The sequence below is a fragment of the Nycticebus coucang genome, chromosome 5, assembly GCF_027406575.1.
Source record: "Nycticebus coucang isolate mNycCou1 chromosome 5, mNycCou1.pri, whole genome shotgun sequence".
Lineage (NCBI taxonomy): Eukaryota > Metazoa > Chordata > Mammalia > Primates > Lorisidae > Nycticebus > Nycticebus coucang.
In genome coordinates this window covers 43,235,873-43,380,051 of record NC_069784.1, presented here as the reverse complement: position 1 = coordinate 43,380,051, position 144,179 = coordinate 43,235,873, and the positions used below count along the sequence as shown (strand labels likewise).

Below are 144,179 nucleotides of genomic sequence, written 5' to 3'. Positions count from 1 at the left end.
ACTCCTGAGCTCAGGCAATCTACCTGCCTCAGCCTCCCAGAGTGCCAGGATTATAGGCGTGAGCCCCCACATCCAGCTTGGGAAATTTTTAACAATCAATTTCAATATATGTATTTTTGTTACAGGAAAGTATGCATAATAGGGCAATCAATAAAATACTTTTTTTTTTTCTAGAGACAGAGTCTAACTTTATCACCCTCGGTAGAGTGCTGTAGTGTCACAGTTCACAGCAACCTCCAACTCCTGGCTTAGGCAATTTCTTGCCTCAGCCTCCTGGAGTAGCTGGGACTCAATAAAATACTTTCAATCATGAAATTACATCAGGACAAGATTATATGGAAGTTGAATTAAAACATGACTTCAAAAAAAATGGTGGTGGGGCACAGTGGCTCACTCCTATAATCCCAGCACTCTGGGAGGCCGAGGCAGGTGATTGCCTGAGCTCACAGGTTCAAAACCAGCCTGAGCAAGAGTGAGACCCCATCTCTAAAAATAGCCAGGCATTGTGGCAGCCGCCTATAGTCCCAGCTACTTAGGAGGCTGAGGCAAGAGAAGCGCTTGAGCCCAAGAGTTTGAGGTTGTTGTGAGCTATGATGCCACAATACTTTACCAATGGCGACAAAGTGGAGACTCTGTCTCAAAAAATAATAATAAAATAAAAATAAATTTTTAAAATGGAACAATGTAACATTTTCAACTTAAAGAATATAGTATGAATTTTCTAAATCAATGATGGTAATATCAAATTACTATTTTATTTATATTCATTTAGATTCATTTGAGAATGATTTAATGGTTTTATTACATTAATATTCACAAAACCCCAATAGTTATATTTACTACTTTTCAAACTTACAATGAAAAATGTCAGATATCAGCTTTACAATGTACAAGGAGGTACAAGTTTTTCAAAACTCTTGCAAAATACGAGAGCAAAAACATTTATAAGACCATGGCTCTAGGCCAGTGAAACCTAGAACAGCCAAGACTTGCCTTTCCCACTCAGCACCATTCCATGACTCCAGGGCAGGGCCAGAATGGTATTCAGCTTCCCCTTTAACTACTTCCAACCCTATTCCCAGCAACCAGCACAGGTTACTCACCTGGGAGTCACACAGCCTCAGGTGTCTGCCTGACTCAGTCATATACAGAGATACCTGGGCAGTCTTGGGCAAGGTACTTAACCACTCCAAACCCCAGTTTTCTAATTTATAAAAGGAGAACAATGTTTTGGAAATTATTCTCTTTTTTCCCTACAATTACTCTTTTTTTTTTTTTTGACATAACATCTTGCTCTGTCACCTGAGCTTGGTGTACAATGGCCTAACCATATAGCTCACTGCCATCTCAGGCTCCTGGGCTCAAGGGATCCCTCTCACCTCAGCATTCCTAGTAGTGGGACCATAGGCATGTACCAGTGCACCCAGCTAATTTTTTTGCTTTTTGTAGAGCAGGGTCTCTAACTCTTAATCTCAAGTGAACATCCCACCTTGGCCTCCCAAAGTGCTAGGATTACAGGCACTAAAGATGGGAACCCTGGAATACTAGCATTTAACCCACTTACCTTTAGATTTCTGGGCAGGGACTCAGTTTGTCCAAGAATATACAGCAGTATTTTCCAACCTTTTTTATCTCACTGAGAACTTGAATCTATAGTTAAATTCCCGTGGCACACTTAAATTATGTTGATAAAGAAAAAAAAGAGTAAAAGAAAGAAGATACTGTGCTTTGAACTTCTTTTGAAAATAATTTAATGATATTTATTTATTTATTTGTTTTTATCGCAGTTTCTTCAGCCAGACCCTTGAGCCCTCTGCAATTACCCTAAATAATGATCTTTAAAAATTTTCATGGCACACCTAAGATTCTCTTATGGTATACCAATGTACTCACACAGGTCGAAAATCACTGATCTGTCTTCTTTTTTTTTTTTTTTCAGTAGAGACAGGGTTTTACTCTTGCTCAGGCGGGTCTTAAACTCCTGAGCTCAAGCAATCCACCTGTCTTGGCCTTCTAGAGTGCTAGGATTACAGGTGTGAGCACTGCGCTCGGCCAGAAAAGTCACTGATTTAGAGGGATGGCTTGCAATATTTTTTCTTCACAGACCTTAAGAACAGTACATTCTTTTCATGGTTTTCCATGTTCTCTGGCATGAAGTCCTATCCAGAAGCATCCACTGCCAGAGCAGGGGGCTCAGGCTGATACACCAAGATCTTATGCCTCCTTCTCCCAAGGGTGGAGTCCCCACAAAACAGAACGGAGTAGTATCTGCTCAAACATCCTGTCACTTCTCATTTGTTTATTAAATCCTAAAAAAAAAAAAAAAAATCTTAGTTTTTAAGAATCTGATAACTATCAGTGTCTTTAGAAATATGACTGTCCTTGCTTGGAGGCCCACACCCTTTCCATCAGTCATTCTTCAGCAGGGAGGTTGTCAAAGACCCAGTTCTATCTCCATCTGGTTAGATCTGCCTGGCTGGCCTTGTCACCCAGAAACGAAGGCCAGTGACTGGAATGGGAGGAGAGAAGTAAGTAACACTTCCCCTCAGAGTGAGGGGCACTCTGACTCTACTAAGTACTTCTCTAACTTCTAAATCTCATGCTCCCTTTTAATTAAAAATAATAATAAAGTTTTATACTCTCCTTTCACATAAAATGAAATAATGGCTGGGATCAGAATAGATGTTTTCAATTTACACTAATCTGCCTGCCTGAAGGACTTGGCCTCCTGCAGAGAATCATGGCTGCAGACCTTATCTGCACTCTACCCACCCCTTTTTATCAACTCCTCCCACATACACAGACTCCACATTCCAGATGCATAGTGGACTGCAAGAATGTGTGCTTCTTGTTTTGAACTATTCTAATTTATCTGTCTTCAATTCTAGCCAATCTTTTTTCTCCCCCTCTATTTTAGAGGGTTATATTGCACTCTTGCCAAATTCACATGGATTAAGATCTATTATCATTTATTATCTGCCCTGATGTCTTTTGAAATCTTTGACCCTGACATGCAGAAAGAAGTACATTTTACACTATGACCTAGTACCTGCATACATAACCAACACCAAGTTTCATGAAACACTCCTTGCCTTACTATAAACTATATGCTCTGATTTCAGCTTTAAAATGCCAGTTGCAACCCAGTAAATCAATGATACAACCTACTAATGGATCACAATTCACATTTTTAAACACAGACTCATTTTATGGATGAACTAACTAAATAAAGGAAATGTGCCTAAGTTGCTACCAGAGTCAAAATCAGAGGTAGAACTCTCAACTTTTCCTTCATGGAGCTAGAGGGAATCAGAACAAAGGCTCTGATCAGAACTGCAAGATTTTTGTAAAATATGCTATTTTGGTATCTGCTTTTGTGTGGACTCTTGACCATTCTCATTGAATTAGAACTTCAACATGCACTTTCCGTTGCTTTTTTTTTTTTTTTTTTTTTTTTTGGCAGAGTCTTATTCTGTTGCCCTGGGGTTAAATGCCATGGCATTTTCATAGCTCATAGCAATTTCAAACTCTTGGGCTTCAACAATCCTCTTGCCTTAGTCTCCTGAGTAGCTGGGACAACAGACACCTGCCACAATGCCTGGCTAATTTTTTTCTATTTTCAGTAGAGATGGGATCTTGCTCTTGCTCAGGATGGTCTCAAACTCCTGAGCTCAAGCAATCCACTTGTCTTGCCCTCCCAGAGTGCTAGGGTTATAGGCATGAGCCACCATGACTGACTCTTTTCTTTTTAAAAAATGTACGAGAACCTCTCTACCAATGCTCCCTGCCTTGTAACTAAGAAAGAGACTGACCTGCCCTTAAGCATAGCAGGGAAAGGGTAAGGATGGAGGGAGTAGTAAGGTTGAGGATTGAGGTTAGAATTTTCTCCCCCCGCCTTCCCTCTCTGCCTCCCCTCATGAGCAAACTGGTATGAAATACTTACTATATTCCAGATCTTGTACTAGTCTCTATAGATAGGGAAAAAAAAACATATCTTGGGAATAATACGCTCTAGAGTGGCAATCAACAGGTAATCAGTCTATTATAATGCTACACAGAGGTTAAGGCAGCAAGCAGGTTTTAAGCCTGCGCCTAACCCAGAGTGCTGAGGGGAGGGAGAGACAGTAGAAGGGCTTCCCTGCAGAAGGGGTGGCTAAGCTGACTCTAACTAAGTGAAGAAGTAGGGGAGGATGTCTCAGGCAGAGATCCTGCCTAGGAGACGGTCTTGCTCTTTCATTGGGTTAGTGCAATGAGCTCCTGCCAATTTTAGGGAAATTGCCAAATATTCGCTAATTTTCTTTTTTTTCTCTTTTATTTTTTGGCAGTTTTTGGCCGGGGCTGGGTTTGAACCCACCACTTCCGGCATATGGGGCTGGCGCCTTACTCCTTTGAGCCACAGGCACCACCCTTCTTTTCTTTTTCTTTTTTTAAGACAGAGTCTTGTATCTGAGTCTATAGCTCAAGTAGCTAGGGCGCCGGCCACGTACACCTGAGCTGGTGGGTTTGAGCCCAGCCTGGGCCGGCCAAACAACAATGATGGCTACAACCAAAAAATAGCTGGGCATTGTGGCAGGTGCCTGTATTCCCAGCTACTTGGGAGATTAAGGCAAGAGAATTGCTTAAGCCCAAGAGTTTGAGGTTGCTATGAGCTGTGATGCCACGGCACTCTACCAAGGGTGGCATAGTAAGACTCTGTCTCAAAAAAAAAAAAAAAAGACAGAGTCTCACTATGTTGCCCTGGGTAGAATGCTGTGGCATCATCATAACTCACAGCAATCTCTAACTCTTGGGCTTGAACAATCCTCCTGCCTCAGACTCCTCAGTACCTGGGACTACAGGTATCTGCCACAACCTGCCCGGCTAGGTTTTCTATTTTTAGTTGAAATGGGGTCTCATTCTTGCTTAGGGTGGTCTTGGAACTCCTGAGCTCAGGTGATCCACTTGCCTCAGCCTCCCAGAGTGCTAGGATTACAGGCGTGAGCCACTGGGCTTGGCCGTAATCACTGATTATCAACTTCTGTCTCTGAAATACGTTTCGGTTAAAGAAAATTATCTGTCCACTCCCACCCGGCCAAACAAACCAGTTTCCCACAGGAGAGCCCTCCATGTGGGACAAAAAAAGAGAGCACACACCTACCTTGTTTGTTCTTGGAATTTTAAAATTTGTTATAATGAAGATAGGTAGGCTTTATTTTATTTCATTCTTTTAAAAATTATGGAACTCAGGGGCCAGGCGTGGTGGCTCATGCCTGTAATCCTAGCACTCTAGGAGACCAAGGAGGGTGGATCACTTGACCAAGGAGGGTGGATCACTTGAATTCAGGAGTTCAAGACCAGCTGGAGCAAGAGTGAGACCGTCTCTACCAAAAATAGCTGGGTGTTGGGGTGGGCACCTGTAGTCTCAGCTACTCAGGAGGTTGAGGCAAGAGGATCATTTGAGCCCAAGAGTTTGGGGTTGCTGTGAGGTATGATGCCACGTACTCTACCTAGGGTGACAAAATGAGATTCTGTCTCAATAAACAAACAAATAAATAAATAAATAAAAATAAAATAAAAACTACGGGACTCAGAAATTCAGAAAGAATATCCATTGGTGTCTCGGTGCTCATAGCACAGTGGTTACAGCTCCAGCCATATACAACCAGGGTGGTGGGTTCAAGTCTGGCCCGGGCTAGTTGGACAGCAATAACAACTGCAACAAAAAATAGCTGGGCATTGTGGGTACCTGTAGTCTCATCTACTTGGGAGGCTGAGGCAAGAGAATCGCTTAAGTCCAGGAGTTGGAGGTTGCTATGAGCTGTGACACCATGCACTCTACCGTGGGCTACATAGTGAGACTCTGTCTCAAAAAAAAAGACTATCCCTTGGGCTCCAAGGGGTAGTTCACCTCTATAATCTCAGCATTTTGAGAGGCCAAGGCAGGAAAATCACTTGAGGCCAGGAGTTTGAGACTAGCCTGAGCAAAAAGGCAAGACCTTATCTCTACAATAAAAAGAAAAATTACCTGGGTATGATGGTACACTCCTGTAGTGTCAACTTGCTACTCAAGAGCCTATAAGACCAGGTCTCAAACAAACAAAAAAAAGAATATCCATTGAGTATACAAATGCTTTCCCTACTAGGGGAATCTTTAAAAGCAAATAAACAAACAACAAAAAAGGAACAAATGATAACTTTACTAGGAGGCACTTAAGTGGTGCTAGAGAGCTCTCCTTCTCTTCCCTGCCCCTCCCCAGAGACTGGGGAGATAGGACCATTTGTTTTCTTAGGACTCTGGAGCTAGAGATCATCTGTTCTCAAGCAAGAAAACAAGCAAACAACAACAACACAAGAAAATCAGGAAGAAGATTGGAAGTTAAAACCGAACTCCTGAAATATCAGGCCTACAACAATCTTGGAATGAGGACTCTAAAAACGGAAATAACAGCACCCTCCCCACCCCACACCTATAATCCTAGCACTTTGGGAGGATTGAGGTAGGATTGCTTGAGCCCAGAAGTTTGAAACTGCGGTGAGCTTTGTGTAGCCCAGGCAACAGAGTGAGACCCTGCCTTGGAAAACAAAAAACAAAAAAACAGAAATAGCAAAAATTATGTCTCAATATCTATCTTGAAATGAAGCCACTTAATACATTCTCGGTGACCTTTATGTTGACAATAATTACTTCCCAATCTAACTGATCAACATAGTATTAGAAAAGGCAAATAAAAACTTCTGATAATTCGGTGGCTTTGTCAACATTCTATCTTCCCTAAGGATCAGCAAATTCATTAAGGTCATGCTCTTTTGATTGGCTGACACTTTATCTCAACTAAAAATATCTGAGGTCTTTCTAGTTCATTTCATAAGAAAGTGAATTATCCAAGTCGTGTAATTCTCAGGTCTCTGAAATCAATATAAAATGGTAGCTTTCAAGACAGAATAAGTGACTTTAAATCGATGCCTATTAATTGCAGGAATGTTGTTTTACACATCCTATCTCATAGTTATTTCTTGTTTTGTTATATATGAGATGGGATACGTAAAACAGAAAAGCATTCCTGGTACTAGCAGGCATATTTAAGACACTCTCACTGGGAAGGTTAGAGCTGAGATTTCTAACTTGGGTCCTGAAGTTCCAGTGCAACGCCTGGAGGCTCCACAGAGGTGTTAATGAAGGTGTGAGAGCCATTCTTTCCTTTTCAAGAAGCCTAACAGAAAGGGTCAATTCTTTTAGGCCACCTAATTCCTTTGCTTTTGTCCAGAGTCCTATCTAGGCAGTGTAGTAGGCCTGGTGGCCCTATTTAATTAATTAATGATATTTGTCAGGCAGGCTGAAATCTTTGGAAGCACTGAGATCGGCCCCAGAGAGCAACTTCGCTGTGAAAAGGTTAGGGATTTGCAATTGAATCTCTGGGAATGAAGCTTTAAGCCAAAGAGATAAAGCCCTTCAATAAATATTGGGGCAACAGTTCTATTGTATTTCGGGAGAAGGGTATGAATGAAGGATTACAGATGCATTGAACTTGATATTATCCAGGTCCCTAATGTAGAACCAGTAGTCTACAGCGGTTAAAATGATGGATTTTTTGACAGCAGAGAGAGACAGTTCAAATCTTGAGTCTGTCATTTGCTATATAAACTATTAACCAAATTACTGAACTTCATGCACCAGTTTTCTCATCTGTGAAATAATAGAAACCATCCCATAGGATTGCCAATGATTCAATGAGTTAGTGCTTGCCACATAATAATTGTTCAACAAATGTCATAAAAATTTTTCCGACCATAACCTGAATTTGTCCTTTACTATGATGTAGGCATATGTCCTCATCACTTACCTTCCTACCAATTAATTCCCTTTTTTCCCCATTCTTTGAATTAATTTGAATGTTTTAGATGATGTAACGAATGCTGGAAACCAAAGCAGAGGGAAAGTGTGGACTGGAGTCAAAGGTCATGTGTCAGTCTATATGTCCGGAGTAAGGGTCACTGCTAGGCTGACTGCAGTATGCAGGGCATTTGGGGCCCTATCACAAAGGGAAGAAAGAGGAAAAGAACAAAGGCCCTGATCTCACGAAGCTCACCCAGGAATGGGGAGTCATGACTAATGCTTGGAAAAGAAAGACCCAAGAAAACATATTTGATGAAATATAAGTATTGAATATGTAGGTGCTATGAGGAATGGTCTCCCTGAAACGGGATTGGATGCATAGATTTGTTGTGGGTGAAAACTGGCCGAGGAGGACTTTGTGATGCTCTGCCTTCACCCTCCGTCAAGCACTTGGGTCTTTCCCCTCTCCGTTCTATCACCACCACCACAGCTGCCAGATTAATTGCTCTAAAACACTACTTTATTTTTATTTTATTTTACTTTATTTTATGTTATTTATTTTTACCATTCTAACCTTTCTTTTTTTAATTTTCTTAAATTTCTGATTAATGTGAAAGTACAAAGAACTAGGTTACAATGTTTGCATTGTGTTGGGTAGAGTTCCTCTTGTAGTTGTGTCCCATACACAGCTACACAAGAGGTATGCCATATACCCTCACCTTGTGCTCATTAAGTGGGAGCACACCAATCCCCCTCCCTCCTCACCTTTAGGCCCTCCCTTGTCCCCCCCAACTTGAAAAGAATTGAGTTTTTCTCTCATGTATGTATGTGTTAGACCGTCTACTGGCTTTGTATTAGTATTCAGTACATTGGATACTTAGTTTTCTGTTCTTGTGATACTTTACTAAGAAGACTGTGTTTCAACTCCATCCAGCATTTGTTTTATTTTTTTTGAGATAGAGTCTTACTCTGTTTACCTGTATAGAATGGTGTTACAGCTCACAGCAACTTCAAAGTCTTGGGCTCAAGTGATTCTCTTGCCTCAGCCTTCCCAGTAGCTGGGACTATAGGCACCTGCCACAACACCCCGCTGTTTTTTGCGATGGGGTCTCATTCTTGCTCAGGCTGGTCTTGCACTCCTGAGCTCAAGCAATCTACCTGCCTTGGCCTCCCAAAGTAGAGTGTCAGAATTATGGGCGTGAGCCATTGCGCCCGGCCCCTAAGCATACTTTACACATGTCACTCTTCAACTAACACACCAGACACTCTGTTATCTATGGAATTAAGCACATGCATCTTAGCTTCTCCAGTGTGAACTCACTTTATCGCCCATTGTTCCCTGACCTGCGCCAGATTGCTGCAGTCATTGTTCCCCAAGTATGTCCTGAACCTTTGCTCTTCTACACCTTTCTTTATTCTATCTGGAATGACTTCTTGTCCCTTCCTATCGCAAATGCCTCTTGCCCTTTAAAGCCTCCCCTAGTGCTCTCCTAATTCTTTCAGTCTTCCCTACCTGAAACCTGGGACTGAAACCCCATTTGCTTCCTAGGGTTATGATTCCTTCTAAATGGCTTTTGTTTTGAGACAGAGTCTCACTGTCACCCTGGGTAGAGTGCCATGCTCTATTCATAGCTCACAGCAACCTCAAACTCCTGGGTTTGAGCAATCTTCTAGCTTCAGCCTCCCAAGTAGCTGGGATTATAGGCACCCACCACCAACCCCTGCTAGTTTTTCTATTTTTGGTAGAATTGAGGTCTCCCTCTGGCTCAGGCTGGTCTGGAACGCTTGAGCTCTAAGGATCCCTGGGCCTCAGCCTTCCAGAATGCTAGGATTACAGTCACCCTTTGTAAACTCCTTAAAGGCAGGTACAATGCTGTGGATGGTACCCTCTGCAGCCCTTATTGAAAACATGTACTCAAGAAGGGTCTGTTGAATTGAATCAGAGCTGAATTAGCCATACCCCACCCTCACCCCCACAAGGCCTTATTCAGATTTATCACTTTTATTCTCCTAACAATAACCCTCCAGGTGAAATGGATCTGATCCTTCCTGTTTTACCCACAAGCGGAAAACTGAGTAATAGAGAATAAAAATAATTGGTCCAGAGGGTGGTGTTAGAGGGGTGGGAGTGCAACAGAGGCCCATGTGGAAACTTCCAGACCAAAGTCAATCCAGGGATGACTGTCCTTGTCCTTTTCTTGTCTGTTTCATTTCTTTCATCCAGAAGGCTATGGTGACAGCCTGGAATGGATTAAACTCCAAATGGCAAGTGCAGGTCCCTGGGCCTGGGCTGAAATAATGCATCCCTTCAACTCTCTTTTCAGAGAATTATGAAAGGTAAAACCATAGAGGAAAAGGAAATTTAGCTCCCAGAGAAATGTACTGCAAAGTAAAATCATACACAGCTTCAAAATTCAATGTTTTTCTTTTCTGAAAATACACAGGACAGTCTGTCTGTCCTGTTTTTCATCATACAAATTGCTTTGCCCGAAAGGCAAGTGGGGAGTAAATATAGCAGCGGTATCTCTGATGTAACATTCTCTGACCTGGCCAGGATATGTCCTGGACATTGTCCTTTAAGAAGGAGAGAAAGTGTGTCCCAGCTACTGTGTGTAAGAGAAACTCCTATTCCCAGCAATTATCAGGCCACAGGCAGAAAGACAAGCATAAAGAGTAAAAATATAGAAGCAAAAGATGCTAGTGAACTTGCCACTTCTCCTGTGTTTGGCTGTCTCTGGCAGGCAGGCCAGAAAGAGGCAATCAACAGTATTTACCGAGGCCCTGTACTGGAAACCACAGGCCCTTCAACTTCCAGGTCTGCTGGTTGCATTTTGAAAAGTGTCCTGCCTAAAATGCTTTGTAGGTTACTGAATTCCACTTTCTCTTCTTTCCAGAGTCTCTCTCTCTCTCTCTCTTTTTTTTTTTTTGTTTAGGGGAACAACTTAAAGATAGCAATGATGAAACTTTAATTAGAAGATGGCCCTGAACAGACATCAATATGGCAATTTTGTTTATCTCTGGTGAAGGGCCTGGGTGGTTGGGATAATGAGAAGTAGGAGCTGGGGGCTGGGAGGAGGGCAGAGTACAGAATGATTCCCAAGTCTCTGCCCTTTCACAGAGAGGGAAGATTCTTTCACAGGGAGAATGATTCAGGGAGTTACATGCGTAATTTTTTTAAGTAGGGAAGGAAGGAAATAATGTATTGAGAAATAGCTTACTTATAATTTATACATGAAATTGATTTAGAGATATTATATACTCTTTTGCTACCAAGTGAAATAGCTGTTTGTAGGTTAACTGTGATGATCTCATTTTCAGTGTCTAGTAAAATATCTCAATTCTTTTTAAACTTGTGTACCCCAGCCAGATGTGGTGACTCACACCTGTAATCCTAGCACTTTGGGAGGGTGAAGCAGATAGATTGCTTTAGCTCAGGAGTTCCAGACCAGCCTGAGCAAGAGTGAGACCCCATCTCTACTAAAAATAGAAAAACTAACCAGGTGTTGTGGGGCATGCCTGTAGTTCCAGCTACTTGGTAGACTGAGGCAAGAGGATTGCCTGAGCCCTGGAGTTTGAGGTTGCTGGCAGCTATGTCTCCAAGGCATTCTACCCAAGGCAACAGAGTAAGACTGTGTCTCAAAAACACACACAAAAAATTGTACCCCTAATGTACAATTTTTTAATTTATGCACCATTTATGTCTCCAGTTTCTTTCTCTTTTTTTTGTAGAGACAGAGTCTCACTTTATTGCCCTTGGTAGAGTGCCGTGGCCTCACACAGCTCACAGCAACCTCCAACTCCTGGGCTTAAGCAATTCTCTTGCCTCAGCCTCCCAAGTAGCTGGGACTACAGGCGCCCGCCACAACGCCCAGCTATTTTTTGGTTGCAGTTTGGCCGGGGCCGAGTTTGAACCCATCACCCTCGGTATATGGGGCTAGCGCCTTACCGACTGAGCCACAGGCGCTGCCCTATGTCTGCAGTTTCTTTAAATTACTTTCTTGTTTCCTTGATGAAATAAAAGTAAAAGAACATTGTGATGGTGTGGCTGGCATGCCTGCCTTTTGAAGATCACTAGTCAGATTAACTGCAATGCTGCACTAGCAGTTAATGTATACATAAAGTGCCTTGCACAGTGCCTAACATATGCTGGTTGCTCTGTAAAAACCAGGACCTTTCTTTTCTTCTCCCTTGTCCAAGGAAGAGGACAAGTTTGAACCCATAGATTTTAATTTGTAAGGATCCGGCCTTGGAAAGTTAGAGCTAGCAAGTATGCTAGATACCATCTCACCAATGGTTGTCCTCCTAAGATAGAGGAAAAAAAAAACTCAGGCTATATTTGTTTAATATAGCTCTGAAATCCACAGAGTGGCTGGGCCTACTGTCTTAATGAATCTTCTAAACTTCCATGTACATCACCGGCTCATTTCTAAACTAATTAAAAGATTAAAATTACTAATTTTTAGGTTAACTGCTTCCCTCTTGCCTTTTCAGTGTGGCTGGTTGAAAAAAAAAATTTTTTTTTTTTTTTAAACAGAGTCTCAAGCTATGGCCTTAGGTAGAGTGCTATGGCATCACAGCTCACAGCAACCTCAAACTCTTGGGCTTAAGTGATTCTCTTGCCTCTGCCTCCCAAGTAGCTGGGACTACACACACCCACCACAACACCTGGCTATTTTTGGTTGCAGTTGTCACTGTTGTTTAGCAGGCTCCGGCCGGGTTCAAATCCACCAGCCCCAGTGTATGTGGCTGGCACCCTAACCACTGACCTACGGGTGCTGAGCCTGGTTAAAAACTTTTATTTTACACCTAGCTGCGTCTGCAGGAGTAAAACCTCAAAAGATATAGTGTAGGAAAATTTCCCCTTTGCCTTCTGAAGTTTCACTGAAAAATCAACTCACAAAGACAGATTAAATGGAGAAAAGGTTTACAAATTTTAACAGAGGAGCCTTCAGAGTGAGGATTGAATGGTACAGGAGAAATTATCCTTTTTTTTTTTTTTTTTTTTTGAGGTAGAGTCTCACTCTGTGTCCTGGATAAAGGCATGGTGTCACAGCTCACAGCAACATCAGACTTCTGGGTTTGAGCAGTCCTCTTGCCTCGGCCTCCCAGTAGCTGGGACTATAGGCACCTGCCACCATATTCGCTTAGTTTTTCTATTTTTAATAGAGATGGGGTCTTGCTCTGGCTCAGGCTGGTCTCAAACTCCTGAGCTCAAGAAATCCACTGGCCTCGGCCTCCCAGAGTCCTAGGATTACAGGTATGAGCCCCCGTGCCTGGCCTTGTCTAGATTCTTTTTGGCTTCTGAACACGTATTCCTTCCTTCCAGGTGGGGGCAAGCCCTCTCTGGAAGGGGCTCTCATCACATATAGTCAAACAAAGTAGGTCAGATACTCTCTTTCTGGCCAGTTTTTACACATGAAGGTGGAGAGAACATTGGAGCAATGTTTTGAGGTTTTATGGCTGGCTTTGGGGAAACGGGGTTCTTTTTTTTTTTTAAATATTGAAAGCAAAAAAATTTTTTTTATTATTAAATCATAGCTGTGTACATTAATGCGATCATGGGACACCATATACTGGTTTTATAGACCGAAACGGGGTTCTTGTTTCTATCACCCACCTTGGGAAAGAGGGATTCTAGTTTCTATACCTTGCCTCTGGGGAGAATGGGACTGGGAGACAGGAGGGCAGGAGAAAGTCAGAGAAAAAAATTTTGCTTTTAAGGCCTTCATTTTGGGGTATTGTTTTCTGAGCCCCCGAGACTAGGAAATGCAATAAAATCTTTAGAAATTAAAAGTACTAGCCTGTAGGCATTCTGATCTCAGCCCACTGTATGTGAACAGCAGGTGTCACTCATCATTATTGATTATTAGCATCAGCGTCCTTAGCAGGTCAGTGGGTTTTCAATAATATGTTTCAAAGGCCAGAGAAGCTTCTCTCCTTCTGAGGGAGTGAGCCAACATCCCGTGTCTCTGAAGAACATCACCCATTCCCCGTTCCCTGGACAGCTCTGTGAGCCTCTCAGTGCAAAGATAAAGAGCCATCAGCCTTCACCCTGCTGGCCTGGGGTGAGCTCCAGGAAAAGTTTGCCCAATTCCCACCTACAAAAACAGAGCTCTCCTCTGGAATTCAGGCACAGTTCAGAGAGGTCAGAGAAATTCACAGCCTGGGGCCCTTTGCCTGCCTGGTGCCAAAGTAATCACACTGCCTGCTTTCTGCTTTACAGTTTTTAAAGCACTCTGAGAGGCAGGAGATCTGTATAATCAGTTCACCATTCCCGAATTTTACAAAGTAAAACACAAACAAAATCAACCCAGAAAGAAATAGGTGAAGAGACAGGAAAAGACACTAACGAGGCTTAAACACCCACACATCCTACATACCAGGCATTTTACATCTCTTATCTCACTCTCACAACCACCCTGTAAGGAAATATTATCCACATTTTATAGAAATCGAAGTTCAAGGGCCAAGTAGCACGTCCAAGTTCACGCAGCAACTGAGTGGCAGAGCCCGAAGTTGGAGGCCATCCTTCCACCTCTGATCTAGTAAGTTCACCCTCCAAGTCCCACAGGAGGAAACCTAATCTCAGAGCGCTGCCATGCCCTGTGAAAGGTCACGTAGCTGGTAAATAGCAGGGCTGGAGTCGGACTGCAGTTCTGAGCTCAAGCTTGAGGTGGATGTCTCTGTTTTAACAAGATGTTTGGTTTGCTGGTGGGAAACAGGACCTGTGAAAGAAAATGAGATGTCATGCATAAATCAAGCTGCTTAAATCAGATTAGATCACTTGCGTTGGGGGTGTGGCTTGAGGGGCCAGGTTCCTAAACTCAAACTTCACAGCACAAAATCACACACCAAATAAATAAGTTGGGTATGACCAAAAAGTAAATCTAGGAGGTTCTACTGACCAGAAACATAAATCTTAAATTTCATTTCTTGGCCTTAATCAAGCCTTTAAAATGACAACTTAATTTTTAAATAAATGATACATATTAATAGTTCCAGATTCAAAAAGTACTAAAGATATGATGTAAATTCACTTCCCTAAATTAAGAGGACTCTTAAGTATTAGAAAAGGCAGCTACTTACATGGTGTGATCTGAGAGGTGTAGAAAGATCCAACGCTTTGTTCAAAATCTCTCTCCACTGGCTTGGTACCACCTTCCTCTCCTTCCTAACAGGAAATTCCCCCAGTGAGGGATAATCCTTACAAAGACAGGGACATTGCTTCCAGTCCTACACAGGAAAAGCATAACTGTCAAACTCAGTAATTTCATCTAACGTCCTTTCTGTTCATCAGTCTAATCATTTTTTTCTCTTGTCATTTTTTTGAGACAGAGTCTCACTCTGTCACCTGGGTGGAGTGCTGTGTGGTGTCAGAGGTCACAGCAACCTCAAACTCTTGGGTTCAAGATCCTGTTGGCCCAGCGCCGTGGCTCACGCCTGTAATCCTAGCACTCTGGGAGGCCGAGGTGGGTGATTGCTTGAGCTCAGGAGTTTGAGGCCAGCCTGAGCAAAATTGAGACCCCCATCTCTACTAAAAATAGAAAAACTGAGGCAAGAGGATCACTTGAACCCAAGAGTTGGAGGTTGCTCTGAGCTATGATGCCATGGCACTCTACTAGGGGTGACAGCTTGAGACTGTCTCAAAAAAAAAAAAAAAAAAAAGAGAGAGAGAGATCCTCTTGCCTCAGCCTCCCAAGTAGCTGGGTGCCTGCCACAACACCCAGCAAGTTTTTCTATTTTTAGTAGAGACGGATCTCCCTCTTGCTCAGGCTCATCTGGAACTCCAGAGCTCAGGCTATCCACCCTCCTCGGCCTCCCAGAGTGCTAGGATTACAGGTATGAGCCACCGCACCCAGCCCTCTCTTGTCTTTTTTCTTCTCTCTGCTTTCTTCCTCACAACATATACCCAGCTGGGGAAATCCGAAGGGGCCCTCGCTAGAGCTAATCTGATTTCAGGATTTTCAATGTGATACATTTTCACACAGCCCCACTTTTCCAGAAGGGCCACGCTTGACACAAAGTGGACTTTGCTCTGGATGAAATGTGAAGAATTTATCATCAGATGGCTGCCTCCCCTTCCTGGTGCCCTGTCACTGGTCCCTGGAGAACATCATTTGTGAGGGCTTTTTTCCTGTACTCACTTCTTAGAAAGTAAAATACAGAAAAAAGGAGAAGAGATTCTCTAGGAATTCTGCCAACTCTCTACCACTAGGTCTTCTCCGGTTTACAGCTGAAATAGTTAAGGAGGTAGAGTTTGCACCGTTTTGTCTGTTTGTCCAACCCTGAACAGAAGACAGACGAATGGCTAACAAACATTTGCTTAACTTTGCTGCTCTCTAAAGATTCTGTCCTGTTTTATACCCCCCCCCTTTTGGGGAGCAAACTCTTCTAATAAATTATCTGCATGCTCATCTTCACTTCTTAACTTCAAATAATTTGGTTTTTATCTCTATTGAAAATGTAATTAAGGGCCATTAACGCCTCTTGAATAGCCAGATTCAAATGCCCCCTTCTTGGTCTTTATTGACTCCCAGAGTCCCCTGGGAGCTTGTTACTACAAACCACTTTCTAAGGGATGGGTTTTCTTTTCTTTTTTAATTGAAAAAATTACATCAACAGCATAAAACAGTAATACAGCTCTAGATTAAAGATTAAAAAAGCCACCCACGGTGCCACTACCTCCAGAAGAGCTAAACATTTTTTAAAAGTGATGTTTATAAGGCCCTAGCTCAGTACATTGCAGGTCATCCTGGGGAGTGTTACGCAACATTTGAAACAATGAGATAACTCCGTAGGCATGAAAAAGTATCTCCCATAATAATTACGAAGTAAAAATAGCAAGAGTTACAACAATAAATAGCAAGATGCTCGTATAATGGAAAGATGTATAACAACATGCATAACCATTTGCACAAAATACACAAATTCAAACCGTGCCAAAGATATGATCTCCAAATGGTCTTGTGACATGATGGGGTATGTATGCAAATTTCCTGGAAGGATGCACAGACTGTGTTAATAGTTGTGGCTTCTAGATTCTATTTTTATTTTTATTTTTTGAGACAGAGTCTTACTCTGTCACCCTGGGTAGAGTGCTGTGGCATCATAGCTCATAGTAACCTCAAACTCTTGGGCTCAAGCAATCCTCTTGCCTCGGCCTCACAAATAGCTGGGGACTACAGGTTCCCACCACAATGCCTGGCTAGTTTTTCTATTTTTAGTAGAGACAGGGTCTCACTCTTGCTGAGACTGGTCTTGAACTCCTGAACTCAGGCCATCCACCCTCCTCAGCCTCCCAGAGTGCTATGATTAACAGGTGTGAGCCACCTCACTCGGCCAAGAAAGTTAAATTTTTAAAAAGGTGCTGTAATACCAGCATTCTGAGGGACTTGAGGTGGGAGGCGGGAGGCAGGAGAATTGCTTGAGGCCAGAAGTTGGAGGTTGCGGTGAGCTATGGCGACACCACTGCACTCTAGCCTGGGCAATGGAGCAAGACCCTATCTCAGAAAACACACACACACACACACACACACACAAAAAAAAACCTGTTGCTTGGTGCCAACACGGGTCCACTATGAGCAAGTTCATTCATTCAAAAAATATTTATTGTGCAACTTCTGGGTTCCAGTGACTGTGCAAGGCACAAAGGATGAAGCCAAAAACAAAACAAGCACATTCCTGCCCCTCGTGGAACTCTGGTGAGGAAGACAAACAACAAAAATTACAGTATAATTATAACTCGTGATAAGTGCTATGAAAAAGCCCAGGGATTTATTGTGAGCAGATAATGAGAGGAACCAACCTCATTGGGGGAGGAGACTGCTGGAGAAATCCCCTGGGAAGAAACAGCATGTAAGCTGACGCCTGCAGGATGAGTAGACTTTAGGTGGTCGGAGTGTGGGGGATTACAGAGAATACCCCCCAGCCCCATGTGAAGGTACGAGGCAGCAACAGCATTTCCCAGGCGAGAGGAACAGAGAAAAAGTTGAGGTAGCTGGGACAGTAACAGGAAATAGAATGCAAGAGTGAAACTATCAGGTTGGTGCCCATAGCTCAGAGAGTAGGGCGCCGACCACACACACCGAGGCTGGCTGGTTGGAGCCCGGCCGGGGCCTGCTAAACAACAGTGACAACTGCAACCAAAAATAGCCAGGTGTTGTGGCAGATGCCTGTAGTCCCAGCTACTTGGGAGGCTGAGGCAAGAGAATCACTTAAGCCCAAGAGTTTGAGGTTGCTGTGAGCTGGGACGTCACAGCACTCTACTGAGGGCAAAATAGCGACACTCTGTCTCAAAAAAAAAAAAAAGAATGAAACGATCCAGGTGAACCAGGCCCATATCCCACAGGCAGAAACTGATGCTATTTCCTTTTTTGAAACGATTCTGGATTGGTAGATCAAAGAAATAAAAAGACACTATGATTTCTTTTTGTCCCCCCCCTTTAGGTTCAAGCTTGAGATACTCTGCTGACAAAAGTCAGATTTACGAAAGAAAAACAAACAGAAGTTTATTAACTTGTGCTGTATTCAGAAGAGGGCTCAGTTCAAAAGTATTTCTTTCTCAAAGGAGTGGCTTAGGGGCCTTGTTTAAATAGGCTTTAACACAGAGCCATAAATCTTAAAGTGACAACACATAGAGGGGAATTATCTTCAGGCTTCCAAAGGGCAAGAAGATGTGGGAAGGTAAATAGTCTGCTCCCAGATCCTCTGGCACCACTGTCTCTGTTGCTGAGCTGATAGGGGAGAGAGGAGGAGCAGAGCGTGCCCCTGTGTCTTAACCTGAAAATACCCAGTATTTTAGAGAGGAATATTTTGCTTTCTGTCAACCCTCTAGATTTGTTTTCAGCATGCTAGCTTGATTAAAATGCTTGGGATGAATCAGTTATCAATTCTACAACCAAATTCTATCCAGACTTCCTCCACTTTCTCTTATCTCCTCCCTAAATTAAGCACCATCATCTCTCCCCCAGGCCACCCCACTGGTCTTCTTATTCTCACATTTATCCTCCCACGATCCATTTTGTGCACAGCAGCTAGAGTGACCTAAAATTTAATCAGACCAAACGAAATAGTAGCTTGAAACCCTGCAATGGCTTACCACTTCTCACAGGTTGGGTTTGCGCAGATGTAGAGACTAGCTTTGGGTTTCAAGATGACTATTAGCTTTAACATCTGTGAAAGGAAATAGGGACAGATTAGAATTGGTCAGAGGAAGAAATCAGTGATGCAGGCCCAACCAAACCTTGGCCAACCCATCGTAGAATTCTGAAAAGAGTATCGTCCATCAGAATTGTCCCATCCACACGGCGGGGGTTTGGGGCGCCTGCTCACTTAGTCTCTAGATGTGGTCTGGCCCAGAAAGGGCATGCGCTCCAGCTGTGTCCTGGGCAGACTCTGAAAGAGCTGTTAACGCAAGGCTGTTTTCTCCCTGAGGCCTTCATTTCTAGGCTTCAAGTCCTTCTTTAGAGAAGGATCTAGAAGGTGCATCTCTTGTCCATGTCACCGCTACATTCAGAATAAAAGAACTTCAGGACTCTAAATGATCTAGCTCCTTCCTATCTCTCCTACCCTTGTCTCTCACGTTTTGCTCCAGGTACACTGGCTTTCTCGTTTCCTGAAGCTCATCCTCTTCTCGGGGCCTTGGTGCTTGCTGTTCATCTGCCAGGAATGTTACATCTAGCTCCTCCTGATACTGCGTGCCTCCCTCCTCATTACTGCCTGCAGTGTGTCCCAGTTCACTTTCACCTCCTCATGCCCTTAAGTAAAATTACCTAAATTATTTAATTTTTGTTTACATCTATATCACCAACTGGAGTGTAAATTCCATGAGGTTGTGGGTCTGGTCTGTTTTGGTCACTGTTTTAACCCTGGTCAGTACTAGGAACATGGTAGACCTTAGATAAATATTTGTTAAATAGATGGAGTGAGGTGCTGCAGAAATGTGCATTGAATGACCCTGCAGGACTGGTCATGGTGGCTCACAACTGTAACTCTGGGAGGCTGAGGAAGGTGGATCACCTGAGTCCAGGAGTTCGAGACCAGCCTGAGGAAGAGCGAGACTCCTGCTCTACTAAAAACAGAAAAACTAGCCAGGTGTTGTGACTTATACTCCCAGCTACTGGGAAGGCTGAGGCAAGAGGATCACTTGAGACCAAGAGTTTGAGGTTGCTGTTAGCTATGATGCCAGGGCACTCTACCGAGGGCGATGGGGTAAGATTCTGTCTCAAAAAAACAAAAAACAAAAAAACAAAAAAACACTGCAGATAGCTACAGTTGCAGCTAAATGAGCAACTTTGCCCAAATATTTATTAGTGTGTTAAGGTTAGCCGGAAGGGAGATCTCTAGTTAGCTGATAAGCCTGTTTGATCCTATTAAATAGTTCAAAGTCAATAATCTGTATCATAAATGTTTATAATCATCCAAATTTCTGATAACACAAAGCTAAACTGGTGGCTAATATACTGGATGATGGGTTCAGATTCAGAAGGACCTGGCAGTGTGTCAACAACAGAAGAGGTCATGAATTGTAGTGTCTAATTCAGGCAAGGAGGTGAAAGTGAGCCTGAAGGGAACCACTGCTATCTGACATGTGGAGGAACTTCACGAAGACAGATTTGAGAGAAAGAAACTAGAGACGCACACAAAGGTAGCACCTGTGGCTCAAAGGAGTAGGGCGCCGGCCCCATATGCTGGAAGTGGCAGGTTCAAACCCAGCCCCAGCCAAAAACTGCAAAAAAAATGCACACAAAAGTATAGATTGCATGATTCTGTTTACACAGAGGCAGCCCTGGGTTACAAATGAGACAGGTTCTGTAGGTTTGTTCTTAAGTTGAATTTGTATGTAAATAGGAACAGGTACATTTACCTATTACTCATAATACCTTCTGCTCATAAATGCAACTTGTGCGTCAGTTGGATGTTTGTAACTTGGGGACTGACTTGCTGCAATGGAACTACCTTTGTTTGTAACTCAAGGACTACCTATATCAAGACAGAACTATTTATTATGTGCTGTTAAAGCTCAGGACTGTGGTTCTCTTTAGGAAAGAAGAAAGGGGCAATGATTGGGAGGGGGCATGAGGACGGTTCGGAGGTGCTGTGTATCTCTCTCTCTCTTTTTTGAGACAGAGTCTCACTCTGCTGCTCTGGGTGGAGTGCCCTGACTTCATAGCTCACAGCAACCTCAAACTCTTGGGCTCAAGCAATTCTCTTGCCTCAGCCTCCCAAGTAGCTGGGACTACAGGCGCCTGCCACGATTCCTGGCTATTTTTAGAGATGGGGGGCTTGCTCTTGCTCAAGCTGGTCTCAAACCCGTGAGCTCAGGCAATCCGCCCACCTTAGCCTCCCAGAGTGCTGGGATTATAGGCATGAGCCACCATACTTGACCACTGCATATCTATTTCTTTACATGGGTGGTGGTTATATGGATGTGTTTATTTTTCTTTTTTTCTTTCTTTTTTTTAGACAGAGTTTCACTATGTTGCCCTCGGTAGAGTGCCTTGGCATCACAGGTCACAGCAACCTCAACCTCTTGGGCTTAAGTGATTCTCTTGCCTCAGCCTCCCAAGTAGCTGGGACTACAGGTGCCCGCCACAACACCCGGCTACTTTTTGGTTGTAGTGGTCACTGTTGTTCAATAGGCCCGGGCTGGATTTGAACCTACCAGCAACAGTGTATGTGGCTGGCGCCTTAGCCACTGAGCTATAGGCGCTGAGCTATGTTTATTTTTCAATAATTCATTCATCTGTGTACTTATGATTTGTGTACATTCTATACGTATATTATAACTCAATTTTAAAATCAAGAGTAAAAGAGATTTGGCAGATTTATTTAATGTGTAGTTCCTAATTGTGAATGAAAGAATTTTAGTATTATGCCAGTTAGGATTATAGTTGCTGTTTGAAGTAAGTAATCTTTATCATATTTAAGTAGTTTCCTTTGATCTCTTATTTCACAGGGGTTTTATTAGCCTGGCTGCTGAACAGGCTATAAGACTTTTTGCTGTAGGGAAGTGGGCTAAAGTGTATTTTTATGTGCTGACATTGAAATATAAAGTGTTACAACCTTTTTGGAAATCAATCTGGCAGCTGCTGTTATTTTGTACATGCAATTTCAGTCCTGGGAATATATCCCATTGAAATAAAAGCATTAGTTTTAATAAAACTATTGAAGTAAAAACACTATAGGACATGTGTACAAACATATTTGTTGCAGCAGCATTTTAAGTGGTAACCCTCACACACACACACACACAAACTGTAAATACTATGCATGCCCATGAATAGACTAATAGTTGTAAAAATTATAGTATGTTACATTTTGGAACATCCACAAAAAGGAGTTAATTTATACTCTACTAGTTGACTTAGAGGAATTTTACACAAAGATACTGTTTTGAGTAAAGAGGCAAAATGTAATCACTTTTTAAATGACACAAAAATCTATATTGATTAGTTATGCCTTTGTCTATATGTGATTATACGAGCATGGAGAAAAATGTGAACACCTAGGTTGATAAACTGGTTACTTAGGGTGTTGGGGAGAGCTGATAGGGTGGCAGAAGAGCTGGGGGGAGGTGGAGTGAACGGAAAAAGAAAAATAAGAATCAGAGGATTTTTTTGTAAGCTCTATATGAGCCAATAATCTCAAAAATCAAACGCAGTCTTAGGGCCATTGATAGATTGTACTGTGTCCACATCTAAAGATGTAATAATCCCAGTGTGCTTTATGCTTTTCAGATCAAGTCTAGAATATTGTATTAATTTCTGGACAACACACCAAATACAAAACAAAACAAGACAGTGGACTAGAGACATCTCCTCACCATCTGTAGTTGGGGAGATGGGGCAGTGGGCTCCTGCCATCTCTGGCCAGATTGTGCTGCCCAGAAACATCCTTCCAAGGACACAATGAGACAGCGGAGGACTCCAGACGCCAAGGAGGCGACTCCAATACCTAAGCACAGAGACAAGGAAAATTAAGGAGAAGTAGGAAGCGAGAGAAAAAAGTAGGGGAAAGAAGTGGACAAGAAGTAAATATAAGACAAAACAGCCCTCTAGCCACTGCTAGGAAATAAGTTATTTTTCTTATAAGAGGAACAGGGCCGGGCATGGTGACTCACTCCTGTAATCCTGGCACTCTGGCAGGCCAAGGTGGTTGGATTGTTTATGTTCAGGAGTTCAAGACCAGCCTGAGCAAGAGCGAGACCCCATCTCTAAAAAACTAGCCCGGTGTTGTGGTAGGCACCTGTAGTCACAGCTACTTGGGAGGCTGAAGCAAGAGGATCTCTTGAACCCAAGAGTTTGAGGTTACTGTGAGCTATGATGCCACCCTACTCTACCAAGGGCAACAAAATGAGACCTGGATGGAAGTGGAAGACATTGTTCTTAGTAAAGCATCATAAGAATGGAGAAGCATGAATCCTATGTACTCAATTTTGATATGAGGACAATTAATGACAATTAAGGTTATGGGGGGGAGCAGAGAGAGGGAAGGAGGAAGGGGGGCGGGGCCTTGGTGTGTGCCACACCTTCTGGGGGCAAAACATGATTGCAAGAGGGACTTTACCTAACAAATGCAATCAGTGTAACCTGGCTTATTGTACCCTCAATGAATCCCCAACAATAAAAAAAAAACAAAACACTCCACAAACAAAAACAAACCTATAAGAGGAATGGTTAAGAAGAATCAGGCAAACCTGAATTGCAATTTATTTTCTGCCACTTACTAAGATGTGTGACCTCAGGCAAATAACTTAATCCATCTTTGTCCCAGTTTCCTCATATATAGGATGGGGATTACAGTTTCTATCCCTCAGGGTTATTATGGGATAATTAGATACACATGCCAGGAATTGGCATCTAGAAGAAATTAAAAAAAAAACTTGTTTTCATTGTTGTTCAAGTAAATATTTGCTATGAAAATTAGAATTTACATGTAAGCAGGAAAGTAAAAATATAACCATACTTTTACCTTCCAGATTTAACTATTGATTCCTTTCTCCAGATTGAATGGGTTTATTTGGTGGAATTGCACGTCTCTGGTTTTGGGTGAGAGATTCTCTACTCGACCCATGCTAGGAATTTCCTATTAACTTTCATGGGATAAATTTGGAACTGTCCTCGTTACCCAGTATTCACAATGTAAGAACTACACCAATTGTCTTACGTGAGCTGCAAATCTAATACATGTATGTATCCAGCAAATATTTCCCTCACACAAAACCGAGGACGTGCAATTCCAACAATTAAACCCATTCAATCTGGAGCAAGGAATCTAAAGGAGGGGCAGCCCTGGAAGGAGTTTACATCTTATCTTCGGGTACTGTTTGTTTCTTGAGGAAACTTGAGGTTTCTTCCCAGGAAAAATTCCTGACCTGGCAAAAATTCATAGTAATTACTCAGGGAAAGAAAAAAAAAAAGAAACAAGCAAACAAAAAATACATTATGTGATTGGAAAAAGAAAAATCTAAGAACACGATGTTAGTGGGAGAGAAGACTAAGGGTTTGTGGAAGACCCACCCAGGTGCTTTTGATGTTTGACCAATTATTATCTTATTATTCTTCCTGCTATAGATATAGCTGGAATTTATGTAACAGGATGTTTAAAAAGATTAAAGAGAAGCAGCACTAAGGGTTCTGAGGTGATAAGAGCCCCTAGAATATGTATTTATGAACGTTTAGAATATAAGTTCCTGTACATTCTTAGAATAAACCATCTATTTGTTTTTCTTTGTTTAAAAGAAATAAGTAAAATTTGGATGTCAATATAGCTGCTTCCTTTCAGCAAGTGATATAGGAATAATAGACAAAGAGAACAAACAAATAGTAAAGCAAAGAGAGGTTTGTGGTGGTTTAATCTGTGGCCCAGAGCTGGTTCTTAATTAGCTTTGAGCTTTGAGTCCAGAATGTTCTATCTCTTGTTATGCAAGTGTTTGGAATTTATTTGGATTTGACTTGTTTTTTTTTTTTTTTTTTTTTTTTTTTTGTAGAGACAGAGTCTCACTGTACCGCCCTCGGGTAGAGTGCCGTGGCGTCACACGGCTCACAGCAACCTCTAACTCTTGGGCTTACGCGATTCTCTTGCCTCAGCCTCCCGAGCAGCTGGGACTATAGGCGCCCGCCACAACGCCCGGCTATTTTTTTGGTTGCAGTTTGGCCGGGGCTGGGTTTGAACCCACCACCCTCGGCATATGGGGCCGGCGCCCTACTCACTGAGCCACAGGCGCCGCCCTGGATTTGACTTGTTGATCAGAAAACGCATTACTCTACAGTTCACATAGGAGAATTGTGAGGAATTGCTGACTGTCACCCAATGTGAATTTAAAAGTTAAAGAAATTTTTTTTTGGCCATAGGAGTTTGTGGATTGGAGTTGAAATGAGTTGAATTGACTCTGGGCTAGAAGTGTGTTCTATAAATGTCTCCGACACAGAGAGTGACTCATTAGGTTTCAAGACTTTCTGACTTCCATTCAAGACTTTCCATGTGGGCTGCTACCACATGTCACAAATTGGTACTGGGCACTAAATAAAAAGGGCATATTCTCCAATTTCTGATGTTAGTCATGAATTAACTGCTCGTTAATTTTGATTCTTTCTCCTAGCAACCTAGGCTAATTTCTAGCACGTACTTGGGTGTGTGGGCTCACATTTGAGCATGCGTGAGCTCTCTCTGTATTTATGTGTGTATGTGTATATATCTTTTTCCTGAACTTTTTTTTTCCTGTTTGAAAATAGTGGTAGATTCCCTTTTCCCTTAAATACTTCAGTATATATTTCCTACAACAAGGACAGTCTCTTTCATAATTGCAGTATAATTATGAAAATTAAGACATTAATATTGATCCAGTAATATTTTCTAATCTATGAAGTTTATTCACACTTTGCTCCATTGTTCTAATAATGTCCAACATAGTAAGTGAATTCCAGATCATACCCTGCATTCAGTTGTCAAGTATCTTTAGTCTCCTGTAATCTGGAATCGATTTTCCACGTTTTGTCTTTCATGAACTTAATGTATTTAAAGAGTTGTAGAACAAACATTTTGTATAGCCATTCCCTCCCGTTCCCTCAACTTGGGTTGTCTGGTGTTTCCTCATGATTACGTGCGAAGCATCCTTAGCAGGAAAACCACAGAAGTGATATTGTGATCTGTACGTAATATTTGATTTAACTTATTCCATTACTGTTGAAGTTAACTTTGATGACTTGGATAAGCTGGTATCTGCCAGGTTTCTCCACTTTAAAACTGTTTTTCCTCTTATAGTTAAATAGCTTATGGGGAGATACTCTAAGACTATGAAAATATCCTGTTCCTCATCAAACTTCTACCCACTAATTTTAGCATCCATTGATGATTCTTGCCTTGATTAATTATTGCTATGATGGTTGCCAAAGGGTAAGTTTAAAATTCCATCATTCCTTCTACATTTTTTTGTTGGCATTCTACTGTAAGATAAAATTTTTTTCTTCTCCATGGATTTGTTTCAATATTTATTTATACAACAATGGACTCATAGGTTCCTATTTCATTTAATGGGCTATAATCTGTTGTTGACAGTATTTATGGTGATGCTCAAATTGTCCCTGTTTAGATGGAGTTCCTTCAAATTGTCCTTTTGACGGGGTCCCAAAAGTCCTTGAGCTTCCTAACTTTATGACACCCTAAGATATCCTCGTCTTATCTTGTATATTTCTAGTACACGTATTAACCTTGAAGTCAGCCATTTCTCCAAGAAGCTCCAGTTCCTTTAGTGGAGAATAGTATTTAGAAAGATCTGGGTTCTAGGTGTGCTAATTTGTACAGGAGTGTCCTCGCTCGTAGGCCTTTGCAGAGAATGAACCATCACACTCACACACACACACGTGCGCGTGCATACACACACACACACACACACACACAGTTTTACAACCAAGTGCGCATGTTGCTATTTCCACTTCCCACCCAGCACTACTGAGTTCATTCTAACCTTCCCCCTTTCCACATTTGTAACTCCCTTCCCTCACAGTGAGCAATCTGTGGACCACACTCTCTACTACACCCAACCCCTCAGACCCATTCCTTCTTTCCTCTCTGGTCCACTTCAGTGCAGTTCCTTGTCATGGTGAAACCAACCTGCACACAGCCCCTGGTGCTAGGGCCCAACCCCCGCATCTACTGACAGCTGTGCCATGAGCCGATGCTCGCTCAGATGCGATGCTGTCCTGCTTCCTTTGGAGCCCTGGTGTTGGCTGTTTCAGCCGGTGATAATATAATAGAAATTCTAACTGGCAAAAGTGCTCTTCACCCTAACTTTACTCCACAAAGTGGCATAGCCAATCTGAAAAGCCTGCCTGAAAGTCTGTGTGTCTCACAGGATTTAATGAGAGACGTGCCCTTTATTTATTTCAGCTCCCATTCTGCAGGATCAAACATGAATCTGGTTTGTGCCCAGAATCTCTTCTCTCTTCCAACCCTGCTTTATGGTCCTCTCTTCCCTTCGGATGAACCTTTCCTAAACCTTCACATACATGGAATCTTGGCAGGCAGGTCCTCTGGGCATGTCCCAACACCAGAGTGATCAGCTTGAATTCTCAAACTACGTCCATCGCATTTACTATTCTATTAAATTATCCATGCTAATAGTTTAATTCAGAAACCCTCTGAAAGATAGAGGACTGTACCAGCACAAAAAGGACTACAATTCCACCTTGGGAATTTCATGTAAAGAAAGGAATTCCTTTATGATCTTCTGATTGGAGGAAAGAGAAGGGAAGCTAGAGAGCTTTCAGTCTGAAGACTGTCCTGTGCCACATTTGATCACAATGACACTATTTTCTTGGATACCTCTTTAGACATCATAAGTAGGATGTAAACATTCTTCCCAGGGTGCTAATTGATGCTTAATACAAGGTGTCCATCAAGTTCGTGTGCAGTTTAAAATTGCACGCTATTTTAAATTGCACATGAACCTTATGGACACCCTGTATATCATTCTCTGATTTCTCTTGTTTCTAAATGCATGCCTCTAAAAGAGGACCAGCCAGGGCAGGCATGAGACACGAGAGTATCAATTTATTTATACATAGAAAAAGCTAGTGAGTTAATAACCTTGAAGTCATTAAGACCTTTCTCTATCTATTGAGCTAGCTAGTCTCAGACTAGTTAGATTCAAACAGTTACTTAATGAATATTTGATAATATGCAATTACTTGAGATTAAAAAAACTCCCAATTACCTGAAAGATGGACATGTAAGATTACATGTGAGACAGATAATCCTCAATTAAAGCCAGAATTTATTAAATCTTCAGCATCCCGGGCATTAAAAACATGCTGTCCACTGTGGGTAATAAAATCATTTTCTCAATTGGAATATGATTCAAGTTCCTGAGGAAGGGAGCTTCACGTTGTTCCCAGTTCTGCGTCCTGTGCCTAGAACACAGGAATGACACATAGTAGGTGGTCAATAAATATCTGTTGAACAAATTAAAACATTTTGTAGCCTAACAGGAAAAATTAAAAATGATTAAACAAGATCCTGAAGGAATTATTGCCCAATTATCAATATCCCAAACAGTAGCAGGGAGTATTCACTCTAAGGAAGAACTTGGAACATGATTGCTACTTATGTGTGGCCTAAAGAGTGAAGCCGCTCCTCCACCTCCAGTAGTTCAAAGGTTGGGGCAAAGGATAGGTCTTACTAAGAACTGACCTCGGCCCTTAAATAAACAGTTAAAAATCGCAGATGGTTTGAGAGTAGTGAAGGGACTGCAGATCCCAGGGGCACAGTCTAAATGCAGAAGGAGGGAAAGGAAATATGTTGATGTATTACAGGGTAATTAGGAAAATATGTATTTTCCTTTTATGGTTTTAGGTCAAGGGCTCTTGAACACAAATGCTTTCAGAGGACAAGCCAGTAATATAAATGGGCGAGGCAGCTGGATATAACACATTAGGAAGGAGTAGAGACTAGGGGAGGTATGGAAATTGAATGTCTCTTCTAAAAAGTCATTTTAAAACAGCTACAACAAGAACAACACAACACTGCGCTAATCAAGCATGTCTGTGGGCTGAATTCACTTCACAGGCAGCTCTTATTCGAGAGTTTTGGTTTAGATTTTTTTTTTATTAAATTATAGCTGTGTACATTAATGCAATCATGAGGCACCATACACTGGTTTTACGGGCACCATACACTGGTTTTATAGACCGTTTGACACATTTTCATCACACTGGTTAACATAGTCTTCCTGGCATTTTCTTAGTTATTGTGTTAAGTCATTTATATTCTACATTTACTAAGTTTCACATGTACCCTTGGAAGATGCACCGCAGGTGTAATCCCACCAATCACCCTCCCTCCACCCACCTCCCCCCTCCCTCCCCTCCCTTTCCCCCTTCCCCCTATTCTTAGGTTATAACTGGGTTATAGCTTTCATGTGAAAGCCATAAATTAGTTTCATAGTAGGGCTGGATACATCGGATACTTTTTCTTCCATTCTTGAGATACTTTACTAAGAAGAATATGTTCCAGCTCCATCCATGTAAACATGAAAGAGGTAAAGTCTCCATCTTTCTTTAAGGCTGCATAATATTCCATGGTGTACATATACCACATAGATTTTATGTTGTCTCTGTGAATTGACATTGGTCCTTCAAAGGTGTATCTGTGGGGGCTGGTGTGTTCCAACAGTTCTTTTTTTTTTTTATTAAGTCATATACACATAGATCATGAATACATTTATTCATTTGTGGGGCACAATGTGTTGGGTTTTTTATACAATTTGACATGCTTACATCAAACTAAATATAGCTTTCCCCTCATTTACTTGATTATTGTGTTAAGACATTTGTGTTCTACACTCGATAGATTTGACTTGTACCCTTGCAATATGCTCCATAGGTGTGATCCCGACGTTTACTCTCCCTCTATCAACCCTCCCTCTCCCCCCCTCTTCCCACACCATTTCTCTCCTTCATCCTGGGCTTAGTTGTGTTCTACCTTTCATAAGAAAGTCTCAGATGGTTTGAGAGTAGTGAAATATAAGTAAATATAAGTTGGTTTCATAGAATTGGATACTTTCCCCTCCATTCTTGAGATACTTTACTCAGGAGAATATGTTCCAGGTCCCTCCATGTAAACATAAAAGAAGTAAAGTCTCCATCTTTTTTAAGGCTGCATAGTATTCCATGGTATACATATACCACAATTTATAAATCCATTTATGGGTCAATGGACACTTGGGCTTCTTCCATGACTTACTAATTGAGCTACAATGAATAATCTGGTGCAAATCTTTTTTGCAAAGTGATTTCTGATCTTTTGGATATACTCCTACTAGAGGAATTGCAACATCCAATGGCAGGTCAATTTTTAGATCCTCTTAGTGTTTTCCAAACTTCTTTCCAAAAGGAACATATTAGCTTGCATTCCCATCAGCAGTGGAGAAGTGTCCCTTTTCTCCACATCCGCACCAACATCTGTAGTTTTGGGATTTTGTGATGTGGGCTAATCTTACTGGAGTTAGATGATATCTCAAAGTGGTTTTGATTTGCATTTCTCTAATGATTAAAGATGATGAGCATTTTTTCATGTGTCTGTAGACTATGCGCCTGTCTTCTTTGGAGAAGCTTCTGTTCAGGTCTCTTGCCCATAGTGAAATGGGATCACTTGTTCTTTTCTTATTAACAAGTTTGAGTTCTCTGTGGATTCTGGTTATCAGACCTTTGTCAGAAATGTAAAGGGCAAATATCCTCTCTCATTCTGAGGGCAGACTACTTGCTTTACTTACTGTGTTCTTGGCAGTACAGAAGCTTTTTAGTTTGATCAGATCCCAGTAATGTATTTTGGGTATTGCTTCAATTGCCCTCATAAAGTTTTCTCCCAGGCCAATTTCTTCTAATGTTTCTCCTGCACTCTCTCCAAGAATTTTTATGGTTTCATGTCTTAGGCTTAAGACTTTTATCCAGTGAAAGTCAATTTTTGTTAGAGGTGAAAGGTGTGGGTCCAGTACAACAGTTCTAAATTATCAACTGGCTGGCCAATTTTAAGAATAAAAAGGTATATTTTACACTTATAGTGGTGAGGAGACTTAAACAGGGATCACACCTGGAGGGTCCATGTACCCACCTGGACTGTTCTATGGGGCTAAAGCACCAAAGGCCATGACGGTTTGTGAGAGACTGGTTTTGAAGCATTTGGGGGAGGGGGTTGATTGAATAACTCAGAGAACAAACCACTGGGAGAGGCAAGAGATAGCTCCCAGGATGAGACCAGTTCTGTGGGTAACGACTTTGGGAGCTTCCCAAAGATAGGTGGACAGCCAGCACACAGCAGAGGTTAGGCAATGACAGGGTGTAATGTCATTAGCTTTCCTGAGACAATCGGAAAGGTCATTTAGCAAGGCTACCATTGATACACAAAAACTTGGATGGACAAAACACATATGTAACTTGTCAATTAGTACACATATTACTAATCTCATTTTGTTTTCTAATATCACATACTTGACTTACGCTCAGGGTGGTGATTGAGTGCGGGTGGGTAGGAGACTGATTTTGCTGGCCTCCCCAATATAGTCTTTTGGGGTAAAAGTTCGCCAGGCTGAAACCATGGCAACATAAGAAATTTGAGAGTGGAATACAAACTCCACTCTTTTTTTTTGAAGCAGGGTCTCACTCTGTTGCTCAGGCTAGAGTGCAGCGGTCCTCAGCTTAGCTCACAGCAACCTCAAACTCCTGGGTTCAAGGGATCTTCCTGCTTCAACCTCCTGGGTAGTTGAGATGGCAGGCACCCACCACAATGCCTGGCTAATTTTTCTATTTTTAGTAGAGATAGGGTCTTGCGCTTCCTCAGGTTGGTCTTGAACTCCTGAGATCAAGCAGTCCTCCCTTTGGCCTCTCAGAGTTTTAGGATTATAGATGTGAGCCACTGAACTTTGCCTGGACTTCACCCTTAAAAAAAAAAATTTATGTATTTATTTATTTATTCATTTATTTAGAGATAGAATCTCACTCTGTCCTGGGTAGTGTGCCGTGGCATCCTAGCTCACAGAAACCTCAAACTCTTGGGCTCAGGCAATCTCCTTGCCTCAATCTGCCAAGTAACTGGTCCTATAAAGACCCCTGACAACATGTGGCTAGACTTTCTTTGTTTAGTAGAGATGAGGTCTCGATCTTGCTCAGGCTGCTCCTGAACTTGTGAGCTCAAGCAAGCCACCTCTCTCGGCCTCCCAGACTTCACTCTTAATACAGTGTGTCTATGTGGCCATGAGTTTAAGTTTTTTAATTAATGAGATTAAGTGGAAGTCTTGATGGACTTCTAGGAAGACAGCTTAAAATTGAGCTCCCACTATTAAGCGCAGTGTGAGTTGTGCAATTATACCAGATTTTGTGTTCAGTTTAATTGTTTCTTTCTAAGTTGAATAGTCCTATACTACCTTGTGTGGTGAAGGTGTGGAGAATAAGGAGCTGCAACTGGAAAGAGAAGTGTGCCCTGCCTCACCTTTACTCGTATGCTACATCCATCACAGGGAACAGTGTCCCTGCAAAGAACTGACAGTGATCTACAATTGAGTGAGAGAGGACCCCTGATGGAGTTGTTGGCTGGAGGAGACCATACCACGGAGTGGGCACCTGGAAAGAGCATACAACTTCCAACTACTAAGGAAACAAGTCACAAGGGACATACACCAATACACCCCTGCTCTTTCCTCCATCTATACTGGAGTAAGAGGAGAGTCAGGCTAATTCCAGCAGTAATTATGATAAGCCCTGTTCTTTTGGTGTGCATTAAAATCATAATAAGAGCTATGACTGTTATTATACTGGTGAGTTGTCATAGGAGATGGAATATGACTATTTGTTCTTCAATAGCCTTTCCTAAACTGAAATCAGCTTTGCTCATCATTACCATTAATAGAGCTTATAAGGCTATCATGAAAATAATCATATTTTGGCCAGGTGAGGTGGCCCACACCTGTAATCCTAACACTCTGAGACAGGTAGATTGCTTGAGCTCTGGAGTTCATGATCAGCCTGAGCATGAGCAAGACCCCATCTCTACTAAAAATAGAAAAACTACCCAGTCATCATAGTCATCACAGCGGAGCACTGTGGCAGTTGCTACTAGAGAGGCTGAGGCAAGAAGATTGCTTGAGCCCAAGAATTTGAGGTTGCTGTGAGTTATGATGCCATGGCACTCTACCCAGGGCTACTGAGTGAGACTCTGCCTCAAAAAAAAAAAAAAAAAATCATATTTTCCAAACTAAAAAATTTCTGAACTTCATGATCTGAAGAGTAAAGGACTTGTGAAATAAAATATGTAGAATCTGGACCTTCCTAGATAACTTAGGACATATGATTGCCTCAACTGAAACACATAGGTAAACTCGTGGGCATGTAATACTTTTGTATTCTTGAAATAGTAATTAATTTTGACCTCTCCTAAGTTAGAGGTTCATTAATGAAGGATTAAGCTTATTTTTCTATCTCTTAGACTACAGGTTAAAAAGGTTGAAATTAGGGGATGAGTCAGAAAGGCTATCTTTTCTTTTCTAGTTGCTACAGTTTTTATAGTAATCTGTAGCAAGATAGATACAGAGCCATGGGAATGGGAAAGTTCCTTCTACTTTTTCCCCTTTGCTTTTTAATCATCAAAAGTGATTTAGGAGGTTTTTGCCAAATGAAGACCAATCCTCCTGAAATATGTTCCCAGTTTTCCTAGACCTAGATAAATGCCCAAGTGCTTAACATATTATCTTCTAGTTGGCTGACCTGATATCAAAGATCAACTTGCAAAATCTTCTGAGAGGTGAGCCAAGCTGTGTCCACATTCTCTTGTGAGAATTTTTTTTTTTTTTTAAAGCAGAGTCTCGCTCTGTTACCCCAGGCTAGAGTGCAGTGGCATGATCACAGCTCATTGCAACCTCTAACTCCTGGGCTCAAACCATCCTCCTGCCTCAGCCTCCCAAGTAGCTAGGACTACAGGCACCCACCACAATGCCTGGCTCTTTTTTCTACTTTTAGTAGAGATAGAGTCTCGCTCTTGCTCAAGCTGGTCTCCAACTCCCGGCCTCAAGCAATCCTCCCACCTCGGCCTCCCAGAGTGCTAGGATTACAAGTGTGAGCCACTGTACTGCTTTCCACATTCCCTCATGAAGGAGGCGAGCAAAGGTAAACTATAACCTCCTGACTTAAGCGTGAAGGCCATACTCCACTCTTGACTGTTTTTATTATTTCAGCCTACTGAACTTTCACCTACAAAAGACTTTCTTTGAACAGGCTGATCAAAAACAAGGTCTTTAAATTTTGTTTTTTTAGATTGTTTACTTACAGCTAAACCTTTAGACAGGAGGCCAACTCTCAGTAGTCAGTTTCAAACAGGTTAACTTTGGACTGATGAGGTATTTTTAAAAATCTGCAAATTTCAAACAGACATGTGAATGATGCCAGTATTCCTGACTTCACGTGCTCTTCTGAAGTATTTCCTCTGTCCCAGGGAACACGAGTACTACGGGTTTGAGAGAATGACTTCATGAGGAATATTTGTTGAGACCCGAAGTGGGGAGTACAATTGATCAGGTGGAGATCAACAGAATTGAGTTGGCATGGTTAGGTCTGCAGGTGGGAGGAGAGAGCTGGGAAATCAGCACAGCACGCCAGACACGTCTTCATATTCCTTCATCCACAGAGCAGCCGCTCCTTGCGGCTCACATCTGCATGTTTACCCACCGTTTTTCCAGTATGACGGGTATAAATACAAGGGAAACTCAATGACTGCCTGGAAAGTCTCATTCTTGAGATTGAGGGCTGCTCCTCACCTGGGCTTTCCTCAGAAAGCAAAGCTCAGTTGCCCATTTTGTCCAAGTAGTCCTTCAGTATTTGAGGGACAGTAAAAGAACAAGGATTATTATTATTATTTTTTTTTTTGCAGTATTTGGCCGGGGCTGGGTTTTTGAACTGGCCACCTCCGGCATATGGGGCCGGCGCCCTACTCCGTTGAGCCACAGGAATAAGGATTTTTTTTAAAAAACAAAATGGGATATAGAACAAAGAGAAGAGCCTTTGTAAAATTATGTTTGAAATCAATCATTTTGGGCCAAGCACAGTGGCTCAACGTGTAATCCTAGCACTCTGAGGTGGGTGGATTGCCTGAGCTCAGGAGTTTGAGACCACCCGGAGCCAAAGCAAGACACCTGTTTCTACTAAAAACAGAAAAACTATCCAGGCGTAGTGGTGGGCACCTGTAGTCCCAGCTACTTGGAAGGCTGATGCAAGAGGATCACTTGAGCCCAAGAGTTCGAGGTTGCTAAGAGCTGTGACACCACAGCACTCTCTTGAGGGCAACAAAGTGAGACCCTGCCTCAAAAAACAAAAAAAAAACAAAAAAAAAAAGCAAAGACATTGTTTAATCTTTAAACCGCTGGTGAAAATGGCAGATTAATTGATTTTTGTAATGCCACACTTGTATTTCAGTAATGTTTCCAGAACTCCAAAGTATTTGCCACACGGTCTAGCCTAGGGCCTAGATATAAATCAGTAAACAGCCACCAGAAAGCACATGTATTTCACTCCTTAGGAGGTTTGAGTGCTGTTACATGGCCATTCAGTTGTATATAAACTAAAGGATCAAGTGTATAAGCCAGAGAAACAGACAGCACAAGAAATATAGCAGACAGCAGAGTCTGTTCACATGATTACATAGGCTGTGCTGTTTGGCCCAGACAATAACTCTGGTGGTTACCAACCATGATAAAATTCCTACCACTTATTATTTATTGAGTGCTTATTATGGTCTACTGGACACTATCCTGTGGATAGGTACAAACATTACTACCAATTTACAGTTAAGAAAACCAAGACACAGATAAAGTAAGATGCCAAAGACCACACATGTAGCAAGTGACAAGCAATCTCAAACCTACCTCTGTCAGACCTGAAAATTTAACTCTTTTTTTTTTTTTTACTCCTAACTGTTTTGCTTTCTTGGCCTATAATCTAATTCTAATTACTTCCTGATACATGGTGTATTATTTTTAAATGGAGATCTATATTCCATATTGTTTAATAAAGAACACAGGGAACTATGTGGTACGTTTTAAGACATTTTAAATATAATATCTATAAATTTGTTGGCATTTAAAAAGTGAGCTTCAAAAAATATCTAGAAATTTCATTTATATGGGAGAGAAAAGTTAGCGCCTTCATTTAGTGATGTGCTGGTTCAAAGATGGTTTAATTTTCTCCATATCCTTTTATGTTCTTTCAACATGTCTTAAAGGACACATTTTATTTAAAATGTCCTCAACTCTGGGGTGATCAACTCATCACAGTTAGCATGGGACTCTCTCAGCGCTAAAAGTAACTGCTGAAACTTGGAAAGTCCTACACCCTAGAAAAATCCCTCTATCCTGGGAAAATTGGGATGGTTGGTTACCCTAGCTTTATAGCATTTATGGGTGCTTTAAGGATGCTTTTAGATAGCAGTAATGATTATAGATAGATTTCATAGGCTCTACCAGTCATCAGCTCCATTATGACTTAAGTCATCTCTTGGGGGAGAAAGATGGAAGTCATTTAGTTTCTGTGTTTTGGGGAGTATCTCAATTGATGGGGAAACTTTTTCCTGAAACCTCACTGATTTTTAGTTGTCTGTCACTATTTTAGTTCTCAACAAAACTTCCACCCACTTTTCCTATCCTATCCCTTGCTATGATATAGAATGAACTGAATTCTTTCTCTATGTGACTGCACATTTAAATTTAAAGAGATCTGTCATGGACTTTTAGTTAAGTCCAAAAGAGGAAAGCTCCAAATAGGCTTAGGAATGAGTATACGTGTTTCAAATCTATTTCTTTAAAGGGGACAATATACTTTTTGGAAATGCAAGTTTTGCTGTATTTTTTAAATCATCAGAATGATTTTTTAAATCATTAGTTTTACCAGCTAATCATGCATATAATCTTTGGTCTGTTCAACTCCTGGTTCTACTACTTGCTAGTTTATCAGTGCTTAGTACAATACCTGGAATCTATTGAGAGCTATACAAAAAGGACTATGATACTATGAAACATGTTTTTTTACTCCATTTCCTGGCTTACAAATCCTAAAATCCTTAGACTCTCCAGAATGATATCTTTTTGAATGATAATCAGATGACTGGCAGAGGGGGATCCCTAGGTAGCTTCAGAATAGGGGCTGGTCACTGGAAAGACCAAGGTGTGATTAGAGGGGTAGGACTTTCAGCCCTATCCCCCAATCTACAGGGAGAGAACAAGGGTTATGGTGAACTTGCTCACCAATGGCTAATGATGTAATCAACCATGCCTGCACAATAAAGTCTCCCAAAAAAACCCCAGAGGATTGGGTTTGGAGAGCTTCCAGCTGGCTTGACATACAGAAGTTCCTGGAGATGGTGCACCTGGGTGGTATGGAAGCTCTTGCACCCCTTCTCATACCTCATCCTACACATCTCTTCATCTGTGTCCTCTGTGATATCCTGTATAATAAACAGTAACCCTACGTAAGTGTTTTCCTGAGTTCTGTGAGCCACTCTCGCAAATTAATCAAACCCAAAGAGGGGGTCATGGGATATCTGATTTACAGGCAGTTTAGTCAAAAGCACAGGTAAAACAAGTTGGGGCTTGCAGTTGGCATCAGATACAAGGGGGAAGTCTTGAGGACTGAGTCCTCAACCTGTGGAAGCTGACACTATCTCCAGGTTGGTAATGTTAGAATTGAACTGAATTGGAGGACACCCAGCAGTGTCTGCTACAGAACTGCTCCCCTGTTGGAGGTGTGAGGATAACTCCCCACATGTTGGGTCACAGTTGTCTTCCATGCTGATTGTGGTGGTGTGAGAGCAGAGGAAAAACAGTTTGAGCTTTTCTTTTATCCACTCGGGGGGAAACTAGCATTTATGAAGCATCCATTTTTGTTAGGTACCGCATAAAGTACGTAACGTGTTGTTTCATTTTCCCCAATTAAGTCTATGAAGTAGACATTTTTGTTATCCTCAATTCACAGACAGGAAAATTGAGGCACAGAAAGAGTAGACAATTTGCTTATGGTAAAAATGGAAGAAAGGCTATACACCAAGTCTATTTGACTCCAGACCAGAATCCCGAACACAATTCTATTCTGCTAGTCCCTGAATACAGACATAATCTTCAGCAGGCCTGGCAACTATTATTTATCTATCTATTTTGAGACAGAGTCTCACTCTGTGGCCCTGGGTAGGGTACGTGGCACCATAGGTCACAGTAATCTCAAACTCTTGGGCTCAAGCAATCCTCTTGCCTCAGCCTCCCAAGTAGCTGGGAATACAGGCACCTACCACATTGCTCAGCTATTTTTTTTTCTATTTTTAGTAGAGACAGGGTCTCACTCTCGCTCAAGCTGGTCTGGAACTCTTGAGAGTTCCTCCTGCCTTGGGCTCCCAGAATGCTAGGATTACATGTGTGAGCCACTGCACCCAGCCCAGGCCTGGTAACTTTAGAAGTCCAAGTAGGAAGGATAATAACCAGTAGGACTAATAACCAGTCAGAGAGCTTTTGGAAATTTCAAAAGGCCTCAAAAAGACTTCTATGGCCTGGTCTTACCTTGGTTATTCACCATGGTGAGGTCTATATGGTCCTCAGCCATATAGACTTAGAAACCTGATCAGCTAACTCACAGGTTGTGGATTTATCTCCCAAAGTAGACTCAAGCTCCAAGAGGTTAGTATTCAAAACCAGAATACAGGTTTATCCATAAAATGTTGAGTAGAAATAGAAAGAAATATAATGGCCAACAGCCAAAACTGTCCTGTGACTAGCACTTGGGAAGTTAGATGGTAAGAGTAGGTTGCTTATAGAGTATAGAATCTGTTGCAAATATTTACAGGCTGTGATAGAATCAAATCCATTCAATTCCAAAGCAGCTGCCTCCAGAATGGAACAAGCAAGAATGTCCAATCTTTTTTTCTGTCGTGGGCTGCAAGAAGAAGAGTTGTCTTGGGCCTCACATTAAATATACAAACACTAACGAAAGCTGATGGGCAAAAGAAAAGGTCTGTGCAAACTTTTCGAGATAACCCACAACATGGATAAGCAAAATAGTTATCAATTAATCTTCATGCAGTCATGAGCCGCAGGTTGGCTCACCCTGGATACAAACAGTTGGATAAACACTCCTGACATTTGCCTCCGAGACATTCTTTCTTCCTAAGCTTTCAGGGCTGACCAGCCCGGCTCTTGACTGATATATTTTTTCTTGCATTTACTTAATTTAAAAAAATTTCTTTAGGCTCCGTGCCCATAGCACAGTGGTTATGGCAGCGGCCACATGTACTGAGGCTGGCAGGTTCAAACCCAGCCCGGGAGCCAGCTAAACAACAATGACAATTGCAACAAGAAAATAGCCAGGTGTTGTGGCAGGTGCCTGTAGTCCCAGCTACTTGGATGGCTGAGGCAAGAGAATCACTCGAGCCCAAGAGTTTGAGGTTGCTATGAGCTGATGTCATGGCACTCTACCAAGGGCAGCATAGTGAGACTCTGTCTCAATAAAAAGAAATTTTTTTTTTTTAGGTAACAGCATAATCTTGCCTACCAGGGAGCCATTCTTCCTCCTTACTAAGATTTCAATACCTATACTTTGATCCATTATGCATTGATTTCAAGGTTTAAATCAGAAAAGGCAGCTTTAGGCTGGGTATGGTGGCTCATATAATCCTTGCACTCAGGGAGGCTGAGATAGGAGAGTTACTTGAGTTCAGGAGTTCAAGACCAGCCCGAGCAAGAGGGAGACTCGGTCTCTACTAAAAACAGAAAAATTAGCCAGGTGCTGTGGTGGGCACCTATAGTCCCAGCTACTTGGGAAGCTGAGGCAGGAAGATCTCTTTACCCCAGAGTTTGAGGTTGCTGTAAGCTATGATGATGCCATAGCACTCTACCCAGGGTAACAGAATGAGACTCTGTCTCAAAAAAAAAAAAAAAAAACAAAGACAGCTTTAGTTCCAGCTTCTTAGTAGGAGTCCTCTTACTGAGGCCCAAAGTACTGAGAATAGCAGTAAGAGACTCATCCAATCAAAGCTGCCTTCTTTCTGAGATTTTACTGACTGGCTCTCCAACTTGAGAAACAAAGACTGCCACCACCCGATTTTGGCCTGTCTACTGAAAGCTAAAGGATAACAAACACTGTTTCTGTAGCTACCAAAGGGACAGACTGCTTGGAGAAAGATTTACATGGCTCCATAGACACTACGGCTGTGCCAGCTCTGGAGGAGTCAGTGCACATGGTGTAAAGCATTTTTTTTTTCTTGGCTCTTTGCCGTAGATTCAGGCAGCAACAGCAACAGCAGCGGTTCCTACTCCCATGCAGAGCTTCCAGAATGCCTGGGAGTCTCCTGATGATAACAGCTAGTGAAAGAGCTTAGAAGTCCTACCAGCTAAAGCAGCCAAGACTCAAAGGAGGAACGTTGGCCCTAGAATCATAGGACCCAGGGTAACAGCAGAGATTAGTATCAAAAAAGTAGGCAGAATGTAGTGGCTCACGACTGTAATCCCAGCACTTTGGGAGGCAGAAGCAGGTGGACTGCTTGAGCTCAGGAGTCTGAGATCAGCCTAAGCAAAAGTAAGACTCCCTGCTCTACTAAAAATAGCCAGGTGTTGTGGCAGGCACCTGTAGTCCCAGCTACTTGGGAGGCTGAGGTAAGAGGATCACCTGAGCCCAAGAGTTTGAGGTTGCTGTGAGCTATGATGACAGAGCAGTTTACCCAGGGTGACAGAGTGAGACTCTCAAAAAAAAAAAAAAAGGAATACCTCTCTGGCCACATGTGCCACAGGACTCTTTGCACAGCAGACCACAGGGAAAGAATAGTGTGGACAAACTCCGCTCCTCTCTTTCTGCTTCGTCAGAAATGTCCTTCTTTCCTTCTACAGGGAAATGTCCTTCTTTCCTTCTACAGGGAAGAGGGAAAGTGTTCTGGAGGAACAGAATTTTCCCAGTGCTGTCGGGCTGCCACATCAGGAAAGTGCAATGAGAATGGAAGCCCTTGCCTCTTGAGGTCTACTCTTCCAGCTCCTTTCAGCAAGATGGGAGGAATCTCAGGCAGACTCAGAGCTCTTGGAGCACGGACAGGGACCACTGGATACACTTGATGATATCCACAGCCCCTCCCTAGAGACATCTCTAGACGTTGCTGGGAGACAGGGCTGGGGCTGATCAGGGCAGTCAAACTACAGCTACTGTTTCTTTTCCCCAAAGGCCAGCGAGGGTCTAAACTGCCAAGTCCACTGACTAAGGTGTTATGATTTCTTACCGGATCCCACCTCTCTCCAAACTTCACACATTTAAGAGAAGTTCCCACCAGCAATCATGGGTTAACTGAGGAGGAAGACTCGGCCCCTTTATGATTCCAGATTCCTGCAAGAGGTTTGTTTTCTGAACATTCTCCTCTGTGCACTCCCATCTCGTCTTAATTGGCCTTACCCTGGGAGGTTGATTCCAGATCTTTCTCCTGTATCTTTGGCTGGCTTACGCCTCTGACCTCTCCACTGTGAAGTGTAAAAGCAGGGAGATGGCCAAAATAGGCAGTCAGGGAAGAGCACAGGCATTCCTACTGCATCTGCTCAGTCTCTCAGCAGTCCTCACGTCAGGAACCTCCCAGGGTATAAGCTGGGTAACCACAGAGTCTCCCCTTCCTCATTCACTGTGTTAAGAAAAGAGGGAGAGAGAACAAGAGCTCTCATAGGCTGTCTGCTGGGTGCTGATGGTCAGAGACGCAGCTGTTGAATGTGAGTGTTCTCTGAAGTCTGCCTTCTGGATGTAATTCCTCAGAACCATTCCCAAGGTCTGTGTGAGCTAAGGTCTGGATGATCAAGGGAATCACCTTCCCCAGGTGACTCTTTGCTGTTTCTCGGGTTATCACCAGTTCTCTTGGGAGTGGCCATTCCTGGCTGTCACATGGTACTGCTACTGTTATTATTGTTATTGTTATTTTATTTTTTAAGACAGAGTCTCACTCTGTTGCCCTCCTGGGTAAATTGCTACATATCATTGTAGCTCACAGCAACCTCAAACTCTTGGACACAAGTGATCCTTCTGCCTCAGCTTCTCCAGCAGCTGGGACGACAGGCACCTGCCACGATGCCTAGTTAGTTTTTCTAGTTTTAGTAGAGATGGGGTCTTGCTCTTTCTCAGGCTGGTCTTGAACTCCTGAGCTCAGGCAGCCTACCTGCCTCAGCCTCCCAGAGTGCTAGAATTACATCATTGTTATTTTAACGCTTAGAGAACTGGCATACTAAGTTGAAGGACTTCAGTGAAGCCAGGCAATAGTGACGGGCTACCACTTTAGCGGGGATTAAGTGATTGGTTTAAAAACATCTGTTGACCATTGGCATATGCAATGCACCACCTGACGATGTGAAGGGGAACAAAGATAAATAAGAAAATGAATTCTCTCCTCCAGGAGGGTCCATTGTAATGGAGATGCAGGTGCATACACAAGTCACTGTAATATAAGTGAGGATAGAAGGACAGGTGACAGTTAAAATGTCTACACCTGGTAAAGTTGAAAAGGGCATTTTCACCTATGAGGTCGTCAGGCAAATGTTTGTTGATCTGGGGAAGCCTGTCTTTGTTTTTGCTGAAGAAGCCAATGCTGAGATTGATAAAGGTAATTGTAACACATTAAGCATCATAAAGTAAATACTTTGCAATGCTCTCCGTGCATATAACAGGAATTCCATGTGTTACCATTTCCTTTTAAATGGATCACTTTTAAGTTAGTAAAATAGATCTGTATTCAATCATTTCTCTTTAATAGCAGGAGATGCATTAGGTACACTTCTCTTCCCTATTCCTCAGGGCAACTAACACGAGAACAAACAGGGTACAGTACCAGGAATAAAGTTGACTCATGCCCTTAGACTTCTTCTCCTTTTAGAACCATTGATTGAAGACTTGGAACGGGATGACATTCATTCTCATAGGGAAACAGATGAAGTTGCCAAAGGAGAGAGGTTAGGGAGGGACCAGGGAATTCGAGGTAAAGGGATAGGAGGCAGTGACTACTGTGCTCCTTCTGACAAAGTCTCTGCATCTCAGAAGAAAAGGCTGTTCTGGGAAGATCATATTCCAGGTAGGAAGAGGATGATAAGTAGAAAGGATACATATTCTGGCCAACATCCTAGGGGAAGAAAGTAAGTTGTGACAACATGAATAATATCTTTGTGACCTGGTCCCAGTCCAGAGTTCCCAGGTCGAGAAAACTTAAAAACAAAGAGATGGGTTTTAATGTATAGAATTGGTAGTAAAGAGACAAGGTGGACCTTTTGCAAGGCAGGAAATGGTGCTATGAGGAAAGTGGTCACACGAAGGAAAACAGGGCGAGACGAGCTGCTTTACTGGGCTCTCAGAAAAGAAGTGGAAATGATCTCTCTCCTGCCAGGGACTTCGTTGTTATCCTTGTGTTTGTTTGTTTTCTTTTTAGACGGCATCTCACTCTATTGCCCTGGTAAAGTGCTGTGGCATCATAGCTCACAGCAACCTCAAACTCCTGGGTTCATGTAATCTTCTTGCCTCACTCTCCCTAGTAGCTGGGACTATGGACGCCCACCACAGTGCCTGGCTATTTTAAGAGACAGGGTCTCACTCTTGCTCAGGCTGGTCTCAAACTCCTGAGCTCAAGCACTCCACCCACCTCTGCCTCCCAGAGTGCTAGGATTACAGGAGTGATCCATCACACCCAGATTCTTGTTTCGAGGTGGATTTTCACTCTGTGGCCCAGGTTGGAGTGCAGTGGCATGATCTCATCTCATTGTCACCTCCAACTCTTGGGCTCAAGTGATCCTCCTGCCTCAACCTCCCAATTAGCTGGGACTACAGGTGCATCACTATGCTCTGCTAATTTTTCTTATTTTTTATGGAGACTGAGTCTATGTTGCTCAGGCTCAAACTTCTAGCCTCAAGTGATCCTCTCACCTTGGTCTCCCAAAGTGTTAGAATTATGGATGTGAGCCACTGTACCTGGCCACCCCCAGAGAGTTCTCACAGGCATTTTTTTCCTATGTCATGCTTTTGTTAACTCTTCTACTATTCATAATTGTCATTTAAGTCTCTATCTGCTATTTGAACATCATAACCACTTAAGGCAGCAATCATATCTTCATACCTTCAGTGGCCACTAGCTCAGTGCCTGCTCGTATTAGGTCATTAAGAAATGTTGTTGGGGGGGCGGCGCCTGTGGCTCAGTTGGTAAGGCGCTGGCCCCATATACCGAGGGTGACGGGTTCAAGCCCTGCCCCGGCCAAACTGCAACCAAAAAATAGCCAGGCATTGTGGCGGGCGCCTGTGGTCCCAGCTACTCAGGAGGCTGAGGCAAGAGAATCGCTTAAGCCCAGGAGTTGGAGGTTGCTGTGAGCTATGTGAGGCCACGGCACTCTACCGAGGGCCATAAAGTGAGACTCTGTCTCTACAAAAAAAAAAAAAAAAAAAGAAATGTTGTTGGATTTGATTTTATAGGAGAATTGGACTTCAAGAGTCGACAGCTGCAAGGTCTGGGAATCCATAGGTCTGGCCAAGAATGTCCATGAGGCAAGGCAACATTTGGCAATTATTATACAAGGGCATTCCAGTGAAGTGGAGTGTCAGATTTTGCAATAGTTCTGCAAATAAAATAGATTTTTCTGGAGTGGCTGGGTTCTCAGAAAAGCATGTGCTGATAGCAAAAAGAAGTCTGGGTCCTCACCAATATAAAGATCATGCAAGATATAATCTCTGCTGGATTCAAATAGAAAGAAGTGACATTAATAATATTTGTGACTTTTTCGTGGCATTGTGTGGTATGTATGGTATATGCAGAATATTTTATTTTACTTTTTAATCAATTTTTTTATTTTTTAATCAATTTTTTATTTTTTAATTTTGGGTTAATGTGAGGGTAGATATGTAGAATTTTTTTTTTTTTTTTTTTTTTGTGGTTTTTTGCCGGGGCTAGGTTTGAACCCACCACCTCCGGCATATGGGACCGGCGCCCTACTCCTTGAGCCACAGGCACCACCCGATATGTAGAATATTTTTAAAAGTAAGATGCTATTACTGTCCTCATGCTTAAAATCATAACAAGAAGTCAATGTGCATGGATATAAAATGATGGGAGAACGCTGTGAATGTTACATTGAGTTGCTAGTTAAACATTCCAACATTGCTGCTGAGGAAGGTGTCCTAAGGAAGGCGGTCTTGAGATGGGTCTTGACAGTTGTTACATTTTTGTGGGTCTTTACCCTCCTATCACGACAGCATTTGAAACATAATAAAGTTTATGGCTTTAACACCTCCCTCTCCTATTAACACCTTACCCCCACCCACTAGTATTTCAGAATACCATTTAGTTTGCCTGGTGTAATAATGTGCTTCATATCCCTCTAGCCTCTGAGTTTAGATCTACAACCCCAGCATGGGATTAAACTTCACTCCATTCCAAGGACTCCAGTTCTTCCTGCTAGAAGAACATGAGGGGACCGGGTCATGAGTTCAAAGGGTCTGTCTCAAAGGTAATCAGGCGTGGGGGTGGGGAGAGGCTGCAGTTCTTGCCTTAGTTTTGTGTTTCCCCGATGAAATTTCTTGAACGTAACTTGTCGTCCCACAAATACAGTTACAGCCCCCAAATTATCTCCTTGTCACTGGAGCCTCTGCTTTCTATGGCCAGGTTTTTAATAATCAATCAGTTGTATTTTGGGGGGCTTTTTTTTGTTTAAGGCTAGTCAAGTGAAGCAGGGGAGTGGGAAGGAACAAAGGAATCTATAACTGGTTGTGATTAATTAGTTGCAAACACCACTGCACTCCACAAGCCAATGGCCAGGGTTTTCTTGTTTGTTTCTTTGGGACAGTCTCACTTTGTTGCCCTCAGTAGAGCGTCATAGCTCACAGCAACCTCAAACTCCTGGACTCATGTGATCCTTTTGCCTCAGCCTCCCAAGTGTCTGGGACTGCAGGTGCCTGCCACAACACTGGGATATTTTTTAAAATGGGGGGGGGGGGTCCCACTCTTGCTCAGGCTGGTCTCGAACTTCTGATCTAAGGTGATTCACCTGCCTTGGCCTTCCACAATCCTTGGATTACAGGCATGAGACACCACGCCTGGCCCAGGCCAGGTTTTTTATATGCCAACTTTCTGTGTACATATGTCTGTGTAAGCTGTCTAATGCTGGTGTAGATCAACACCCTGAATCTTGGATTTATTTTGGACTCTTTGTTGGGGGCCTAACACAGCCACACACAAACGTGACAGGGGAAGGGGGACTTCACAGTTTCTTACAGGAGACCTGTGGTTTCTATACCAAAAAGTCTGATCACCTGGCTCCCAGAACAAACTATCCACCTACAATCTCAAGACGAGAGACTCTGGCTTGATAGCTCATTGAGACTCTGGATCGCACCCCAGTGAGGCCCCTCCTTGCTACAATCCTCCTGTTATTAACTGTTGCTCATTATGTCATCTAATTCTTGTCCTCATTTATTCAAGACAGGATAAAAAATGTTAGTCAAAGTTGCTACCCAATTTCTACCACTCTCAAACCCTCTCCCAATGTACCCCAAACCCACACAGCCCTACCAACACACAACTCATCTCACCGAGGACAACTACTGCCCTGTCCAGCCAGAAGCAGTTTGGAAGACAGACCATTGTTGTCATCATGCCTTTTAATAAGAGTCGGGAATGTTGGGGGGCCTTTATGGCCACATACAAACCCTTTTCTCCCTCCTCCTCCTCTCCTAAGACAAAGACACAGAAGATCCTACTCATCTGCCCCCTGAGTAGTTCATGTCAACAGAGCCTAACCTGACAGGCACCCTGGGGAATGTGCCCACCTCCTACAGCTCCATATAAAAGGAGTCTCTCACTGCCCCTTAGGTCAGACCCCATCTTTGCACTGCCCAGGCAGGTCACCCTCCCCTTTCAATAAACCTGGCCTGTACATCTCCTCTGCGGCCTCATCTCTGGGCACCACAGTTTATACTTTTCACTTTTTATCATAAGTAAAACATTCTGCCATGGTTTTGAAGCTAGTTCTGACACCACAGTGACAGGAAAGGCAGTACACTGGTGGAGTGGCCTAAGGATCTCTCATATCAAATGCCTCTGGCCACAAGACGAGTGAGAAAGAGGCTGCAGCTTTGTGATGGGCTCTGCTATGGCCCGCGCATGGTTCGTGTGGTCCCGCCAAACTCATGTTGAAATTCGATCCTCAGGCTTGGATGTGGGGCCTGATGGGAGGTCTTTGGGTCCTGGGGGAGGACAGCCTCAAGAATGGCTTGGATCCCCAACAATAAAAAAAAAAAAATGATTGCAAGAGGGACTTTACCTAACAATTGCAATCAGTGTAACCTGGCTTATTGTACCCTCAATGAATCCCCAACAATAAAAAAAAAAAAAAAGAAAGAATGGCTTGGTGCCATGCTCACCAGAATGAATGAGTTCTCACTCTTAGTTTCTATAAGAACTGATTGTTGCAAAGAACCTGGTGCTTCTCTTTCTCCCTCTCTCTATCTCTGTGTAATCTCTACCAACTGGCTCCCCTTTGATTTCTGCATGAGTGGAAGCAGAAAGCAGATAGTGGCGCTACCCTTTCTTATACAGTCTGCAGAAATGTGAGCCAAACAATTTTTTTTTCTTTTAAGATAGAATCCCACTTTGTCACCCTTGGTAGAGTGCTGTGGCATCTTAGCTCACAGCAACCTCAAACTCTTAGGTTCAAGTGATTCTCTTGCCTCAGCCTCCCAAGTAGCTGGGACTACTGGCCCCCACCACAATGCCTGGCTATTTTTAGAGACAGGGTCTCACTGTTGCTCAGGCTGGTCTTGAACTCATGAGCTCAAGCAATCCACCCACCTTGGTCTCCCAGAGTGCTAGGATTACAGGCATGAGCCACTGCGCCCAGCCCCCTAAGATTATTCTTTTATAGCAACATAAACTGACTAAGGCTCCTAGTCATCACCTTGTTTGTGATATAAATGATAGCCACAGACAATTTCTGTGTTAAGTTATGAGGCAATGAGAGGAATATTTAAAGAAGAAAAAACAGCATAAAATAGATTAGCTAGCAAGGTGACCATCAAGACACTATATGCTTTAGCATTTACAGGAATCAAATAAGATAAACTATGCCAGGTACCAGGCCCAATTCCTGGCACTCAACAAATACTAGTTCTTTTCCCCTTGAATATAAATTTTACAGTTCACAAAGTGCCTTTGCATACATTAAACCTCCCCCCAATTCTTCTCAATCAGGTATTTCCCCCAGAGGCCTACTAGGGATATTCCAGAGGGAAAACCTGATTGAGAAGAATTGACCTCCCCCAAATAGCACATCTGAAAAACTGCAAGTCAGACTTAGGTCTTCAGACCCCAAAGCCCGTTCTCTTTTCCCTATACCCCAGAGATCTTTTTATTGCCTTGTCCTAGATTTAAGATCAGGAGGCTTTGTTTAGAGAGCTAACAGTGGGACAGGGAGGAAAGAATGAGCTGTGAGTTCCTGGGTAATTGAGGTTCCCAGGGCCTTATTATTACATAGCTAATTTGTAAAATAACAATACTGCACTTTATTTATTCCGAGAGACATATATTGTTAAATTTTAACACCTCTGAAACCAAGATGCGTCTTACAATTGATGGTGTTTTTTTTTTTTAGATATTTTTATTTTTCCAAATTTGTTATTCATCAGGAGTGACTGAAATAAAAAATATAATTGAGTCCCATCATCATCATGGAAATGGCTTTAAGAGAAAACTGGTCAGATGAATATTATTGCTTCCCATTTTCAACCAGTAAATAGTTACCATTGATAAATAGACAGCCATGAGCCTGTCAAGAATGTTCAAGATATGCTATATAATACAACATGCCTGTTCACAGGGGGAAACTAGGAAATAACTTATGTGTACTTCTTGATTTCATCATATAAGACAAGCACAAAAGCACCACCCATGCCTCTGAGAACATTGGACCATGCACCCTTGAAAAAAGCTTTGCCTCCTTCATCACGAAGGATCTTCCTCCAGCAGTCAATCGTGCCAGTGTACATGATGTCAGTTCATTTGTGCCCTGACTGCATCATCATGCGACGGCGAACAGTGTCAAACGGATAGGAAGTCAACCCAGCAACGGCAGTGACAGACTGTGCAATCATCCAACTGACGATGATGTGAGTATTCTTGGGATCTGGAAGCATTCCCTTTGCAGTGTCATAGATACCGAAGTAGGCAGCTCGGTAGATGATAATACCCTGGACAGACACGTTAAAGCCTTGGTACAGGCCCCTAAGCCCATCAGATTTGTAGATCTTAACCAGGCAGTCACCAAGGCCTTGAATTCCCTTTCCGCTCCAGCTTTACCCACATCAGCTGCTAGACGGGTACGAGCAAAATCAAGAGGGTACACAAAACACAGGGATGTGGCCCCAGCAGCACCACCTGATGCCAAATTCCCTGCAAAGTAGCGCCAGAACTGGGTCCTCTTGTCCACACCACCCAGGAAGATCTGCTTGTATTTATCTTTGAAGGCAAAGTTGAGAGCCTGGGTGGGGAAGTATCGGATGACATTGGCCAGGTTACCATGCCAGAAGGACAGGACTCCCTGCTCCTTGGGGATACAGACCACGCAGTCTATAATACCCTTGTATTGCTTATCCGCGGTGATTTGTTTGCTGGCATGCTGTACCTGCGGCAGCAGCTTGACTTGCTCGATTGGCGCTACCGCGGTCTTGGAGATGGCCGCGGCCACTCCACCTGCCAGGAAGTCCTTGATGAAGGACACAGCGGCATCTGTCATGTTGAAAGGAAAGAACAGACACGCGACTGCAAGACAGAACTAGGCCGAGAACCGGCTTTGATTCCGGGGCTATACAATTGATGGTGTTTTACAATTGTTTCTGCTGCTCAGCAGTTTTGACATAGTTATTATTTGCTCATGCACACACTTTGTTATTCCTAGTGGCATGCCTGGAAAAGTGAAGCCCAGGGACCTTTCCGTGTATTGACTAGACTACCATTAGAACAAGTTACAAGAATTGTTGTTGTTCCCTGGATACTTTCCATTGACACCCTCTGGCAAAATGAAAAAGTACCTGTATCTGGCCGAGTGCAGCAGCTCACGCCTGCAATCCTAGCACTCTGGGAGGCCAAGGCAGGAGGATCCCTTGAGCTCAGGAATTTGAGACCAGTCTGAGCAATACGGAGACCTTGCCTCTACTAAAAATAGAGAAATTAGCTGGGTGTTGTGGCTGGTGCCTGTAGTCCCAGCTACTCAAGAGGCTGAGGCAGGAGGATAACTTTCACCCAAGAGTTTGAGGTTGCTGTGAGCTATGATGATGGTGCTGCATGGTAGCCAGAGAAATAGAGGGAGATTCTGTCACAAAATAAAAAATAAAAAGAAAGGAAAAGAAAGTACCTGTATCAAAACTTGCAGAATGGATGTCAGAGATTGGGAAGAAAACCTCAGAAAAAATGGTTCAGACCTGTCTAAGGAATGCTGTGTCACCAGTATTCTGATGCAACTCTGGAAATACCGTGTTGAAAAATGTAGCCATCAATGACTCATAGTCGAAGTGACTCAGAAGACAGCCTCTGAATGGGAAGATATTCTGGACTACCTTAACTAAATAATTTCTCTTATATTTTCCTTTTATTAATGCACAACATGATACATGATAAAAATTCATCTTTATATAAATCTTTTTTTTTTTTTTTTTGCAGTTTTTGGCCAGGGCTGGGCTTGAACCCACCACCTCCAGCATATGGGGCTGGCAACCTATCCCTTTGAGCCACAGGCACCGCCCATGTTTATATAAATCTAAATAAACCTTTTTAATGACGGCTAAATGATAAGAAAGCATTGTGCCATTATTAACAATATTAACTTACTATTTTCCTTCTTAGTAGTATATAATAAATGGTATGTCTTACAAGCAGTAGTATCTTAGATTTAGTAAGAATAGACACATATGTATATAAATGTTTCATAATTTACATATTTACCTCATTTTGATCATCACAATAACCTTGTGATAGGAGCAAATACTATCCCCAATTCTACCTATGGGAAAAATAAGGCCTATTAAATAATCTACTCAAACAGCCATATAATTGGGATAAGAACTCATCCTAATTCAGTCGTCTACAATAAGCCTAAAGTCCTTTTCATTTTAAAATTTCAGGATATGCATCAAACTTAGAGCTACTGTCAAAAAAAAAAAAGAGCATATCTAATGAGATTGAATATAATAGTTCAAAATGAGACTCTCTTAAAAAGAATTGTTAGGGTTTTAACTAAAACAATTCACTATTACACATAGCCTACTACTGTGCCTGACATATAAAAAGGATTAAATTAGTAATCAGAGTTATATTACTCAGGACCATTGTTTGCTATCCCAGCAGTCAAACCCTGATTTCTCAGTGGCTTAACCAACAAACATTTATATCCTATTTACACATGTCCTCTATCTAGCAGAGACTGGCAAGCAGTGAAAGCTGAATGTTGCTCTTCATTCAGTACTATGGTTTGAATGTTTGTGTTCCCCTCTGAAATTCAAGCTGGAACTTAACTCCCACTGTGATAGTATTAAAAGGTGGGGCCTTCAGGAGGTCATGAGGGCTCCAGCCTCATGAATGGGATTAATGCCTTATAAAAGAGGCTTTCACAGCATTTCTCCCTTTTTGCCCTTTCATCCCTTCTCCCATGTGAGGACAAGGAGCCATCTTGGAAGCAGAAACTGGGCCCTAACTAGATACCAGACCTGCTGGTGACTTAATCTTGGACTTCCCAGCCTTCAGAATTGTAAGAAATACATTCTATTATTTATAGATTACACAGTCGCAGGTATTTCATTGTAGCAGTACACACACACACACCCAAAAGGCAGAAATTAGTAATGAGAGTGAGGCGTTGCTATAATAAATACCTCAAGGCCAGGGGCGGTGCTCACACCTATAATCCTAGCACTATGGGAAGCCGAGGCCAGTGGATTGCCTGAGCTCACAGGTTTGAGATCTGCCTGAGTTCACAGGTTCAAGACCAGCCTGAGCAAGAGCAAGACCTCATCTCTAGAAATAGCCAGGTGTTGTGGACTGTAGTCCCAGCTACTGGGAAGGCTGAGGCAAGAGAATATTTGAGCCCAAGAGTTTGAGGTTGCTGTGAGCTAAGGCACCCCCGCACTCTGCTGACAGCAAAAAAGTGAGACCCTGTCTCAAAAAAAAAGAAAAAACAAAACAAAAAATTGTGAGGGAATAAAGTTCTGTTGTTTGAAAAATAAATAAATAAATACCTCAAAAGGCAGAAATGGCTTTGGAAGTGGGTAATACAGAGAGGCTGGAAGAGTTTGGATATGCATGCTAGAAAAGGCCTAGATCGTCACGAACTGAGTATATCAAGGGCAATTCTGGTGAGTTCAGAAGAAAGCTATAGAGATATTTGGTACAAGAAATATCTAAGCAAAGCATTGAGGATGCTGTAGGCCTACTTTTGACTGCTAATGGTAAAATGTGAGGAGAGAAAAATTAATTAAAGATAGAATTAGAAGGGGAGGAAAAGATGGAGATAATTCTCAGCCTGGTGTTAAAGCAAAATCTGAGGCACAATAAAATCTTAAAGAGTTCATTTGAGTAAGAACTGGGGAACATCAGACTGAAAGAGGTTTAATGTTCCAATGACAAAACATCATTCCTTTTTTTGTACAGAGTCTCACTTTGTCGCACTCGGTAGAGTGCTATGGAGTCATAGCTCACAGCAACCTCAAACTTTTGGGCTCAAGCAATCCTCTTGCCTCAGCCTCGAAATTAGCTGGGACTATAGGCACCTGCCATAACGTCTGGCTATTTTTAGAGACTGGGTCTCTCTCTTGCTTAGGCTGGTCTCAAACTCCTGAGCTTAGGCAATCCAACTGCCTCAGCCTCCCAGAGTGTTAGGATTACAGGTGTGAGCCACTGTGGCCTAAAATATCAAAGTATTTAGTGGGAAAATGTGGGAAGCAAAGTAAAGAAATTATATGAACGGTTCATAATTACAAAATTACCTTTTTTAGGTACTTTGTTGCAAAGTCCCTTATCACAGAATCATATGTGAGTTGACTTAGGATTGGTTAGGGTTAAGTTTTAATTTCTCAAACATGAGCATTTATCACAAATGACCCAAGTTAGGTTTTGCTTATATTCACAGTTTAAGCAAGATTTAGATTACTTTTAAGGCCTTGATTTTGTACACTCAAGAATTTTTCAAGCCTCCCTTTGAATTTTGTTTGATCACTAGCCGGGTTGTAAAAGTGTGTTTGGGAAAGAATATCAAGGGTATGGGCAAGTGACCATTTGATAAGGAGGTAAGTCTAGGTAGAAGGAAGCCAGATGCTGCTTATGAAGACAATGGAAGTACGACCCTGAAAGGCATTTCAGAGATCTTTGAGGCTGCCATTCCCAGAGTGCTAACACCTTGAAGGCAGAACTGTTTCAAAGGAGCCTGGGACACCTGTGGGATCTTGAGGCTTGCTGTCCAGTTCCCACTAAGTGCCCAGTCTGTTCTCTGCATTCTGGTGCAGCACTCCTTGGCTGCCCCAGCTGCGGCTCAGACTGCTGCTCCAGAAGGCACAAGTAGTGCACGGTGGTGGCATCAGCTCTGCAGGTGTGCAGAGTGCAAGAGCTGTAGATGCCTTACTATCTCCACCTAGATTTCAAAGGCTGTCTCAGGAAGCTTTGGGGCCCAGGCAGAGAGCTCCTGGGGCTACTGCGGAGAGCTTACATGAGGCAATTTCCGGCAAAGCTGAGAGGTCAGGGTCATGGCCAAGAGCCCCCACATGGGCAATATCTAGTGAAGTCATGGGGAAGTACCATCCCTGAGGCACCAGTGTACGGGCTAACTTGGAAGAACTTCAGGCACTCAACTCCAACCTCTAAGAGCTGCAGTGTGGGCTGTGCCCAGTGAAGCCATGGATGTGTGCTATCCTGGGTTTTGGGGGCCCAACTTCCAGCCCGCTGTGTCCAGAAGGTAGGGCATAGAGTTGGAGATGGTTTTGCTGAAACTTCAATATTCAATGTTGTGTGCCCTGTTCAGTTTTCTTTTCTTTGCATTTTTTTGAGACAGTCTTGTTTTGTCACCCTTGGTAGAGTGCTGTGGCATCATAGCTCACAGCAACCTCAAACTCTTGAGCTTAAGCGATTCTCTTGCCTCAGCCTCCCAAGTAGCCAGTACTACAGGTGTGTGCCACAACACCCAGCTATTTTTTGAAATGGGGGTCCTGCTCTTGCTCAGGCTGGTCTTGAACCTGTGAGCCCAGGCAATCCACCTGACTCGGCCGCCCAGAGTGCTAGGATTATAGGTGTGAGCCACCATACCTGGCTCCTGTTCAGTTTTCAGACTTACTTGGGACCTTTTATTCCTTTTTTTCTTGCCTATTGCTCCTTTTTACAATGGAAATGTCTACCCTGTGCCTGTCTGCCATTGTATTAATATTTTGAAAGCACATAACTTGTTTGACTTCGCAGGCTCACAGCTGAAGAGGACTCTTGTCTCAGGTGTAACCTTGGATTACAGCCATATCTGATTTCGATGAAATTTTGGACTCAGACTTTAAAGTTGACCCTAGAACAAGTTAAGACATTTGAAGCTACTGGGATAGAATGAGTACATAACAAGGACATAAATTTAAGGGGATCAGGGATAGAATGCTGTGGTTTGAATGTTTGTGTCTCCTCCAAAATTTGTGTTGAAACTTAATCCTCAGTGCAACAGTATTAAGAGGTGGGCCCTTCAGGAAGTGATGATACAGCTTTTGTACTCTCTGGAAGATGCAGCAAGAAGGTGGTGTTTTAGAAGGAAAAGAGCACCCTTAACAGACATCCAACCACCAGACTTCCCAGACTCCAGAACTGAGAAATAAGTTTCTATTATTTGTAAATTACCCAGTCTTGGGTATTTTGTTACAGCAGGACAAGTGGACTATTAAGACTCAGGTAATCAAGATGACTCAGAGGGCCATGTGTGGTGGCTCATGCCTGTAACTCTAGCACTCTGGGAGGCTGAGGTGGCTGGATCCCTTGAGCTCAAGAGTTTGAGACCAACTTGAGCAAGAATGAGACCCTGTCTCTACAAAAAATAGAAAAAATAGCTGGGCATTGTGGTGGAAGCCTGTAATCTCAGCTACTTGGGAGGCTGAGGCAGGAGCATCACTTGAACCCAGGGGTTTGAGGTTGCTGTGAGCTATGATGCCACAGCACTCTACTCAGGGCAACTGGGTGAGACTGTCTCAAAAAAATAAAAAGATGACTCAGACTATATTTTGTAGCTGACCCATGTGGAACATACAACGTCTGGGGTTGCTGTGATGGGGAGAGAGGACTAAGGGGAGCACATTAGCTTATACCTTCCTTAGTCTGAAAATCATACATGTCACTTCCTTCAGAGGCCATTAGCCAGATGTAGTCACACAATCTCAAGCTAACTGCAAGGGATGCTGAGGAAAGAGCGGACCAGTGGAATATATATGAGTACTGTCTAGTGAATATGGTAAGCATAGAACATCAGTTCTTGAACAATAAAAATCAAATCAAATAAAAAAAAAAAAAGAACATCAGTTCTATAATTATTTCCTTGAGGACAAGAATCTGTTTTATTTGCCGATATTTCCAAACATCTAGAGAAGTGCTTGACATTCAGTGTTCACTAATAATTGTTGAATCAATTGATGAATGAATCAATGAATAAATAACACCTGAAACTGGCATGAATCTATTCTGAAAAGTTCCTAGATACAATTAGATACTCAAGTTCACATTAACATTTCAGAAATAGCTAGAGTTAACAAGAAGAGATATTTTGGTAAGAATTTGTTTGAAGTTGGCAAACTCATTCTCAAATGTAGTTACAGGTTACATGAAATCTTTTGTACAGGAACTTAGTGATTCCTTTAATTGATTAAAAGATAAGGAATACAACATTCAACTCTCAAAGCCAGCTGAATTTTTGGTTTCATTTAAAAAATATACAGACTGCAGTCTTCCTAGAAATGATTGCTTAGGGAGTTGGGAACAGTTTGCCATGATGAGAAGAACTTAGATTGTGGTGATAGGAAAGGCAGAGTACCGAGGCACAGGAACTGTTCAGAAGTAGCAGTCCATTGGCTGCAATTCAATGCCTGCACTCTTGCCAGCGTGATTAGGAAGGCACAACAAGTTCAATATTGGGTTTTTCACAAAGAAATCTCAAAAGAGATTATGAGATGTAATTCATCATTCATTCAAGCACCAAATATGTGTACAAAGCACAATGCTTGGTGAAAATTCAAGGTGCAAAAGATAGACATAATTTCTACCCTAACAGAACTTACAATCTAACAGGGAAGATGGACATTGAACAACTGTTATGTGTGACAGTGGTTGCAAAAATGGAAGTGCCAGGTCCCCTGAGTGACAAACTGGGGACTTACTCCTGTCTTTTTATTCTATCATTATTATATATATATAATACATATGTTTATATATTTAATAATTTTATAGATAGATAGATGAAGAGAGAGAGAAACTCACTCTGTAGCTCTGGTTACAGTCTCATGGCATCAGCCTAGCTTACAGCCACCTCAAACTCCTAGGTTTAAGCAATTCTCTTGTCTCAGCCTCCTGAGTAGCTGAGACTAAAGGCACCCACCACAATGCCTGGCTAGGTTTTCTATTTTTAGTAGAGAGAGGTCCTACTCTTGCTCAGGCTGGTCTCAAACTCCTGAGCTCAAGCTATCCTCCCATCTTAGCCTCCTAGAGTGCTAGGATTACAGGAGTGAGCCTGGCCTCCTAGTCCTGGGTTTGAGCATCAGAAAAGTAGGATCAGGAAAGATCTCCTCAAGAAATTGATGTTTCAACTTAAATTCAAAGGAAAGGATTGGGCAATGGAAAAATAAGGGCACAAGAATTCCAAGTAAGGGAATTCTCACAACCACACTATGAATCCACACAGGATCACATGCTTAATTATACAGTTGGAGGACTTATAGAAAAAAGTGACTTGTGCAAGGGACATCATTTAATAAGGTGCTTGATTGGGGACCAGATGCCATATTCCTAACCTTTTGGGGCACACAGTTCTCTTTCCAAGGGCAATTCTTTCCTGATTGAAATGGTAGCTAAACCAGTCACTCCTCTAGCCTACCAGGCACATCGACCAACCATGAATTATACTGATGTAACAGATATCACCTTACAGCCTATTTCACCGCCTGCAGGATGAGAACCAAAGAGCCCTAAATGGCTCTCATGCAGGAAGAGGGTGGTGCATAGTGGCAGAGGGGGAAGCTTCTTCAGTGAGAGCCAAGTGCTAAAAGCAGCTGCCTGTGACATTTCCGTCAGCAGTCCTCCCTCCCACATTGTGTATGAGATACACATCAGATGTTCTGGTTTATGATTTCAGCTTCAGAGTACATACCCTTTGAGATGCAAGCTCATGTATCTCTTCCAGGAGCACGGTGCCTGCTCATTAACTGGGCTCTAAAGCCCGTCTGGGAGTGATAACAAACCAAATGCTGAGGGTACTGGGACTCCTTTCTCCCACCCTCAAGAGCTCTGAAAACTTGTGGATTGGTTGAGTCTCAGGCTCCAGGTGCCTAGTCTCTGTACTTACTAGAAAGTGACAAAGCACAGGCTACCAGATTCTGCACAGATGCCAGAGCCATGTGAGAACACAGGTCACATACAGCTACTGTCTTCCCCTGTTTATATCAGTGCTTCTTAGTCCATGTTACTTCTCAAACCCTTGTAAGTAAGTGTATGTCCACAGTAATAAAAAACCACTTCTTAGTTTATGAAAAAGAGACCCCTGGTAAAATTCACTCATTTAGTCTACAAATATTCAAAGAAAACCTACTATATTCCCTATACTGATGAATAAGACCCGATTCCTGCCTTAAATCTATAATTTAGCAGAGACCATTATATAATAGACTGAACTTCAATAGTGAGAATTTAGTTCTCTTTCAATTGCTCTTTTATACCCAGGGACAACAAAGAATTAATCTCAAGGTAGGAACTCAATAAATATTGGTTGAATATCTAAATGTATGAACAAAAATGTACAACATTACCTTTCTAGTAACAGATGCATCACATTTTTTGACAACCGTTTTGTTTATTGATCAAAATTACAGCATTACTTTTCGAAATTACAAAATTTCTTTTTTTCCCCCGAGGCAGAGTTTCATTCTGTTGTCCTGGGTAGAGTGCAGTGGCATCATCATAGCTCATAGCAACCTCAGTCTTTTGGACTCAAGCAATCCTCTTGCCTCAGCCTCCCTAGTAGCTGGGACTACAGGTGTCTGCCACCATGCCTGGCTAGATTTTCTATTTTTAGTAGAGATGGGGTCTTGCTCTGGCTCAGGTTGGTTTCAAACTCCTGAGCTCAAGCAATCCACCTGCCTCAGTCTCCCAGAGTGCTGGGATTACAGGTGTGAGCCACCATGCTCAGCCTACATCAAACATTCCTGATATCAGACATCAATAAACCAAATTCTAGCCAGGCCTATGGAAAGTTATTTTAATTTTTACTTCTTATAATCAGTCTTCGGGGAGGTTAACAGCACTGGCAGGAAGAAAAAGGAGGATGTTAAAAAGAGAGGGATATTTAAATTATCATCATGAAGTTGTATGTAGCAGCTTTATTTCAAATGTGCTAATCTGAAAATAACCATAAAGTGTGTATTTTTTTTTTTTTTGGCAAATGCCAATTCAAAGAAGGAAGAAAAGCCATGTTATTTAAGACATAGCTTTTTTTTAATGCTAAAATGTTTCCATGTCTTTTTTCAGAGTTAAGAAGAACTCTACTTGCCAGATACTGCATTATACATAAGTAGAAAGGAAGACAGATGAGCTAAAGATTTGGGGAACTAGAAAATCGAATTATTGTTTGGATTCTAAACACTACCTGTATGGCTTTGGATAAACCTGAACTTTTTCATCTGTAAAACAAAGGGGGTAAGACTAAATTACTTCAACCTGAATATTTTATGATTTCTTTCAACAAACTCTCCCCTTTTTCATCTGTGTTGTTACATGGAATGCTTAATCATTCCCAGTTTAAAAAAGAAGTTACTTACCACAGATGCTTAAAACAAAATAGTTCTCTGTAGAATATTGCTCTTTTTTTCAGGTAGTCACAGCACCCTTTAAAATTACTTTTAAAAGTCCAAAATAAAGATACAAAGAAGAAAATAAATACTACCCTATAATCTTACTATTAAAGGATAAATATCCTTAAAATTTTGAGTTATACTCTTCTAATAGTACTTTTGTCCCCATATTTTTGTGCAAATTAAAAAATACAATTGAGATCACTTTGTACTTAGTTTTTTTTTTTAATTTTTTTTGAGATAAGAGTCTCATTATGTCACCCTGGGTAGAGTGCCACAGTGTCACAGCTCACAGCAACCTCAAACTCTTGGGCTTAAGTGATTCTCTTGCCTCAGCCTCCCAAGTAGCTGGGACTACAGGTGCCCACCACAATGCCGGCTATTTTTTGGTTGTAGTTGTCATTGTTGTTTGGCAGGCCCAGGCTGGATTTGAACCCGGCAGCTCCAGTGTATGTGACTGGTGCCCTAGCTGCTGAGCTACAGGTACCAAGCCTGTATTTAGTATTTTGAAACCTTTATTCTTTATTAAACAATACCTTGTAAACATTTCCCCATATTCACTTAAAGCATGATTGCTTTTCATGGCTGCATTTGTAACCCATTATTTGAAAATACTACATATTAACTCATCTATTATTGTTTGCTATCTAGGTTATTCATAGTCTTTATTATTAATAACACTGCAGTGAACAAACTTGTACAAAAATATTATTTCCTTTTTTTTGAGACAGTCTCGCTTTGTCGCCCTGGGTACAGAGTGCTATGTCATTATACCTCACAGCAACCTCAAACTCTTGGGCTCAAGCCATTCTCTTGCCTCAGCCTCCTCAGCAGCTGGGACTGAAGGCACCCACCACAATTCCTGGCTATATGTAGTAGAGATGGGGTCTTGCTCTTGCTCAGGCTGGTCTGGAACTCGAGAGTTCAAGCAATCTACCTAGCTCAGCCTCCCAGAGTGCTGGGATTACAGGCCTGAGCCACCAAGCCCAGCTTAATATGATTATTTCCTATGGATCAATTCTCATAGCTAAAATCAGTCCCACTAGCAATGTCAGAGAGTGCTGGCTTACAGATACCTTTGAGGTGTTGGATTTTATAGTTTATTAAAAAGACGCTGTTGCCAATATGTGAAAAACTCTTGAGGTACTGGGCTTTATAATTTAGAGAAACCCCTGTCATATGCCTTCATAATTACTGAATGTATTTTTATATTTTGTTTTGATCATGTACCTTTATTTTGTTGTCATTGTTAAATGTATATTCCTTTCTTTTGCCCATTTTTCCATTTTTCACAATTTTTTCTTTTTGAGACACCTCAAGTGCCTCATTATTTTTGACGAAATCTGTTTTATAAGGTGCCCTCCAGATTCAAGGAGATTCAAAGCTTTTTCTTTTTTTCACATAGAGGTCCCAGACTAAAACTTTCATTTAATGTCCTTTATTTTACAGTATTCCTCTGGCCTATCTACAAATTATTTTATGATTTTGTTTTGCTTTTTGAATCTAAAATCTACCAGTGAGCCCGAGTACAGTGGTTCACACCTATAATCCTAGCACTCTGGGAGGACAAGGTGGGTGGATTGCTTGAGCTCAAGAGTTTGACACCAGCCTGAGCTAGAATGAGATCCCATCTCTAAAACTAGCCAGAGTTGTGGCAGGTACCTGTAGTCCCAGCTACTGGGTAGGCTGAAGCAAGAGGATCACTTGAGCCCAGGAGTTTGAGGTTGCTTGTGAGCTGTGAAACCATGGCACTGTACCGAGGGTGACAAAGTGAGACTCTGTCTCAAAAATAAATAAATAAATAAATGAAAATAAAATCTAACAGTGAATCATTTTAGGGTCTGGATTCTGGAGTACCTTATCTTAGTCTACTTGTATTGCTATAAGGGAATAATTGAGGTTAGGTTATTTGCATAGAGTTGCTTACCTTGACTTCCTGGGCTCAAATGATCCTCCCACTTTCAGCCTCCCAAATAGCTGGGACTACAGGCATATGCTACCACATGGCCAGCTAGTTGTTTTTCAGTTTTTGTAGAAACAAAGTGTCTCACACTCCTGGCCTCAATTTCTCCTGCCTGGGCCTCCCAAAGTGCTTGGATTACAGGTATTAAGGCATAAGTTATGTCTGGCCTCTGTACAGCCCATTAGAGGAAAAACTAAACCAGGCTCTCACTTAGTGACTAAGCAGGCTATTGTTGGTAGTTGATCATTCTAAACAACAACTTGTAACACACTGGCCACATAAGGAACGACGACGCGCATGCACATCTTCCCATTATTTATTGCCCCTTTACCTCTTTCTGAGCCTTTATTCTTTTCTGAGCTTTTATTTTTTCTTTGAGATAGAGTTTCACTTTGTCACCCTAGGTAGAGTGCTGTGGCATCAGAGCTCACAGCAACCTCAAACTCTTGGGTTCAAGAGATCCCCTTGCCTCAGCCTCCCAAGTAGGTGAGACTATAGGGATCTGCCACAACAACTGGCTATTTGTAGTAGAGACAGGGTCTTGCTCTTGCTCAGGCTGGTGTCAAACTCAGTGAGCTCAAGCAATCCACCCGCGTCAGCCTCCCAGAATGCTAGGATTACAGGTGGAGCTACAGGCCCCAGCCCTTGTATCTGTTATTACTCTTTTAATTGCTTTTTTCTGGTTGTGTTTTGGTCGTTTCATTGTATGTATTGTTTGTAACTAGTTTTAGAACTCTTTTTTATAAAAGGTAAAAGTTTGTGATAACACTGTGACTCTGAAATAAATGCTAGCCTTATTGATTTGGGGGATATTATTTCAGGGTATTTTCTGGGACATCTTTTTTTAAACTAGCATTTCAATATTGAAATGTGTTGGTTATGATATTAAAATTATGTGCCAAAGAGGCAATAAAATCTTAGCCATTAGAAACTGTTTCATGAAAAAAGAAAGAGGTGCAGAATAGTATATACAGAATGCTACTAGCATATATAAAAATATATGTGTGTACATACTTAATATACATAGAGTATCTCTGAAAGGAAACAAATTATTGACGGTGGAAGGGAGGTGAATGGCAAGGGAACTGGGGTGCAAGATTTCCTTTTCACTGCATATTGTACCTTTCCAATCTTTTCCATGTAAAGGAATAAGTTAAAAATAGAATTTAGGCGGTGTCCATATCTCAATTGGTAGGGCGCCAGCTACATACAATGAAGCTGGTGGGTTTGAACCCGGCCTGGGCCAGCTAGAACAACAATGACAACTGCAACAAAAAAATAGCCGGGCGTTGTGGTGGGTGCCTGTGGTCCCAGTTACTTGGGAGGCTGTTGAGAGTCACGTACACCCAGGAGTTGGAGGTTGCTGTGAGCTGACACCCAGCACTCTATCCAGGACGACAGCATGAGAGTCTGTCTCCAAAAAAAAAAAAAAAAAAAATGGAATTTAATTATAAAAATGTTACTAATTAGTAGTCCAATGTTGGGTAAGACTGGAGCACCTGAACTACACATGATAGGATTCAATAAACATGGACTGAATGAGGGAATATATGGATGAACTAAGTGAAATGGCTGAAGACCTACACTTTGATTACCACATCCTTGTGGAATCCATGATGTACAGCAGTGTAGTTAAAATGAATGGGCCAAAACTGAACAATAAGTGGTCAATATCTATACTCCCCTTTGAAATAGTAGAAGTGTGATTAATAATAGTTAAGCAAAGAGCTTAGTTGATAGAACAGCATTTTTTACAGTTGATTCTAGGCTAGAGTTTTAATAATTCTAAAATAAACAAAGCCAGATTATCCTCCATCTCCTGAATCTGAGAATTACTACTCATTGGCAAAAATACCTCCAGTACGCTAAAAGAAAATGCATTAACTCTATTTATTATTAAAAAGTCAGGTCCTAAGTTTGTCTACTGACATTTTTAGCAACCTTCTTCTCTTACACATATTAAGTACACATACATATTCTTTTTATATATGCAACCACTAAATAGTGAAGTTGCATAATTGTATGAGACTACATGCCTTTTTAAGAACAGAGAAATAAGGTCTATATCAGGAGGAAAACTATTGTAGAGACAAGGTTAGCTTCCTAAGTTGAAACAATCCATTAGTCTTTATTATATAACAGGGATAAAGGAGTATATTTACACACATATATTTGCTGAGAGGCTGTTTCTGATCAACATTTTTCTGAAAAATGATAAAAGGCAGAGCAGACTTCAAATCAATATTTTTATTGCATCTCCTATTTCAGTGAAGCTAACATTAAGGGCTTATACTAAGCACAAAGTTATCTTACATTTTGTTTACTACTTTATATTCTAAGATAAACAAAGCAGATACTTGCTGTGTATTCAGATCAAACTTTGCCAACAGCATGAATCTAAAAAGTTGACAGCCTCTGAGACTCAAATTAATAAATAGAAAAACTTGGAATTCTAGCTATTCTTGCTGGGGAGGTAAAGGCTGATTTGTGGAATTTATTATAGCATAGATTCTTAAGAGTTTTGCCAGAAAAATAAAGACAACCAGATAAAAGTGGTTTTACATTGAGCAACTCTATGTAAAATGCTTACAACAGTGCCTGGCACAGAGGATGTGCTCTGTTAGCTGCTATTTATTAGTAACATCATTGTACTGACACCCACCACTTTATAACAACATATATTTAATAGCCATGCATGTACATCTATACAAATCAATCTGTATGATGCAGAAAAGAAACAGCCCTGATTGTAAAACATTTATAGTGATACATTTTCAAGGATAAAAGAAAGTTAAATTGTTAAAGAAAAAAATAGACAGTTTTTCTTTGCAGCAATGTCCTTTGCTAGCTCAGCTGGAGCTCTGCATCGAAGGTTAAGAAAAGTTAATAGCCTATTGTTTTCCCTCGAAGTTAAAAACAGAAATCACTAATATTTAAGATAACAAACAGAAACAAATTACACAATAATAATTTATTGCTTTACAACAATTCTGGTGTCATAAAATTTAACTGAACCAAATTCCACATGTATTTTGAATGCGAGAATCAAACTTCCCAGGGAAGTCAGGCGCTTGAGTGAGGGCCTATAGAGTAACTTGCTTTTAAATTTTTTTCCAGATGAAGGTAGAATGCCAAGAGAGAGAGGCCGAAGAGAAAGACTGAATAACCAGCTGCCTACAGACTTGCCTTCGTGAGCATGTCCTTAGCCGTCATCTACGTGTGCCTCCATTTCTGAGGACCTTTATTTGGGATACCTTCCAATCTACAAAAACAAAAAGATAAGGGATAAAAGGAATTGTATTACAGTTGTACTGGATAACTGAGAGGTGGAAAATGTTCTTTAGTGAGTTAAATTGTCCTGTAAACTCTCTGAAATAGTGTAGACAATAATCTTCTTGAAAAGAATGTCCCAATTCCCAGTAGAAATTATTTTAGAAAGGTTAACTTTTCAAGTTGCTGAAGTCATGCCAAACACTAATACAAAATTTCTTTCCAATGTACAGACAGAAAATCAATCTTTGGGCATTAGGCCTGTCTTATCCACCTTATTTTTACTTATTTATATTTGACAAAGAGTCTCGCTAGAGTGCCTTGGTGTCGAAACTTAAAGCAACCTTAAATTCTTGGGCTCAAGCCATCCTCTTGCCTCTGCTCAAGCCATCCTCTTGCCTCTGCCTCCCACCATATCATCCAGCTAGTTTTTCTGTTTTAGTTCATATTTACGTATTGTTTCCTTAAGAGGGTACAAACATTAGGTTAAAATGTTTGCATTTGTTAGGTAGTTTTTCTTTTTTAGTACAGATGAGGGTCTCACTCTGGTTCAGTTTGGTCTAGAACTCCTGAGTTCAAGCAATCTACCTGCCTCGGCCTTCTAGGGTGCTAGAATTAAAGCCACGAGCCACCATGCCCTGCCTCTTATCTCTGTTAACATATGCTGTTTTCTTCCCCTCTCCTAAGAAAAGAAAAAAATTGCTTTGCTAACCTGAGAAAAAAGTTTCTACATGGAGAATGTATAAAATAGATCACATAATGTTAATATGGCTATCCAATACTCTTTAACATAATTTCTGAATTTTATGAATTTTTTTTTTTTTTTTTTAAGAGACAAGGTTTTGCTCTGTCACCCAGACTGGAGTGCAGTGGCATGATCATAGCTCACTGTAATGCTGAACTCCTGAGCTCCAGAGACCCCTCTGGCTCAACCTCTGGAATAGCTGGGATGACAAGTGAGGCATCATATTTCATTAATTTTTTTTTTTTTTATAGACAGTGTCTCACTATGTTGTTCAGGCTGGTCTCAATACTCCTGCCTCAGACTCCCAAAGTGCTGGAATTACAGGTGTGAATCATTGTTCCTGGCCTGCATTCTTAATAGTAGAAAACACATTAGGAGTTTAGAATGCCTGAATTATAAAGTACAAAGATTGTATACATTTTTGTTTGAGGTCCCTAAAACTTCAGCAGACCAAAAAATAAATAAATAAATAATAATAATAATAATAAAAACAAAAAAAACTTCAGCAGACCCACTAATAGCCTAGATTCAGAATCCTTTCCATGGATTGGTAAAGCTTATGAATATTCAGTGTTAAAAAAAAAGAGATAGGTCTTCTGGAAGATAGGGCAAAGTAAAGAACTTAATTTGGAAGCCAATTCTTTTTCTAGAATAATCATGCACCCCTGGGAAAGAAACAGAAAGTGAAACATTTTATATGTAACTTGAATTTGGAGGTTGCCTTCCTAAGCCATTTATTAGAAAGTAAATGATAATTATGTAGAAATAACTTGTTTGGTAAATATAATTATGAAACCTTATTAATTCACATTAATTAGGAGGAAAGTAAAAATTGAATCAAGAAGAGGTTTAAATCATGTAATAGAATTACTAAAACTGTTCCCCTGCTAGTCTACCTGCCTCTTTTCCATCTCCGTGTTATTGTATAAACAGCTAACCAAGTAGAAGAAAGTATGTTCTACGAAGGGGAAACCTCGTGCACAAAGGCTGAAGGTTCAGGATTGGACTATAAAACAGCCCTGCATTCTCCTGCCTCTCATAGTCCTCCTCATGCCCACCCTTCTCTATGACCTCAGCATTTTTAACAAAATAAAGGAATAAAAATAGCCTGCATTAAGAACACGGGCTACAAATTAAGTAGACCTAGGTTTAGATCTTATAATGTTATAAGCTAAAAATTGCCCAGTTTATGACTAAGCATAATTTAGTGCCCAGGCAGGATGGCTCATACCTACATGTAATCCTAGCATTCTGGGAGTCCAAGGTAGGAAAATTGCCTGAGGCCAGGAGTTCCAGACCAGCCTAAGCAAGAATGAGAACCCATCTCCATAAAAAACAGAAAAATTAGCAGGACATGGTGTTGCATGCTTGTAGTCCCAGCTACTCAGGAGGCTGAGGCAGGAGGATTGCTGGAACTTGAGATTGCTAGGAGCTATGATGATGCTACTGCACTCTAGCCAGGATGACAGAGGGAGACCCTGTCTCAAAAAAAAAAAAAAAAGAGTAACTTAGTCACACCCCTGTAAATTTGGGGGGATAGAATGGGAGTGCTCTAGGTTCTTGGTAGAAAGCCTTTGTTTAAGAAGCACAGTTGCAGTGACCGGGAGTTCTTCCAATACCTCCTGAAGTTCATACCTCTCTCATTCTACTAGATTCTCCAAGTGATCTTGGTAGCTACTGTAGCCTGAATTACATACTCTCCTGTCATGGTTAAAGCACACTTGGGCAGTTCCATGCACAATGTGGTTTTGTCTGGGTTGATCAAAAGAGTGACTAGTGAAACAAAGGGGATACATACAATGCAGTCAGAAGGCTCCTAGACTGACTCATCTTTTTTTTTTTTTTTTGAGACCTAGTCTCATTCTGTCAGCCTGGGTAGAGTGCCATGGCATCATTGTAGCTCATAGCAACAACAAACTCCCTGGGTTCAAAGGATCCTTTTGCCTCAGTCTCCTGAGTAGCTGGGACTACAGGTGCCCACCATGCCCAGCTAGTTTTTTTCTATTTAGTAGAGGTGGGGTCTCACTCTTGCTCAGGCTGATCTCCAACTCCTGAGCTCAAGCAATCCACCTGCGTAGACCCTTCAAAGTGTTGGGATTACAGGTGTGAACCACTGGGCCTGGCCTACTAATCTTTCAATTGAAAACAGAAGCAAAAACCTATTATGTAGCCCATCTGGGCCTGATGGGAGCATGAGATGAGGGTCATACCTAGTCCTCTACCTGGCCACTCTGATGTGTGTTACCCATTTGCAATTTGTTCTGTGCCTCTTACTGTCCTCTTGTGTGGTCACGTAATTTCTCCAAATTCAGTTCCTGCTATGGCTATGGCCCAGTGTACATGAGACAAGGTAGTGAGGTGTATAAGCAGTCAGGAAGTAGTAAAAACAAAGACTACAGTAGAATGGTGTATTCTGAAGTTGATGAGTTATTATACTTTGGTTTTGAGATAACTGAGTAGACCAGCTATCCAGAGGGTAGGAAGCATAGAACAAAAGGTATTCCTCTACTACAAGATTTTCCTGTTCCTTTCTTGCTATCACATTATAGGTACATCTGTAAAACTTTAAAGAGGGCTCTCCCAAAGCACAGTGAAATTAAAGGCCTCCATCTCAGACTGTGAGAGCTAGAGAGAAAAGAACTAGTCCATTTAATGGTGAAGTCTGGGGCTGAAGACCATCTAGTGCAAAGGATGAAGTGGGCCATTTCAGTCACTGTGGTCATGGTGACTAAAATGGAACCATGGGTCTGGAATAGGGGACAATTCTGAAGCTGTAGGGGAATCCATCAGGTCTCTTAAACTTGAATCCAGATCTAGCAAAGGTGAAAACAGAGAATCTCCATGTAGGGAGAGGTTTGCTAAATCTTATTTTGATGACCCTTGTTCTGAGATTGAACTTTGCCTTGGGCATTTTTTATAAATCACACTGGTACCCCCAAGGACTCAGAGAGGAAGAACTCCACTTTGGGGCTATTTGTTAAACACTGTAGCAGAGACCATACAGGAACAGCCTGGTCTGCTGCAATGTCTAGTCCACCCTACTCCCCCTTCTGCCTGCTCATCCTTCTCTTCCTAACCCTCACACAATTTTCTTCATTTATATATGTTTTATAATGTTGATCAAAAATAAAATGTTAGAAATGTTAAGAATTCTACTATTATTTTTCTTCTGAATTAATGAATAATGCATATGTAGAAATGTCAAGCAAATTTGGACTGCAGTTAGTATTGTATAAGGAAATGTGCTTCATACAGTATACTTATTTTTTTGAGACAAAGTCTCACTCTGGTGCCCCAGGCTAGAGAGCCATGATGTCATAGCTCACAGCAACCTCAGACTCTCGGGCTCAAGTGATCCTCTTGCCTCAACCTCCCAAGTAGCTGGGAGTACAGGTGCCCACCACAACGCCTGGCTAGTTTTTCTATTTTTAGTAGAGACGGGGTCTCAATCCTGCTCAGGCTGGTCTCAAACTCCTGAGCTCAAGCCATCCACTCACCTTTGCCTCCCAGAGTGCTAGGATTACAGGCATGAGCCACCCTGCCTGGCCCATGTGGGATATTTTAAATGTTTGAATTTGGATGCCTCCAAGGATATGGGACTTTTTTGCCCCACACTGCTCATTATTCCTTATTAACTTATGTTAGGCTGATAAACATTTGCTAGTTCTTTAAGCCTTTGCAGTTTGGATCCTTGATTTAGATTAAATCCTTGACTGAAGTTCCTCGGTAAGTTGATGATGCGCTGATTAACAGATAGATTTATAAAATATGAATTTTACATATCCATTTTTGGTTCTCCAGGAATAGGCAGCCCTGTGGCAGAAGCCATTTACCCCTATCAGTGAGGATGGCCCTTAATAATTCCTAACTGCTTTATGTCCAGATTCTAAAAACATATATCCAGAAGTGTCACCTTCCATTTGTTCCATGTTCTAAGTTTTTCTAACTGATAATGACAAGAGCTACCTTACTTAGGGAAACCTTTACACCCTAAGCACATGGGTACGACCTTATTCTACAACCGTAAAAAGAGAATCCTAGCATTCTGGGAAGCCAAGGTGGAAGGATCCTTGAGCTCAAGAGACCAGCCTGTGTAAGAATCAGCCTGTGTAAGACTGTGTCTCTACTAAAAATAGAAAAAAAAAAATTAGCCAGTGTTTTGGTGATCTGTAGTCCAGTTACTTGGGGAGGCTGAAGCAAAAGGATCTCTGAACCCAGGTGTGGTAGCAAGGTCTGGACAGAACACCCAGGCTGCCTATTCCTGGAGAACCAAAAATGAATATATAAAATTCATATTTTAACTCTGCTATAAGCTACTGCCAAAGCACTCTAACCTGGGCTACAGAGTGAGAATGTCTCAAAAAAATTTTTTTAAAAAGGTAATCATATCAGAGTATAGTAACTGGCATAACATCTGAACCCATGATTAGTGCAAAAGGTAAGATGGAGGGAAGGAAAGCTTCACTCTATTAATTTGCAGCTCAGAAGTAGCTTTGGTATCTCCTGGACCTCTCCTAGATACTGGCATCAGAAGTACTATGTGGAACAGGGCATTACAGCAGATTTGGGGTTCTCAAATTGAGTTCTCTGCTTTATTTAAGCCTCATCTTGCTCACAAGTGAGTGGTAGCAAGGTCTGGATAGAACACCCAGATCTGGCTCCCCAGTGATTAAAGCTAGTCATTGTGATCTAAGAGGCTGCCTTTGCTTCATGCACTCTCCTCCTAAGTCACAGTAAGCTTGATAGACAGCTGTTGAGTAATTCTGTCTGCTGCTGTTGTGTGAGGGTCATAAAGCCCAACTTCTCATAATGCAAGATCTCATAGCATGGACTATGGGTGCCAGGATACCCAGAATATCCTAGAAAGAGGTGATCTTAAAATTAAGCTATTAAAAAAACATATCCTTAGGGACATGCCTCTTCCCTCAGCTTGGCCACCTAGAGACTCACAACTACCCCAAATACAGATAAGCAGGAGGTAGTTCAATGTACTCCTGGTTTCAAAGGCAGCTTTGGGATCAAATGCTTTCACAGTACTTGTTTAGCTCTATGAAGGGTAAGAAGAACCTACAATAGGATTCTTCTAAGTCAAGATGGCTTCAAATTCTATATATTAGTCTCCTATGGTATTAACAGTTATAAATGACAATTTCTACTCACGTATTTTTGGTGAGAACTAAGGGATGACTACTTCCTGATGACTCAAGACAATACTATGTGATCTTGGGTAAGTTACTTAACCTTTATCTGTATCTGTCTGTAAAATGTGGACTACAATAGTCCCTAATTTATAGTTTTTTTTTTTTTTTGGTAACACTCAGGGTCTCTGTCACCCAGGCTATACCACAGAGGCTTCATCACTACTCAATACAATTTCAAACTCCTGGGCTCAAGTGATCCTCCTGCCTCAGCCTGTAGTTGGGACTACAGACATGTCCTACCACATCTGCCTAACTTTTCTATCTTTTTGTAGAGACAGGGTCTGGTTTGTTTTTGCTCAGGCTGGTCTCAAACTCCTAGCCTCAAAGAATCCTCCCACTTCAACCTCCCAAAGTGCTAGGGTTACAGGCATGAGCCACTGCACATCAGTAATACAACATTTTTTTCAGGAGTTAATGAGTTACTACATGTAAAGTCCTTAGAACAATGCCTGACATACAGTAATTATTCCATAAATGTTAGCTGTCATCAATTTATTATTATTGAACACCACCCCTCAATCTGCCTAAAACACTTTTTTTTTATTGTTTGGGATTCTTTGAGGGCACAAAGAACTAGGTTACACTGACTGCATTTGCTGGTTAAAGTCCCTCTTATAATTGTGTCCTGCCCTCAAGAAGTGTTCCATACATCGTGACCCCATCCCCCTACCTCCTCCCCTACACCAGCTCCCTCATTCCCCTATCCTCCACCTTGTATTAGATCATCTGCTGCCTTCATATTAGAATTCAGTACATTGTTTTCTTGCCTCTACATTCTTGTGATGCTTTACCATGAAGAATATGTTCCAACTCAATCCAGGTTAATACAAAAGATGTAACGTCTCCATATTTTTAAAGGCTTTATTAAGGATAGAAAAAAGGAAGGGAGGAAGAGAGGAAGGGAAGGTGCTCAGGAGTAAAACTTTAGTAGCCAGGGACAAGGAAGAAAATAGTTCTGGCAAATAGGTAGAACCATGTCTAAAAGGAATGCTTTCTAGGGAAGATCCTAAACAGACATGATGTCAAAACCATCCCGGTAGGAGGAGACAGGGAGCAGGAGCCAAGAAGTATCAGAATGAAGTGAGCATATTAGAACTGACCACAAAAAGGAGTGAGGTCTGGGAACTGGATTACCATAAAGAAACCCTCAGGCAATCTGGTTGAAAACAAATAGATTAGAGGCTAGAATAGGATTAGGCCAAAAAGAAATGTCTACATACAATAACTAAGAAAATGCCATGAAGGCTACCTTGAACAGTTTGACGAGAATATTTCAGATTGTATGTGAAACCAGCACATTGTACCCCTTCTTCGCACTAATGTACACAGCTATGAGTTAACAATAAAAAAATAATAAATAAATGAATGAATAAATAAATAAATATTAACAAAAAAAAAAAAAAAGAAAGAAATATCCTCAGTTACTTGTTTTCCATATAGGTTGTTTTGTCTTTAAGCAGGCTGGGCAGAGTGGCTCACACTTGCAATCCTGGAACTCTGGGAGGCTGCGCAGCAGGTGCCTGGCCTGAGCTCAGGAGTTCTAGACCAGCCTGAGCAAGAGCAAGAGCAAGACCTCCATCTCTACTAAAAATAGAAAAAACTAGCCGAGTGTTGGGGAAGGCGCCTGTAGTCCCAGCTACTTGGGAGGCTGAGGCAAGAGGATTGCTTGAGCCCAGGAATTTGAGGTTGCTGTGAGCTCTGATGCCACGTCGACACTCTACAAAGGGCGACAGTGAGATTCTATCTCAGAAAAAAAGAAAAGGAAGAAAGTATTTAACATTACTGAAAGTTTATTATGATTTTTAAGGTATGTTTCTAAATTTTATGCTTTTTAAACTAATTTTTAGAAAATTATTAAGAAACCATGTAGGCCAGCATGATGGCTTGATCAAGAGTGAGACCCCATCTCTACTAATAATAGAAAAAATAGAAAAAAAATTAGCTGGGCATTGTGGTGAGTGCCTGTAGTCCCAGCTACTCAGGAGGCTGAGGCAGGAGGATCGCCTGAACTCAGACGTTAGAGGTTACTGTGAGCTAGGCTGACTCTGTGGCACTCTGGCCTGGGTCAACAGAGTGAGACTTTATCTCAAAACAAACAAAAGAAACAATGTAAATGTCCCCTACTATCAAGTCATTGCATATATTTAAAAATATAGTAAAAATACGTACAATATTTCTTTAAAAACATATATTTATATACCTGCACACACACAAAAAATTCTCAAAGTCCCAAAGAAGTCATAAAGCAAATCACTGATCACCAAAAAGAAGAAACACACACAAAAGTAGTCATTAGTAATTTTTAACTGGTTTCTCATGTTGAAGAAATTTTTATTGCAAACAATTTGTTTTCTACCAAACTGTTTTGGCCAAATCATCTCATGCCAACAGAGAGCCTGAGCAGCAACTGATTAGGATGCTAATCTTGTGCCACTGGTGAGATAAGTGAAGGGATGAAATGGAGCCAGGAGAGCTGCTTAGAAATGTAAAGTGAAGGGTCTTGGAGTGCATCTCACTAAAAACTAAGTTAGCCTTTCTTCAAAGAGCAGCAAATTCATCCTAGACCCAGACATAGGCCTTGGGAAGCAGCAGGACGACACGTGACATATAACATGAAATTAGATGAAGATGTTCTGAATGAGAAAACCCTCAATGTACAGGAAGAATGTTTATCTCTTTTATTCTAGGTGTTTGTTTAGTCAACCCTATTTTCACACATAGTTTAAAAGCAAATTTCATTTTCCGCCAGGCACAGTGGCTCACGCTTGTAATCCTAAAACTCTGGGAGGCTGAGGTAGGTGGACTGGTTGAGCTCACGGGTTTGAGACCAGCCTGAGCCAGAGTGAGACCTCGTCTCTAAAAATAGCTGGACGTTGTGGCAGGCACCTGTAGTTTCAGCTACTTGGGAGACTGAGACAAGAGAATCACTTAAATCCAAGAGTTTGAGGTTGCTGGAAGCTGTGACGCCATGGCACTCTACTGAGGGCGACAAAGTGAGACTCTATCTCTAAAAAAAAAAAAAAATTCTATTTACAATAGCTACAAAAGAAATAAGATACTTAGGAATCAACTTAACCAAGAGTTGAAAGATTTCTACACTGAAAACTATAAAACACTAATGAAATAAATTGGAGAAGATAAAAATGGAAAGATAGCCCATGTCCATGCATTGGAAGTATAATACTGTTAAAATGGCCATACCAACCAAAGCAATCTATAATCTATATGCAAACTATTCATCTAACAAGAGGCCAATACCTGGAATATATAAAGAACTGAATTCAACAACAAAAAATGTCTACTAAAAAAAATAAGCAAAAGACTTATTGGGATAGGCATGGTGGCTCACACCCGTAATCCTAGCACTCTGGGAAGCCAAGATAGGTGAGTTGCTTGAGCTCAGGTAACCAGCCTGAGCAAGAGTGAGATCCCATCCCTACTAAAAATAGAAAAATTAGCTGGTCGTCATGGCAGGCACCTGTAGTCCCAGTTACTCAGGAAGCTGAGCAGGAGGATCACTTGATTCCAAAGAGTTTGAGGTTGCTATGAGCGATGCTACAGCACTCAACCCCAAGGCAACAGAATAAAACTGTCTCAAAATAAAGAAATAAATAAAATACACACAATGAGTTAATAGACATTTCTCAAAAGACATACAAACGGCCAACACATACATGAAAAAATGCTCAACATCACTAATCATCAGGGAAATGCAAATCAAAACCATAATGAGATACCACCTGACAAAAGAAAACAAGTGCTGGCAAGGAAATGGAGAAAAGGGACACTTAATACATTGTGGTAGGATTATTAATTAGTAGAACTGCTATGGGAGACAGTACGGAGACTCCTAAAAAAATAGAAAATATTAATAGAACTACTGTATGAGCTAGAAATCCCACTGCTGGGTATATATTCGAAGGAAATGAAATCTGTATGTTGAAGTGTTATCTGCACTCCCATGTTTATTGCAGCACTATTTATAATAGTCAAGATACGAAATCAACCCAAATGTCCAACAATGAATGAATGGATAAAGAAAACGAAAAAATAAAAAAAATTAAAATACTCTGATTTGTGATATTAATGAAGCCAGACATCATGTTAAGTGAAATACCAGACACAGAAAGACAGATATCATATGATCTCACTCTTGTGTGGAATCTAATTTTTAAAAAATTTTATATACTAACAGCAGAGAGAACAGTGGCTATCAGAGACTGGAAAGGGGAAAGCAGAAGGGACAATAGGCAGAGGTCAGTCAATGGGGTACAAAGGGGCTATTAGATAGGAGTAAGTTCTGGTATTTTATTACACAGTAGGGTTGATGATGGTTAACATTAAGGTACTGTATGTTACACAGCCACAAGAGAGGCTTCTGATTGTTCTTACCACAAAGAAATAAATGCATGAACTGGATACCCTAAATATCCTTACTTCATCAGTATATAATATATATATGTAAAACATCCAGCTGTACCCCATAAATATGTACGTGTCAATTAAAAAAATAAGCCTTTCTTGTATTGTTTACTGTTAGTGAAATGAGGATAACAGCACCATTCTATTTCCTACATCACAGAAATGATAGAATAACTGATGGAATGTAAATGAAGTAGGTGAATTCCAGAGAAAACACGTAATTTTATTTTTCTCCTTTTTCAGATAAAGCAATTGAGCAACTTACTCAGCTTGAAGAGTAACCATATTGTTACAACTTCAACCTCAAACTCTTAGGCTTAAGCAATTTTCTTGCCTTGGCCTCCCAAGTAGCTGGGACTATAGGCGTCTGCCACAATTCCCAGGTATTTTTGTTGTTGCAGTTGTCATTGTTGTTTAGCAGGCCTGGGCTGGGTTGGAACCTGTCTGCCTCAGTGTATGTGTCCCACACCCTAACCACTGAGCAACAAGCACTGAGCTACAACTTTCAAATTTTACATGCACATTTCTCATTCTAACACTAATTTCAGAAGTTGCAACTCTTTCTGTGAAATCTTCACAATTTTTGCTTACTTAATAAGCTTGCAAACAACCATACAGCATCATCCAGTCTTTAAAACAGAAATGTGAATCCTGGGAAGAGCACCATGCCTTCTCTAGCTTTCACGTAAGGATTCTGAAAGACCCCCATGAAAAAATGCTGTTATCTTAAAAGACTGTACTTGGCATAGTAAGGAGAACCTGGAGCTTCACGATCTAGTTCTTCTGATCATGCCATTCATTAGATGGGTAGCCTCAGAAAAATCTTTTAGCTCTTCTAGGCCTTGGTTTCCATTTCTGTAAATAGTGAAGAGAGTGTGTTAGATGATCTCCAACCTCCTCTCTGCTCTAATTTCTGATTTCTGATCCTGTGCTTCCTAGTTTATTTCTTCAATGTCTCATGGCTTAAACCAGGAAGAAACCTGGTTTCTACTTTTCTAGCTAAGAGCCTCAGAATTGCTTTTGATCTTTCCCTCTCATGCACTTTATAGACATAATAATATTAATTCATAAAAACTTGCAGAGCACTTTCCTAGTTTTACCAATCCCTTTTGCAAATACTATTTCATTTGATGAACACAACAGTTCAGGCCTGTAGGTATTACCTTCAATTTACTTAGTGAGGAAAATGAAGCCCAGAGTGAATTAACTGCCCAGGGTAAAATGGATAGTAGTTATGGGACCAGGTCTTCTAATTCCAAAGTCTATACTCTTTTTCACAAAAGTAAAACCAGGTTTGTAGGGACTAAGAGGTCTAAAATTTTGGTGACTATCTTCAAGAGTATAAAATTACAATATAATACAAAATATGATCCTGTGAACGTACTGTTAAGGACCACTTTCAGAGCCTTGGAGGATCTTTTCAAATGAGGGCTTTAGGGATAATCTTTAGAGTTAATTTCATGGAAAATCTGGTTTTCCATGGTTATACACATTTAGTACTCACTATACACTAGACACTGAAATAAATACTAGTTTTATTATCATAATAACACCTTGGAATAGATACTATCCTTGTTTTACAGAGGAGACAAGTGAGGTTCAGAAACGTAAAATTGACTCACCTAAGGGCACAGAGCTAGTAAGCAGAAGTATCAGAATTGGAACTCCAGGGATCTGGTTTCCAGGTCCCTTATTGTGAATCTATGACATTCTGCTGCTCTGTAAGCCTTTTGAGGTCTCCTGGAAATCATTTTACCACCTTAGAAATTCACACCTGAACTAGTCTCCCATGCTCTCCCTAACTTGATTCTCTTCACCATCTACCTGAACGCTGATGCCATCCTCACAATTCTTAGGCACTGCTGTTCTAAGTTCTGACTTCCCGGTGACCTGAAATGCCCTCCTCTTCTCTGCGTTTATGAAACGTAAAAGATAATTATCATATTACTCATAAACAGAACGAGGACATGGGTTCTATACTGTCTTCTACCAACATAACAAATTTTTATTGGAAAGCACCCGATCCTCCTCCTCCTCTGATCCTTACTCCTCCTTAATTTCTGGTTCTCCATTTGCAAAAGAGAAACTGTAAGGCTTAATTACAGGGTTACTGTGAGAAGTGGGGAGCCAGAGGAGGAGGACATGGTGACAAGGGGGGAAAGGTGACAAGTGCTCAATAAATGCTGGTTTATTTGCCCCCAATTCAATCTCCTCCCCAAATCTGTAAGCTCTTTGAAAGCAGTAACCTTGATACATAATTTTTTTTAGTATTTCTCAAAATTCCTAGGCATCAGCGGCAAGGCATGATTATTTAAACTTCAACACACTTTGGTTATCTGTTCGCAGCAGCTCGTATGACAAAGACAGGCTCTGGAGACTAGCTTCAGATGTTGGCCACTGCCAGCTCTGCAATGTCTGGAAAGTCACTTCACCTCTCTGAGCCACATGTCCCTATTTACAAAATGATCACAGTACTTCCTATTTCACAGGGTTGTGAGGATTATACAAGATCGTTCGGGAAACGTGCTTAGCTCCCAGCACTGAGAGCTGTAATTCCACCATGTCCCCAATTAATGGTCCATCAACATCCCGCCTTTCTGCATTCTCCTTGCTCCACGTCTCCCACGTCCGCACCCTGCCCTCCCCCCCACCCCCCGGGGCCGCTCTCGACACCCTCTTACCTGCTCTTCCTTCCCGACTTGCCTTTAGTACCCACCACGCATCAACGCCACAGGCCAGGCTCTGCGGCGACAAAGTTCCACGCAGTCTCTCCTTAAAACCTCCTAATGGCCTACGAAATCGGTTTTATTACTGTTGCCACTTGAGAGATGAGGAAACAGGCCCCGAGGGGTTGAGTAACTTCCCCGAGGTCAGTGACCTAAGCGCCGGGCTCGGATTCCCGGATCGGAACCCAACGCATCCAGCCCACAGCCCGGGCTCTAAAGCGCGGCCGCCGGGCGCCTCCCCGGGGCGAACCGGCCCCCGCTCTCCGGCCGCTTCCCGGTTCCTCTGCGCGCCCAGCGCCCCCCACACCTCAGGGTCGGGCGTTCCGGCAGCTTTTCCTTTTTCTCTGCTAGAAACTGAGGGAGGAGACGGACGGGTGCACCTCGCCACGACCTCCTCCGCTAGGCGGAGGGGGCCCGCCCGGGGAGCGTGGCGGCTCCGTGCCGCAGAGCGGGGGTGCGGTGCGCAGGTCTGGCGGGGCCGCGGGTCACGTGGGGAGGAGGGGGCGTCGGCGCACGCGGGCGAGCAAGCGAGCGGGCGGGCGCGCTGGGCTGGGAGCTCGTGGAGCGCGAGTTGCAGTTGGGGCTTCAGTGTGCCTGGGAGGGGGCGGCGGCCGGGAGCGTCGGCTCCGCCCTCTGTGCGCATGCTCCAGCCCCCGGCGGGTTATAAGGCAGCCGTGCCGGCCGAGTCAGACAAAGTGGCGAGCTGCGACGTGACTAACTGGCCGCGTGGGCGCTCGCGCGCGCGAACCCGGCAGCCGGCGAAGGACGCGAGCCAGAACCTGGGCCCCGCGGAACTCCAGCCTGTTCCGCCGCGTCACGCACAGGCTCGGCGCCTCGAGCCGCGCACATAACGGTTAGTTGGGTAACGGCCGGCGGGGCTCGGCGCGGAACCCGCGGTGCCCCCGACCTCGGGTGTGGGGAGACCTCTTCTCTGAGGAAGGGAGGCGGCCCGACCGAGGACATCATGCCTTGGCACAGCCGCATGGCCCCAGAGCGCAGCGTTGTTGAAGGGGACCTTGAGGCGCCGGGGACAGCGCCTCTCCCGGGAGAGCCGCGGGCCCCGTGGTCAGGTGCCGGCCCCTGGCCTGGCCGAGGAGTTGGTTCGTGGTGCACAGTGACCTTGGGGATGTCGCATCCCCTCTAGTCTTCCGTAGGCTCCTCCGGAGATGGTTTGATCTTGAAAAGGGACGACTTGGGGCTGCTTCACGTGGTACCTCCAGATTCTCCTGGCCGCCTTCTGCTCCAAGGGAAGGGACTCGGGCGGGAGTTATTTTGGATTCGTGGCATATCCGCCCAGCCTTCTCGGCCTGCCGATCCGTGTCCCACCTGGTGACTTTGGAGAGCGATGTGGGGCGCTGCACTCCCCGCAGCCAAGGCGCAACTGCAGGGTTGGAGCGAACTTTGCTGAGGGGACGGAGTAGCGGCAGACTCCCGGGACTGGTGCTGACTGGGGCTCTTTGTCATTCAACCTGTGGCTGCGGAATGTCCGCCGCTGCGCCCTCCTGCTCCTGCACTGAGGGCGGCCCTGTTGAGACCGGTCTGAGGGATAGCGTTACACTTGGTCAGATGCACGCTTTTGGTTCCAAGGACGTCTTTTTTTCCACGTGCATCTTAACATTTTATTTTTTTACCGGGACCTATTTGCTACAACAAGCAGTTGCCAAAATTAGTTCGTAATTAATCTAAAGCAGGAAACAAACTTGTTACTACTTCAGTCTTTCCCCCGTTTCCACTGGCTGATTGTAAATTGGGCTTCTGATAACAGTGAAATGTTTATAAACTACTTTATTCACTATAACTAGTTTTGAATTTTTTTTTTTTTTTCAAAAATTACTCTGGCTTTGAGATAAGATGTGTACACATCAGTTCCCTAATAAAAAAAAGTGTGGGTTAGCAACTACTGGAATTTTGTGGTAGGGTGAACTCCTAAGGGTGTGAGAGTTTGGAAGAGTATGAGAGCAATTAAGCCATAAATAAATAATTTTTTATCTCAGCTATCAGCCCAATGAGGTGAAGCAGAGACTATGTCTCTTCGTTTTTTTAATTAGGTGTTAAATAATACCTGTAAATCCAAGTCTGCCTTCAGATTGCCATAGAAATGATCAAGAATTCAAGACATCTAGCACTTAAAATATTTTGTGGTAAGCTTTTTATTTAAACAAAAATTGAATATATTTTGGTAATTCATTCCGGTTTAGATAGATGTTGTTGTTTTTAGATTGCGGTGACCCTTGTTAAATGTGCAAGGTACGGTCTGAGGAGCATTTTGTGAGATTTTTTATAGCTGAATAGATTTAAAGGTTTAGTTGGAAGCTTAACATAACAGGCTGTTACATCCCTAAACAGATTAAAAAGGAAAAAAAGGACCATACCACCACAGGATGAAACTGTTTAATATTTCAATAATTTGGCCTTTTAAATATTAAAGTGTGTAGTATAGCTCTGGAAAGAATATTAATGACCAGCTGGTCATTATTTTACAGATAAGGAAACTGAGGCTGGAGAGGTTAAGTGACTTACCTACCATCTTAGGTCTGAAAACTTGTTAATGGTTGGGTGGAAACCATGTGTGTTGAGTCCCATTTTTATCAGATTGACAATCCTGAGTTTTCTCTAAGGTTGTGAATATGGATACACATTATCGTAGTCTCAAAATAGGTTTTAATTTAATTTTTAATTTTTTTATCCCAAATTCAATTCATTTATAATGAAAATAAATTTTAGAGTAATAACTTGTCAACTTCTTGTGTCTTTTCCTCATTTGCATGATGTTTTCAGTTTACTTCATAATGTGGATTCTTATGCAGGATTCAGATCCTGGTATAAATGCCTTCATGGCTGTTTTTGTTACATGTGAGGATTCAGAAGATGGAACTTGTCTAGGGGGAAACTAGTCCAGAAAGTTGTGAATTTTATATATTCAGCAATTCGTTATTGACTATCAGGCATTATGAGAGACTTAGGATTCAGCAATGAAGAAATTCTAGCACTTGCTTTCCCAGAGTTTATAGTCTAGCTGAAAACAGGTAAATGTGTAATTACCACAGCAAGTACTCTTTATAAACAAGTATGGAGTGTTATAATCGGGTAAGTATAGGTTCTTGTAGGAACTACTACTGTTTTGTGTAAGTATGAGAAGATATCCAACTTAATGTAGAAGCAATCTGGGTAGACATCTCTGAGGAAACACTATTTAACCTGATATTTGAAGGATGGAAAGGAGCTAGCTAGGCAAGAAATGATGGAGTACTGAAGCTGCAGTCGGAGTACGGGGTACAGTGCAAGAGCTGAAAGAATTTCACCACAGCTAAAGCGTACAGGGGTCAGATTGAATGTGGAGAGATGGGATTTTAAAAGGTAGTGTCAGAAAATGGAGAGACAAGTCATTTTAAGGAAGCAGGAAAGAGGCTAAAAAAATTTAAAGGAGCAAAATCTTGAAGCTTACTGAAATGAGTCTAAGCTGATTTTCAGTTGGCCTGGCAATACCATTTGCTTTTAGGAACGTCACCTTAGATAGAGTGTGGAAAACAGATTAAAGGGAGGCTTTTGGAGTGGTGTGAGACCACAGTGGTGGACAAGATGGACAGCAGTGGGAAGAGAAAGGGAAAAAGGATTTGGTGGGGAACTGATAGGGGAATATGGGGAAGCCAGATGAGTTAAGGACATCACCCAGGTTTCTAGCTTGAGAAAATGTGAATTTGTTAGGTATACGTCTTCGTTTAACCAGTAGGGATACTAAGAGGTTGTGTGACTGGACTAGGACTGCTCAGTTTGTACGCTTTGGAGGCAAAATTCAGACCCATTCCTGACCTCTGTTTTTGTTGTTGTTGCAGTTGTCATGGCTGTCTTAGCTGACAAGGGCCAAGTTCGAACCTGCCACCCTTGTATATGGGGCCAGGGCCCTACCAACTGAGACACAGGTGCCGCCCTGACCTCTGTTTTTGTTGGTGACACTGAGAGTGGTGTTTTTTCTTTTTTTGTTTTCCTTTTAAACAGTTTAGTATGGAAAATTTCAAAACTCAAGTAGTTTGAGGCACATACTTCATCTCTACCCCCTACCTAGTCTCCCCAGACCCTTCTGGGTTATTATGAAGCAAATCCTAGATATAATTATTTCCTTATAAATATTTCAGTATCTATCTCTGAAAGATGGCTCTCAAGAAAATCGTAACAATGGTACCATTATTCCACATATAAAAATTAATACTACAAAATATCCAGTCAGTATTCAAATTTTCCTATGTTACCTTTAAATAGCTTGATTTGGGACCCAAATAAGGTCACACAGTACATACATTTGATCAGATGTCTCTTTTAATCTAGAGGTATCCCACTTTCCCTAATTTTCCTTGTAATTTATTTGTTGAAGGAATTGGGTCATTTTTCCTACAGTTTCTCTCATTTTGGATTTTGATGAATATGTCCCTCTGGTATAGTTTTAACATGTCCTAGTTTCATATGTCCCTCTATTCCTTGTATTTCCTTTAAATTGGTAGCTAGATTGAAGTCTTTGAGCAAACTTACATCAGTTCAGATGTGATTTCTGAATGAGAGTGCAAAGGTTGAGAGAAAGTAAAACATGTAGTGGTGTGTAGTTCCTTAAGGAGGCATATACTTTGTCCCTCTTTCTGCTATATTAACAATCTATTATTTCACTAATGGTTTGCAAAAGAAAATAACTATGCCTTTAATTCTATTACTTCACTTCTTAATTAGAATACCTCCTAAACAGTTTGAATAGGAAGGGCAAGTTGAAGTTTATGTGTTTTAATAGGATGTGGTAGGTTGGTGCTATGACTCAATGCCTGTAATCCTAGTATTCTGGGAGGCCAAGACAGGAGGATCACTTGAGCTCGTGAGTTCAAGACCAGCCTAAGCAAGAGAGAAAGAGAGTGACACCCTGTCTTTACGAAAAATAAAAAAATAAGCCAGGTGCCTGTAGTCCCAGCTACTTGGAGGCTGGCAGGCACGTGTAGTCCCAGCTGCTTTGGAGGCTGAGGTAAGAGGATTGCTTGAGCCCAGTAGATTGAGGTTGCTGTGAGCTAGGCTGACACCATGGCACTCTAGCCTGGGTAACAGAGTGAGACTCTGTGTGAAAAAAAATAATAGTTAACAGCCTTTGGTATATGATTGAGACACTCTGTTTTTCTAGAAATGTATATAAATATATCAAGGTATGTCTTTATAAGCCACTATTTTAAGTTGTTAAAATTGTTTTTAGCACTTGATGTTAACATTTCAGATGGCTTTTAGTATTTAGATTATTTATTTATTTATTTAGACAGTCTCACTCTGTTGCCCTGGATAGAGTGGTGTGGCATTATAGCTCACAATAACCTTAAATTCTTGGGTTTAAGCCATCATCTTGCCTCAACCTTTCGAGTAGTTAGGAGTACAGGTGCCTGCCACAACATCCAGCTAATTTTTTTATTTTTGGTATAGAGCCTCACTTTGTCACCCTTGGTAGAGTGCTGTGGCATGATAGCTCACAGCAACCTCAAACTCCTGGGCTCAAACAATCCTCTTGCCTCAGCCTCCCAAGTAACAGGGACTACAGGTACCAGCCACAATGCCTGGCTGTTTTTAGAGATGGGGTCTCACTCTTACTCAGGTTGGTCTCGAACCTGTGAGCTCAGGCAGTCCACCTGCTTCAGCCTCCCAGAGTGCTAGGATCTTAGGCATGAGTCACTGCTCCTGGCCTAGTATTTGAAATATTTTTAAATTCTGTTCTTAAATTGATGGAGTTTCTTTTTGTCTTCTCTGGTCTTTTCTTGGAGGGTTTATTTTTCTCACAGCTATTAGGAAATACCTGGCAGAATCACTAACAAATCTAAATTTCTAGGTATAACCAGATTCCAGATTTTTAGCCCTTGAAGACAGGGGTTGACTACGGTTACGGAGGATCTGCTTTTCCAGTTACTTCCTGGGCATTTCGAACTTTCTGTGTCACTCTGTCATCATCTCTGTCCCCAGCTCCTTCATCCTCCAAACCTATTCTTTTCTTCTGACTCTACAGTCTTCCAGATAGCCAGTCTTAAAACCCCTGAATCACCTTAATGCTTCTAGTATGCCCCCTGCCCTACCATATGCAGATAGATGCCAATCCCTTCTCCCCTTTGTTATTGCTTGCTTCCACTACCTACACCCTTTTTTCATTCATATTACTGCTACCTAGTTTATGTAGCTGCCACAACTAATGCAACGAATGGCTTTTTACCTTCTGTCATTGTCGCACCCTTTTCCAGTTTTTCCTGCAATGTGCTACTAGTTCCTCTAATAAAAAAACTTCTCATGGTTTTCCAGTGTCTACCAAATTAAGTAGTATCTGTCTGGATAAAATTAAGTCTTCCATGATATATGGCTCTAAGTTACCTTTTTAAGTTCTGTATGTTACTTTTCTTTTAATTTGCCCTCACAAACTGGCATTTTCCACCATGCCTTCCCTGTACTTTTCATTTTCTTTTGGGGGCAGGGGCTGTTATAGGAATTTTTACAGTGGATCTGTATGGCAGAAAGACTATCATAGGTGGCATGTTTGGTTCCTAGTGTCATGGGGAGAAGGAATTAAAATGCATTAAGTCTTCTTAGTGGGAATGGTGGTTGATCTTCCAGGGTCACAATAAGCACAATGATGGGATGAGTTCATATCCACCACAACAGTAAGACAAGCTGCCACTGGCCATTTACACTGCACAGTAAGGGGCAGCTCTGTTGATTGTTCATAACAGCTCCTGAAATGGTTGAATCTGATTTGATTACAATAACTTAACCTTTGTATAAAGGGAAATTTCCTAAGAATGTACTGGTATTCTAAGTTGCATACTCGATTACTGGTTGAAAATATGTCTTCTTTGTGATTCTGCTTTTCCTATACAGATTTTCTGAAGATTATTGAATGATTAAAAGGCTAACATGCTGCTCTAGTGTGTTATCCTATTTTGGAGAGTAACAGAGCCTTTATAAGTTGCCTCACTGAGTTTCGAGAACCAAAGCTATGTTTTTACTTTATTAACTCTCTCTTCTGTTCCCCAAGTAGGGATTTTTAACCTGAGGCATGCGTATTGGTTCTCTAAGGTAGATGCAATTCAGGGGAGTCTGAGAACTTGATTGGGGGGAAAAGGTACATCTTTTCATTAACTTAAAACTAAAATTTGGGATTTCTTTCAACAAATGTAGGTAATAAACCATGGTTATATCAGCAGTATTTGTGACTTTGTGACCAGTAGAAATCACATATTTTGTATCATACTACAATTGTAACTATCTCGAAATTGTTTAAGCTTATTACTACCTCCAAATTACTGTGGTTGGTAGACCACTGCTAACTCTTAATTTATTAATTTAAAAAACCACATTATTTCCAATTAAAAATATTTTGATAGTTCTACCTTTGCTTTTTTTTTTTTTTTTGAGACAGTGTCTCAAGCTGTCACCCTTGGTAGAGTACTGTGGTGTCACAGCTCACAGCAACCTCAAACTCTTGGGCTTAAGTGATTCTCTTGCCTTAGCCTCCCAAGTAGCTGGGACTGCAGGCATCCACCACAACACCCGGCTATTTTCTTGATGTAGTTGTCATTGTTGTTTAGCAGGCCTGCGCCGGGTTTAAACCCACCAGCCTAGGTGTAAGTGTCCAGCACCCTAGCCACTGAGCTGCAGGCACTGCCCTACATTTTATTATACACTTAATAACATATTTCTGACAACTGTTCCATAGGTTTTACCAAACTACCAAAGGAATCTGTGGCACCAAAGAGAGGTTAAGGACCCCATCTCCTAACTCCTTTAAGTTCCAGTGTGAGAATGAAGTTAGCCAAAACCTGTGGTGCAACACAGCACACAGATTATGATATCACAGGATTATGTTATCATGATGTTATAAGTTAAACAGTCTTTGGCTGTTGACTGACTTATTTATTAATCATTATAAATTCTGACCTTATAAATGACAAGGAATAAAATGCTTGTCTATATGCTAAAGGAGAGTAAAATGATTTTCACACATAAAAGTAGAATAATTTTCTTTGTATTCAGGAAATGTATGTGTGTGTTTTCAAAGTTCTGTTTTAAGAGCCATAAATTAAATGGAACAGTGAATGTCCTTACTGACTTGAGGTATTTTCTCGCCCTGTTTGGTGCATTCACATCAGCAAATGTACTTAAAACTGCTTAACACCTGTCTTCAGTAGCTCACTGTATTTGTGCAGGCCTTTATTTTGTTCAACTGAAGTAACTGAAGAGGTCAGTGAAACTCAGTTTTGAAATACCTGCCCGACAGATTAGAAATATACATGCTTAGTCTGTTGTGATTGCATAATGATTGGTAGTATTTACTCTGCCACCAAAAATCTTGATGGAGGGCTAGATGCCCATAGCTCAGAGATTAGAGTGCCAGCCACATGCACTGGGGTTAGTGGGTTCAAACCCGACCTGGGCCTGCTAAACAAACAGACAGAAAAAATAGCAGGACATTGTGGTGGGCACCTATAGACCCAGTTACTGGGTGGCTGAGGCAAGAGAATGGCTTGAGCCCAAGAGTTTAAGGTTACTGTGAGCTATGACACCACAGCACTCTACCAAGGGTGACAAAGTAAGACTCTGTCTCAATTAAAAAAAAAAAAACTTGATGGAGAAGGGTAGTAGTTTAACAATTAATAGGTTCCTGGAAAATAAAACACTCATTTAAAAATTGTATATTTCTAATAAGAGAACCAGTAATTGTCTTAATGACAACATAGCCTAAGATTTATATTGTCAGCAATTAAAAAGAATGTATGTTTAGCTGTAGTTTATTTTGAGGCAGCAATGCTGATTTCTTTTTGATACATCTGTAGTGTCTGTGAATATCTTCTAAAAAAGCCTTGCCAATTTGAGAATAGTATATATGTCAGTTTCTCTTTAGAACCCATGAAATTTTTCCTTTTACTAAAGATTTCCATGGAGAGAATGGTAATAATGCTTTAATGCCAAACAAGCAGTATTCAATTTTAATACTCTTGTGTGGTTTGGCACTAGTGAAGCAAACAAGAAAACAAAATAACTTAATTCTTTTTTGGAGATGATGGAGGTCAAATGTATCATCAAACTCATTCAAAGGGTTTTTATTAAACAATTACTGTTGTGTACAAGACATGCAAGAAATTATTAGAAAAAGACAAATACATATAAGTTTGAAGACTTATAATGAAAATAAAAATTTTTAAGTGAAATATTATTCTGTTGTCCTCAAAGATATTTTTTATGTAAAACTAAGTATAATGTTAATCATTTATACTCAGTTCAACTCAGCTTTTTGCAAGAAAAGGAAAAGCTTTCTCTGTTGTTTATCTTCCTCTTAATGAATTATAATCCACTTACTCTCTGTATTAGGCTTCAGAATACTGGCAGTGAAGTAGATTGTAGTAGAAACACCACCTATTATATTCAAGTACTCATTTATATTCAAAGTAACCTAAATGACATAACGCTGAGAACACACTTGTTTATAATTTTAATTCTGCCTTCTGGATTAAAATTTCTTCATTCTGAAATGAGGTAGATATGTATTAATAAACTGAAATAACCCACTTAAATCTTGATTTGCTTATTTTGGGTTGTTGTAGAAAACAGAATATGTACCATTATTTATTCCAGAATATAACCTGGAATTCTGCCAAGCTAAATTAGGGTGTTAGGGAAGCCTCTAACTTCCCTTTCTCCACTATTGCTCACATTGTTGTTTTATAAAATGCGAAATGGGTCTACATTTGGAAACTTGGTTAGGCAAAAAATAAATTAACGACAAAGGGACATAGGGCTCTCAACAAAGGCAATAGTCAGTTTTTCAGTCTGTGAGAAGAAGGCAAAATTCACTGGTGTTATAGTAGCTCCAAAAGGGAGACTGATGAGAATATGTGTGCCAAAAGTTGTATTCAGTAATTTGTTTTTCTTTATTAAAACAAGCCAGAAGCGGTGGCTTATGCCTGTTAATTCTAGCACCCTGGGAAGCGAAGGTCGGAGGGAGATCACTTGAGGTCAGGGGTTTGAGACCTAAGCAAAGCCACACCCCATAAAAATAGAAAAAAATTAGCCAGGTATGGTGATACATGCCTGTAGTCCTAGCTACTTGGGAGGCTGAAGCAAGATGATTGCTTGAGCAAGGTAGTTTGAGGTTGCTATGAGCTAGGCTGATGCCATGGTACTCTAGTCCAGGGGACAGAGTGAGACTATGTTTCAATAAACAAAACAAAACAAAATGAAACGTTTTCTATCTCTTTCTGGACTTAACACCCAGAAAGCATTAAGAGTTTTCTAAGTTATTACCCAAGAAGCATTAAGTTAGATGTCATGGAGGAAATTAACACCATATGGCAAGGTGTATTCAGAAAAACAATAAGGATGTTACCTTAATGTTAGGTAAAATTGGAGAAATTATCAGTTAATGAAAAGCCTTCCATTTTTTTTGTTGTTGTTTTTGCAAATTACTCAGTGCTTCTCTTGTATCACATTAATTTGTGAGTTTGAAATAAAATTATGCTGTCTTTATGTCTTTGACTTGATTTTTAGAACAGAGATATCCTAAGGCAGTTACCCCTTGGTGGGCTGTCCTTTTCTCCCTAGGGAATCATGCAGTTGACTTTTTCTTCCCTTTTTTCTCCACTTAACACTTATATTGCCTGAAATGTGATTACTGTACGTATATTCTTTAAAAGATCTTTACCCTCCTCCCCCATTACAGTGGGCCTATTAGAATATCTCTTTTTTCCTTCTTTCCCACGGTTTTTGAGACAAAAAAGCCTCAATCTTTGCTAGTAAGTGTGAGAAGCACTAATGGTACAGTTCTGTCAAGGAAAAGGAAACTTATAAGTATATATTTAACCATGATTGATGTAATAAAGAATTGGCTCTACTAATTTCTTAAAGTTTTGAAATATCCATGAAATTATTTTCTAATCTATCAACATCTTTATCTGCCTTCTGATCCCTACCAGTGAGTACACTTACCCTTTAGCTCCAATATTAAAGAGATCTAAACTAACTTGATTGGGGCGGCGCCTGTGGTTCAGTCGATAAGGCGCTGGCCCCATATACTGAGGGTGACGGGTTCAAACCCGGCCCTGGCCAAACTGCAACCAAAAAAAAATTAGCCAGGCGTTGTGGCAGGCGCCTGTAGTCCCAGCTACTCGGGAGGCTGAGGCAAGAGAATCGCTTAAACCCAGGAGTTGGAGGTTGCTGTGAGCTGTGTGAGGCCACGGCACTCTACCGAGGGCCATAGAGTGAGACTGTGTCTCTACAAAAAAAAAAAAAACAAAACTAGATTGCATAAGTTTTGTTTTAGTAATTATGTTGTTATTTTCTACAATGTATTATAGACACACAGTATTTAAGTTTCTCTGTTGCATGACTTTGAGAAGTAGCCTAGGTTCCTAATTGAGGTGGGAAAATGTTCTGGAAGTCGGGGATTATAGTGAAAAGTAAAAATGAATTTGCCACTACTTTTGACAAGGTATCTGTCTTTTACCCAAGAATCATACTGCTCAGTCCTGTTACACTGGAGAGTTAGCCACTTATTATTCATCTGACATTGAACACTAGGTGAACTTTTAATGTAGAAAAAATACAGATTTGGTATTGTCTATCTTAAAATAAACCTTACAATCCTTGACATACTAAGAACATTGGCACTTTATCTTCTTAATATTGGTGTAGTTCTTCGTTGAACACATTTGCCACAAATGGAAAAAATAGGCCCTGTGTTATACTGTGGTAGGGAATAGAAATTGGTAGAATCTTGAGGGCAAATTGGTGATCTGAGTCAAAAACTTTAGAACTTCACAGAAATTGTATGTCTAAAAATTTATGCTAGGCTGGGAATGGTGGCTTATGCCTATATTCCTAGCACTTTGGGAAGCTGGGGCGGGAGGATCACTTCAGCACAGGTAGCTGGGCATTGTGGCAGGCGCCTGTAGTCCTAGCTACTTGGGAGGCTGAGGCAAGAGGATTGCTCAAACCCAAGAGTTTGAGGTTGTAGTGAGCTATAAAGCCATGGCACTCTACCCAGGGTGACAGAATCTCTATCTCAAAAAAAAAAACAAAATACAAATTTATCCTAAATTTCTAGTTCACCACAGTTAACATTTATAGAAGGGGGGAAAATGTAGCAACCTAAGTGTGCGATAGTAAGTGGTAATACCACTATTCAGAAATAATATTGTAGAACTAGACACATTGAAAAATGGTTCTGATGTTAAATGGGAAGAGCAGGCTATTAAGCAACGTATGTGCATACATACAACGCATACATAAATGTCCAATATTTACTTATGTACTTACGCATGACTATCCTTAAAGGAAGTCCGAGGAATTTACATAAACATGAGAGTAACTTAATGTGAGGATGGTAAAATGACAAATTTTATTTTACACATCTTCTAAGTTTTCTATGATGATTACCATGCATAATTTCTTATCTTACTACTTTGCATAGTAAGAGTGTAATGCATATTCAATGGAATAAGGCAGTCAACATAGGTATATTGAAAGAGGATATTATCTTCCCCTTTCATCCTCTAGTAGTGTAACATTTTATGTATACTTATCAGAGCATATTTATTTAGTTTACTTAAGCTTTATCTGTTTATTTTCCTTCCTTCCCAGAATCTAAGCTCCATGAATGCAGGGACCATGTCTGTCTGTGTATACTGCTTTCACTTCAGACACTCAAATTTTGTGGAGTTGAATGAATGGCAAAAATGTTTATTTGTATCTTGATAGACTTTTTTTTTTTTTGAGACAAGAGTCTTTCTTTGTCAGCCTTGGTAAAATGTGGTGGCCTTATAGCTCATAGCAGCTTCAAACTCTTGGACTCCAGTGATTCTCTTGCCTCAGCCTCCCAAGTAGCTGGGACTACAGGTACCTGCCACAACACCCGGCCAGACATGGAGTCTCGCTCTTGCTCAGGCTATTTACAAGCTCCTGAGCTCAAGTAGTCTGCCCGTCTCAGCTTCCCAGAGTGCTAGGATTATAGGCATGAGCCACTGGCCCTGTCCTCCTGATAGACTTTAAAAAAATGATCATATAGGTCTATGATGTATAATTTTTTAAATCTTAATTTGCGATATTGCAGAAACAAATGAAATTTGATAATTTAGGACATTGGCAGATTATCATCTTTTCCTATCATGATCCTAAAATCCTGCCTTTATATGAATCTTTTTTAGTAAACAAAGTACATCTCATTTTTTATTGCATTAATAAAAACTAACACATGTTCTTTGTGATTGGAGGACTCATAAAGAAAGTTATACCGTAATTTGTACTTGGATAGTAGAAAGGAAGGATAAAATGTCCAAGGAGTGTAGTGTAGTACTTAGGAAGTTCTTAAGGCCAAGAATAGAGAATTAATCTGCTATTATAAGACTGTTCCTTTCAACCTTGGATGGTATATTTAATTGTTTGTTGACTTTATTTTCTTCCTTTTTGAAATAGTAATTCACTGTTAACAATGTGAATGTTAACAATGTTTCTTGCTGTTTCCCCTTAGAAGAAGTTTACTAGAAGTGGAGCCATACCCTAGTAATAAAAGATGCTAATATAGGTTTCATTGTTGAATTTTGTTCTCATCTATTGCTGTTTGTCAGATGAAATAAAAATAAAAATCTTGAAAGATTTTTGTAATAAACATTTTAACAGGTATTTCACAACTTTTCATACATGCTTGAGCTTCAAGTTAAATTATTTTTTTTTCAAGTTAAATTATTAAAGGGAGATACATTTTGCATTGTAATTTGTGCATATAGCTTACATATCAGACATAAAAGTAAGTAGATGTTGGTTTTTCTTGTTTTGAAAATTCTTTTTTTTTAATTTTGTATCATAAACACATAGATCGTGTATAAACATTAATGCATTTATGGGGTACAATGTGCTGATTTCGTATAGAATTAGGAATGCTTACATCACTCTGATTAATATATACCTCATCTCATTTACTTATTGTGTTAAGACATTTATAATCTATACTAATAGATCTGACATGTACCCTTGCATTAAGCACCATAGGTGTGATTCCACCATTCATTTTCCCTCGGATCTGACCTCCCCACGTCCCCTCCTACTTGCTCCTCCTCCCTCCTTCATCTTGGGCCATAGTTGTGATCTGTTCTTCATATGAAAGTGTGAGTGATTCTAAATTGGTTTTATAATAGTACTGAGTACATTGGACATTTTTTCTTCCATTCTTGAGATACTTTACTAAGTAGGATATATTCCAGCTCCATCCATGTGAACGTAAAAGAGGTTAAGTATCCATCTTTTTTAAGGCTGCATAATATTCCATGGTATACATATACCACAATTTATTAATCCATTTATGGGTTGATGGGCACTTGGGCTTCTTCCAACTTGGGTATTATGAATTGAGCTGCAGTGACCAATCTGGTGCAAATATCTTTGCGATAAAGTGATTTTTGGTCTTTTGGATATAAACCTAGTAGAGGAATTGGAGGATCAAATGGCAGGTCTACTTTTAGATCCCTGAGTATTCTCCATACTGCTTTCCAAAAGGGATGTATTAGCTTGTACTCCCACCAGCAGTGCAGAAGTGTTCCCTTTTCTTCACATCCACACCAACATCTGTAGTTCGGGGATTATGTGATCCACTCTTACGGGAGTTAGATGATATCTCAAAGTGGTTTTGATTTGCATTTCTTTGATGATTAAAGATGATGAGCATTTTTTCATGTGTCTGTAGGCCATGTGCCTATCTTCTTTAGAGGAGCCTCTGTTCAAGTCTCTTGCCCACAATGAAATGGGATTACTTGTTCTTTTCTTATTAATAAGTTTGAGTTCTCTGTGGATTATGGTTATCAAACCTTTATCAGAAGCATAACCTGCAAATATCTTCTCCCATTCTGAGGGCTGTCTGCTTGCTTTACTTACTGTGTTCTTGGCTGTACAGAAGCTTTTTAATTTGATCAGATCCCAGTAATGTATTTTTGGTGTTGCTTCAATTGCCTGGGGGATCCCCCTCATAAAGTATTCTCCCAGGCCAGTTTCTTCAAGTGTTTCTCCTGCACTCTCTCCAAGAATCTTTACAGTTTTATGTCCTAAGTTTAAATCTTTTATCCAGTGAGAGTCAATTTTTGTTAATGGTGCAAGGTGTGGGTCCAGTTTCAGTCTTCTACAAGTCACCAGCCAATTCTCCCAGCACCATTTGTTAAATAGGGAATCTTTCCCCCAGTTTATATTTTTGATGGGCTTATCAAAGATCTAATGATGATAGTGTCTGGGTTCATCTCTTAGTTCTCAATTCTGTTGCTTGTATCTACCTGTCTGTTTTTGTGCCAGTACCATACTGTTTTGATCACTGTCGACTCATAGTATAGTTGGAAGTCTGGTAGTGTGATTCCTCCTGATTTGCTTTTATTTCTGAGTAATGTGTTGGCTATTAGAGGTGTCTGATTTCATATAAAACAAAGTACTATTTTTCCAGATCTTTAAAGTATGATAGTGGTGCTTTGAAAGGGATTGCATTAAATTTGTAAATTGCTTTGGGTAATATGGACGTTTTAACAATGTTGATTCTTCCTAGCCCTGAGCATGGTGTGTTTTTCCATTTGTTAACATCTTCAGCTATTTCTTTTCTCAGAGTTTCATAGTTCTCTTTATAGAGATCTTTCACGTCCTTTGTTAGGTAAATTCCCAAATATTTCATCTTCTTTGGCATAACTGTAAAGGGAATAGAACCCTTGACTGTTTTTTCGGCTTGACTATTATTGTTATATATAAAAGCTACTGATTTGTGAGTATTGATTTTGTATCCTGAGACGTTCCTGTATTCCTTGATCACTTCTAAGAGTTTTGTGGCTGAGTCCCTGGGGTTTTCCAGGTATAAAAAATCATATCATCTGCGAAGAATGAAAGTTTGATCTCCTCTGACCCTATTTGTATACCCTTGATTGCCTTCTTCTGCCTGATTGCGATAGGTAAGACTTCCATTATAATGTTAAAAAGCAGTGGAGACAATGGGCAATCTTGCCTGGTTCTTGATATGAGTAGAAATCTTTTCAATTTTATTCCATTCAATATGATATTGGCTATGGGTTTGCTGTAGATGACCTCTGTCAGTTTGAGAAAAGTCCCTTCTATACATACTTTCTTAAGTGTTCTGATCATGAAAGGATGCTGGATATTATCAAAAGCTTTTTCTGCATCTATTGAGAGAATCATGTGGTCTTTGTTTTGTAGTTTGTTTATGTGGTGTATTATATTTATAGATTTACGTATATTGAACCAACCTTGAGACCCTGGGATAAAACCCACTTGGTCATGGTGTAAATTCGTTTGATGTGTTGCTAGATTCTGTTTGCTAGGATCTTACTGAATATTTTTGCACCTATACTTTTCTTGTTGAGTCTTTTCCTGGTTTGGGGATCAGGCTGATATTTGCTTAATAGAATGTGTTGGGAAGTATTTCTTCTTTTTTGATGTTTTGGAAAAGGTTAAGTAATATAGGTACTAGTTCCTCTTTAAAGGTTTGGTAGAATTCCTATGTGAAGCCATCTGGTCCTGGACTCTTCCTTTTTGGGAGATTTTGTATAATTGATTTTATTTCGGTACTTGATATAGGTCTGTTCAGTATTTCCAATTCTTTCTGAGTAAGTCTAGGAAGTTGGCGTGCTTCTAAGTATTGGTCAATTTCAGATTTTAATATTTCTGAGAATAAAGTTTTTTGTAGTATTAATTAAGGATTTTTTGAATTTCTGAGGTGTCTGTTGTTATTTCGCCTTTGTCATTTCTGATTGATGATATTATGGAGTTTAATTTTCTATTTTTGGTTAGGTTGGCCAAAGGTTTATCAATTTTGTTGAATTTTTCCTAAAACCAACTTTTTGATTCATTGATCTTTATAATAATTCTTTTTTTTTCGATTTTATTTAATTATGCTCTAATTTTAGTTATTTCTTTTTTTCTGCTGGGTTTGGGGTTGGAATATTCTTCCTTTTCCAGTTGCTTATGATGTCCCATTAAGTTATTGACTTCTTCTCTCTCCAGTCTCTTGAGGAAGGCTTGCAACACTATAAATTTCCTTCTTAGGACTGCCTTTGCAGTATCCCACAAGTTCTGATAGTTCATGTCTTTGTTATTGTTTTATTCCAGAAATTTGGCAATTTCTTTCTTAATCTCATCTATGACCCAGCTATCAGTCAGCATAAGATTATTCAGTTTCCATGACTTTGTATGAGTATGCAGATACCTGTTATTGGTGAGTTCAACTTTTATTGCATGATGATCCAAGAAAATACAAGGAATAATTTCTATACTTTTTAATTTGCTGAGGTTATTCTTGTGACCTAAGATGTGATCAGTTTTGGAGGCTGTTCCATGGGCTGATGAGAAGAATGTGTATTCAGTTTTGTTAGGATGAAATGTTCTGTAGGTATCTGTTAAATTTAATTTGTTGTATGGTGAAGTTTAAATCCAAAAATTTCTTTGCTTAGTTTCTTATTGGAGGATCTATCCAACACTGCCAAAGAGGTGTTAAAATCTCCAACTATTATGGTGCTGGAAGATATTAAATTGCTCATGTCTGTTAGGTCTCCCTTATAAATTGAGGAGCATTCTGGTTGGGTGCATAAATGTTAATAATTGACATCTCATCATGTTGAGTGTTTTCCCTTAAGAAATTTGAAGTGACCATCCTTGTCTTTCCTTACTTTTGATGGTTTAAAGCCTACTGTATCTGCAAATAAAATTGCCACTCCTGCTTTTTTCTGATTTCCATTTGCCTGGATTACAGATGTCCATCCCTTCACCCCGAGTCTATATTTATCCTTTAAGGTTAGATGAGATTCTTGTATGCAGCAAGTATCTGGCCTGAGTTTTTGTATCCAGCCAACCTGTGCCTCTTAAGAGGACAGTTTAAGATGTTCACATTAATTGAGAGTATTGGTAAGCCTGGTAGTATTTTGGGTATCAAGTTTTTCAAAAGTCCAGTGGACATTTTGAATCTTTTCATCACTGTGGAAATTGGGTATTAGTCAAGAATTTCAGAGTGAGTTTACTTTGGTGGTAGAGCATTGTGCTGGTCATTATGGAGGATGGGTCTGAGGATATCCATAAGATCTGGTTTTGTTATGGCAAATTTTTTCAATGTGTGTATGTCATTAAAGTATTTAACTTCTCCATTATAAATGAAGCTCAATTTAGCTGGATACCGGATCCTGGGCTGAAAGTTGTTTTGTTTTAGGAGATTGAAGGTCGATGACCATCCTCTTCTGGCTTGAAAAGTTTCAGCAGAGAGATCTGCAGTCATTCTAATATTCTTTCCTTCGTGGGTCATGATTTTCTTACATCTGGCTACTTGCAGGATTTTCTCCTTCATATTAACTTTGGCAAAGTTAATTACAATGTGTCTAGAAGATGCTTTATTTGGGTTGAGTTGTGCTGGGGTTCTGAAACTGTCTGCTATCTGAATTTCAGTATCTCTTGCCATCCTTGGGAAGTTCTCCTCAATTATCTCTTGGAGCAGAGTATCTGTGCCTTTCTGACCAACCTTTTCTCCTTCAGGGATTCCTATGAAGCGAATGCTTGCTCTTTTGGAATGGTCCCACAGTTCTCTCAGGGAATGATCCATTTTTGCTCTCCACTTCTCTTCTTGTTTGGAAGCATTCCAAAGCTTTGTCTTCGATGTCAGAGATTCTTTCTTCTGCCTGCTCCATTCTGTTACTGAGGGATTCTACTGTATTTTTCAGATCTTTGAGAGCTGCAAGTTCTTGCCTTAATGTGTCAAAATCTTTGGTGATTTTGTCTTTGAATTCATTGAGTTCTTGAGACAACGTTTGAATTGCTGCTTGAATTTTTAATTCCATCTTTACCTCCATTCTGTTAGTCTTATTTGCCATCCAAATTCTGAATTTGATTTCTGACATCTCAGCCATTTGTTCATGAATAGGATCTTCTGTTGTGTCTCCTTTGTCATTCTTTGGGGGAGTTAATCTACTCTAATTATTCATGTTGCCAGAGTTTTTCTGCTGATTCCACCCCAATGATTATTTTTCACAGTTTGGCTAGAGAAGCTGGCAAGGTAAAATTGAATTGAGGACTCCCAGAGTTGTGATTAACCAGCCCTTTACCAAAGAACTGGGGCTAGTGATTGTGACTTTTCCCTTAGAGTTTTATGAAGGTCCCATTCAGAACTACAGCCTGAAACCTTGGGTACCTGCTTGGTGGGGCTAGATGGCGCTGACCAGTATTCAGCTAGTCTCTGTCCAATCCTAGTGAATGAGTAGCTTTGGGCTGAAATTTAAGCTGTGGAGATATATAAGCAACTAAGACACCAACAGGCGACAACTGGAAGGGGAGAATCCCACACTCCCACAACAACACAACCACGGTACAACCTTTGTGGATCCTTAGATGATCGGCCCAGGTCAAGAGTTCTAAACCAATTGTCCCAGTCAACACAAACACCAATCAGGTGGGAGAGTTCAAAAGGTCTTCAGCATCTAGGCAGCAGGGATCCACTGGCAGCTCAATTTGACACCAATGGGAGGTACTGTGGAGCCACCACCACTGTCAGGGTTGGCACTGCTACTGTCGGGGAGGTGACACTCGTCTGGGGTAATTCTGTGTGCAGGTGGCAGGAGCCAACAGAGCTGGAGGGCATTGCCAGCAGCTGCAAGGGTCACAGGAGCCTGATGAGGAAGTAGAGGGCAGAGTCACCGGTCTGGGGGGCAGGCCTCAAGGGTGGCAGAAGCCAGGCAAGAGTTGCAGGCCACGGGACGCGGGTCTCAGGAGCTGGGTGGGAGTCCTGCTGCAGCTGCTGGTTGCAGGAGCCCGGTGGGGAGCTGGTGGGCCGCCGTCCCTGATTGTCAGTAGTGCTGGTCCGAGCTATGCTTTTTCTAATACAAGGCAAGTCTCACTCTCCTTGTGACTCCCATCCTCTATTAAAGTTATACTTTCTGAGCAGCACCTGTGGTTCAGTAGGTAGGGCGCCAGCCCCATATACTGAGGATGGCAGGTTCAAACCCAGTCCCAGCCAGACGGCAACAAAAAAATAGCTGGGCGTTGTGGCAGGAGCCTATAGTCCCAGCTACTCGGGAGACTAAGACAAGAGAATCACCTAAGACCAGAAGTTGGAGGTTGCTGTCCCGGTTTGTGTTGACCAGGACAATTGGTTTAGAACTCTAGACACCATGGCACCCTACTGAGGGTGATAGAGTAAGACTCTGTCTCTACCAAAAAATAAATAAATAAAGTTATAGTTTCAGCTCAACTGCCCCACAGCTCATGAGGTACCCCGCCCTAGCGAAAATCTGCCAAATGCTCCAGATTTTGCAGGGGGTTGTCTTCTAGACTGCCAGGAGAGCGGGGAGGAGTGGATTGGGAGTTCAGGAAGTAGGGAGAATATTAGATCAACTTTTGGCCCAGGCAAGGGACTGCCTGGGCTTGCAGTGGTATCTCTCCATGGAGAGAGTCCCGGAGGCCCTCAGTCGTTTTCTCCCCTTTGGTGAAACAAAAGGTCCTCTGTTCTCTACTCGCCTCAAGCCCTCAAGCCGCTCTCCTGGGGGTGGGGAGGATTCCTGTCCTCTTTGGGATGGGCTTTGTACCTGAACTTTGTTTTCCTGGAGTACCAACTTATCCGATCAGGGGTGATGTGAACCTGTCGATCCGCTCTCTCAGCTCAGCTCAGCTCCCAATCTTCTGCTTTATTGGGTTATTTCTGCCCATTATTTCTCCCTCAGGACGGGAGCCTCTCCTGAAAGCTGGCTTCACTTGGCCATCTTGCCTCCCTCCTGAAAATTCTTGTATTCAATTTAAAATGCATATTATTTCAGCTGGGCACAGTGGCTCATGCTGGTAATCCCAGTAAGAAGGGAGGATCACTTGAGGCTAAGAGTTCAAGACCAGCCTGGGCAACAGAGGAAAACCCTGTCTTTAAAAAAATGAAAAACAATTAGGTGGGTGTAGTGACGCGTGCCTACAGGTCTAGCTACTCAGGAGGCTGAGATTAGAAAAATCACTTAAGCCAGGCGTGCACGACTGCTCCAAGCTGTGATCACATTCCAGCTTGGGTGACAGAGCAAGACCTCATCTTGTAAACAAATAAATAAATAAAATGCATATTATGTAATATATGCCAGTAATATTCTGTAAGGCTACAAATCAGTCACTTTTGAAAGAAATTGCACTGATGGGGGGAGAAGAGATAAAATTAACCCTTGATAGGAGAACTAGAACCCATAATTAGTAGTTTCCACATATTTTTATACAAAAGTATACCCTTTTTATACTCCCACCTGCCGTATTATATAAAATCATGCTTATTTCATTGAACAGATGCTATATGTAAGTCACTGTTGTATAAGAGAATTAAGAGTGTTTAATACAGATTCAGATTATTGAACATGACATTGTCTGAGATTGACAAAAGAGGATTAAATGAGTAAATATACACACTTGTGTGTATATATACAGGGTGTCCCAAAGGTCATTATACATAGAAAAAATTAACAAACTCATTTCATATTGTTTTATATTTGTAATATTTATATATCAACATGTAAAGAAATAATTTGTAAATGTAAAATATAAAATTTCATAATGAATATTTTGTAAATAAAGGTACTTTTAGGTACAATTTCCCAGTTTCCCTGTGTATATATGTATGATGACCTTTGGAACACCCTGCCCTGGATATTCACTTTAAGTTTGCATATTAGTTTGCCCATTTGCAAATATTGTCAGCTTCCTCAGTCCTCTGTACAACTTCAGTCCTCATTTCTAAAATAACTACTGTACAAAAGAAAATTAGGATTGACATTTGTAAATTGAGTTACCAACAGTAGCATCACAGGACTATTGTAGAGTATTAAACAAAGTCAAAGTAAATTAATTGGAATTATACATCAACATGGGCCCACTAAAGCGGAAATATAAGTAAAAATTGAGTCCTACTTGGACATACTTCATTTTCTTAATGAAATTTAGTTTAAGTTGCAAGTAGCCAGAATTTTGTACTTATTTATCATTCATTGAAATAGCTTGTCTGGCTTTGTTTATGGTATATAAAAGTAGCTCTAACTATTCGTGCCTTAAATTTAAATCTATACCAAAAAATAAATAAATGGAAAATGATCAAACTAAAAACTTCTGCATAGCTAAAAGCACACCAACTAAAGTAAACACAACCTTCAGAATGGGAGAAGAGATTTGCATGCTATGAATCGGACAAAGGGCTGATAACTAGAATCTACAGAGAACTCAAACTAATCAACAAAAGAAGAGCAAACAATCCCCGTTTATCAGTGGGCAAAAGAGGTAAACAGAACCTTCCCTGAAGAAGACAGACAAAAGGCCAACAAACATATGAAAAAATGTTCATTCTCCCTAATCATCAGAGAAATGCAAATTAGAAATATAACCTTGCCCCAGGGAGAACACCCACATCACAAAATCCCAAAGCTGCTGATGCTGGTGTGGCTGTAGAGAGAAGGTAACACTTTTACACTGTTGGTGGGACTGTAAACCAAAACAGCCTGCGTGGAATTCTCAAAGAGCTGAAAGTAGACCTTCTATTTGATCTCATAATCCTAGTACTAGGTATCTATCCAGAAGTAAAGAAATCATTTACCATAAGGACATTTGCACTAGAATGTTTATCACAGCTCAATTCACAATCACCAAGATGAGAAATCAACCCAAGTGCACATCAACTCATGACAGGATTAATAAACTGGTTTATGTATGTCATGGAATACTATTCAGCCATACAAAGATGGAGACTTTACATCTTTTGTATTAACCTGGATGGAGTTGAAGAACATTTTCCTTAGTAAAATTATTAGTGGAAGAGCAAGTATCCAATGTACTCAATATTAATATGAAACCAGTAAAAAAACAATGACATCCCCACGAGAAAGAAAAACACAGTTAAATTCAAGTGGAAGGTAGGAGAGGAAGGGGCAGAAGGGAGGAAGGAGGGGGATTAGTAAGCTCTCACCTAATGGGTACAGTGTAAGGGTATATGGCATGCCTCCTGGGCGAAGGGCTCAACTACAACTTGGAATTTACCCAATAAACGCAAGCAGTGTAACCTAATTGTATCCTCCTATTAATCTGGAAAAAAAAAAAAAAGTAGCTCTAACTGCTGAAATACTGATTGCTAGGAAGCCATCTAAGAAAACTTAAACTAGTTTCACCAAACAAGCTAGCAATATTTATAATGCATGTCATTTGGTGGTGGCACTAAATTCCATTCTCTGGCAGTTTCTTTTTTTGGGGGGTGTGGGGAAAACAAGAGTCTGACTATGTTGCCCTCTGTAGAGTGCAATGGCGTCACAGCTCACAGCAACCTCAAACTCTTGGGCTTAAGTGATTCTCTTGCCTCAGCCTCCTAAGTAGCTGGGACTACAGGCACCCACCACAATGCCTGGCTATTTTTTTTTTTGTTGTTGTATTTGTCATTGTTTGGCTGGACTTGGCCGGGTTCAAACCAACCAGCCTCAGTGTATGAGACTGGCACTGAAACTACTGTGCTATGGGCACCGAGCCTCTCTAGCAGTTTCTTTGGGTTGCTTTTTTGTGTCCACATGTCTTCATGTTACTTGGAACTTGGTATTTCTGAATTTTTAAAAAATTTTGGTCTTGAGGCTTAGTTGTCTCAGCTGAACAAATCTAGCTGGACTAATATTTGGCAAAGATCTTTCACAAAAAGTCATTCACAAGGTAGAAAAACGTCATACTTGAACAATATGTGCACAAGACTACAGTGGTAAGAGAGAAGCATCAGGCTGGGAATTAAGGGATATTATTGTTTATGCTGGAGAAACCCTCCTCTGCACCTCTAGTACCTCCTTCTGTAAATGGAAGGGCCCTGCCTCTCCTTTACATGTCCTGTAGCATACAGTACAGTATTTACTTGAAACAGAACAAGGCTTTTCTAGATTGCAGTAGAAATGAGGACAGTTACAAATGTTGGGTTTCATGGTTTTCTAGGCTCCTGACAAATCTACACTGCGACCTTTCTTGTTGGGAAAAACTTTGAACTTTTACCCTAATTCCTGATTTAGGGTAAAGAATGCACTCCAAGAATACATATGGTATTCAGGACTGCAAGAAAATGTGAGAACTATCAGGAATAAACCTGATAACCCAAGAACTCTTGAAAGAAAACTATTATTTTGAACTATTGCATGTTCTTAACTGACTAAAGATAGTAAATTTGACATCCTTGATCAAAATTGCTTTAGTGAGAGGACATATACATGTAGTTTTTTACCAAAGTATAAAATATGTATAAAGTAGAACTTAAGTGAAAAATAGTAGTGCATTCTGCATCATCTCCCACCATCCTTTCCTGTATACATAGATACATAAATAAATCTAGGTTTGACATCAGAATTTACCGTAACACTTCAAAAAAACATTGCCTGTCCTGCTGAGATTCTGATTCTGAGATTAAGTTTAATACACCAAGATGATAATGAAATCTGAATAAAACACTGGGTATCAGTTTAGTCACTTCTGAGGTCACGCAGCCATTCTCAAGCTGGGCACACACCTGCTTGTAATCCCAGCCCTTGGGGAGGCTGAGATGGCAGGATTGCTTGAGGCCAGGAGTTTGAGACCATCCTGGGCAACATGGTGAGATATCCCTACTCCATCTCTACAAAATAAAAATTAAAAAATTAGCTGGGTGTGGTGGAGCATGCCTATAATCCCAGCTATTTGGGAGGCTGAGGCAGGTTGGTTAAGCCCAGGAATTTGAAGCTACGGTCGTGCCACTGTACTCCACAGTCTATGAGACCCTCTCTCTACTAAATAAATAAATAAAACAGCCATGCTCAAAGCATGGTTTGTGGACTCCTGATGGACCTCAAGACTCTGTTAGGGGTGAGATCCTCATATTCTACCTTGTAACTAATTAAGAAACTGTCACTTATCAAATTTACGTATAGTATCATAGAGGAATGTTTCCAATTATATGAAAAGGCTATTACAATATTCTCTTTTCCAACTACCTTTCTGTTTAAGTTTGCCTTAGACCAAAAACTTCAAGATTTGCTAGGTGGGGGTGAGGGTAGGGGAGTATTGTGGAGGGAGTATGAAAGTGAGTTTTACTTAGAACAAAAACAGAAATAATAAATCACTCATTTTTAAAAGCTGATATAGTCAACAACATAAAAGCCAAGAAAAATAAGAATTTTATAAATTCAACACATCTCTAAAAATCCATGTTTGACTGCACACTGTCATTGTCTTTCTTTTTAAACTGCTTTATCGAGGTATGATTGACATGCAAAAAGCTGTGGTATTTCATGTATATGACTTGATGTGTTTGGAGATAAGTATACACTGGTGAAATCATCATCACTGTCAATGCCATAAACTTACCATCTCCAAAAGTTTCCTTTCACCTCCTCTGCTCTTTTTTAGTGTTTGTTTTGTCTTTTTTCCTCTGTCTTAAGAGAACTTAAGGTAAGTCTACATACTTAGCACATTTTTAAGAATTTAATACAATATGTTTAACCATAGGTCTTATGTTGTACTGCATACAGTATATCTCCAGAACTTATTATTTTTGCGTTATAGAAACTCTGTGCCCTTTAACCAATTCCTTCCCATTTTCTTTCTTCCTGGCCCCTGGCAATCACCATTCTACTGTCTGCCTCTGTGGCTATTTTATATTCCCCATATAAGTGAGATCATTCAGTGTTTGTTTTCCTGGGTCTGGCTTATAACACTTAAATGTTCTCCAGGTCACTCCTGTTGTCAGAAGTGGTGGGATTTCCTTCTTTCTGAAGGTCAAATAATATTCCACTGTATATACAACATTTTCTTCATTCATTCGTCTGTAGATGGACATTTAGGCTGCTTCCATGTCTTGGCTATTGTGCATAATGCTGCAGAGAACACGGGAATGCAGAAATTCATTCTTTGAATTCACATTTCAGTTCCTTCGGATATATATCCCAGGGTATGACTGGTGAATCAAATGATAGTTGTATTTTTAATTCTTAAAGGGGTCTCCATATCCATAGCAGCTGCATCAGTTTATATTCCTATTAACTGTGTACAAGGGTTCCCTTTTCTCCACATCCTCACCAACACTTGTTATGAAATCTGTTCTCTTGGAACACACACACACACACATTCTATTTAGTGATAGGATGATCTGACCATGTGAATAATTGAAAACTGGAAATTTTTAGTTACAATATTGATATTTTTGGGATTATAAATATTAGTTAAAAGCAAGATCTAGAATCCTGTTTCATATACAGTATTGTGAAAGATAGAACATATGTGTCTAGTTAGCAAGTTGTTATTTTCTCTTGAAAGGATAATATACAGTAGAACCTCTATAAGTTGAGCAGCCAAGGGACTATAATGAACTGGTCAACATATGAAGGTGTCAACGTAAGGAATTAAGTCTCGTACTGACACATGCATGTCGTGCATGTTTGGTCTGTGGAAATTAGGTCAACTTAAAGAGGCGGTCGGCTATGGAGGTCCTACTATGTTTAACTTCTTGTAATGTGGTTAGGATTTTCCCTGATGATGGGAAAACAGGAGACAGTTAAGAGTTTGTAGAGATGTTTACTTTTTAAGTTCTTTATATGCAGTTTGATCAAAATTATGCATTTCATAATTGCTAAGTTATTTGACTAGCCAGGTCCATTAGTTGTATTTCTACTTTCACTGGTACTTTTTGTTTGATTTTTTTTTATTGTTTTGGTTTCTTCACTGTATTCAGTTTCATAGTGGGAAAGAAGATAACGTTTCTTAGACCTTGAGTCTTGAAAGTTAACTTGGAACAGGTGGTTCTGTCAGCCTGAAGCTGGATTAGGGCTAGTTTTAAAGAGAATTTTAGCTACTTTAGTAGCAATAGCTTCAGTAAATCAGCCTTTCTGGATTGGAGTGTTTCCATGTGAATTTGAAGCCTAAAACTAGTTTATACATAGTATCAAATTCTTTTAAGATTGTTGATTTTAGATACTTTCTACCTCTTTTCAATTCACAAACTGGCCATTGTCATTTTTAGGAAATGTTGGGATGGGACACTTGTACTAGACTGTTTATTGCAGCTCAATTTACAATTGCCAAAATGTGGAAACAGCCTAAATACCCACCAACCCAGGAATGGATTAACAACCTGTGGTATATGTCTACCATGGAATACTGTTCAGCTATTAAAAAAAATGGAGACTTTACATCCTTCGTATTAACCTGGATGGAAGTGGAAGACATTATTCTTAGTAAAGCATCACAAGAATGGAGAAGCATGAATCCTATGTACTCAATTTTGATATGAAGACAATTAATGACAATTAAGGTCACGATGAGGGTGGGGGAAGGGGAGAGCAGAGAAAGAAAGAAGGAGGGTGGGTCCCTGGTGTGTGCCACACCTTTTAGGGGCAAGATATGATTGCAAGAGGTACTTTACCTAATAAATGCAATCAGTGTGACCTGGCTTATTGTACCCTCAATGAATCCCCAACAATAAAAAATAAAACAAAAAATGTTGTTGGGGACTGCAACAAAAAAAATAGCTGGGCGTTGTGGTGGGCACCTGTAGTCCCAGCTACTTGGGAGGCTGAGGTAAGAGAATCGCCTAAGCCCAGGAGTTGGAGGTTGCTGTGAGCTGTGTGACACCACAGCACTCTACTGAGGGCGATAAAGTGAGACTCTGTCTCTACAAAAACAAAAACATCCATATATTTTTAAAAAATTAAAAAAAAATGTTGTTGGGGAAAGTGTAGGGAACATAATGGATACTGTTTCCGAGGGTTTTTGTAACCCTTCTCTTCTGGAGTAGGGCCAGGACGTGGGGGGTATAGAGCAAAACTTTGACTTTCCAGATTAGTTTACTAGCACAAATTCCTGAGAGTTATGAGAAAAAGAGAAAGATCAGAAAATCTAGAAGGTGATTCTTGTCATGACCATCATTGCCAAGAAAAATTAGGGTTATTGTTTCCTATTATGCCTTACAAGATTAATTGAGAATGACTTTTCTCATCAATATATCACTTTGTTTTTTAATCCCCTCATCACTTTTAGGTAATAGTAGCTAAGCTGATAGGAAGGCTACTGTGGATGTTGTGAGGATTAAAATCTTAAACTTTAGTCCCTTTTAGCCTCTGGACTTTAGCATACAAAGAATGCATGTGCTCTCTTTTCTCAGTGAGGCTCTGAATACTGTGAAAGGGCACCTGCTCTCATAATTTACTTTTTGAATGAGCTCTTTTGGTTTTAGCTGAGATGTGTCAGTTTAAAAGGAAATAATATTCTTAGATAATGACATTACTGATTTTTTACCTATTACTTACCATCAGAATTTTTAAATAAGCAGGGATAGCCATTGGTCAGATGGTGTCAGAGTTGTGTTGAATTCTTATCTGGTTTTTTTGAGGTGTTCTTTTTTTTCAAAATTATCATTAATTTTGCAACAGAGTCTCACCCTATGTTCTGGGTAGGATGCCGTGGCATCCTCGCTCTCAGAAACCTCAAACTCCTGGGCTCAAGTTATCCTCTTGCCTCAGCCCCCTAAGTAGCTGGGACGACAGATGCCCACCATGAGGTCCAGCTAGTTTTTCTATTTTTAGTAGAGATGGGGTCTTGCTCTTGCTCAGCCTGTTCTTAAACTTCTGAGCTCAAGCGATCCATCTGCCTTGGCCTCCCAGAGTGCTAGGATTACAGGCATGAGCCACCACACCTGGCCTCAGAATTATTTTGAATGCTCTTATTTCTTAACACTTTCCTCTTTTTCTTTTGTTTAAACCTTCTTGAAGTTTTAAAAATAATTTTGACACTGTGGAATAAGGTACTTGGCAGTTCCCAAGTTACAAACATCATTTTGCATACAATTTGCACTTAAAAATGGAGTCTATTACAGGTAATAAGTAAATGTACCTGTTCCAGCTTACATAATTCAACTTTAGAGCAAACCTACAGAACGCATCTCATTTGTAACCCAGAGCCTATCTGTATTATTAACTTGATGAGGCAAGTTTTAGTGACTAAAAACTTTAACTGCTTTAATTGGGACAAATCATGGCTGGCAGCTAAGCTCAAAGTTTAATCACGTCCAGAACATGTTAGCTGTTCCAGTCAGAGCTTGATGTGTTAAACAGCTCTATTGTCTGTATGTGGATGTCATTCTGTGTGTGTAAATATTCTGAGCATAATTAATCTTTTTAATGGTTCATTGATTGAAAACTTTCTAGTGTTCGCTTTTTTTTGGACTTAGATGAAGGAAAAACTCACAAAATCCATGCCTGGAGCAGTTTTATTTAACATAATTTTGGAAACCAGTCTTTCCATTAGCAGAACTGGGCTGTTAAATAGCTTTTCATTCTAGTAAAAATTTTAGGAAACCTTATAAATATTTTTATCCTACCTGAATCATAGGGTAAAAATCTTTAATTTTTAAACTAAATTATACTTTTAATGGAATTATTCTCCAGATCCTCAGATTGAAATATAATCATAACTGAAAAATCATCTCCTCCTGAGAATGGATGCCTGAGATGTTCTATTTCTCCTTTTCCAATTTGCCTTATCCAGAAGCCCTTCCTCCCTACTACAAAAGAAAGGTGTGTCTCTTACTCATCCCATTTCTTCCTAGGGTTCACTGCCCTTTGCAAAGGAAGGGAAAATTCCAGAATGTATAGTCCTAGAAAGAAATCCAAAGAGGGGTTAGGTCAGAAATATTGGAGGGGCCATGACCTCATTCCATATGGACAGCAAACTTCTGCCTTCTCTGTTAGAATTCTGAAAAATGATAATCATTATCACAGGGATGTGTATCAACATACTTAGGTCAGTTAAAATGCAGTGTGATTTTGTTTAACAGAAATCTTTTACATGATTAGTTTGAAAATGAGGACTAGCCAATTAGGTTATACGGTGGGTATTTTTCATAAAGTGAATGCGCTTAATCTTTAGTGTCAAACACAGCTAAGGAGAGTGCCAGAAGAAATCATCCAGAATGAATTTAGAGAAAGCAAAGGATGGAAAACAGCAGAGAGAGTAAGAAAGTAGATACCATGGGAAGGTTCGACCCACATCCAAGTAGAGTCTCTGAGGAGTGGAGAGACGGGGAAGAGGCAGTATTTGAAGACAGAGTAGCCCAGAAGTTTTCAAGACAAAAAGATGAGAAGTCTGTTTTATCAGCATTATTTTCTGTTCGTGATATAACCTGTATTTTCTAAATAGTTGCTTTTTGAGATGTTTCTCATTTCCTCAAACTGAGGATTTATTGTTCATCAAATCCGTAATATCCATAGGCATTAACACTTGAAAATTGCCTCTTTACTCTGTTCTCTTTTTCCGAAGTCCTACTAGATAAATGTCAGATCCACCCATTCTAAAACCTTTCTCTTATAGCTTCAGAATGAAGCTCTCCCCTGAATTCTGACTGATTTCCTCAAACCTATTCCTCAGGTTTACTGATTCTTTATTCAGCCTATCCAATCTGCTGGTTAAGCTGTTATTATTTTAATTTTATTAACTGTACCTTTCATTTCTAGAAGTTCTCTTTCAAATTGACTCGTCTTTTTTGATAATATCTGGGTATTTTCCTAATGTTTTTTTTTTTTTTTTGCAGTTTTTGGCCAGGGCTGGGTTTGAACCCGCCACCTCTGGCATATGGGGCTGGCGCCCTACTCCTTTGAGCCACAGGCACCACCCTTTCCTAATGTTTTAAATGCCTTATTTTGTGCCTTCAGTCATCTAAATATTTATATTCTAATATCTATAGTCCTTGAATATCTAATCTGTGTTTAGATTGGCTTTACTTTTATTCATGTCCTTTGTGGGAAATCTTTGCTAGCAAAATCAAATATAATACAGTAGACCCTCCATAGTTGACCACCTCCCTACATTGGCCACCTCCTTAAGTTGACCAAATTTTCATTGATCAGACATATACACATTAGTACAGTGGATCTAGTTCCTTATATTGACCTCCTCTGTGTGTTGACCAGTTTGTTACACTCCCTTGGGTAGTCAACTTACAGAGGTTCTATTGCAGTGGCTCTCAACCTTCCTAATGCCGCAACCATTTAATACAGTTCCTGTGGGTCATGACAGGAGAACCACTATCCTATTGTGTATCTCTGTCCCACCACCACCACTTAACACCAGTCATAATCTAACTGACAAACTACAAATCGGGATTCCCACTACCTTCTCTTTGGGTTTGATTAATTTGCTAGGAAGGCTCACAGAACTCAGGGAAACATGATTAGGGTTATTATAAAGGAGACTTTATACATAATAACAGGCCGCTGAAGAGCTCCACAGGATGAGATCTGGAAGGGTCCCTGAGTGCAGGAGCTTCTGCCCCTATGGAATTGGAGTGTACCATCCTCCCTGCACGTGATGTTCAGAGTTGCATTTTGTTTGTTTGTTGTTGTTTTTTTGAGACAGAGTCTCTCTGTTGCCTGGAGTAGAGTGAGCTATCATCTTAGCTCACAGCAGCCTCAAACTTCTGGGCTCAAGTGATCCTCCTGCCTCGGCTCCTGAGTAGCTGGGACTGAGTGCATGCCACTGCACCTCGCTAATTTTTCTGTTCTTATCAAAGGCAAGGTCTCCCTTTGCTCATAGTGGTCTTGAACTACAGGCCTTAAGTGATCCTCCCACCTCAACCTCCTAGAGTGTTAAGATTATAGGCAAGAGCCACCATGCTCGGCCTTGTTCAGAAGTTTTTGTAGAGCTTAATTTCTAGCAACTACCACCACCCCACCCCCTTCCTGGATATTGGTAGGTGGGGCTGAAGGGTTCCAATCCTCTACTTACTTGTTCCTTTTGGTGACTGAAACTATCTAGGGGCCTTATCTGAAGTCAGCTTATTTAGCATAAACTCAAGAGTGATGAAAGGGCTTGTTATGAACAAAAGACACTTCTATCACTTAGGAAATGCCATGGGTTTTAGGAGTTGTGAAAACCCAAATATTATTAAAAAGATGCTTCTATCACTTTTATCACACAGGAAATTATAAGGTATTTAGGAGCTTGGTGTCAAGAATTAGAGATGAAAACAAAAAATATATATATATTTTTTCACAAAAAGGATTTTGTAAAAAGGAAGTATTTTATTGTTGACATATTATTTTAATTTTATATCTTTCAGATATTTGGATTTGAACTGCATTTTGGACTTCATCTACACTCAAAATGCCACCAGCAGTCGGAGGTCCCGTTGGATACACCCCCCCAGATGGAGGCTGGGGGTGGGCAGTGGTTGTTGGAGCTTTCATTTCCATAGGCTTCTCTTATGCATTTCCCAAATCTATTACTGTCTTCTTCAAAGAGATTGAAAGTATATTCCATGCATCTACAAGCGAAGTGTCATGGATATCCTCCATCATGTTGGCTGTTATGTATGGTGGAGGTAAGTACACACTGAGGTCTTTTAATTTTCATTAAGCGGTCAGAATCTCTTGTGTTAGATGACTTTTTTTTAACATCTTATTCAGAGAGATGTTTTGAATATTATTTCTCAAAGTTTTGTGTTCAGAGTTACATTTTTCATTCTTGATAATAGTGGCAACTCTTGCCATGTTTGTCCACTGTAGTATTTCAAAACAGAAATGAGGAATTGTGAGGAGCCTGATTTTCTCTAACTCAAGTGTCATTGAGGTGAAAAACTCAAATAAAAATGATGTGTACCCAACTGGTCTTTCTAGTTTTTCTCCATTTCTCTGCTGGACTCTCAAAATGTAAACATAAATACAGATTTTTAAAAAATTGATATTGGGGTGGCGCCTGTGGCTCAAGGAGTAGGGTGCCAGTCCCATATGCTGGAGGTGGCAGGTTCAAACCTAGCCCCGGCCAAAAAAAAAAAAAAATTGATATTGGAAGAATGAAAATAAACCAGGGTAACCTAAATGGCATAGTTCAGAGTCTCAGGCAGAATCTTTATATGATGTTAAAATTAAAGAACTGAGTAAAACCTTCTCCTTATTCCTTGTGGTATTGTGAGTTTTAAAAGCATTTCAGCTACTCTCTAAACTTAAGTTTTAGAAGTTTTAGCATGTATTTCCTTTCTGTTTTCTTTGGCATGTTGTGAAGGAAAGGTAAAGAGTAAGTTGCTTATTTAACATTTTTAAAAATACCGTTTGTTTCACCTTGGATCATAAAACATAAAAACAATTTTACATATAAAAATTCAACATGTCATAATATGGGGTGGCCATAAAGTTCATGTGCAATTTTAAATAGTTGTGCACACAAAGTTTATGGCCACTCTGTACTTAAAATACAGTAGAACCTCTGTAGTTGACAACTTCCCTACATTGATCACCTCCTGAAGTTGACCTAATTTTCATAGACCAGACATGCACCATGTATGTATCAGTACAGTAAGTCAGATTCCTTGTTGACCAGCTTGTTACAGTCCCTTGAGTGGTCAACAGAGTTTCTACATTTATAGTTCTGTAGTTCAGAGATTCCAAAGCCAAGTGTATTCATTTACTGGGATTATCAGCGTCTCATGTTGCTCATTCAGCCAAGCTTTTACTTCATATTTTTGGTAGAAGGTAAGTACTTTAGATTATGTGTATATATAGCTCTTTAATGGCCAATATAAGGATTCTGGATTTCAACTATAAATAATTTAGCCTTAGGCTGCTAAGATCAACCAATAATATTTGAGCTCCATGGATATATTCAGCCCTGGGCTAGGTGTTCTGAGTGATAGAGAACACCGATCCTGATACCTTCCTTGAAGAAGTTTATTATCCTTTTGAGACAATAATATATACTCATGAAATACTTGAAATTGAATAACTTATGAATTACTTGAAATCATAATTAAATGTAATTAAATTGTACAGAAGAATCAGCTATGTAGTAACTGGTTGCCTTGGAAAAAGGAATGGGAAGATTTATATTTTCCTCTGTATATTTTTTTGTACCCTTTACATAGGCCTGTGTGTCTACTAAATTAATTACATTTTTAAAGAACCCAAGTGCTTTGGGTTGTAGTGTGTTTTTTTTATAAGTTCAGAGAAATCATAAGAGACTTTGAACATTATCTAGTTTCTGAGAGCCAATAACTTTGTGGGCTTTGAATTCCAGTGTGCCAGGATTTCTAACCCAGTTTTGACTAGGTTAGCTTGAGGAAACTGATATAAATATTGTCCAGAAATACTCTAAAATGTCAGTACATCCTATTAGTTTTTATTTTTAATATTTTTCTTGAGACAGATTCTTACTCTGTTGCTCTGGGTAGAGTGCCATGGTATCATCACAGCTCACCACAGTCTCAAACTCAGGGGCTCACATGATCCTTCTGCCTCAGCCTCCCAAGTAGCTGGGACTATAGGCTTGCGCCACCAAACCTGGCTAATTTTTTCTGTTTTTGGTAGAGATGGGGTCTGGCTCTTGCTCAGGCTGGTCTGGAACTCCTGAGCTCAAAAATCCTAGAGTAGTAGGATTACAGGCGTGAGCCACCTCACCCAGCCTCAGTGTATCCTTAAATTGACTACAAATCAGACGTTCACATGTTGCAATTCCGTGCTGCCAAGGAGCATGAGAGCCACTTGAGTTTTGCATCAAAATTAAATAATGTCAGTTGTGCCAAGGGCACATGACACTTTGGGGAAATAGTTCCTTCTTTGTCCTTATTCACTTAGTGAGATAACTAGCACATTTCTCTGAGTTTGTGTTATAATAGGCCTATAAGCTGTACCTCTCTATTTTTAGTGATATTAATAGCTAACTAGGACCATCTTTCTAGAAGTAACTCTAAAAGACAAATTGCCTATCATGAACCTTATTGCAGAATTTTTACTAAATGGGTTATTTTGTTTTGATTGGCTTCTAAGTAGTTTGTCTATCCTAAGAATTTCCATCACTGTTACAACTGCCATAATCGTTTAACTTATGACTTCGTAGACCACACTCTGAACGTGAATACGTTTCGAGCTATGATTGGTTTCATTTTCTTTATTAGTGCTTTGGATCAGTGATATATAACTGATAGTCGTTAAGAGTATTTGGGGGGGGCGGCGCCTGTGGCTCAAGGAGTAGGGTGCCGGTCCCATATGCTGGAGGTGGCGGGTTCAAACCTAGCCCCGGCCAAAAACCACACACACACACACAAAAAGAACATTCAAAAAGAATTTATAAAAAAAAGAATAGAATTAATAAATAAATGTATTAAGCTTTAAAAAAAAAAAAAGTATTTGGGGGAGAAAGGATCTTAATTGCCTATTTCTTGTTTTACTTTTTTTTTTTTAACATGAAACTATAAATTTACATATTTTCAGTTTCACAATGATCGTTTTAACTTTAACTCCTGGTCTGGGCCAGACATAGTGGCTCACACTTATAATCCTAGCACTTTGGGTGGCTGAGGCAGGTGGATTTTTTGAGCTCAAGAGTTTGAGACTAGAGATCCCTCTTCTAAAATAGTAAGAATAGCCACATGTCATGGGAGGTGCCTATAGTTCCAGCTACTGGGGAGCCTGAGGCTAGAGGATCATTTGACCCCAGGACATTGAAATTGCTGTGAGCAATTATGATAATTGTCTCAAAAACAAAAACAGAAAACCCTCCTGGTTTGAAATTTCAAATATTGTAAAATTTGCAGTATTAGTTTCTATATCACAGAATCAACAGTGGCAGTATTGATCTTTGTAATTCTGATTGTACAAAATCTCAGGATAATTTTATATGGAAATATTTCATAAATATTCTTTCAGTATTCAGTTTTTTCATCTTTTGTGACCTAATATTTTCATAGCATGACTGTCTTATTAGTCCTTTCAGGCTGCTGTAACAAAATACCTTAGACAAGGTAATTTATAAAGACTAGAAATGTATTGCCACATTGGAGGCTGAGATCAGAGTGCCAGCAGATTCACACAGTCTGGTGTGCTCATACTCATAGATGGCACCTTCTGTCCATGTTCTCATATGGCAGTAGGGAAGAAAAACTCCTTTAAGCCTCTTTCATAAGGGTACTGATCCCATTCCCACATGACCTAATAGCCTCCTAAAGTCTCTGCCTCTTAATACTATTATATTAGGGGCTAGGTTTCAACATGTGAATTTTGGAGGATAGAAACATTCCAACTATAGCAGTGTCTTAGAAGGTAGCAATGAAAACTGCCTTATGCGCATGTAGGTTGAGCCTGAAGTCTCTCTTCTTAATCCAGCACCTTACAGAGACTTGGTCCTTTGAAACACATGGATAAATCAGAAGCTTTTGTTCCTTCTTACATGCTTATGATATATGTATCATGCATGTATCTATCTCTACCTATATGGATGGGGAGAGAGAGAGCATATGCAAGCATAAGCACGTGCACTAATACCATCATCGCTGCCAATATTTATTGAGGACCTACTAAATACTTCACATATGTTAGTTAATTTTTTAGTCTACCTAGGAGGTAGATTAATAACTTCTGAGGAAAGTGGTATAACCATTATTTGAATTAGGATTCCCTGGGGCCAGAGCCTATCCTTTTAATATTAGTACACTATACTAATAATACTAGAACATTTGTAACCACAGAATTTTGTGTAGTGTTTATGGAAATAGATTATGTCAACAGATGATTATTATTAGTATGTTCTGAAAATATACATACAACTCAGTATGTATTTTTAAAAGTAGATTATCTTTGGATAAGACTCTCTTAAAATTAAAATTTATAAATTTGGGTCTGGGCTCAATGGCTCATGCCTATAATTTCTAACACTTGGAAAGCCAAGGTGGGAGGATCACTTGGGCTCAGGAGTTCCCAGCCTGAGACAGCAAGACCCTGTCTCTACTAAAAAATTAGCCTGTAGTCCCAGTTATTTGAGAGGCTGAGTCAGAAAGATCACTTGAACCAGGAATTTGAGGTTGCAGTGAGCTGTGATGATGCCACTGCACTGTAGCTGTGGTAACAGAACAGAATTCTATCTCAAAAAAAAAAAAAAAGAAGACGACTTATAAATTTAGAAAAGGCAAATTACAGATTATACCTATTTGTAGCAAGTGAGAGCCCATTTGCTTTTGTTTTGAAAATATACATATACATGACATGCATAAAATGTTTTCCTAGTTTTCATAATGATTACTTTTCATTTGTTTCTTTCACATTCAAGAAAAACTGATATTTTCTTGATATACATGTATTTAGCTAAAGAAATTTAATCTGATTTTCTTGGGTAATACTCTATTTTCTGTACTCTTGAGTAGTTAGGCACAAGGTTATGTTGACTTTTATCTGACTTCATCTTCTCTTCCAAGCTTTCTTTCACAGTATCGCTGCCAGGAAGCATACTGATACAGACATGGAACCAAGTAATTCTGAAAGATGTATTTGGTTCAATACCTGTAACTTAGAATGGATTTTTTTTTTGTAGTTGAAATGACCTAATTGCAAAAATGTTTAAACTCAGAAATAATGATTGTGTACATTTGTCTTTTTTCCTTTCTTTTTAAGAAATTTGGTACAAAACACATTTATAACATACACGTACTCTAAAACCCATTCTGATGTGTTCATACATCTTCTGTGTACCTATCTAAAATTTAAAACAGAGCAAACTCTTGATACCTCAAGAACCCTGTGTACATCCATTACCAAGGTGTTTTCAGCCTGTCTTCCCTTAAAAAAGAAAGATTAAGGATAAACTCAGGTTTTGAATATTCTAGTAAAATTGCATCCAGTATTTCTAGATGTTGAACATACATGATAATTTTTCTAGCATCTTTATTTTCTAGTACACATACTTACAACTCAGAAGTAATTATAGAAAGCAATATTATTGCCTTTTGTTGGCTTTGGAGGAATTAACATTATTATAATTCATGCTTTATATAGATGTGAGGGAGTAGGCTCCTTTAGACTGCTAACCTGTGTATTATGTCCTAGGTCCCATCAGCAGTATCCTGGTGAATAAATACGGCAGCCGTCCCGTCATGATCATTGGTGGCTGCCTGTCGGGAAGTGGCTTGATCGCGGCTTCCTTCTGTAACACTGTGCAGGAGCTTTACTTCTGTATTGGGGTCATTGGAGGTGAGCTGCTACTGATTTATTTTCAAACATTATTTTATTGCACACTATTTGGTATTAATTTGCCTTCTTATTTCAGATATTTTGAGGAAAATTCTTTCCATGTAGAAATGATTTAACTATCATTTTGAAGAGCCATAGGTAAATTAATTTAGGTGTACTAAAAAAGCAGACTTTTAATTGCTGTTATATAATAGGTAGTTGTTTGTTGAATGAATGGATTGAAAGAGATGATTACATTCCTTGTCCCCAGAATAGACAGCAGTGCTAGATAAACTGTATGTGGCAACTTGTTTTAAGTTGGTCATTAGTTATTCTCTCTTTATCTCGTCCTCCCAAGGATAATAGGCTTCTATTGGAGCAGGAGAGAGTGTTAAACATAAAGCAAGAATTATTATTATTATTTTTTTTATAAAGCAAGAATTATTTGTTAGAATGTCCAGATAACATTTCTAAGAGATAAAGGATATACTTAATAATCACTTCCCTCTAAGAATTACAAATTTAAGGTAATGACCTGCTAATGAGCATAAAGAGTAAAGATTAATCAAAACCTTGCAATTAAAGGAATATCACTATTAACATTTTGATGAAGCCAGGTACGGTGGCTCACGCTTGTAATCCCATTACTCTGGGAGGCTGAGGCAGGTGGATTGCTTGAGCTCAGGAGTTTGAGAGCAGCTTAAGCAAGAGTGAGACCACGTCTCTACTAAAAATAGAAAAAAACTAGCCAGGCATTGTGGTGGATGCCTGTAGTCCCAGCTACTTGGGAGGCTGAGGCAAGAACAGTGCTTGAGCCCGAGAGTTTGAGGTTGCTGTGAGCTATGATGCCATGGCACTCTATCAACACGACAAAGTGAGACTCTGTTCAAAAAATAAAAATTCTGAATGAATAAAAACATCTGACATAAAAGAGAAAAAAGAGTCTCCGTGCCTGTGGCTCAAGTGGCTGAGGCACCAGCCATATACACCTGAGCTGGCAGGTTCGAATCCATTCTGGGCCCGCCAAATAACAATGATGGCTGCAACCAAAAAAAAAAAAATAGCTGGGCATTGTGGCGGGTACCTCTAGTCCCAGCTACTTGGGAGGTGGATGCAGGAGACTTGCTTGAGTCCAGGAGTTGGAGGTTGCTGTGAGCTGTGATGCCACAGCACTCTACCTAGGGCGACAGCTTGAGGCTCTGTCTCCAAAGAAAGAGAGTAAAAAGAAATATAATTCTGTTTGTTCCCATGTGGTTAAATCAGTTCATTTTATCTTTTGTTAGTTTACTTATTAAATATCTGCTGAGCAACAATAGTATTTACGTCAGGAACCATTTTAGGTGCTGTGGAGATAGAGCAACAAGTCAGGCAAAGCCATTCTCTTTATTGGGAGAAGGCAGTACAACTCACAAACACGTGAACAGATAAGAAGAATATTAGCTGGGCATAGTGGACCCGTAGTTCTAGCTACTCAGGAGGCTGAGGCAAGAGAATCACTTAAGCCCAAGAATTTGAGGTTTCTGTAAGCTGTGACGCCACAGCACTCTACCAAGGGTGAAATAGTGAGACTCTGTCCTCAAAAAAAGAAAAAAAGAAAGAAAAATAATACTATTGAGTGGGTTGTAAATGCTACATAAAGCCATGAAGCCATAAAGACCTTGGCAGGCTCACCAGATAAAAGCTCACTGAAGAGAAGACTTTGAATAGAGATGTGAGCAACAAAGAATCGGCTTTATGAAAATCGAGGGGATCATATACCCTAGAGCTCATTAGCACATGTGAGAATGGTCTGAGACGAGGTCAGATAAGAAAGTAAAGGCCAAGGAAAAGCTTGAAGATAGGGAAGCCTTCTAGGTTTAAAGTAGGGGAGTGATCTGCTCTGGTTTATTGGTTTAAGACTCTGTGAATGACTTAAACATAGATTGCAGGGAGCAAGCAGAGGTCAGGGAGAGTTTGAATATTTACTTCTATTAGCACTATTTAATGAATAATTTCTTTCTCAATTAATTTAAAATACCATGTTACCTTACATTAAGCATTTATATATATTTCTCTCTGTTCCTGGACTTTGTGTCCACTTTCTTTGATGGCTGTGTATCTACTCCCCAGACAGGGCTACCCTGTTCTAATGATTATAGTTTTTCTAGTCTGCCTGCTTGGTTCCATTCCTTCCTTTACACCGTGAAAAATTGCTGGTAACGTCCATGTATTTGTTTTCTAAGTACGTTTTAGAGTCATGTTACCTCAATCTCAAAATAAAATCCACTGACATTTTCACTGGATTGCATTAAATTAGTGCATTCATTTGAAGAACCTTGACATCTTGACAGTGTTGTGTTTTATTTTCCTAAAACTTTGTGTGTTATTTTTAACTCTCTGACCTCTCGGGAAAGTTTCACAATTTTAGCCCTAAAAAGTTTTAGTTTTTGGTACTATAGTGAAAGGGATCATTTTGCATTGTGTTTTGTATTGTAACTCTCTATTTGATAATTTTTTGCTTAATGATCTTATATGGTTATAATAACCATTCAGGCGATTTTGTTAGACATGACAAAATAATTATTCACCTTCAAATAATAAAACAACAATAATAAAATAACTAACATTTATTGAATGCTTACTACATGTTAGGCGCTGTTCTAAATGCTTTACAAATCGTTTCTTCCTCCAAACATTGCCCTGTGCTTGTTTTACACATTAAGAAACAGTCATAGGAAGTATACACAACTGAGATTAGACAGCCAATAAGCTGTTATGCTAGGGTTTAAACCCATATAGTCTAAGAGTCTACATTAGGCTAGGTGTGGTAACTCATGCCTGTAATCCTAGTATTCTGGGAGGCTGAGGTGGGTGGATTGCTTGAGCTCAGGAGTTTGAGACCAGCCTGAGCAAGAATGAGACCCCGTCTCTACTAAAAATAGAAAAACTATCCAAGTGTGGTGGCAGGTGCCTGTAGTCCCAGCTGCTTGGGAGGCTGAGGCAAGAGCATTGCTCAAGCCCAGGAGTTTGAGGTTATTGTGAGCTATGATGATGCCACGGCACTCTACCCAGGGTCACAGAGTGAGACTGCCTAAAAAAAAAAAAGAACACACACTTTAAACCACTGTATAACATCTCTAATAATAGGATTTTTGTCTTCTTTCCATTATTTATGCCTCTTATTTTAGTTTCGTTGTCTGGTTCAGTAATTTCAAATAATTTCTAATGTTTATAACAGTATGTGGGATTTCTTTCCCCCTCTTCCACAGGTCTTGGACTTGCCTTCAACTTGAACCCAGCTCTGACCATGATTGGCAAGTATTTCTACAAGAAGCGACCACTGGCAAATGGGCTGGCCATGGCAGGCAGCCCTGTGTTCCTCTCTACCCTGGCTCCTGTCAATCAGGCCTTCTTTGGTATCTTTGGTTGGAGAGGAAGCTTCCTAATTCTTGGGGGCTTCCTACTAAACTGTTGTGTAGCAGGAGCTCTGATGCGACCTATAGGGCCCAAGCCAACGAATGCAGGGAAAGATAGATCTAAAGAATCCCTTGACGAAGCTGGAAAATCTGATATAAAAAAAAGTAGAAGTGATGCAAATACAGATCTTATTGGAGGACACCCCGTGAAAAAGAGCCCATCATTCTACCAAAAAATTAATAAATTCCTGGACTTATCCCTGTTCACTCACAGAGGCTTTTTGCTATACCTGTCTGGAAACGTGATCATGTTTTTTGGACTCTTTACACCTTTAGTCTTTCTTAGTAGTTATGGTAAGAGTAAGCATTTTTCTAGTGAGAAGTCTGCCTTCCTTCTTTCCATTCTGGCTTTCGTTGACATGGTAGCCAGACCTTCTATGGGACTTGTAGCCAACACAAAGTGGATTAGACCTCGAGTTCAGTATTTCTTTGCTGCTTCTGTTATTGCAAATGGAGCGTGTCATCTGGTAGCACCTTTATCCACCACCTATATTGGGTTGTGTGTCTATGCGGGATTCTTTGGATTTGCCTTTGGGTGGCTCAGCTCTGTACTGTTTGAAACATTGATGGACCTTGTCGGACCTCAGAGGTTCTCCAGCGCTGTGGGATTGGTGACCATTGTGGAATGCTGTCCTGTCCTCCTGGGGCCACCACTATTAGGTATAGTATAACTCCCTACCTTTGTAGTTCTGTTATCATAAAACAGACATACAAGATTGGCAAGGTGATAATAAAGCAGGAATTAGTGAACTATTTGAACAAGACGGACTCTTATTTCTGTACCCTTGGCATTAGCACAGTGGTTATTAACACAGCATAATTGCTCAAATACTTACAAAATTGAATTAAATTAAACTGTCAAACTGAAAGGGGAACAAAGATATCAGTGCTTTTTAAAGATCATAAAACTAATATGCTTACTGTAGAAAAACAACTCTACCTTTAAAATACTCATTTTAATGTAGTTTATTTCCATATAATGGTATAACAGTAGCTATCATATAAGCTCACAGTGTACCAGGACTGCCCTAACCATTTACTGTATCCTGTCCCTATCTTATAAATGAAGAAATAGAAGCTTCAAAGAGTCTCTTCAAGAGTCTGTAGAACTCCTTAGAGAGCCTTAACTTTTTCAAGTATAAGGAAAGTAAGGAGGAGGAGATCAGTATAGATCAGATATAGCTAGGAGGCACATATGCCAGGTAACTACTGACGCTAGGAAGATATTTAATGAAGAGTTTGATGGCCAGAAAAAAATAAATAAATAAACACCAGGTTTAATAAGTTTCTTTACTAAGGGCCTCATGAAGCTTTTAATATGTTCGTGTATGTTGTGATTATTTGATAGAAAAGAATATGATATGCCATTTTCCAAATTCATTTGACTTAGGAAACATTAGTGTCCTATAGCGTGGTAGTTAAAGGTGCACACTTCAGAGTCAGACTTCCTGGGTTTAAGGACAAGCTATTTTTCTTACTTTACTAGCTTTAATGTCTGTGTGTTTCAATTCTTATATCTCTCCAGTGGGGATGACAAAATCTGACTGTTTAAGAATTAAGCACTTAGAATGGTGTTAAGGTATTGCTATTATATTTTTAGCACAGGACAGATGTTCACAGGAACACCCTTTGGGAAATGCTGATAGGGAAAGAGCATTGGCCTGGTTAATTGGAATAGCTCTATGGTCTTGGACAAGACTACAATTTTTTCCATAGTGTAATAAGAAAATTGATTCTAGGTGATCTCTGTGTCTTTCCCAGTTCAGATTTGCCAAGAGTTAATTACTTCTAAGTTACAAAGGATAACAGATTATGTAAGGCCATTCAAAACAAGTGAGGTATTATAAACAGAAGACCAGATAATTTTTATAATTCCTTTATATACCAGTTTGTCGTTTGTGGGCTCTGTGAAGATTGAACTGACATCTTTCTGAGTGGATCCTTAAGCTTCGTTTGGGAAAAGAAATGTTGTTTGCTCTTATCCACCTAACTTTTTTTTTTTTTTTTTTTTTGATATGTTTAGGTTCTCTCAATGACAAGTATGGAGACTACAAATACACATACTGGGCATGTGGTGTAATCCTAATTATTGCAGGTATCTATCTCTTCATTGGCATGGGCATCAATTATCGACTTTTGGCAAAAGAACAGAAAGCAGAGGAGAAGTATAAGGAAAGTAAGGAGGAGGAGATCAGTATAGATGCTGCTGAGAAGCCAAAAGAAGTTACTAAAGCAGCAGAATCTCCGGACCAGACGGGCACAGAAGGAAGCCCCAAAGAGGAGGACAGTCCAGTCTGAACCCAAGGGGCTGAAGGGTAAATGGAGCAGTTCATGACTTAAGATATCTAAAAATATTCTACTGGCCTGTAATCTCCCAGTGGTGCTCAATGCAGATAGTGGACATTTATGTGAAAATCATACCAGGTGTTCATTGATGGAATTTTTGTTTCACTCCTTACCAATAGCCTGAATTAAAAATGCCATATGTTTTTGGGAGGGAGTGGTTTGATGGCAAAGGATAAGGGAAGGAAGTAGGTTTGGGTTTTTTTGTTTGTTTTAATCTTAGCTTTTTACAGTGTCATGAAGATTATAATATGTGCCTTAAGTTAGTCTCTAGAACTCTTTAGAGAGCCTTAACTTTTTCAACCATTCTGCTAAATTCATCAATTTTGAGCATTGCATTAAAAGGAAAAATAACTAACTTGTTTGAGACAAATCTAAAATTTAAAATTAATCTTGCTTCCTTGCTATTTGTAAATATGTTGTCAGACATTATCACTGGAAAACTTATGAATAGAAATATTGGTTGAAAGTTGGAGGTCTTATAAGAAATGCTGACTCAAATATCTTCCTAGCATCAGTAATTGCCTGGCACATGTGCCTCCTAGCTATATATTTAGGAAATCTAAAGCATAAAACTTTGGAAATATCTTGGCTGTTCTAGCCACATTGTATTTGTTAACACCTTTTGGGTACTTTTTCTTGGAAGGCTTATTAGAAGCCAAATAAGCACTTGAGAGTTGTTTTCATTAAATTACTACTTTAGTTCCCCTGTTCATGACACATTTTGAGTGTTTATAGATGATTGCCCCTTTTGAAATCACTTGGTATTATTTTTCAGACTGTAAAACTTAGTATTAAAATCTCTAAAACTATATATCAAACTATCTGTTTGTGCCTCCTTAGTAAATATAATGAATCTAATTATATTTAGACAGATATTTCAAACATCACCTAAATTCAACTTAGGTTTTTCCAAAACCTCCATTAAAGCGTAAGGCTGTTGGAATCTTTTCTTCCCCCTAGAATTTTTCCCCTCTGATTCACAGTGGTCCCATTTATATCTAGCTTAGAGCTGTGTGATACTCAGTGTGTTTGGTATTGTTTTTTATTTTTTTCAATGTTTGCAAATTAGAGAAGGCCAGAAAAGTTTGGCATCAGGCAAACCAATGCAGAGAAGATTGGGAGGGAAGTTGCAAAGTGTGCTTAGTTTTGATAAGTAATTCCTTTTCTTTTTTCTGAAAAGGGCTTAAATTATGTTATGCTTAGAATTATTGGATACATGCTTATTTTCCCATAAACCTAAAAATTTTGTGACTCTTTTCACTTTCTTGAAAAGCAGAGAAATGGATTCAATATAAGGATAGGCAGGAGGGTGGACCAGAATGAAAACTGTAAATATTTTTTTAGTCTGATATCTTAAATTGAGGCAGAAAAATATAGTATTCAATAAATTATATTAAATGCATTTAAAATACTACTGTAATTGATGAAAGTATAGATATACAACCTTGTATAAGATGCTGACTTTTCCAAATAAACATTTTTTTTTTTTTAGAAAAGTTTCTCCCTCCAAATGTTTATTTTCTTGAAGAAAATATTGCTGTATCTTCGTTTTCATTATCAAGTTTCAATTTGGCCCTTGCTCGTATTAAATTAAATGATTCAGTATGAGATTTGCATATATAGCTTATTTTAATTTTCTCCTTTCTCCTTCTCTGCTTTAAGACAAGAAGGAGGGGATTTTGAAACCATCTCATTTGAAGTGAGAGCATCCAAAGCAGTTAACCTTAGGGACACAAGAAAAAGTCTCTTTGTATGCCTGTGTGTTAGGGCTGGTGGGGGAGTTGTTTTAGAGAAGAGTATTGGGAGGCTTGGCCCCAGTTTGAATTCTGCCATTCTACAGTTTGACCTCTTTTCTCTTCTGTAAAAGTGAGTGTTACTGTTGATGAGAGGATATGAGTGAAAGAAATAGTAAAAAAAAAAAAAAAAAGAAAGCAAATGTAAAAGATTATTTTTCCCCCATCCTCATTGTGGAAGCTACATCCACACTGTGTACATTGCTGACCTGTGTTGAATCTTGTTAGTAAAATGAGTGTTTTGTGATGCAGATTAACCACTGCTCTTTAGAAGGAAGGATTCTGAAGTTGCTGTATTCACAAGCAAAAGTTAGTGCCAGGCATCCCTCATTTTATTGTGCTTAGCAGATACTTTTTTCCCCTTACAGATTTGATTTTGGGGCCACTTTTCCAATAGCATGTGCTCACCTCATTAGCATTTTTAGCAATAAAATATTTTTAAGTTAAAGTACATACTTTTTTCAGTCAGAATGCTATTGCACACTTAAAAGATTACAGGATAGTATAAACAACATTCACGTGCAGTGAGAAACCAAAAAGTTTGTGTGACTCGCTTTAGTGATATTCACTTTATTGGCGTGGTCTTGCACTGAAGCTTCAGTATCTCCAAGCTTGTACCTGGCTCAGAATTGGAACTGTATTTCTTATCCATCTCTAACCCCGACTTTTCTCAGTGAAGACGACGGGATTAAGGAATTTATTAAATAGCAGTTTTTGTAATAGAGCCAACGCTAAAACTCAACACAGGCCTGCTCTGTGCCATCTCTTCCTGCTTATCTTCAACTAGGTTGCAAGTCAACACTTGAAGCAACTGGGCTTTCTGATCTAGTCTGTTACCCCTTGACTCCATTTGAAGTTTTATTTTACTTCATGTGGTTTCAGTGTCTGCTTTGGGAAAATAGAGTGCCTGCCTGTATTTCCCTTTTCTCTGCCTCTTACCCTCTGTAAGTTACAGAGAGCACATAAGCAGCTCTTAGATAATAACAGGCATGTAGGCTGTTTCAGAGTACATACCCTGAAACAGGCTTCCAAGTCAAAGCAGGCAAATTATCCAAGAACCGGATAAGTTGCACAATTACAGAAGGTGGCAGCATAAACCAGAACGTATTATTATATTAAGCTTAAATCCATTGAGAATCTGTCTTCATTAGCCAAAATAAAGGAACAGTTTGTATAAAAAGTATTAAGGAAACGATTGTAAAACATACCTACGGAAAATTCAGAGGTATTTTATCCTTAATTTAGTCACATCAATGAAGAATTGTCTGTTTGGATTCTTGGATTGTCTGAATTTAGTAGTTACTGTCTATATCAAGATATATATGTCAATATTAAAATTGTTTACCATGTATTTTAAAAAGGAAAAAAGTTGTAAAAAGACATTATTTTTGTATGAACCATTGTTTTATTGTATTGAATTTCAGATTGATAAATTGGGTATTGGTTGCATATTTGTATGAAAAAATCTAAATGTTTGGGTTTTACCTTCCTTAGGAAATGGTTCACAGTGTAATACACTTAATCATCAGCACAGATATCCTCCTTTCACACACACACACACTTAGAAAGATGGGGAAATTAACAGTAAATTGTCACCTTTGCAAAGTGGCCTATTTCAGTAATCAAGTCAGGCACTTGCCTAGAAGATATGGAAGAGTTAATGATAGACTTTGTATAACTGGGATCAGTCTTCCAGTGCCTGAGTGGAAGTATCAACCCAAGCTTACCTGGTTTGCACAAATAGGAGCAACTAGGCCAAGTTGCTTTGGAGTTTGGAAGCATCTGGATGGGGAGTGGTGGGTGCTACATCACTCTGTGAAATGTGTTCTAGCTATAGGGTATTAGATTCAGTCACCTTTTCCTCTCCATTCAGACCACAGAGGCAAAATCATTCAAATGTAAGCAATTGGAAACAGCAGCATTTGTAATTATAGAGTATCTTTCTCAGCTCAAGAGCATGGGTTTATTTATGCTAACTTTATTCTGACTTGCCTAGAGAAGATAGCCATAGCTAACAAAAGAAATTATAGCCTACTGTTTAATTAACAAGGTAGGCTCTTGGGGTTCACATTAAGGCTGTGTAACCTCAGTTTACTTAGCCTCCCTCAGTGTCAGGTTTTTTCCTCTCGTAAGGTGTTAATAATAATTTGAACCCATCATGAGGGCTGTCATGAAAGTTAATTGATGTGTGACAGCTTTTGTTAAGCAAGTGCTTACTGAGTATAAACAGCTGACTATTAAAAAATGTTTATGGAAAAAATGGGCCATTACAGTCCCTAAAGGGAATCCTTACTTGTAGGGGCTGGTTTTAGAGTGACTCTTAAGAATATTAGCCAAATGATCAAACTCCTCCTTTTGATTTAACTCTTAGCTTCACAAACGTATTGATTGCTCCTTCTTTTATAAATGAATGGATGGAGCTAACACTTTACCATATGGTAGGTGCATGTATGTACAGCTCTTTACATAAGATGTATTTGAATTCCAAAACCCTTTTGGTCTTTCTTCTTTTCTTTCCTTCTTTTTTTTTTAAGATTAGGCCCAGGTGAGGCTCAAACTCAAGACCCCAGGTTTATAACACCAGTGCTCTAACCTCTGAGCTACAGCACCCAGCTGATCTTTCTACCCATAACAGCACACTCCTCCATAGACGGGATGCTCTACTAGTAGCAGATAAACTTTTCTACTTAATTGTGATGATTCTGTAAGAGAAGAAATAACTAATTAGGGTTAAAGTTCTTTATCCCTAGTAATGTCTTTAAATGAAAATTGGAAGGTTGATGAGATTTCTCTTTTTCCCTACTATGCAATGTTTCAGTGACATAGTTTAGATGGTAAATTATTAGTTGTTAGCTGAGTAAATTGGTATAACATTTTGGGAAAGTAGTTTTGTAATATGTACCAAGCACCATGAGTTCACATCTTATCCTTTTCCCTAAAAATTATAGATTTGGAAATTTAAGAAAGTTTGTCTTTGAAATTATCAATTTCTTTGAGAAATCCTTACATAGGAATATTGAGATGGATAATTGTGAAGTCCTTGTGATATAAATATGGCATAATGCTAAGTGAAAAACCACGCAGACTAGCATGAAGTATGTGCATGTATGATAATACATATATCCACCCACAGGAAAAAAGAAAACAAATTATAATTTAGTGAGTATTGTAAAATTTTAAGACATTTTCTATATTTTTTCATGTTAAAATTTTTCTTTTTCTTTCTTCTTTTTTTTTTGTTTTTTGTTTTTTGTTTTTGAGACAGTCTCATTTTGTTGCCCTTGATGGAGGATGGAGTGCTGTGGCATCATAGCTTACAGCAATCAAAACTCTTGGGCTCAGGTGATCCTCTTGTCTCAGCCTCCCAAATAGCTGGGACTACAGGTGCTCAGTTAGTTTTAGAGATGGGGTCTCACTCTTGCTCAGGCTGGTCTTAAACTCCTGAGCTTAGGCAATCCACCAGCCTTGGCCTCCCAGTGCCCTATATATTCGAAATTTTCTTAATGTGATGGTTACCTTTCTATTAAAAACGTTTAATGTAGCACCTACTACTGGTTTACGAAGAGGAAAAAACAGTGCATTAGATCTAGACATGTTCTGGCAAGAGACATTTGACTCCTAAGAAAATGTACCTAATGATTATTATAAGCAGATTACTTTTTTCTGCTCCTCTAAGAGTTGCACTCTGGTGAAATGGAGTATGACATGGAACTCAAGAGCATGGTGGAATGAAGTCAAGATTTGCTGGTGCTAGACCAAGCTGCAGAGTGTAGAGTCCACAGGCCACCTGTGCTTCCTTCCCACAGGCAGTGCTCTTGGACACAGTGCTCCTGTGGTTCTTCTCATCAACTTTGAGCTACAAGTGAATGTGTGATTCAGGAAGCTAGAGCAGTCAGCACCCGCCAGTCTCCCACATCATGGTATTGTGGTTGTTCTCAAGCATTTTCTTACTGAGATCAGCATCAGGAAAACATACACTAATGTCACAAAATGACGGGTGGAATTTTCTTGTCCATACTGCTACCATTTGTTCACTCACCAACAGATACTTATTGGGCCCTTACTATGCCATAGGCATTGTTCTAGACTTTGAGAATCCAGCAGTGAACAAAATATAATAATCTGTTTTCATGGGCATCTTACACTAGTAGAGGGAAATAGGCAATGAATAGTAAGTTATAAGGAAAACAGTCATTTTCAGAAAAGAGCAGTGTATAAGATCAGCCTTCATTCATTCACCAACCAGTATTTTTTAGAGAATCTTCTATATGCCTGGCTCTATTTGCTGAGTACAAGGGATATTAACAGTGAACAAAATGAGGAAGACCATGTAGTAACTGCGGTGTTGGGCTAACACACAGAGAAACCTCTAACCTTGTCTTGGGAAAGCATAAAAAATTTAAAAATTTATTTTTCAGCAGGTTGATTTCTCTAAGCCTCTTTGATAAATGTTATAAAACTATTGTGAGGATTAAGAGTGAAAATACACAGCATATTGTTCAATGCATGGTAATGTGTGTCATTTGTTTCCATCTGCGCGAATTTTGCCTTGATTTTTATGTATCTCAAAACTTTCATGATGACCCATGTATAATACACCATGTGCCCAGTAGTACAATGCAGTGTAGCAAACATCAGTTAAGTCATTAGAGAACCAACATGAATAAAGAACAGCTGCTAAAGATACAATTTACCAGAGTTAAACAAAGGCCTTTTAATAGTCCATCACCCCGATCCATCCGAGGGAAGTGGGTATGGCCCTTGTCCTGGCAGGGTATCTCCCCTGCTATCAGATGAGCACAAAAGCAAGACCCTGGACAGCTCAGCTGCTAAAGCTGAAGGTTGTGCTGGATGGAAGCTTTGGAAACATAAGGATGGAAGAGGCCAAATCCTGGGTGACCCTGAGGGTGAGTAATGGCCAAACCAATCACATGGGTCCTGCACCAAAGTGAAGTAAAGTGGTTTCTATCCCCAACAAATTCACAATCTAATTTACAATTCTCTCCCTTGGCTTTGAAATACATAATGTGATTTTTTTTTTTTTTGTCACTGTGGATTTCCTTTCCTAATATGCTTTACTGATTCCAGAATTAAAACTTTGCATTTCCTGAGCTTACTCTGGCCAGATCCCAAGAGGAAGTGGCCAGAAGCCATTAAGAAGGCCAGGAGGAGAACTGGACAGGGATTAAAAGTCACCTGGTGTGCTGGCAATCTGTATGTGCATAATTATCAAGAGAAGGTTTATAACTCATAATTTATCTTTCTTTTCCTTTCTATTCATTTATTTTTTTCTTTTAACCACTTGATGCCAAAAGAAAAGGGCCTGAGTGCTTCTGGTCATACTCTACATGCTTTTCAGAATGGGAGTGGTACAGACTTGATAACAGCCCTATTCCTTTTAAATTCCAAGTACTATCTTTGTTCTCCAATGCTAAGAATAAATAAACAGGCGTGTGGTGGGGAGCTTCTGAGCAAAGCACTTTGGAGGGCTCTGGCTGGTGCACCCGCCCCTCCCTGTTGCCCTCTTCTGCCCTCCACATACTTCATCAGTTGCCAAATCACATAGGTTCTACTAGTTTACTGTTCCTCCTTTCCATCCCCTCCTTTTATTTTTCCCTGCCAATTGGCTTGGTTGCTAATAACCTCCCTGACTGCTCTCACCATTTCCAGTCTAGCCTTCAACATGGCTGTCAAAATGGTTTTTCTACAGGGGCCAAATATGTCAGCATTGATACTTTTTAAGTAATAATAATGATAAGTCTATACCACTTTCATAACTTCAAACAAATGCAATAAAGATAAAAATAAGATCAAATCTAATCATACCATTTCTTTGCCTAAAATCCTATAGTTTGAGGATAAAGTCCAAACTCCTTGGCTTGACTCACAGCATCATTCCTCAGTCTTAGCTCTTGTCAGTCCTCAGTCCACACTTTGTTTTCCAGCCCAACTGAATTTCTTAGAGCTGACTTATACCTGGAAATTCTTCCCTTCTTTCTTCTTTGTATGAGCTCTGCATCCTTTGAAATTTGGTTCGTGTCCTCTCTTCTAAAAAGCCTTACTTGATTCCACAATTTTATTTTAATTGCCCTTATAGTGACAGTGCATTTAGAGAACAAATCTTTGTGTTGAACCCCAGGTCTCTGGATACACATTGCAGATATGGCACTTTATGAGTCCTTAGGCCAGTTAGTTAACCCCTAGGCCTTGGTTTCTACATCTGTAGACTAGGACAAATACAGAGTTGCCAGGAGGATTAAATAAGATACAATCTGTGAAACGTCCAACATAGTGCCTACCCTGTTTCCCCCAAAATAAACATCCTCCGAAAATAAGACCTACTTACAGGAAAGATAAGATGTCCCCTGAAAATCAGACCTAGCGCATCTTTGGGAGCACACCTTAAAATAAGACACTGTCTTATTTTCGGGGAAACAGGGTAACAGAATATGTGTGCTCAGTAAGTATTAATTACCACTACCTTTATCATAGATACCACTGGGAAAGGATAATTGTCCAAATGGTGAAATCATGAAACATACAGATACAGGATAAACAATTGTTTAATTTATTAAGGAGGGAACCAGTAGGATTTTATAACTATTTCACATGAGAATTGGGCTTACAAAGATTTGTTCTCTGCTGGGTAAAACTCATTTGCATTGCCAGGAACAGGAACCATTTGCATTTTTTATTATACTTTAGACCAGGTATCCTCAAACTGCGGCCCGCGGGCCACATGAAGCAGTGTGAATTGTATTTGTTCCTGTTTTGTTTTTTACTTCAAAATAAGATATGTGTAGTGTGCATAGGAATTTGTTCATAGTTGTTTTTTTTTTTAAACTATAGTCCGGCCCTCTAATGGTCTGAGGGACAGTGAATTGGCCCCCTGTTTAAAAAGTTTGAGGACGCCTGCTTTAGACAGAAAACATCTGTACTTTCATCAGCCCTTCCCAAGTTAACTTTGATTTCTGCAGAGTTGTAAAATAGCCCAGCACTTTTCTAATGGAAAGCCCAATAGTGATTTTCAACCTCTATGCCAGGCACACTGGTGTGCTGTGAAAGGATCTTAGGTGTGCCACAAAAATAATGTAAAGGTCATTAAGTACATTATTTTTGAAAGAAGTTGAAAGCACAGTAAGTATATTATTTTCTTTTTACTCTTTTTTTTAATCAACATAATTGAAGTGTGCAGTGGAAGTTTAACTACAGGTTGAAGTGTACCGTGAGATAAAAAATGGTTGGAAGATACTGCTATGGAAGCAGGTGACAGGGAACCCTGAACAACACTATTCCACTGAAAGGACACTCAGTAACACTTTGCCCACATAAAAGTCGTCCACAATTTTCCTAGCACTGCAGGGCATTGTACTTACTAATACTCCCTTCTGAATCCCTACCAGACTGAGCTTCTTGAGAAGAGAGGGAACAGCCTGCAAAGTGAGACAAACCTTTTGATTGTAGCTTCTGAAGAAGCTTCTGTAGGAGGTGGCCTTTGAGCTTGGTGGAGAAAGGTGAGGCTGCATTTCTCCTGGAGACAAGCATCCAGAGAGAGCTGTGCGGGGCTATGGTAGAAGTGACTGGCTAGCGTTGTAAAACACAGGCTGTGCCAGGCCTAGGATAGGAGGATAAAAGGCTGAATAAAGCCTCCCCTTTATTTTCAAAAAGCTTTCAGTCTGTTGGAGGCAGTACAAGGAAATTAGTGTTTATCACATAGTGTTACGAAGACCCTAAAAGTCCACAGGCCAAACTTGGGAGACTTAAGTGAACTTAGGGCAGAGTGTTTCCCAAGCCCAGGAAGACAAAGGAGATCCCAGGAGGCCTGTAGGCTACTTTAAAGGAAAAAAATTTTTCTCTACACCCACGCTCAGCATGGAGTACTTCTATGACCTAATGTTCTACTAATTCTCTGCACACCAACTGGGAGTTCTGCAGGTGAACTCAATTCTGATACTATCTACCTGGATGTAGTGTAAGATGCACAGGTTAAAGGCTGAGTCGCACAAGATTACCCCACCTTCAGATACCAATTTCAAATAGCAGACCCCCAGATTACCTAAACTTCTGTCCAATGTGGCTACATATTAGAGGTTTCCATGACTCCCTTCTCAGGTTCAATAATTTGCGAGAGTGGCTTACAGCACTCAGAAAACTATTATATATTTATCCATTTATTATAAAAGTGTTGAGTAAGATTTATGGGAGACCACTATTTTGGACTAAGCGTCTACACCAGGCCCCAACAGACCTAAACGGAGTTACTCATGCTAAGTGGCACATAAACAGAAATTTTAAGGAAGCAGGAGTAATTCAAGATAGACCAATAACAGGAGATTCATAGCAACAAATGAGAAGAGGCCCAGTCGACCTGAACCAGCATGATGAGATATCCCCTCTGCTTTAGCTCTTAAAAGGAAAGTAACCTGATGTTAACCAATCCACTTTTTAATATTATTCTATTTCCTCAGCCCTGCTCTGGCTACCTTTTCCTGCCTGTTCTGCCATTCCAGCAGAGCACTTACCTATTTTCTACATAAGATGCTTCCTGATTTATTAATTATTAATAAAAGGCTACAAGATCGTTAGACTAAATGTGTTGAATTTTTTTTTAACAGTTCTGGCAACCATGAAGGGACCTAAAGGATACTGCTGACAACCCCAAGACCCTTGAAGAAAGCAAGTGAGGTCCTCTATCTTCCTCACTGTGCCCCTAAGGTCATGAGTAAGCAGCTCTTTACATTCGAGTTCTGATTATTTTGGCTTTGGAGTGCCAAGGGTCATGCTGTGGCAGAGCACATGACCCGTGGTGGTTCACAGTTATTGCTGGGTCACTTCCAAAAGGCACTGACAGTGATTGCAGTAAGTGGCAGTTACTGCAAAGGACGTTGGACACTGTCTTTCAGAAATTCACAGGGATTTGGATTCTTCCTCTTTGTTTCTTTCTCTTGCACACTAAGATAGGGAAAGATCATTGGCTAAGTTGGTGAAGACAATCTCAGAGCCAAGCCACAACTTGACTGATGGATATGGAAGAGTACCTAAAAGCTCTTAGAGTACCTGCCACCTAAAAATAAGACTTCTAAAAGAATAAGCTGGTCATGAAACAGGTTATTTTGACACCTGGTCATCCATCAGCCTCAAGAAAATTTCCTTGCAACAAGCAACACTGTGAAAACATCACATTCTAAAAACAGGATGGTTTCCCAGTAATGTTTCCCAGAGATGTTCCTCTCTTAGGCTTTTATCTCAGCTCTGAGAAACCTAAGATTCTAAAGAACTGAGTATTCCACCTTCTAGAATGCCTGCCTTTTAAATAATGTATAAAAATCATGGTCCTGGAAATTGTAAATATTGACAAGAGTGTCAACATTTTATCAAAAATAATTTAGAATTACAGTGGCCATCATAGAGAATGTTCTGGATGGACAAGATCACCCTTCTAAGAGGTGCGTTTAAATTACCAGGCTGGGCATGGTGTCTCATACCTGTAATCCTAACATTCTTGGAGGCTGAAGCAGGAACGCTTGAGTTCAGGAGTGAGTAAGAATAAGACCTCAACTCTACTAAAAATAGAAAAATTAGCCAGGGAATGTTGTGGGCATCTGTACTCCCAGCTACTAGGGAGGCTGAGGCAGAAGGATAGCTTGAGCCCGGGAGTTTGAGGTTGTTGTGAGCTAGGCTGAGGCCATCGCACTCTAGCCCAGGTGGCAGAGCAAGACTCTGTCTTAATAATAATAATGACTCCCAAATTAGGTAGTGTTATTGAAAGTTCAGCACTTGTCCCTGAGGTCACAGTGGAAGAACAAGGACAAGTGGTTTAAGGAGAAGGAAAGAGAAGTGTATTAATCTGCTAGCAAATGAGGATGTTGTCAGACTCTGGTCTTAAAGTACCAATGTCCTACTTCTGAGCAGAAATACAGAGCTTTAAAGGGGAGGTTTGCAGCTTCAGGCTATTGCTACTCAACTATCATTGATGGTTCTGATTCATCTCATTTCCAGCTAAGACAATCTTGTGACCTCAGCCCAGACAATTTCCTTGAGCCATCTCCTGTGGCACAAAGAACAAAGGACACTCTCCTTCCCCTCCTCACCACTGGCCTGAGTCAGGGATGCAACTTTTTATTTTTTAGATTTTACATTTTTTGAGACAGAGACTCACTTTGTTGCAGAGTGCCATGGCACCATAGCTCACAGCAACCTCAGACTCTTGGGCTCAAACAATTCTCTTGCCTCAGCCTTCTGAGTAGCTGGGACTGCAGATGCCTGCCACAACACTCAGTTATTTTTAGAGACTGGTTCTCCCTCTTGCTTAGGCTGGTCTCTAACCTGGGAGCTCAGGCAATCATGCTTTGGCCTCCCAGAGTGCCAGGATTACAGGTGTGAGACACCGCACCCAGCATGGGATGCAACTTTAAACTCCCCAAAAGAGTGAAAGTGGTGTTAGAGAGACAGAAAATATTTTTACCCCTTTGCAGGCCATTCCCTTGTTAATATACGCCCCACTGTCAGTTTTACCCTTCCATATCTGTGGTAAGAGGGGCAACGTCATCATTAAGCTACTTCCTGCTGAACTGGGGTGGTGTTTTAGATGGAAGCTTTGTACTTCTTTATGCCATTGTAAAGCTTTGGCAGTACAAAAAAATAATACAATAAATTACCAGGCAAAAAAATGGCATAGGTAAACAAGTACTACTGTGAATATTGACAAAGCAAAATGGGGAAGGATACCTGATAAAAGAGATTTTATTTTTAGCAAAGAATATCAATCTTCATTTCTCCTTTCTCTTAAACAGATATTTTAGTTTACCTCCAGGCTGGCCCATTCACTGGGGGTTGGGTCCTTTTCTTCCCTGGGGCACCTTTTTACTCTGGAATGGTGAACCTAAAGTTTTACCTCTGACGATTTCAATAGGGTGTGAGTTAGAAGTGCTTTATAGGGTTCCTTCCACCTCTCTGCTAGTTTTTGTTCAGATCCTTGTTTTTCTGTCCATGTTTTAACAAAGAGACCTGCTGAGGTGAGGGCTTAAAAGAGGCAAACACAAGTAGAGTGATTAGTATCTGACTTACTTGTTTCTCCGTTTCTCCCATACATTGAGGTCTCCAGGATGAGTATGATTTCCATTCTAGATGCAGAGTGTACTTACTTTCTGAGATACTTCTGATATAAAAGAGGGTCCATTATCACTCTATATGGAAGAAGGAAGCCCATGTCTTGGAATAAGTTTCTTCAGAAGAACTCAGATGACTTCCAATGCTTTCTCTGTTTGGGTAGAATAAAGCTCTACCCATCCTGAGAAGGAGTCTATCCATACAAGCAAGTATTTGAAGTTTCTAGTCATTTTAGGCATCTGGATAAATTTGATTTGCCAGTCCTCACAAGGGTGGACCCCACGTGTTGGGTCCCCTGTGCAGCAGGTTCCTTTTCTGTTTTGGGGTTTTTTTGAGCACATGGAGGGCAGTTCTGAATTATTTGATCTAAAGTTTGTTGTAACCGGGATCCTCTATTAAGATATCACACCCAGGGTGGGTAGAGCGCTGGCCCCATATACCAAGGGTAGTGGGTTCAAACCCTGCCCCAGCAAAACTGCAACAAAAAAATAGCAGGACGCTGTGGTGGGCGCCTGTAGTCCCAGCTACTCAGGAGGCTGAGGCAAGAGAATCAGCTAAGCCCAGGAGTTGGAGGTTGCTGTGAGCTGTGACATCACGACACTCTACTGAGGGTGATAAAGTGAGACTCTGTCTCTACAAAAAAAAAAAAAAAGACATCACACCCATAATGTGTGCATTCACGTAGGTACCTTGTGAGGGGCTGAACTAAGACTTCAGGTAGAACAGTAGTTCTGTCTCCACTTAGCTGTGTCGTCCCACGTGTCAAACTCCCAAACTTTAGTTCTTTTTTTTAAAACTCTCATCCTTATAGTGGGGTTTTTATTAATTTAAATCAAAGCAGGGTACCAAGGCTCCAAGAAACAGGTCACTTTTACATTACTCAGCCTTCTGAGTGACTGTATCAATGTCTTGATCCCTTTTACAACATCAGTGTCCCCTTTCTGATGGCCAGGCTAGTCATTTTGGCCACCTGCTTTGGCCACCTGCCATGGCCTGTACCAGGGCCATCATTTCAGTGTTGTACTTAACATCCTTATTTCCAGCTGTCAGGAGTCCTCTTTCCTTCCAAACAGCACCATCAGCATGCACAGTCGTAAAAACATACTCAGAGTCTGTTTACCTTTTTCCCTCTGGATAACTGCAAAGCTCTGGTTGAAGCAATCAGCTCAACTTTCTGGGCTGAAGTCCCAGGTGGCAGTGCCATTGCTTCCAGCACCTGTTGTTCCACAACCACCTCATGTCCAGCCTTTCGCTGTCCATTGTCTATGAAACTGCTCCCCTGTGTGAGAAGGTCCCGATGTGGCTCTGGCACAGGCAGATGTAATGGATCTATCCTGCTAGAGTAGACAGCCTCCAGAAGCTCCAACCAGTCCTGCTGCAGCGGCTCGTTCTCTTCAGCTGGGAGCAGGGTGGCAGGACTAAGAGCACACACAGTCTTCAATTTAACATCGTCATGGCCCGGTATTTTCTCAACCTTCCTACAGTCAACCAATTACCCCTTCCTTTCTGTTCTACTAAAGTCAGAACCTGGCGGAGTGTGTATCCTTTAACAGGTTGTTCTAAAGTGAACTTTTTGGCCTCTTGCAATAAGTCACAAGTAGCTGTCACTTCCCGGAGGCAAAGAGGCCATCCTCTCACAGTATCATCCAGCTGCTTTGACTAATATGCCGCTGGCCTTGGAATGTTCCTTGTTTTTCATGGACTGATAATTTAAATTCTTTTTGCAAATCAGGCAACCAACACCCAAGCAGGGGCAGTCAGTCAGAAGACTCTCTGCCTTAGTGTTTTGACAGTCAGTGGTCCAGACGTTTTGACAGTCAGTGGTCCAGCTCAGGGACTCCACATGTCTCCCTTTAAGAGCCTCATATAAGAGATTTGCTATTAATCCAAAGTTGGGGATCCAAATGTGACAGAACCATGCCATTCCTTGGGACCTGCACAGGCGCCTCTTACTTCTGGGCACCTTAAGATTAAAGATGACTGGCTCTGCACCCGTAGCACAGTGGTTACAGCACCAGCTAACCGCCGAAGTTCAAAACCAGCCCAGGGCCAGCTAACCAACAATGACAACTGCAACAAAAAATAGCTGGGCCTTGTGTCAGGCATCTGTAGTCCCAGCTACTTGGGAGGCTGAGACAAGAGAATTGCTTGAGCCCAAGAGTTTAAGGTTGCTGGAGCTGTGATACCACTGCAGTCTACTGAGGGCAACATAGTGAGACTCTATCTCAAAAAAAAAAAGATTAAAGATGACTTGCTTTCTGTCTGACATTAAGCTGTAGGTTCCCCTGCTAATTCAGAATCCTAATAAGTAATTTGCTGTTTGCAAATACGTGCCTTTTTATATAACACTTTGTAGCCAAACCAGCCTAGATGATTTGGCCCAGCCATGGTATTTGCAAGACAATGATCATAATCGGGGCTGGCTGTAAGTAATTGTCCACATATTGTAATAGAATCCCTTGCTCAAATTGCAGGTTCTTGCCAAGTACTCACTAAACAGGGTAGGAGAGTTTTTAAACCTCTGAGGCACCACAGTCCCGCAGTACTGTGATGTCCTAGTCTCAGGATCCTGCCATTCACATAAGAAAAGGAATTGAAGCTGGCGCAGTGGCTCATATAATCCCAGCACTCTGGGAGGTCGAGGCCGATGGATAGCTTCAGCTCACGCCACCAGCCTGAGCAAAAGCGAGACCCCCAACCCCCAATCTCCTGTCTCTACTAAAAATAGAAAAACTGAGGCAAGAGGATTGCTTGAGCCCAAGAGTTGGAAGTTGCTGTGAGCTATGATGCCACAACATTCTACCCAGGGTGACAGCTTGAGACTGTCTCAAAAAAAAAAAAAAAAAAAAAGAAAGAAAAGAAAAGTAGTTGAGTCTTATTTTCCAAAGAAATGCAAAAGCTGGGGGCGGTGCTTGTGGCTTAAAGGAGTAGGGCACCAGCCCCATATACCGGAGGTGGCGGGTTCAAACCCAGCCCTGGCCAAAACCTGCAAAAAAAAAAAAAAGAAAGAAAGAAATGCAAAAGAAAGCATCTTTTAAATCTAGCACCAAATACCACTCATAGTCACCCAGTATTGTTGTCAGTGAAGTATATGGTTTGAGCACCACAGGGTGTACGTCTTGTACAGTATCATTAACCGCATGTAGAGCCTACACTAATGTGTACTGGTTGGCATGGGGCTCCTTAATGGATATAATGGGTGTGTTATAAGGGGGGAGACAAGTATGACTTAGTCCGTGTTCAGAGACATGTTCAATATCAGTTTGTATTCCTTCTGATGCTTCCTTTTTAAGGGGTTTAGTTTTCTAAGAGAGCATTAGGCCCCTTCTCTTAACAAATGGTAATTGGGGTGGCTGTTATTGCCCGTCCTGAGGTAGATGTCTGGGATGGGGGTGGGGAACAGAATCTGCTGTTGCTGCTTCCTTGTCCATGAGTCGACACAGAAACTGGAGAGCAGTTTGGGGTGGAATCTATAGGTGAAGCTGTTGAGAAAAGGTTCTTTTTCAACTTGTATAACAAAGCTCAGCCTGGGGGAGGTTCAGGACATTCTGGCAGGTATAAGACTGACTCGGTTTCTGTTCTCCCAGTTGGCACTCAGGAGGTTGGAGCTTGAGTTGTTAATATATCCGACAAGTCAACAACAACCGCCATGTCTTCACTAAAAGAAGTGAGTTTAGGGTTTAGAATAGAAAAGGTTACTCCAGTATCAATTTTAAAAAGCCCTAATTGAATCTCTACCTCCAATTTTACCCCGGGCTCCTGTGGGGATATTTGGATCAGAGCCTTAGTGAGGCGTGGAGCCCCAAATCCCTTTATTCATCCTCCAAGCCCCAGACTTGAAAGATCATTTGCTCTCCTGGGGTTTCCTTGTTACCTGGCACCTTTTGCAACTTTGGACAGTTACAAAAAGCACACCTCAGCTGTTCCTCAGCCTGGAGGGGCCCTTTCCACCCTTTGTTTTTAACTATCTCAAAGGACCCTTGGATGGCGCAGCTAAAAGAACATGCACAGATTTCAGTTTCCATTCTTCCCTGCTGTTAAATACTTTGAAGGGGAGATTCATACCATTTGCACCATCCACACGCTGCAGCTTTCTTCTTATATCTGGAGCACTCTGCCCTGTAAACTTCATAGGCATGTTATCAGGGGCTTCTGAACCCACAGCTATGTATTTCCAATGTGCGTAATAGAAACATTCCCAACATTCAGAGGGATTCTCCTTAGTTCTTTGTTGTAACTCTAGGACCTTGTTTAAAATCCTCTGTCTAGGCACTCCTGTCTGGAGGTCTGTCAGAATACACTGATTTGTTTTCACACTGCATACGTCAGTATTAGGATCACAGTTTGGTTCTGCCATTGGGATGGCAGCACGGGGCTCAGGGGTTTGATTAGGCTCCTCGCCGTAGAGATACTACGCCTCCTCCTTGGCCGTGTTCATCACTAGCTTGTGCTCATCTATAGTAAGTAATATATTCAGTATGTTTTTCATGTCCATACAAGTGGAATGATGTGTTGCAAAGATGGCTGTAAACAACTCTGTCATTCTCTGGGGTTCCTCTCTATAACTTGAGTTTTTCTAATTCGATATGTATGAGATCAAAAATCGAAAATATTAAGTCTAATATTAATTTTCCTGTCAGCTGTCCTTGTATATTCAAGTTTCCTATGGGTTATTATCACATTGGAAATTGTCCTGCTTCTAATCTATGGGTGACCTGGCTGAATTGCCTTCCCTGCCAGGTCTAGGAGAGGGAGACCCTTCCCATTCTAAAGTCATAACTGCACCCTCCCCAACCACGGCCCATCCACCAGCAATGATGGTACAGGGGGCTGACAGTGGGAGATGAGGTTCAGTGAAGTTCAGATTGAAAAGATTCATGAAGTTTAACCTGGTTAATTCCAGCTCAATTCTGTCATCCAGGGTCTGGCTCCCCTCCCCAGCTATAGGTGGAGGTTTCCTTTGTAGCATTAACTTTGTCCCAGCCTTTTGGACTCTTTATTATGCAATTGCATGAAAGACTATAAATATGGGAACTTATCCCATTTACCTGACCTTTGACAAAATAATTCCAGTTGTTGGCTACTTCTAACACCCCAGCATGTACACTGGCCAGGCAGTATTACAATAATACATCATTCTTTCATCAGACATAGGTTCAGGGCTATAAGTTGACCATTCAGTTAAAATTTTGTTCCAAGGGACTTTCAGATAAAACAGAAATGGAGCCTCCCAAGTTAGGATAAAGCTCACAAACAATCATATACAAACAAAGAGAATTCCTAATACAATCTAAAATACCAAGGCCTATCAATCAAACAGGAATTCAAAGGGGACAAATGCTACCCCAAATGGTGCCTCCAAAGAAATCCCTGCCACAGGGGTAGAAGGTTCAAAACCCTCCCCAAATATGTGGCCTTAGTCTCCTCATGCCATGCGAACTACAAATGAGCTCCAAAACCAAACCAGTTTCCTTAGTTCCACTCAATGATGACACTTCTGTCCAAAATGGTGGCTTCAAACAAATGCTTTGCCATAGGGCTCCAAATAAATGCCCTGCCCTAGGGCCAAAAGGTTCAAACCTTCTCCAAATAGATGGAATCAAGGGTCTCAGGGTATATGCTGGGAACTTAGAAAAATGGTCAAAGCTGTCTGGAAATTTCCACATCTGTTTCCTTCTTCTCCTCAACAACATGTAGGTAGCTACCTAGAAGCTATGTCTGATTCTATGCTGAGAAGTTTCTCTCTCTCACCCCAAAAGAAGGTGTTTCTCCCAGCAAAGAGCCACAACTTGACTCTGGGCTGCTCCGCACCTCTTCCAGCCATGGCCACAGTCATGGAGTGCTGTTTCACCACAATGTCAATGGAGCTCCCCAGAGATACCAAATTATGTTACCAAAAGTTGGGCACTTGTCCCCAAGCTCATATCAGAAAAACAAGGACAAGTGATTTGAGAAGAAATTTGCCAGCAAATGAGGAGGTTGTCAGACTCCCATTGTGAACTACCAGCATCCTGCTTCTAAGCATAAATACAGTTAATGATTCTGATTCATCCCATCTTTAGCTAAGACAATATCATGACCTCTACCCCAACAATTCCTTTGAGCCATCACCTGCGCCACAAAGAACAAAGGACATTCCCCTGCCCCTCTCAACCATTGACCTGAGGCCGAGATGCAGGTTTTAATTCCCAAAACAAGTGGGGGAGGTTTTGGAGAGGCAGAAAACATTTTTACCCTTTTTCAGACCATTCCCCCTGTTACAATGGGATGCCTAGTATGCATTTGTATGTTATGTACATTTGGTAATTTTTTTTTAACCTCCAGATGGTATGACTAAGCTAATTTATAAAGTCTCTTAAAGGAGTTATAGTCAAATCAGCACTGAGATAAGTGAGTGCTAAGATAAGTTAAACATTCCTAAAATGCTCAGCCACATAGTAATTAAGTCAACTGCCTTTTAGTTCATATGATCTGGGGCAATCTTTGGTAAATAAAACTAGTTTTTACATTGTTGGTAAAATAAAAATAGAAATGTTTTCAGAACTGTTAGTTTTTTTTTTGTTTGTTTGTTTTTTGCTTAGGTTTACTGGTCAGACAAGTTTGTGTTGTCTCTAACAGATGTTTAACACCATAAAACTATGGATTCAAACCAAGAGTTTAGTACTTTCTAAAAATAATTTCTTGATGGGTATCAGTCATGGAAGTAAAGTTTAAAAAAAAGAGAGAGGGAAGAATCATGTTTAACTTTTTAGTTTCTTTGCTTCTGTGATTATTTTTGACACTTTTCTGATTTGCCAACAAAAATAAAATAACTTGAAATGATGGCTAGCTTTAATGCCTCATGAAATTTTCATAAGCAGTTTAATAATTGTTAAAAAATGAGTGAATTGATCAAATATAAGTGGGATTAATGATTGTAAGTGAACTTTTCACCAATAATTATGGGTTATAAAGTATCAAATATGTCTACAAAAATAATTTCAAATTATCTTTTTTGGTAACTTATAACATTAAAGTAAGCCAAGTTAAAATTGAATGATAGATATTCATTAAGTGTCTAGATCATTTCCAAATCAGTGAGAATGCTGAAACATTAATTACTGAACATAAGTTTAAACTCATCTAATTTTGGCTTATTACAGAAGAACTAACTATACTTGAGTCTCTTGGTAAACATGTCTTGAGTCAAACTGTAAAGGTGTACTGTGAGGAAGCATGTGCTTCTAGAGATTAGAAAATGGCATTAGTCTATAAAATAATGGTATGTGACAGTCAATTCACATTAAAGATTAAGGAAGTTAAGAATTCTAATTCATATACTGTAATGAAAACAAGAAAGAAGGAAAGAAAGAAAGGCCAGGCGCAGTGGCTCAGGCCTGTAATCCTAGTACTCTGGGAGGCCGAGGCAGATGGATTGCTTGAGCTCAGGAGTTTGAGGTCAGCCTGAGCAAGAGCAAGACCCCACCTCTACTAAAAATAGAAAAACTAGCCAGGTATTGTGATGGACCTGTACTCCCAGCTACTTGGGAGACTGTGGCAAGGCGGAGGATCTCTTGAACACAAGAGTTTGAGGTCGCTGTGAGCTGTGACACCATGGCTCTCTACCCAGGGCAGCAGAGTGAGACTGTCTCAAAAAAAAAAAAAACTACTAGAAAAAAATAAGAGAAAAATTTTGTATGCAAAATATACAAGAAAAACAGCATTTAGAGAAGGCGGGGATAGGGAAAATTATAAGATATAAGGGTGTCGGTTTTTGTTGGTTGTTGAGGGACAAAGAAAGTGATTTTTTTTTATACAAAGTAGAATGGCAGGTTGTTGTAGAAATGAAAAAAAGAGAATAAAAGATAAACCCTGAATAGATGCAGAAAATTAAGAAGTAAAGGGGAGCAAGAGTGAATCTAGTGTGGTCAAACTAAAATGGAATCAATTTATTATAAATATCCTTAATATAAGTCTTTAATATCAAAGTTATACTAATACAAAATAAGAATTTTGTCTTCTCTTTTAAAACAATAGAATTAACTTGGATTATTGATAAGCAACTATGAAAAGGATTCTTTACCTTTTAAGTGATCTGCGTAAGGGAGAAAAAAATGATTCTGGGTTTTATCAAGAAAATTTCTATGTTTCATGTTGGTCTTGTATTAGGTCTTTTGATTAACTTAGAAATTTAGTCTTCTCAATATTAGAAGAGCTAAGGTTTTTTTAAGTTATGTGACTTTTCTGTATTTGTCTTTGAAATCTTTTATCATTTTGGTATTGTTTTATAGTGATCTGTGATCCTATTAAATCAAATGTTTTAAACCTTGGACATTTTTTAAAAACTTCCCAAAATAAAATTCTAAATTGTCTTTTTTTTTTTTTTTTTAAGACAGAGTCTCTCTCTGTTGCCCAGGGTAGAGTGCTGTGGGATCATCATAGCTTGCAGCAACCTCAAAGTCAAGGGATCCTCTTGCCTCAGCCTCCTGACAAGGTGGGACTACATGTGCATACAACCAGACCTGGCTGATTTTTCTATTTTTTGTAGAGACCTGGTCTCAGTTTGTTGCTCAGTCTGTTCTCAAACTCCTAGACTCAAATAAGCCTCCCACCCTGGTCTCCTAAAATGCTAGGATTACAGGCATAAGCCACCACCATGTCTAGACAAGAAAAGTTTTTTTCTTCTCTTAAGTTATCTATAGCTTACATTTATAGCAAATTTGGTAAAGTGTAGATTTGTGAACAAAAATTGAAAACATTTACTTTTTTCCTTACCTGATCCTTCCAGAATTATAAAACTATTAGTAAGTATTCTATTTTTATGGCAATATAATTTTCTGCATAAGTTCAGTAAGAATCTTTTCTTCTTGTAACAGATCATAATTGGAAATACTGGTATTATGAAGGATTTTACTGGAATGTCATGTGAAGTATTTTCAGATAGGAGCAAGCAGCTTGAAGGAGCTAAGTTTGACTTTATGGAGACAATAAAGTACCCTTGCCAGAACTGGCCTGGGTTAAAAGGCTTTCTAACCTTACAGCCCTGCAAGCTGAAGCTGGAAGACTCGATATAGACTACAGAGAAATCATCACAACAGCTTATATGTAAACAGCCTTCGTGCCTCTAACTATGTGGACTGCTCAGAAAATTCACTGGAATATCTGATACAAACCACAACCAGAAAAATCTGTTGTATTGTCCCCATTCTAACTGAAAATGCTTTGAGATCAACATCTAGAAATCTTGACTGCTCTGTGGACTCAGAAGTTGAGTTTATAGCTTCTTCTGGCCATTAACTTTTGGTCTTCTTTTGTTTATTTTAGCTTGTTTGGCTCATGGGGACCCTGGCTGAGGACTACCCTCCAAACTTTTGGTATTATCCTCCTGATAGTCATTACATGGTCTCCCTGGTCTGTTGTATTCTCTCAAGGTCTTAAATGTGTATTTGCAGCCATCAGTATATTAGAAGGTCTTACTGTGATAAGAGCAACAAAAATGAGATGAACAAGAAAAGGACTATTTCCTCCACAAGCTTGGTGTTGTGACCAGACTGCTTGGCTCTTCCAGACAGCCTCCCTGCCTCACATGTTCATCTAGGGCAGCCCCAGCCTCTGGACCTTTCCCAAGAAGCTGAGTACCTTGAACTACTCAGGAAGAGACAGATACCTTGGGAACCTGCCTCAGGACCTCCCTGACTGGGAGTCAGCCCAGCTGCCTGCCTGAGCCTCCTCCCACACCTGGCACTCAGCAGCATATGAGTCTATTCCCCAAGGCAGTGAGTATGTTGGGTGCTAGGGTCAGAAAGACCTAAGTTCAAAGCCTGACTCTACATAGGAACTGCCAAGATATTGTGAACCAAAGATGAGAGACAGGGGTTAGGCACCTATGGGATGGGTGGAGTGGCTGGATGGGGAGAGGCAAGGAGTAAGGCTGAGGGTCTGAGCAGGAAGGAAGGGGGGCACCAGGAGGTTACCACTGGCACTGCTGAGTTCTGGGCTAACTGGCATGTCTGTGGTCCAGGGAGCAGACTGCTGCTGCCCACTGTCCCCTGACTCCCCAAGGGTGCTGAACGGACACTGGACACTGCTATAGGGAACAGCCCTGCCTGCCACAAGGAACCAGCCACAGGAGCAGGAAGGTAGCCTCTGCTCTCTCCCGCCATCCAAATCTCAGGCAAGGGTCTAGATGTTGGATCCAAAAATTCACCCATCACTCTCAAAGGCATCAGGCTGGGAAATGCAGTTTTGGCCATCTACTC

General features: G+C 40.5%; 1 protein-coding gene, 2 long non-coding RNA genes and 2 pseudogenes across 4 annotated transcripts; 2 read left to right on the top strand and 3 right to left on the bottom strand.

The window, feature by feature from the left end:
* Positions 1–11,694: 11,694 nt before the first annotated feature.
* Positions 11,695–41,281, bottom strand: LOC128586788 (uncharacterized). The gene is made up of 6 exons (XR_008380296.1): positions 41,263–41,281; positions 28,029–28,224; positions 22,638–22,768; positions 18,912–18,985; positions 14,900–15,046; positions 11,695–14,538 (listed from the first exon to the last, which is right to left on the bottom strand). It is a non-coding gene; the product is annotated as an uncharacterized LOC128586788 (long non-coding RNA).
* A 7,251-nt stretch (positions 41,282–48,532) lies between these two features.
* On the bottom strand, positions 48,533–49,693 carry LOC128586787 (ADP/ATP translocase 2-like; annotated as a pseudogene). Its single transcript, XR_008380295.1, has one exon. The product of XR_008380295.1 is annotated as an ADP/ATP translocase 2-like (transcript).
* Positions 49,694–63,116: 13,423 nt separating this feature from the next.
* On the bottom strand, positions 63,117–75,260 carry LOC128586789 (uncharacterized). The gene is made up of 2 exons (XR_008380297.1): positions 75,119–75,260; positions 63,117–64,151 (listed from the first exon to the last, which is right to left on the bottom strand). It is a non-coding gene; the product is annotated as an uncharacterized LOC128586789 (long non-coding RNA).
* Positions 75,261–77,087: 1,827 nt separating this feature from the next.
* On the top strand, positions 77,088–77,967 carry LOC128585462 (translation initiation factor IF-2-like; annotated as a pseudogene).
* On the top strand, positions 77,789–127,337 carry SLC16A1 (solute carrier family 16 member 1). The gene is made up of 5 exons (XM_053592891.1): positions 77,789–78,106; positions 109,370–109,630; positions 115,116–115,259; positions 118,487–119,353; positions 120,717–127,337. Exons 2-5 carry the CDS (start codon positions 109,414–109,416, stop codon positions 120,989–120,991), a joined length of 1,503 nt encoding a protein of 500 aa, XP_053448866.1. The 5' UTR covers positions 77,789–78,106; positions 109,370–109,413; the 3' UTR covers positions 120,992–127,337.
* Positions 127,338–144,179: the final 16,842 nt, after the last annotated feature.

Coding starts and splice junctions, on each gene's coding strand:
- SLC16A1 (XM_053592891.1), top strand. CDS start 109,414: ATGCCACCAGCAGTCGGAGGTCCCGTTGGATACACCCCCCCAGATGGA. Junction 109,631..115,115: donor GGCTGTTATGTATGGTGGAG/GTAAGTACACAC, acceptor ATTATGTCCTAG/GTCCCATCAGCAGTATCCTG. Junction 115,260..118,486: donor CTGTATTGGGGTCATTGGAG/GTGAGCTGCTAC, acceptor CCTCTTCCACAG/GTCTTGGACTTGCCTTCAAC.